At 43.7% G+C, this 144,179-nt stretch overlaps 1 protein-coding gene across 15 annotated transcripts; it reads left to right on the top strand.

Moving 5' to 3' along the window:
- The first annotated feature begins 40,205 nt into the window (after positions 1-40,205).
- Positions 40,206-140,459, top strand: BCL11A (BCL11 transcription factor A). Of its 15 annotated transcripts, none has more exons than XM_007970532.3 (5): positions 40,209-40,749; positions 47,693-48,022; positions 124,738-124,839; positions 130,183-132,205; positions 139,951-140,459. In XM_007970532.3, the coding sequence occupies exons 1-4, from the start codon at positions 40,695-40,697 to the stop codon at positions 132,201-132,203; spliced, it is 2,508 nt and encodes an 835-aa protein (XP_007968723.1). In that variant the 5' UTR covers positions 40,209-40,694; the 3' UTR covers positions 132,204-132,205; positions 139,951-140,459. The 15 variants fall into 15 exon arrangements, with proteins under 15 accessions (XP_007968726.1, XP_072879120.1, XP_007968727.1 ...); XM_007970538.3 differs by having other exon boundaries at positions 40,210-40,749; positions 130,183-131,925; XM_007970534.3 differs by having other exon boundaries at positions 40,210-40,749; positions 130,183-132,077.
- Positions 140,460-144,179: the final 3,720 nt, after the last annotated feature.

Below are 144,179 nucleotides of genomic sequence, written 5' to 3'. Positions count from 1 at the left end.
CCTTTGGTAACCACCAATCTACTGTCTGGCTTCAGCTCCCACATATGAGTGAGAATATGAGATATTTGTTTTTGTGTGCTTGACTTGTTTTACTTAACATAATCACCTCCAGTTCCATCCATGTTTCCATAAATGATAGGATTTCATTCTTTTTGATGACTAAATAATATTCTGTTGTGCATATGTATCACATTTTCTTTATCCATTCATCCACTGATGAACACTTAGGTTGATTCCATATTTTAGCTATTGTAAATAACATTGCAATAAACATGGAAGTGCGGACATCTCTTTGATATATTAATTTTCTTTCTCTTGGGTATATACCCAGTAGTGAAATTGCTAAATTATATGGTAGTTCTATTTTTAGTTTTTTGAGGAACCTCCATACAGTTTTCCTTTGTGGCTGCTCTAATTTGCATTTCCACCAACAGTGTATGAAGGTTCCCCTTCCTCCATATCCTAGCCAGCATCCATTATTCCCTGTCTTTTTGATAAAAGCCATTTTAACTGGGGTGAGATGAATGATATCTCATTATGGTTTTGATTTGCATTTCTCTGATAATGTGTGATACTAAGCATTTTTTCATATATCTGTTGGCCATTTGTATATATTATTTTGAGAAATGTCTACTCAGTTCTTTTTCTCATTTTTTAATTGGATTGTTTCAGGTCTTTTTTTTTTTGCTATTGAGATGTTTGAGTTCTTTATATGTTCTAGTTACTAATCCCTTGTCAGATGGATAATTTGTAAATATTTTCTCTCATTCTGTGGGTTGTCTCTTCGTTGATTATTTCCTTTGTTGTGCGGAAATTTTTTAGCTGGATGTAATCACACTTGTCTATTTTTGCTTTGGTTACCTATGCTTTTGAGGTCTTACACAAAAACTTTTTGCCCAGAATGATGTCCTAGAATATTTCCTCAGTGTTCCCTTCTAGTAGTTTTATAGTTTCAGGTCTTACATTTAAGTCTTTAATCTATTTGATTTTATTTTTGCTTGTGGTGAGAGGTAGGGGTCTAGTTTTGTTCTTCTGCATATAGTTATAGAGTTTTCCCAGCACCATTTATTGAAGAGGGAGTCCTTTCCCTGTTGTATGTTCTCAGTGCCTTTATTGAAAATCAGTTGGCTATAAATGAATGAATTTGTATCTCATTCCCTATTCTGTTCCATTGGTCTATGTGTCCGTTTTTCTTTTTTTGTTTTTGGCTTTTTTTTTTTTTGGCAGTACCATACTGATTTGGTTAATATAGCTTTGTAATATATTTTAAAGTCAGATAATTTGATGTCTCCAGCTTTGTTCTTTTTGTTCAGGATTTTTTTTTTTTTTTTTTTTTTTTTGGCTATTTGTGGTCTTTTATGGTTCCATGTACATTTTAGGATTTTTTTTCTATTTCTGTGAAGAATATATTTGTATTTTGATAGGGATTACATTGAATCTGTAAGTTGTTTTAGGGAGTAATGTCATTTTAATGGCATTAATTCTTTCAATCCGTGAGCATGGAATATATCTTTCTTTTTTGTGTGTGTCCTCTTCAATTTCTTTCAACCGTGTTTTGTAATTTTGCTTGTACAGATCTTTCTCTTCTTTGGTCAAATTGATTTGTAAGTATTTTTTGTAGCTATTGTAGACGAAATTGCTTTCTTGATTTCTTTTTCAAATTGTTTGCCGTTGGTACATATAAATGCTGCTGACTTTTGTATATTTATTTTATATCCTGCAACTTTACTGAATCCATTTATCAGTTCTAACAATTTTTTGGTGGAGTCTTTAGGCATTTCTAAGTATAAGATCATGTTGTCTGTGAAAAAGGCTAATTTGACTTCTTTCTTTCCAATTTGGATGCCCTTTCTTTTTTTCTTTTGCCTAATTGCTCTGGCCAAGACTTCCAGTATTATGTTGGATAAAAGTGGTGAAAGTGGGCATCCTTGTCTTTTTCCAGATCTTGAAGGAAAGGCTTTCAATTTTTTCCCATTCGGTATGATGTTAGCTGTGGGTTTGTCATATATGGACTTTATTATTTTGAGATATGTTCCTCCTCTATCCAGTTTTTTGAGGGTTTTAACATTTTAATTTTATGGAATGCTTTTTCAGCATCTATTGAATTGATCATATGAATTTTGTTTTTGGTTCTGTTAATGTGATGTATCATGTATTAATTTGTATATGTTGAATCATCTTTGCATCCCTGAGATGAATACCACCTGATCATGGTGAATAATCTTTTTAATGTGTTGTTGAATTTGGTTTTCTACTATTTTGTTGAGGGTTTTTACACCTTTGTTCATTGGTAATATTGGCCTGTAGTTTTCTTTATTCATCATGTCCTTGCTTGGCTTTGGTAGGAGGGAAATGCTGGCCTTGTAGGATGAGTTTGGAAGTATTCCCTTCTCTTCAATTTTTCTGAGGAGTTTGAGTAAAATTGGTGTTAGTTCTTTAAATGTTTGGTAGAATTCAGCAGTGAAGTCATCAGGTCCTGGGTTTTTCTTTGTTGGGAAGCTTCAATCTGGTTACTCATTATTGGCATGTTGAGGTTTTCCATTTCTTCATGGTTCAATCTTCGTCAGTTGTATGTATCCAGGAATGTATCAATTCATTCTAGATTTTCAAATTTGTTGGTGTATAGTTGTTTGGAATAGTCTCTAATGATTCTTTGTCTTTCTGTGGTGTCGATTGTAAGGTCTCCCTTTCCTGAAGATGGTTTTGATTTCCAAGGTGTGTAAACTATCACTGGAAAGGTGAAAAGATTGAACCAGTTAGTTAGAGAACAACATAAGAAATAGTCAAAGGTACTTATTATGCTTCTATTCCCTGCAAGAGCACTTTCTTGCTCCTGGAGAATAGCAGTGAACCAGACAGATTGCCAGCCTTCAAAGATGTTACATTCCACAGAGGTGACACTCCAGAAACACAAAATGGTAATACATCAATAAGATAATTTCATGTACAATGAGGTCCTATGAAAAAGACAAATTAGAGTAATGTGGTAGAAACCTTACTCAGATAACTGAGAAAGTGAGAGTGGAGAGGAAGTCTGTGGAGGTGACATTTAAGTTGAGGTCTAAACAGTGAGGAGGGAGCCACGTGAGGTCTTGAGGAAAGGGCGTTCCAAGCAGGAGGAACAGCTGCTGCCAAGGCTCCAGGGTGTGAACAGGCATGTCTGAGAGTGCGGGTACCTAAAGATAGAGAATAAATGGGACAGTGCAGGGAAATGAGGCCCAAGGAGCATGAGGGGTCAAAATATATAGGACCTTGGAGGACTCTGGATTTATATTTTGATTGCAATGGGAAGATATTGAAGGTTTTTTTTTGTGAGACAGAATCTCACCCCATTGCCCAGGCTGGACTTGAGCCTCTAGGGCTCAAGGGATCCTCTCACTTCAGCCTCCCAAGTAGCTAGAACTGCAGGTGTGCACCACCAATCCTGGATAATTTTTGTATTTTTTGTAGAGCTGGGCAACACAATGTTGTCCAGGCTGGTCTCAAATTCCTGGTTTCAAGTGGTCTGCCTGCCTTGGTCTCCCAAAGTGTTGAGATACAGGTATGAGCCACCACTCATGGCCTGGTATTGAAGGTTTTAAGGAGGGGAAAGGAAGGGTTTGGATTTAAGATCCAGAAAGATTTTCTGGTTACTGTGTGAAGGATAGGCTGCTGTAAATAGGGCAAGAGGGGAAACTGTGAGTGTAGCTGACAGACTGTTGCAGTCACCCAGGTAAGAGATGGTGGTAGCTGGAATAAATTTTAGCAGTAGAGGTGGCAAGAGGCAGTTACCCTGGTAATGTAGTTTGGAGATAGAGCTAACAGGACCAATTGGTGAATTAACTTGCAGTTTCCCTTCTGTCATTTATAGAGATGGGGAGAACTTTGGGGAGCAGATTAGGGAGCAGTCATGGAACAATTCTGTTTGGGCCACTTGATGTTTGAGATGCCTTTTATCTTATTATTATTATTATTAATTAATTTATTTTTTGAGATAGAGTCTCGCTCTGTTGCCGAGGCTGGAGTGCAGTGGTGGGATCTGGCACACCGCAACTTCTGCCTCCCGGGTTTAAGTGATTCTTGTGCCTCAGCCTCCTGAGTAGCTGGGATTACAGACATAAGCCACTGCGCCTGGCTAATTTTTATATTTTTAGTAGAGAAGGGGTTTCACCACGTTGGCCAGGTTGGCCTTAAACTCCTGACCTCAGATGATCTGCCCACTCCGGCTTCCCAAAGTGCTGGGATTACAGGTGTGAGCCACACACCCAGCTTGATATGCCTTTTAGAAATCAATATCTCTCAGAGTTCAAGAATTCAACCAGAGAAGTTGAACCACTAGAACATATATATATATGTATGTGTGTGTATATATACGTATGTGCATATATATATATAGTATGTGCATATATATATATGTTTATAAAACCCTTAGATAGATATATCCTGCAGAAGCTGGGGCCCTTTGTCCTGGATCTAAACACACACCAGATTCAAGAGTCAGAAAAGCTGAAGAAAGATCCCAGGGAAGATAGTGCAGTTGCAGGCCCAACTGCTGCTTCACACCAATGAAGTGAGTCAGCAGATCAGCCATAATATCTGTGAGCTATAAAGTGGATACTGCCTTTGTGACCTTCCAAAATCTCCCAGGAATAACCTTTGTAGCCCATCCTAACTAAAAATACACAGATGGTCCCTTACGTCTGATGGTTTGACTTACTAGTTTTATTTTACTCTATTAAAAAAAGTTGCCAGCCCATTCAGAACACAGAATTCCTTATGATTTTTGACTTTATGATAGTGTGAAAGCAATACATATTGAGTAGAAAATACTTAGGGTACCCATATAACTATTCTGTTTTTCACTTTCAGTATGGTATTCAATAAATTACATGAGAAATTCAACACATTATTATAAAAGAGGCTTTGTGTTAGATGATTTTGCCAGCTATAAGCTAACGTAGGTTGGGCACAATGGCTCATGTCTATAATCCCAGCACTTCGGGAGTCTAAGGCTGCAGGATTGCTTTAAGCCAGGAGTTTGAGACCAGCCTGAGCAAAAAAGTCACACCTCGTTTCTACAACAAAGAAAGAAAGAAAGAAACAAACAAATAAACCAGGTGTGGTAGCTGGTGCCTATAGTTCTAGATATTCAGGAGGCTAGGATAAGAGGATTGCTTGAGCCCAGGAGTTCAAGGCTGCAGTGAGCTTTGATCATGCCACTGCATTCCAGCAAGGGCGAAAGAGCAAGACCTTGTCTTTAAAAAACATATAAGTAAGTAAGTAGGCTAATGTAAGTGTTCTGAGCACATGTAAGTTAGGCTAGGCTAAGCTATGATGTAGGTATATGCAGCTATATGTTAGGTATATTAGACTCATTTTTGATTTATGATACTTGCAATGGGTTTATCAGGATATAACCCCATTTTAAGCCAAGAAGCATGCGTATAAGAAAGGGAGTGCTGAAAAATGTAGTTTAGTCTAGCCAAGCTGACAAATTACATATCCGCCACAACATCCATGTGGAGCTGTTGAGTGAATTGTTGGAAATATGAGTTCAGAATTCAGAGAAGAGGTTCAGGCTGTGGGTAGCATTTGGCAGTTATCACAAAGCCATGGTTCATAAAATCATGGAACCATATAAGATCATCTAGGGAGAGAGGTGGACAGAGAATGAAAAGAACAAAAGACAGCACCCTGGAGTACTTCAACATTTAGAGATTTGTTAGAGAACAAGAAATCAGTAAAGAATTTAAAAAGTCCAGTGACGTGTGAGAAAAACTAGGCAAGTATGTGTCACAGAGGTCTAGAAACAAAAGGAGGAAAAAGCGGTTACCTCAAATACTTCTGACAACTCAAGGTGGATGAAGACCGTGTGAGGACTCTGCAAAAGTAATATCCAAGTGCCACTTAGGATGTCATCCAAGTATAAATACAGTACTGATCAAAGGGGTCATGGGTGACCAGGAGTGGAAAGAATCATTCCAAATTGATTCCTGAGTTATTGGTGGGAAACCTCAAAAACCAGTTGATGTTTGAGAAGGGCCATGAAGGTCTGATAGAATTGAAGTATCCATGATGAATGTGATCTGCAGGGGCTTGTTCATCTTTAAACATTTTCAAGAGCAATTTAAAAGTCACAAACCCTGAACCATCTACCCACAACCCACAGAGAGACCTCCCAGTCTCCTATGCATAGCTAAGAATAGCCCACTTGGCTGCAGTTGGCCTGAAATTCTTGCTTTTTGGGTTAAAACAGTTGGCCACTATTTTCAGTCTGACACTCCCTTTTACAAATGAGAAGAGATGCCACTGCTCATTGGAAGCATTCTCACTTATTTGCTGTTGGCAGAGGAATGTGTCAGAACCTGGACAGTAAGTCAAAGAGTTTGCTGAGAGGAATCACTTTGGTTCTCTGCCTGTGGAAGAATCTTGATTTCAGTGGCTCAAGAGAGACAAAAGCAGGATTAAAAGATTGTTAAAAACTTTTAGTTTATTTGGTTTCCAAGTCATCCAGAAATCTTCCAGGGAGCTTTTCAGAGAAAAGGAATCCTCAGTTATAAATAGGAAACACCTCTAATCTTGAGGGAAACCATTTCTGTGTAACTGAAGACTGTATGAGACAGAAGGAAGCAGACCCACCCTCCCTTATTCTAAATAAGTCACTTGGATGTACTTTGGCAAATGAATTTAGCACACTTAACTTCTGTTTGAAAATGCTGGTTTTTGAAGGATTTACAGAATGGCTGCGTTACGACTGGGGGTCAAATGGGTTGTTCTGTTATACATCAGATGTGTACTTTCTTATCCTTCTAGAATTTTGTGGGGAGAGGGTTCCTTGTGATCACTGCTAGTCAAAGCACGGTTACATGGGGACTTCCATGGACCGGACTTCCATGGACCCTTGGCACCTTGTCTCTGTGGGCCCCACCCAGCATAAAAAAATCAAAAATTCTGTTTTACAACTGCATTGGTATAAAGAGAAATATATTAGGATTTTATGGTAGAACATTTTCTTTGACCTAAAAATGTATTTATTTTTCTTCTGAGAAGAAAATAAAACATTTTTTTTGTTGACCCCTGTGTTAGTTTCCTATTGCTGCTGTACCAAATTACCACAAATTTAGCAGCTTCAAACAATACAAATTCATGATCTTATAGTTCTGGAGATTGGAAGTCTCACTGGGCTGAAATCAACGTTTTGGCAGGTCTGGTTCTGTCTGGAGGCACAAAGTGGGAATGCTTCTGCCTTTCTGAGCTTCTAGAAGATGCTCATATTGCTTTGTTTGTGGACTCTTCAGAGCCAGCAGATTCACATCTTCAAATCTCTCTCTGACTCTCTGAATTCTGCTTCTGTCATCACATTTGTTTCTCTAACTCCTTGCCTCTCTCTTAAAAGGACCCTTGTGTTTATTTTAGGCCCATCCAGATAATCCAGGATAACCTCCCCAATCTCAAGATCCTTAATTTAATCACATCTGCAAAATCTCTTTTGCTATGTAATGTCCATGGTTTCTGGGAACTGGAATGTAGATATCTTTGGTGGGAGTTGGGGCATTATTCGGCTACCACAACCCGTAAGTGTATCCTGAGGCTTGGGCACTGTGCCCACTGTGACTAATAGATAAGCCGTGCCTGCCTCAACATGCCAGTCCAGGAGGTGCTTGCACCAGAACGTAAAATGCACTGCTTCCTTCATTGAGAAAGTCTTACTGTGAAAAAACTTAGCATCTCAGTGTATTCACCTTCTGATACTACCCTCTCAGCCCCTAGCTGACTAGTAATGAGTGATTAGTGGACTGACCACTGTAACAAGTTCTGTCTTAAATAGCTAAAGAACTCTTTCTGTGAATTTAATTCCTTGCTTCCTTTCCTGTGAGCATACTTTGTCTTCTCCAAAGTAGATTGTTCTGGTCATGACTCATGATGTTGAGGGGCAGGACTGAACTCTGGTCACTGCTGGACACCCAGTGGGGATTCCACAGAGTTGACTTCTTGTTGAATGACAGGGTGGGGGGAGGGATGGATGGGTGGATTAATTCAAATTAATGAAATTCAAATATCAAGTGACCCTGGGCCCATCAAGGAAGTTGACTGTTTATAAGCTGGTCCCCAGTGGAATTTGAAGAGAGTAAATGAGTAAGAAGCTCTAGGAGCCATGTGTTATGGAGAGGGCCAACTTTTAGTTGCCTGAGTTAAAGGCTGTCAGTGTGGTGGTGTCGGTGCAAGAGTATTTGCGGCTCCATCACCCTCTGGATTCTTTCTTCACGTGCATGGAAAAGGGCTCCCCAGTCTCGCGAGGCAAGCGGTAGTAGACTGGAACGTGGTGGGGAGCTGGGACAGGAGAGGCGGCGGCGGCGGCGGAGGTGGCGGCGGCCTAACGAACACGTAATTTTCTTCTCACTTCATGCGTCCCTCTCCATCTGACATGGCAGGTGTGCTGAGGAGGAATGGTGTGTGAATCGATTTGGAGAGGATCAGTGACACGGCAGCGAGCCGGGGCCGCGCCCCGAGCCATTGATCGCCTCCAAATCAATTTGCACACCGCTCCCTCGTAGGTCACCTGCCATTTCAGACAGGGAAGAGAACAGTGAAGTGAGAAGGAAATTATGCCGGGAAGTCTGGGGACCTTCTTTCAAGAACGTGGGGTCAGCCTTCAGCTGCCCTCCCATCAGCAGCCTTTGGAGGGGACAGTGCTCCCCAGCCCACGACCCACTCTGCCTTGCTCACCCCCGCCCTGGAGGGAAGGGAAGCCGGAGACTGGAGCAAAATGGGGCTGCTCTGAAAATCTATCAGCCTTGAGCTCACCTCTGGGGTTTGGGCTGCCACAGTCATATCCTAAGAGCTATTTTAGAAAACCCAAATTGCCAACAGTAATAATCTCTCCGCCGCGGGACTGGTTTTCATTTGTGCCTCTCAATGCACTTCACAATTAATTCTCACCAACCTCTGTCTCCCGTGAGCCAGGAGCCCAGGGGGAGCCCAAGGCAAGGCTGAGAAGCTTCATGGATCCCCATCGAGAGTGCAAAGGGCTTCCCCACTGGGAAGACACACATACACACACACACAAATACACACACACAGCACACACGCACATGGAGGCCAAAGTCTTCCTCAAGGAGCCAATGGCGCCAATCTTCTCTTTTGAGGGGAGAGAAGGGAAGGTGGTATAGGGCGTGGTTAAGGAACTAGAGGATGTCTCTGGCTCCTGACATGGCCAATAAGCCTCAGCTGAGGCAAGAGGCATCTACTTGCTTACCAAAGCCTAAGGCCTGACTGGCAAGCAGCTGGTGAGGACACTGTTCATCCAAACACGGATTGTCCTGTGGACATCCTGTCTTCTCTGGAGTTACAGAGGGAGTTGGGTTCATTGCCACCCTCATTGGGTCACAGAAATTCCAATAAGATAAAATGGAAGATGCTACCCTGCCTGAAAGTGCCCAGCACGGTACAGGACGCCGATGGGTACTCAATAAATGGACACTACAAGTTGACTTAGTCCCCCTTCCCAAGTGGGCAGTTTAGATTGTAAGTACATTCCAGTTGGCTGAGCAGATTTTCCCAAGAAGTAGGCTCCTTACTGTTCCTGATTTCTTTTGTCTACCCCATCAGAAGCAGGACCCTGGACAATCAAGGCAGGTCCAAGAGAGAACTCATGGCAGGAGCAGAGGACATGGAAGGATGCATCTGCCCTGATTCTACAGAAAACAGGAAAACCGGCTAACCCACTTCGTGTTTCGTGCAAGTCTGAGATACATCTCTATTGCCTTCCCCACTGCTAGGGAAATGCTACTAATGTTCTTGCTGCCTGGCCAGGGCCCTCCTGTTCATGCCTCAGAGGTTCATCAGAGATCTAGGATAGGGACTGGGGTTAGGTCTTGCATTTTTGGAAGTTATTGTTTATAAATTAGTCCTCAAGGGTCCAGTTTTGTGTCTGGGAAATGGCAAAAAAAAAAAAAAAAAAAAAAAAAAAAAAAGGATTGTGACTCAATAGGCTCTCTCCTCTGCTCTCCTGATCCCTGTATCAGATGCTCTGCTCCAAGCAGGCAGGTGAAACAGGGTTCTTGAATGCTGACTGCACAGACCCAGCCACATACACGTGTGCATGTTCACACACACATGTGCATGCTGTCACACACACATGCACACACATGCGAATACACACATTCCCTTCTCAGGCCAAAGCCATGTTTTCCCAGCCGAGTTAAATTTTCTCCTCTTGGGGGAGGCTTTCCCAGCCCTTTGCTCTCCCTGCTGTTAGGACTCTAGCTTTTTCCATTTGGCATGCAGATTACATCTACTTTATCATCAGGAGAGACTCTCTAAGCACCTAAGGCAGCCCTGCTGCCTACACTCCTTCCAGCCCAACCTCAGGAGTGCTGAGCTTTCTGCCTCAACATTTTCTGTGACTCTGCAGAGCACTTCCAGGGTAAATAAATAACAAGTTTAGGGTTCAGTTTAATACAGTGCCAGGTACTCTACCAGGCTCTGATGGAGGTGTTGGGAGGAGATCACAAAAAGGATGATAGTGCTGTCCCTGCCTGGAAGAGCTCCACTGGTTCAGTGCATTTACCTTGGCTCCTTGGCCAGATTTAAATGCTCTAGGGGGCCATCCACAACAAGGCCCAACTCTGCAGATATGCCACAGAATCAAGGCTCTGGTGATTGGAAGTAGCTTAAATGTAATCAATTCTAACTTGGTACATGGCTCTAGGTTAAATTTGTTGGAATACTTTGGACTTAGGCTAGAGGATGGGGTGGAGTGTTTAGGAGAGAAGATTGGGTTGGAAGGAGACAGAACATCATTTCTGAGAGCTTCAACTCTACCCATGGCTTCTAAAATAAGCCAAAGGGTAAATGCTACTTTTCTGCTATCTTTCCGGGGTGAGCATTTTCTGAGACAAACATAGTAAGAGGAATTTATTCTATGGTAAGAAGAGTTTGGCCAACGGAGTCAGGACAACAAAGACATTTTCTGTCCTCACCGAGACTGCAAAAGCCTCACCTGCTGAACTGGGTCATTCAAGCTAAAAACAAAATTACAAAACAAAACAAAAAACCCTCTTTCTGACCAAGCATCCTTTGAAACATGGTTTAATTTCGTTTCTGTGACTTGTGGGTTGTTCATGTACTCAGGGTCCCCAGAAGGCAGGGACTTGGCATTTACTTCCCTTTGGCTCCAGCAACATTTGCATATGGTACATACCGAAGACTTTTTTTTTTTTTTTTGAAATGGAGTCTCACTCTGTTGCCCAGGCTGGAGTGCAGTGGTGCAATCTCAGCTCACTGCAACCTCCACCTACAGGGTTCAAGAGATTCTAGTGTCTCAGCCTCCCGAGTAGCTGGGATTAAAGGCGTTTGCCACCATGCCAGGCTAATTTTTGTATTTTTAGTAGAGACGGGTTTTCGCCATGTTGGCCAGGCTGATCTCCTCCTCCTGCCTCGGCCTCCCAAAGTGTTGGGATTACAGGCTGAGCCAGGCGTCTGGCCGACACATTTTATTTAATATATCTTTAAGTTGTTAAATGCTTTGGTTTTGAGTAGGTAATATGTGCACATGGTACAAAAGTCAAGCAAGTCATGAGCTACCCTCCTAGGTCACCAGGGCAGGTACGGTAACCACTTTATTTTGTGACATTCCAGATATATTCCATGCAACTACATCACTAAATATTCTTGATCGTGGTATTTTTATTCATTGTACATAGACAAGTCTGTCCATCTTCTTCTACTTTTTCTGCTGGCGCCGGCTCAGTTGCCTTTATTAAAAGTGGTTCTGTGTTCACATAGCACTTAGTATACAAAAGAGAACGCACCGCAACAGTACAAGCAGTCGCGGCCACGATGACACCAACCTTCCCGCGGAGCTTGGAACCACGCTTGGCCGTTCGCACCTCCGCGCCTCCGGGGGCGCAGTGTCCAGCTCAGGCCGCACGATGGCGCCCGCTTCCTGCAGACCCGGCCCACAGTGGCGGCACAGACAAAGGCGGACGCTGGGCCTCCCCCGCGGGGCGGTGGAGGCGGCCGGCGCCCCGGGTGGCCGAGGCCGCCTCTGCGCGCCGAACCGGGCAGCTGCCGCCCGACTCTTTGTCCTGCGCTGCTCGCCCTTGTGCTAAAGGACAAGGAGAGAGGACGCGGGGCGCGGGCGGCTCCGACCAGGCATTCACCCGACTCCGGTCTCCGCTCTCACACCCCAAAGCCCGGCAGGCGCGAGCTAGGGTGGCTACAAGCGCCTGCGTGGGGACGACCCCAAAGGCCTGCCCAGGAAGCTTTCCTCCCCTTCCACACCTCTGTAAAGAATTAGCCCGGAATTCCGCACTGTGGAGGTTTTGCAGCACTGCCCTGATTCTCTATTTGAAAGGCTATAGGGCCTGGGTGTCCCGGGTGCAGAGGAGACACCCATTTAGGTTGACTGCAAACTCGTGAGCTGTTTGGGCCTGGCTGTTCCAAGCGCAGCTCTGCAGGGGTCCAGGAAAACTTCCCTCCTCTCATGTCCTGGCACCCTCTAGTCCCGCAGTCCAGTAGAGTTTACTGGGATGATGCAAATGTTCTGTCTCCACTGGCCAATATGGTGGCCACTAGCCACACGTGGCCGTGGATTGCTTGATGTGTGGCTGAAGAACTGAATTTTAAAGTGTATTTAATTGTAATAAACTTGAATTTAGGTGGTCACGTGTGGCTAGTGGGTTTTGTAGTGGGCTCTGCAGTTTTAAGGGCTCAAGTTGATCTGAGCACTTGAATATGTAGTTATGTTGTTGACAGTAAAATTTTATAAAGATTCCCATAAGGCATGGAGCATGCACCTGTTCCACCCGAAAAGATTCTGGAACTAGGTGTGGGGGGTGGGCTGGGAAAGAAAAAGTGGTGCCAGCTGAGTTTATTTTGTCTGTTTGGGGAGATGGTTAGGGGGTGCCCTGCGTGTGGAGTAACGTAGCATGAGAAAGAAGGTAAAGATGAAATAGGTCCTTAAAATGCGAATGGGACTGCTTAATCTTTGATCTATTGTTACAGAAAGTTCGGAGCTAATCACTGTCATCTATTAAGTGGCTAAGTATATACCTCCCACACCTTGGGTTCTTGGGACAAGATCATTCCACCAGAAACAATTTTGACGGAACCTGGGATCTTTTGTGGTCTTGTGTGCTCAGGAGGAGGCGTGGAGGAGGGCCGCTGTCTGCACAAGCTTGACCATCCAGCCTGAGGTTATGCTACTGCTGTTTTCTCTGGGCATGTGATAAATATGAAACAATGGCAGTATCGTTGTGTGTTAGGGTGGTGTTTATCTGTGGGATGCAAAACAGTCCTGGGTAGGGAAACTGGGGATTAGAAGTGTTTTTCTCATGAGTTGGAATGTCTTGGTGGCAAGCCAACTTCTCACTCATCATCAGAGCAAAAGTTGAACCTAAAATTCACAAGTTACCTGCAGCAGCAATCAGGGTTCTGGTACCTCAAGAATGCCTTGTCACCTATCTCCTCCAAGAATGTAAACCAATCAGTGACTTCCATTTATTTTTATTGAAAATAAACACGTATACCTTCTTGTAGGTTCCTTGGTCTACTGTATTGAATCTTTCCAATAAGCAATTCAATTATGTGACTGTTTTCTAAAATCTGAGGTGGATGCTACCTTTTAGCATCCACCTTTTAATCTTGCAGGTAACATTTGTGTGTGTGTATGTGTGTGTGTGTGTGTATAGAGGTACATGGTGGGCAAGGGGCAAAGATAGACCAAGAAATATTATATTCTCCTTGGAGATTCAGTATACCCTTTTACCTATTCTAAAGCATCCAGAAATAGACCTGTGAGTGCTGACATCTTATTGCCCTACAGCTGAGATGTCCTGGCAAGGCTCCTTGCCCTTAGTAGGCATTCAATAAATTTTTGGTGAGTTTTATGTAAGAAGGGAAAATGGGTCAGGATTCCATATCCAAACTATCATTGCGGGCTGTCCATCCATCTCTTTGTTTTTGTGTTTTCCCCTGGAGATGTTCCCGACCACAAATAAAGAACAAGGGGGAAAATAGTTAAGCACACCTAGAGCTGCGTCCAAACAAAAGAGGAAAGAGACTAAACAAACCCAAGGTTTTCTATTTCTCCCTGAGCCAAGTAATCCCTTTGATTACATCTAATACCTGCCAAAACCCAGATGGTGTGCCCACCCATCTCCCGTGTGATAATGCCACATTGTGAAATCTACCCATTAATATTAATTGTCAGCTAGAGAATCCGTCTGAACTACTAAAGCTTGAGATTGCCTTGAGAAAGCAGGCCCTGCTTTAGCAGGGATTTTAAGATAATTCTCATTCTTTCATTCTGTATCTCACATATGTAGAATGTTAAATAATAGCCTGAGAATGCTTTTCTAATTTCAGCACATGCCTGCCTCTTGCAATCCAGGTCTTAAACCACTGTTCATTTGGGGTCTACACCTGCTGACCAAAATATTACCTTAAACTGCTGTGGGCTTGCCAGTGACATGTAAGCACACACTGTTCACCATATAGAGAGAATTTTAACTCCCTGGGAGCTGTTTGAATTGAATGTGCCCTAGTATGCGATGCTCAACTGTTTCCTTTTTATTTTTCTCCCTCTCAGTAATTGACTTGGTAATCCTTGAAAAGTATTACAAAATCTCAGTTTTTTCAATTATTTTATGGGTCTTCCTGAGGTAGGAATGCAAAGGCAGAAGAGAAGGCCTGGGAAGAGAACTTGAGGTGCAGGCAAAGCTGTCGCATGGCAGAACACAGGGACCTTCAGGGGCGCTGCTCCTGGCTGATAATCCGGTCTGTGATGTTTGATTTGGACTGTGATCATGAACATGCCCAGGTCAGCTCCAAAATCCGATCTGTCCTTCCAGATCTCCACAGTGAAATGTTTCAATGTTGCAGTTTCTGCTGCATTCACAGAACTTTTTTTTTTTTTTTTAAAGCCACAAAATTTTAGAATCCATTTATGCCTGAAATAGGTATGAAAATTTAGTAGGTGTGAGATTGAGTTTTTCCTCCGGAGTCTCCCCCCTGTATTCTCATGGGTTATGCTGCAATCGCCTTTTGACAGTCATTCTTATAGCCAACACCTTAAACTTTATGAGTAAATGCAAAATCCAGCCCACACAGTGTCTTTGTTTTTGCCAGGAGCATACAGGGCTTGTGAAATGAATTAATTCAATATTCTATGTTCCTTGTTCAAGGAGGTGGCTCTTCATCATATCTTGAGCTTGATGTCCGGCTGTGGCCAGAGCTGCAGCCTTGCTGGGTAACTGACTGACTCTGGCAGAGGGATACCAAGCAAATAAAAACTGGCAACGTTCTGTTCTTTTGGGTACATCAATGAATGTTTACTTCAAAGACCTGACAGTTCTTTTATTAGCAAATATTAATTTCAACTGAAAAAACCAGAAGACCTTCATGGTGCAGCACGTTTAAATACACATTGAGATAATTTTTAAAACACCTATTGGTATGTAAAGCAACCTTCCTCATGAAAAGAAGTCACTGAACAAGTGGCAGAAGCCAGTTGGTAGAGCTAAATATTTTGATTATTTAATTTATTGCCATTATTTTACAAAACATAAAAAAAAAAAGCAATTGAATTGCAATTTTGTTCCCGTTCCTGCCCAACTTTGCAATGCTATTTTATGACTGCTGTCTTTGGAAAGAGATAAGGGATGAGGCAGCAAATGGCTTTTTATAGAGAGAGAGGTGGGTCCCCTTACCTACTTAGTCTTCTGTTTCTACAGGGATGGTAAAGGTGAGTTAAGGCCCTCCGTGGGAGGAGACAGACCTCAGTGGGTGTTCTCAGAAGGAGCTGTTAAATGCTGGTGCATCTCCACCTCTGTCCCGCCTGTGGATATTTTGCAAATTGTTTCTCTCAGCCTCCTTCGCAGACAGCGTCAGAAGGGAGGCTTGTATCCTGGGAGAGGGGGCTGGCTCCCTCTATCCTTTCCTCCCCTCTCACTCGAAAGTTGCTTTTTGATGCCAAAGATGGGGACAAGTTGTTATAAAGGCACCCAGAAGGCAGAAATTAGCGCTTTTAAACTGAAGGTGAATCACAAGTCCTATTTCTGCCTCCAGGGCTTCTGTTCAACCATTAAAAAGACCAAAATTAACTTTGAACACATCTATTCTTCGCATAAATAAGAGTGGGAGGCACACCAAATCATTTTGTAAAACAGAAATCCTCTTGGAGAGTTTATGTTTCATGTGTGCATATTTTTAAATGCCCAAAATTCAGGTTATTATGGTGTTTGAGAGAATTCGCTTGCAGGATCAGACTTTAACATTCCAAGCTTAGCTCTGAGCAAATTTCTACGACTGGTTTAGAGACCTTTGAAAAATACACTTAATTATAACAAGGCAGCATTGTGCAAACATGCTAGGGTGATGTTTACCCTACCCCATTCTTATCAGTTAGAAGAAAAACAACAAAAAATATTAAAGAGCAAACAAGCCGAAATCAATGTGAAAAGAAAGTATGCTTAAATGAAAAAGTATATGTGTGTAAATAATGTAAAGATTATAAAGTATCACCACACGTAAGGTAATATGTGTGGTGATTTTTTTTTTTTTTTTTTTTTTAGAGACAGAGTCTCACTGTCACCCAGACTGGAGTGCAGTGGTGCAGTCTCGACTCACTGCAGCCTTCGCCTCCCGGGTTCAAGTGATTCTCATGCCTCAGCCTCCTGAGTAGCTGGGACCACAGGCGTGTGCCACCACACCCAGGTAATTTTTGTATTTTTAGTAGAGACAGGGTTTTGCCCTATTGGTCAGGCTGGTCTTGAACTCCTGACCTCATGTGACCCACCTCCCTCGGCCTCCCAAAGTGTTGGGATTACAGGCGTGAGCCACTGCGCCTGGCCTGGTAATATTCTTATTATCATAATTACCTGTAAGCCTTACAAGATAGCACAGGGCATGACTGGAACAGTTTCCTAATGTGTTGAAGCTTTCTGATGTTTCCTGTATTTATGTATTTAAGTTGCAGGACAATGAGCCATTTTAAACTTCTGTGTAAACCAGTTTCTATCTTCCTTTTATTCTGTGACGCTTCAAAGAAATCTCCAAAAACTTGCAACATTTCAAATGCTCCTCATGAGAACTCTGGATGGTAAAGTCAAAATAGAATCATAAGTAGTTTCAACTAAGCATTAGTTTTCAGGGAACAGAATATCATGGATGGAGAAGGTCAATTTGAAAAACAGTATGGGGTTTTATAGGAAGTGGCCTTATTTCTGAGTCTATAGTTGTCATCTAAGCTCTAAGCCCCATGCCAGTTTATGCGATTTCTTCTGTAGAGGTTACCTATCTTGGGGCCAGGCTAACCCCTGCCCACATCCAACCACTGCCCTAAAGCCAGAGCCCAAGAAGCAAAATTCAAATGTCCTGGAGGCCTTAGGTCTTTAAAATATTAGCTTACGGTTCCCACTCAGGTGGGAATAGAACCCAGGGCCTTTAAGCTGATACCCTAGGGGTTCCAGAGGCTCCCTTACCTCCAGCACGGATCTGCTATGTTCTTATAAACACAAATGAAAATAGATAAATCTCTTTTGGTGTCTAATCTGTAGTATCTGAAACCAAGCTTCCTTTTGCATAAATAAATTGAGGGGGTAAAAACTTTGAAAATTACCTACTTCCTTTCAAATTAGAAAAACAGACATGAAACAGACTGCTTTATTTCATTGCCTAGGACCTTGAAATTTTTAATTGGCTAAGAGAAAGTTATTTTAAAATAATGGGTAGGGCAAAATAAATACATAATTTGATAGTCTGTTAGCAACTCCTTTACTTATTGTAAGCAGAACACTTTCTCATTTTCCCTTTGATTGTAAACAGAAACCTAGTTTATTAAGCAGAAACATAGATTATTAATAAATAAACCACTTGATGCCTGTAAAGCACTTTGAGGGTGAAAAGCCCCTACTAAATGGCAAATATTATTATTTTTATTGCAAGCTAACGGGAGGAAACTAAGCTAATGAATGCTTACAGAGCTTGGAAGTAGTCATCACACTCAAATTGCCACATACTGCAAACTATTAAACTTGTTTCTTAGATAGAGATGCTTTTACATTTTAAGTTGATACTTTTTAATTTTTGCCAAGGATGAAAAGCAATGCTTATGGGCCTGTAATTTAAATAAGAATAACTCAAGGGTATAATCACTTTTTAGTTGAACTAGAAGTTGTCTAAAAGAGAAACTATTTTTGAAAGTACAGCTAGCAAAAGAAGATAAAAATAAAAGACCAAAACTAATTTTCTGAGTTAAATCTCAGAAATATAGCTATTTATGAATATCTCTTCCCTTGAGTAATATCATATGCATGTACCAATTTACATTAAAATAATACCCTAAACAGATAAAGTGAAGCCTGATGTTTCAAGGTTCAGGCTGAAAGGTATTTTTTTTCGTGCCATGATTCTTTGGCATTTGGCCTTGACACTGTGGTGTAAGACACTGATACGTAAGACAAATGAAAGCTTTTACTGTTTGATAGTTGAAATAGGGAAGAATATAAAAATAATACCAAGTCGTAATTAAGACTGGAAGTAAGAATTTAAGTCTGATATTCCTAACATTTTTCTAAAGTAAGACTATAGGTATTCAATTTTGATACCATAGGTATTCAATTTTGATATCTTCCCATGTACTATATATTTCTATGTATTACATAAAATTTGCTGATATGTATGTGAACATGTGTTTATATAACTGGATCCACACATTTTGCTCATTCTTATTAAGAGATTTTATTTAAACAACACAAACAATTTTAACAGACACTTGTAAACCTACAGTAGAAATTCCTTTGTTTAAATCTAACACAAATATATATTTTAACTAAATCCTGTAGGAGAAATTTTTGAGTTACTTGAGATTTTCCTTACTAACATGTCAAAGCAGTCTTCATTCTCAAGAGAACTAGGTTCTGATCTGGGATCACAGCTAAGGTGTGCTAAGAAGAAGGCATTTAAAGACAATTGTTTTGTCTCTCCACCCTCCCACCCCTCTAAACACACACACACATTCCAGGCGTTTAAAACTGACACCAATTATGTTCCATGCCCAGGACTGAAAAACAAAATCTCCTCCTGTATGACAAGATTCAGCCTGCAGTGATTTTAGCAGCCAAGATACAAGATTTTTAAATTAGGGCCTTCAGTATATTAGCAGAGCCATATTAAAACAATGCTGGCAGCCCTTATGATGATACAGGGTAATTTTCTAATTAGCAGAAGGCTATTTGAAATGCAGCATGGTGTCCCATTTTTCATACTGTTATTTTCTACTGGATAGAACTAGAAAAGTAAGACAAAAGCCATGAAACTTCATGGTTAAAGTTCTGTAAGTTGGTCTCTCCAGCCCTGTAAAAACAGAATCTAATTTTAAAGGATTTTTAATTTACAAAACTTAGCTTTGTTGCACCAGGGATGTGTTAAAAACCAGCTCACCATCCAACCAGTTAACAGATAGCAATTGCTACTCTTTAGTCATTTGATTTTAGGTAACATTTAAAAATTTATAATGGCTTATATTATTCATCCTTGTTTTCTCAATATCTCTATTTGGGTTCATTTTTTAAAAGAAGATTCAGCAAAAGGTTGTGTGTATAGTGGATGCTGAATGAATATGACTGTATAGTGGGAAGGCTTAGATATCTTCAAATGTTTCTTTCTAGAGGTAGAGAAAAGGGATTTTCTTCATAAATTTGAGTCCTACCTTTTGGCAAATTGGGTCAAGGGAAAGGGTAAGGGTTAGAGGTAAAAACTTTTGGGGCCCCCACAGGGAAGAATGAATTAGGTTCTTAGACAGTCCAAATATAGAAGCATTCAAAGAGTAGACTTTCTATGAGAAGATTCAGCCATCCTGTGTATGTAAATAGAAATCACTGTCAGAAGCATCATCGTCAATTATGGAGGAGAAGATAGTGAATATTTCATTCCTGGTGAGATCCAAATCACTTCATTTGCATATGGGCCACTTCCTCTGCAGATTGGCAAATAGAAAAATAAGTTGAATGGCAGAGAACAACTTGCCTCAAGCCACTCTCTAAATTGCCTCCAGCTTTCAATTTTTTCAAAGAGTGTGTCACCCACCACCCCTACTCCAAAACCTCTCATGACTTTCCATTGCCTACAGATTCAGGTCAAGACTGTGAATAATGACATTCCAGGTTCTCCCCAGACTTGCCCCAACCTCCCTTTGCAGACATCTTCCTGTCACGCCACTGTGCTTCAGCTACACCAGGCAACTTGCAGCCCTCAAACTCACCAAGCCTGCCCGAGCCGCTTGCTCTCGGGTCAGCCAGGACTTCCACTCTGAGTGCTCTTCTCACATCTTCCCATGTAGCAAAGGCCTACTCATTCCTCCCCAGCAGCTGAAAATTCTCCCGCTTTGGGACACCTCCCTGACCTCTTGTCTATTGCCTGTTCCCCAGTCAGACTTGTATGTGAGTCCCTCCCCTGGACTCTGACCCATTCCACAACATGGACCTTTTCTTGTTGTTAACTTGTCTTCGGTTCCCTCAACATCTGACACAGGTTTCTGATACTCAGAAGCACCTGGTATTGAGCTGACTCTTAATAAGGGACCTGCCTATTTCACATTATACACAGTATTCAATATTCTATACGTTTAGGGAGATTGTTTATGAATGAAAAACAAATCAAAACAAAAGTAGCAGTGCCATGTTCAAGGAAATATACTTTGGGTAGAAAAAGAGCAGCTGATGTTCAAGGTCATCTGGAAGCATTTTTTGACCAGTTAGTTCTTCATTTTCTTCTACCCAACTCCAACATGATGAAGCAACTTCCTCATCATTCTGGGGGCCTGGGAATTTACACCCTCATTTTTACCTGAACTGAAACTGAACAGTGATGGTGATAGGCATGACAACATGACATCATTTGGCTCACTCTTCCCTCCCCCTGGCAAAGGATGATTATTGTAGACACAACTTATGAAGTTCTGGCTTTTTGATCATGGTGCCCATGTCTCTCTATAAGAAAAATGAGGCATCCCCTCCTCCCTGGGCAGTCAGAGTTTTCTTCTCTTAAAGAAGAAAACAAAAACAAAAACAAAAACGAAAGAAAAATACATCATATTATTCTGTGAGTAATAGAATTGGATTTCTTTATTTTTAGGATGCTTGAAAATCAACTTGCATTATCTGTCATGTGGAAGCCTGGGATATGGTTTTAAAAACAGGACACTTACCTCTCCATCAGATCTTCTATTACACCCCCTGTACTAATGGCTCCTGGCTCATTATCTTCATCGCTTGAATGCTTACAACTTGGTACATCCTAGATGATCTGTATTCTGCTGTTTCTTCTACTGGGGGAATAGTAAGTTCCACTGGGTCCTGGATGCCAGACCATCAGCAACTGCTTTCAATAGCCCTGGATGGCAGATCCACGTACCTACTTTCTTTCCCACAAAAAGATAAGATAATTGTTTATCATAATTCTTTGTATCTATATATCTATTTGATAGTTGTGCTTTTCCCTGCAAGTCTGGATTCATGGAGGCTTTTTTCTCCGCCTCCCCCCCACCGGCCCCCGGCCCCCAGAGGATACTTTGAATGTTCTTACAGGTCTCTGGCATAGTTGACACCGAGGACCAAATTGGGGTTAATGCACAATGCAGTCTATCATATCAACCCAGGGACTTAGAGTCCTGATAAACAAAGCTAAGCAGATTTGCACAATATGTGGGAAAAGCACTAGAACCTGAATCTTTTGATAGAACATATGTAAGTAATTACGAAAAAAATAATTGCACGTTTGAGAAGGTGGACTCACCAGGCAGTTGTTGAACTATAAAAATGCATTAAGTGTAGTCAGTTTCTTTTTTAAATTATTCAGGAATGTTGTTTATGTTATCATGAAAAAAAAGAGGTGAGAAAATATATTCGGCAATTTTTGGTTTTCCCCCATTTGAGCAGATGGCGATTTGTAGTTCAAAATTTGTAACTCAAATTATTTCACATTTTTATTAATCAGTACAATATGTTTTTAAAACAACAAACTGCACTTAGAAATATCAGTGTAAGTTCCCCAATTCTCCTAGTTCCATCAGAGAGCAGTTTGAGAATTAGAGATTTTGTTAGCAATACTGGGAAACAGGGCATTCTAGTTCAGTGTTTCAATAGTAATTATTTTTATTCCAGTGTTCAAAGTGTCTTATATGGGGGAGGGGCAGTTGAAAATAGTACAGAAAATTGCCATGGGGAGCTGTAAAAAGCTGGGAGAATCTGTTTCAAGATGTTTGCTTTTTTGGTAGAACAAAAAGTGCATTTTGTTAGAGACAAATATTTTTGTGATAAAAAAACATTTTATGTGAAGTGTAGATTGGACTTTTAATATAAAAAAGAAATGTTAAGACATTCTATTTTCGGAAGGTTTGGCGTCTTAGAATGAAAGCTGTTAGAACTGCATATATTGGAATGTTCTCACAACTGTTGTCGTCCTATGTTCCTCTCCAAACCTGTTAAATTACATGAGTGTAGAAATAAGGGAGCTTTTTTATTATTATTAATTGACACTCATTTTTAGCTGGCATGTGCTGGCAGGTCTTTCCAGACAAACCTCAGACCGTACAAGGCAGAGCTTCAATCTGAAAGTTTGGGGACTATTCCTAAAGCTCTGTAACATGGAAGCTAGGAAGTGTAATATTAAAGTGATAAACATCTTAGATTCAGTGTAATTCACAGTTTCTTTCATTCTTTTTACTATCTATAGATCTAAATCAAAACAAATTCCATAAAAGAGGGGGTTATTTTCAAGCACATTTTCCTTCAGAGAGCTCTTGAATATTTTATCATATCTATTTCTATACATATGCTATACGTTTCTAGATCCATGCTGAACAAAATCCAAGGTGATGATATAAAAAAAATGAGACTATGACATTAGAATTCCTAGGAGATATAAAGTTAGCCCTTGTAAATGAAATAAACTTTGTTTTGGCAATTAAGGAATATACAGGGATATTAAGTCAAAGAACAATATGTCTGAACTATTAAATTGGCTTTTTCCAGGAGGTTATTAAAAATGTATTTCAAATTACCAGAGTGGCAGGAAAAAATAAAAAATAACAACTTAAAAACGGTTACATTTTCCTTCGTTCTTGAGAAGGCATATTAGATTTCATAGAACGTGATTTCTAAGTAGAGTCTTTTCAAGCAAATATCCACTCTAGGATGCACCAGAGGTTCACGCTGCCCCTCACTTCCCCACCAGTTCCAAATAGTGAGAGCTTTTGAGCTGTCACTACAACAAACTATGAATGGGTGAGCACTTCAACTGTTGTCTGGCAATGGGAATATATGGATTTTCCGGGTGTCCCTCCAATTGTGCAGAACCCCGGGATTCAGACAAGCTCTTCACAAGGTCAAACAAAAACCAGACCCGGATCACGGTGCCGCTCAGGATCAAATGGGGGAGGAAGTATAAGCTTATGATGTGAGGATGGAATCTCTGGTGACTCAACAGCGTCTGCGTCCTCAAATGGTTAATTCCCCAAGGCTGTCATATTGCATAAACAGATCTTCCTTTAATAAAATTAATTAGGTTCTGAGCTTTATAGGGTGATGCCCACTGACCCTTTACATTCCTATTGTTCCTAGATTCAAGAGAAAGAAAAAAAAGAGAGGCTGCCCAGTAGACAAGAGAGAGACCCAAGTTGAAAGATTAGAGATCTCAAGTAGGATCTGGGAGGGAGTGGAGGAAGCTAGGTTGCGTTTGCTTTTGAACCGAACTGGGAAAAAAAAAATCCCCAGGAAAAAACAACAGCGCGGTGGTGGGGTTTTGTTAATTTCGCTTTTTTTTTTTTTTTGCACGCGCCACGAAATTCAGGCTGCGTTTAGTTCCTGAGAAACATCCAGAGTAATTGCAGATTGCGGAGACGCACAGCGTTAGTTCAAAAAAGACCCGAGGCATTGGGGCAGGGTTAGGTGGAGGGCACCGGAGGCTCTGCACAAGAAAAGCAGGAACCTGCAAACCCACGTAGATTTCCACTACACCCTTCCCTTTTCTTCCGGCTAGCCACCCAGCACTCTCCATGGCATTGCATGGCACAAGTTGCTTCTGATAGTCTTTTAAGTTTGCTAAGGGAACTCCTTGAGGGTGGAGTGGGGGCTGGGGTAAGGAATGAGGATCCTGGTCTTTTTCTTTTTTCTTTATCATAAGGAGCTTGAGGTTCCCATCCTGGGGATTACGTGAGCTCATCCTGGGCGCCTCTTGTCGCAGATAATACGAGGCAGGGCAGCAAATACTGCCTGATTTTGTCGGAAAATTTTTTGAAAGGGAAAGAAAAGGAAAAAATCGTCGTAGACCGGATGTTTCCAATTACAGGGGAGCCAGAGAACAGAAAGAGTGTGTGTGCGTGTGTGTGCGCGCGCGCGCGCGCGTGCGTGTGTGTGTGTGTGTGTGTGTGTGTCGGGGGTGGGGGCGTGCGGTGATGGGGAGAGATGGAAGGATGGGGCAAGATTTGGAGAGGGTGTAGGTTGGAAGTGGGAAGAGGCGCGGCAAGGCAAAATCCAAGAAATGAGGCTTCTGTGAGGAGAAGAGGAAAATAGGAAAATGAAGCAGAACTAGAAAAATGACAAAGTGTTGAGTGCTGATTTATTGCAGAAGCCTCTGGTCATTTCCATATATTGAAATGCGCCCAAGCGGCCAGTCAGTCAATTTCTTTTGAGCTGCTGCCGCCGCTGCCCACGGGCTGCCCACGTGACTCCCCCTCAGTCAGCCTCTTTACCACCCAGCCCCTGATACAGAGAGAAGAGGAGGAAAGAAAGAGAGTGTGGGGCAGAGGAGGCATCTGTGTACTCTAGTGGGTGATCTGGAGAAGCAGACGTCCGTGTGGGTCTTTGGGAAAGGAGGAATGTGGCCTAGGGAGGGGAGAAGAGGATTTCAAGCTCCATTCAAGTGTTACATCGTTACCTCTCTCTGTTTGGCATCTTTCCATCTGTTTCTCTCTCCTCTATGTCTCTTTTCTCTGACTTTCCTCTTTCCCTCTTTATCTCTCCCCTCTTGATGGTTAAAAAAGGGGTCAGAATTCAGAGATGGAGAAACCCATCTATCTAGAAATAGATAATGAGGATGGGTGTGAAGATGTAGGATATTCAAGTCAGATTTGATTTTGGTATCTTTGATACTATCCATTTCTTTGGTAGATTTTTCTTAAAGAAAGGCACATGTGCACACATGCACACACACACACACACAAATCCTAGATAAAAGCCAGTGAGTTGTTAAAAATGAATTTGCAGCATTAGAGCTGTTAGCATCATTCAGCAAGCAGGAAGCTTGATAATTTCCAGGTGTTGGGGAAAGCCGTTGTCCGGGAGCTCTTACAGAGCTTATAAATCCCTGTTGGGAGGGAGAAAAAAAATCTTCGGAGGTGAATGAAATATCAAATCACAAGACTCCTATGTAGATTTATGATTGCATAAGAGGCTTGATCATTTCCATATACTGAAATGTGCTGTTCTCCTGAGTCTGCCCAGCCCTTCCAGGAGACGAGGCGCTCCATTCTGCCTTGATCAATGTTGACTATGAAGCAAAAAAGGAGGGGGGGGGGTGGTGGAAAGCAGGCTGGCACCAGATGGAGCGGGGTCTCGGAAAAGGTCAAGGTTAGCCCAGGCTGCTATTGAGTCGGTAGCAGCCTCACAGATAGATCTCTGCCTCGAAGGCACCCACTGGGGCTTCTCAAAATCAAATCTAATAGAAAAGGCAGTCACAGAATGAAATCGCTTCATCTGAATGCTAAAATTGTTATTAGGCTACATTAGAGAGATATCAGGCACGTGGTTACCAAAAAAGGGAGCATGCCTAGCAGTTTGTGTCTGAAAGAAAAGCTATGAATATGTTGATAACATCAGTAATGGGCAAGTAGAAGAGATGGATATCTTTTTTTTTTTATCTGAAGACAGATTAACATATTAAACGAATATTCCCCCCCACCCTTTAGCAGGACTACCTATAATTCTAATTGCTTAGAGTTCTTCTTTGGGGGGGGCGGTGAAAAATCATTCATTCCAGCAATAGTTGATCCTTATTGATCCAGAAGTTTGACTTACTGGGGGAATTTGTTGAGGTTTTTTTTCCAGGTGTGTGCCTTTGGAAATTTATTCCTTAGGCATTACATGAGGGGTTGACACTGGCTGGAAATCAGTCTTTCTGGCTTTGGACCATTGAAAATCTGTTAGAGGACTCCTTCCCTTTCTTCTTCCCCCTCTTCTTTTTCCTTTTGCATTGTTTTCAGAGACTGAACTGTTTCTGGAGAAAATTTCATTTTACAGGCAAACCTCAGCCTCGGAGAATGCCTGGGATCAGACATCCATAGCCTGTAAGGGTAGCCACGCTAGTATTTTTCAGACAGTCTCTCCCCCCAGTTATCATAATGAAACCCACATTAGCTGTTTTTAACCTACAGCACAGCCATATCTTAAAGAAGGATTTAGTCGTGTAAAATAAATGCGGGCTACACTAGATTAAACATGATGACTGCACTCCAAGGGTTAATAAATTTAGAATTAACAGATCATCCCAGCTTGATACAGCTACTATAGATGATTTAATATGCAGCCTAAGCAGGTTGACAGTCAGCTCACAGATGCAGATAAGATCAAACAGTCTCTTGATTCAATAGATTGAATGGTTGTACGGAGTGTCTAGAAGGTGAGCGACAGAGCATATATGGCAGGGGTTCTGGGAAAGAGGAGCTTCCATTCCCAGCTGCTGTTTTGTGCATGCTGGTTTCTTTTTCTAACAGTTCACCTTCTGTGGCAGTAAAACCTGGAGTAGGGGTTTAAAAATTCTCCTCATCATATAGAGTGATGGGTACTTGTGTAAGTTTTGGGTAAGGAAAGGATTGGTACCTTTAATATCAGGATCTATTTCTAATTAGTTCTGCCTGGTAAAAGCATCCACCAGTTTCTCTTCCTTTCTCTCCTCGTGGGCCCTCAGGTCAGAGCGCAACACACAGGATACAAGATTCCTGGATGGTGCAGATAAAGGCAGGCTCATTGCTGAAATTACATAGGTAATTTCCTCAGTCCTCTACTTTGTTGTAGCTGTAAAGATCTGAATATGGAAAAGAAGTACAGAGCTAAGTTGAAATTCAAACTTCAGTATGTAGCCACGGTGAGATGTTTACACTAGGAGAGAGCTTATATTCCTAAAACTGATGTTAAAAAATAGCAAAATTAGGGAGCGTGGGGCCTTGGGGAAGATTGAGGTGAGTCTAACAGAAAAACTTGAGTGTCTTTCATCAAGGCTTGCCTTGGTGGCTCAGAATCTAGAGTTTTTAATGTACACCTGAGTTTCTTTTGGTAGGTTTAATTTCCTTTTATCTATTTCCACTTTAGAATTTAAATAAGACCAAAAAAAAAAATACCCAATTTCAATAGAAGTGTATGTGATTTGATGTGATAGACAAGGTTTAACAGTTTTTATGATTTGATCAAGAGCAAGGACTCCTCCTCAACCCATTAGATTCTGTCATGTGAATATATATTCAGGCAATTTAAAAATGCATATTATGTATTCAATAGACCATCACAGGTCTGAATTGTATCATATTATTCTGTTCTGTCAGCTACCCCCCGCCCCCCCCATCTTAATATGAAAATCGGTAATAGAGTCACTATAGAGCTATGGCCATCACTTTTTCAATGTGCCTAACTTGGTTGTTTCATTTTATTTATTTTATTTCATTTTATTTTGAATATCAAAATGTCCAGTCTACACTATAAGCTAATGGGTCACAAAATTTTCCTTTAATAGATAAAGCCATTTAAAGCTGTGTAATATCTGTACATGCTGTTAACACTAACTTTTCCCTTTCTGTTTTAATGTCCTAGTAAGTGGCAGGAAATTCTTCTAATTCAGAATTTGTTATCATTAGGTAACCTCTAGGAAATTCTTAAAACATTTCATTCTTTGAAAATGCTGTTTGGGATCTTGGTGAGTTTTTTTTTTTTTTTTTAAACCTATCTCTGTGTAACATGCACCTTTAAAGGGTTTGAGATAAAAGCAAATCTTCCAGATTTTAGGCTGAGGAATGTTTAAAGTGGAATTGTGGCTGACGAGAGGAACTCTGAACTCAGGTATGGATGTTCCTGGAGCAGGGGAAGTGGGCATTTATTTCACATATTAACCAGATCTAAATGCTTCTGAATTTTATTCTCCCTTTCTTGGACAACCTATGATTGCAGCAGGGGGCACCACCAACATACGAATTACTTGAAAGTAGGAAGCTCTGGCTTTCCTGTTTCCCTTACTACTTGGAGGCATAACCACTGAAAACAGTTATCTCTTAGAAATTTGCATATTTATAGTGCCTCCTGCAGGTTCCTGTGATTGCTTTACAGTCAGGAAAGGTAACAGAAAAATATATATCCTCCTTTAAAACATGAAAAAGGATCATATAGGAACAGTGACTCTAATAGGAGACTAATCCTTGCAAAGCCGGTAGCATGAAATTTGTTTCCTGAATATTTTTTTGTTTTGTTTTTGGATTTGAAAGGAATATTCTGAAAGTTATAGGACTAAGTCCCTGATTCCTTGAAAACAGGTATAGGAAAATACTTAATGTTTTGAGAAAAAAATCAGCATAGACTTACTTATTCATTGAATGACTACCTCTAAAGAACAGAAAATTCCCTACAGTTAAGGAAAAACCACGCAATAGATCATTTAAAACCCTAGTTCCATGGCACATACATTTTTTTAGTTCTCGTCATAAGCAAAGAACAAATGTGCAGTGTACCTCTAGATATAAAAGTTAATTAGGTCTCAGAAGAGAATAGTTTCATTTTTATTGGCTCTGAGTTCCAAGGATACTTTTGATATACCTTTTCTTTCAACCCTTCTTGACTGACCCTCTTTGTGGAAGCTGTCCATGGTCCAGACACTCAGGCCTGTTTGGTTGTGGATGCCAGATTTTTGTTACTCAGCTTGCTCTCTTGAAAACCATTCCACCAAATATCAGCATCATAATTGAAATTACACCCAGAAAAATCTAATCTTATCTCCACCTCAGGACCAAGGTGCAGTTAATGTGCTGTTTCACCAGGGGTTTCAGTTCAGTGAGAGATTTCATATACTCTTTAGTTGGGGATACTTGGACACAGGAACATTCAGGGAGGATGAGACTGAAGCTTTAATTCTGAGTCATCCTGCTTCCTCCCTGTATCTTTACCAGAACCTCTTTTTTATTTTATCACAAGTCTATTGTACTTAATTTCCTTTTCTTTTAAAAGGCCGGTGTACACGGTGCTAATAGAACTGGTAACAGCAATCATCAGCACATCCTTCGTGATAGTGGCATTCCATAAGACATGGCCTTCTCTGTATCTTACCCTTTCTGTGCAAATGCCTATCAAAATCAGGAGGATAAAAATAATTTTTCCTGCAATTAGGTTTTATGTAATAAAGATACCATGTAGTAAAAATAATATGTGCTATCAATAATACTGGAGACACAAATGCCCAAACAGCAAGCAGAAGGATTCTCTTATCACCCATTAGTCACCACAGCACTACGTGTTCTTATATTCTACCTCTCAGTGTAACATTAGGTGATCTCTCTGCTTGTTACTCTGGCTGGGGAAATTTTCAGTGAAATAATTACTGCCATCATCTTATTATTTCAGTGCAAGTTTACACACAATGTTTAGGCATTTGGTATTATGTTGAAAAAAAAAAATGTACCTCAGGATTAATATTTGTTTCCTGGCTGCTGGTTAATCTCTCATCCCTAAAAAATTAATAAAAGATACCAACTAAAATCAGGATCTTTTTTCCCTTTTAGCATCCATAGTGACAATCTTCTTCCTTCTAGAATGTTTAAAAATTGGAAGTATTGAAGCACTACTTTTTAGCATTGTCATAAATGTATTAATTTTGGTTGTTACTACAAATCAGATATCATGTCAATCTTACTGAGGGTAAAATAGCTGAAAACGCAAGTCTGGACTCAGCATTTGAATTTCTTTCTTTGTCACATTAACTTAAAGAGATCTAACCCCTTAAATGTGAAGATCAGTGGAAAGAAACGATCCATCTTGGAATTCTGAAGACGTTACTAAAGCTAAAATCATATCATTTTTTTTTAAAGAAAGGAGTTCCTTTTTGGTTTGAGGCTGCTTCTCAGTTTATTTATGCTAAAATAAAAGAAAAAAATGGAGAGCTGCATGTTCCTATGAAGGAGAGTTGATTTCTTATAAAACATGTTTTTAAATGAGCATATTTAAAAATTTCTAGAACCTTTAAATCAATACAAGCAGAAGATCTATAATCTTCAGCAAAATCCCCTTATGTGCTTAATATTCAAATAATGTATATGCTTCCCCCTAATATATTTGTAGTCAGAAGCTGAGTTTATTTTAAAAATCTACTAATTTTGTGTTTTCTCCTACTAATTAAGCTCTGAGTTCAAGATTCAATATTTGAGAAGAGGAGGTCATACTTCTTTCTTCATCATATGTCAAGAGCACATAGTGATATTTCCCTTGCTCCCTGAGCCAGGACAGAAAAATCACTGTTTGGGGGTGTATGGGAAGGGGGTTGCCCATATAAAGCTCTGTGAGCTTTGCCTGTTGCAAATGAAAACCAGCTAGACAGGTCTTGATATTTAAAGAACGTAGTGTCTGGAGAATCAGCCTCCAGAATTAGTCTCTCAGAGTTACTCTGTTATGATGCTCTTGAAATTTGGCTCTTTGAATATTTTGCTGCATTTCAAAATCTGAGAATTGAGAACAATAAAAAGGACATTATGTCTATGGTAGATAGGATTTTGAAGTTCCTGGGAATCTAAGTGGTTTACTTTGTAAGTCTTTGTTCATGTACCAGACATTTTCCTAAGGTTCTACTCTGTGCTAAGGGAGAGAAAGACGAAAATGACAGAGACTGTGCCCTGTAAGCCCTAACATCTTAGGACTTGGGTAATGTGGTGGCTTTTATGACATATATACAAAGATATTGTACACACATATATACACAGATATTATATGAAATATACACAGAGAGACACGTAATTGTTTCCCGCTGATGGAAGTGGGTGTGGAGTTTATAATATGTAGGTTAAATAGCAGTGCAAATGGCCCATGTTTCTTAACTATTTAAAAAATGAAATAAAATAATTTTCTATTATTGAGTACTTACTAGTGAGCAAACGCAAATACCCATGTCTTTTTCACTGGCAGCAGCAACTGAAAATATATCTGTGGAATTCATTCGTTGATTCAGCAAATGTATTAAGTGCCTACTACGTGTTAGGGAACCAAAATAATGTCACTTAAAAAATGGGCTAGGCGCAGTGGCTCATGCCTATAATCCCAGCACTTTGGGGGACCAGGCGGTTGGATCACCTGAGGTCAGGAGTTCAAGGCCAGTGTGGTCAACATAGTGAAACCCCATCTCTACTAAAAAAAATACAAAAATTAGCCCAGCATGGTGGTGGGCACCTGTAATTCCAGCTACTCAGGAGGCTGAGGTAGGGAGAACTGCTTGAACCTGGAGGCAGAGGTTGCAGTAAGCCAAGATTGTGCCACTGCATTCCAGCAGCAACAGAGCGAGACTCTGTCTCAAAAAAAAAAAAAAAAAAAAAAAAAAAAAAAAAAAAAAAAAGGCACATTCACAAATACATGTTAGGAATAGTCCATAATATTGCCTACAAAATAAGTGGTAGCACAGAAAGCTCATTTCTCAAAAGTAACTAGTTAAGCCATTTGAAAACATTATAAAAACTGTGATAGTGATAGATGATCACAGATATCTATGACCGGACCTCATTATTTACCATTCTCATTTAAGGGAAATCAAGTTTTTCTCCAGAAAGTACAAATCTGGTGTCAGAGTGACCAGATCTGTGTTGCTTCACATAGATCCTTGCTATAGGTTTAGAACCCCTTAAATCAGTAATATGAAGCTAGGGCTATACAAAATAGGATAATAGTGTGCATTTGTATGGCTTTGGCATGTATGACTGGTGTGTCTTAGTGCCTTAAAAAACAAAACAAAACAAAACAAAACCAATCATCCAAAAGCAGGGACCACATCTTATGTTTGCACAGTGCAGTGCTCCATAAAGAAGGAAAGAATAACAATTCTTAGGACCAGATTCTTCATTTTATAGGAATCTGGAGGTTTAGATAACTGAACTTGTGCAATGATTTTTTTTAAGAGAAAGAGAAAACAGGCGGGTTGTGTGCAACTGGGAATGGGAGAATAGAGAGATTTGTTTATTCTCTACTAAGCTACCAAAGAAAGATGACAGAGGGATAGGTATTTTATCTCAGAAAAGTTCCCTTTGCTGAATTTGACAAGAAAAAAAAAAAAAAAAAAAAAAAAAAAGACTTTTGACTATCATGAAAAAAAAAAAAAAGTCTTAATTTCTAGAGAAGGGACCAGAATAGTCTGGGTTGTGCAGTGCCCTCTGGGAATGACTGGCATGCAGCTGGAGTGGTTATGGGGCTAGGCAATTGTGGAGTTTATGAGACACTGGTAGAGAAGGAACTTGAGCCTGGTGACATGTTTTGATGACTGCTTCCCTTTTATCACCCATTGAATTCCAGAGGAGACCAACTAAAGCTATTGTGAAGTGAGAATGATCAAAGCCTGTGGTCCTCAGTGGTCGAATTTGGTGGTCTGATCCCAGTCAGAGGGAATAGAGGAAAGGAACTGCTCTTCTGAAAGTGAAAAGATTTCTGAATGCAGATGTGGTTGCTGCAGAGCTCTTGGTGGGCCTTTCTGTGTGAAGTCAGTGACCTTAGGGGCTGCCAACAACACCCAGCCAAGGCCACATCTTGGTGGAGGGGCCATGAGCTCATGCATTTAAAAACTTCACTTTAACTTGTCTGCCACCTGATCTTTATTATAGAGTGGCTTTTCTAAAGCAACAAGATTTGGAGAAACAATGTGTTAGAGCTTCTAACCATAGCCCATCTTTCATCCTATTTCTACTGCCCTCTGGTGGACATGTTAATTAGAGAAACTGCCACTCCCCACCCTGTCAGCACTACCTTCTCCACCACCATCACCACCAGTATCATCACTGCCACCACCGCCACCCCTATTGCCACCATCATCATCGTTACCACCACCATCCTTGTTTTCCTCATGCACATAATCAGCATCAGTCACATCATCACCCATAAACATTAGTTTCATATTGTGGTGATACACCAGGTTAATAGTACATATTTTAAAACTCTGGTCCACCGCATAATACAAAGTAAATTCTTCATCAATCTGTCAACAATCAAAGTCAAGCAGAGAAATACATGGTGTTTGTGTATAGTCCTTGGGTAGCTCAGGGATGACTGCACCATGCTATTGCCTTCCAAACAAACCAAGCGATGCTGGGAAAGCTATACCTTTTACAAAATAAGATGTGAATACTAACTCTTATTTTTACCACACAGTTGATAGACAGGATTAAGATGATCTGAGGTGCTTTATTTTTCCTTTCTGGTAAGTTCATACTTTTTCATCAGAAGGTAGCACAGAATGCATACCTCTGTGTATATGTATGAGGTCGCAACATTCCTTGGCATATAATCTTGATTTTTAAGTTGCTTCTTTCTGTGTGTGTGCCTATATATATGTAGGAACACACACACCCACGCATACATACTCCAGGACAAAATAATAAAAACTTATAAAATCGCAAAGAATACTTGTCCAAATAAAGGACTAACTGCCTATAAAATTTCCTTTTAGACAGTGAAGTCATAGCTAGAAGCTGGCAATAAGACCATCTGAAACTACTAAAAACATTCTGAAATGTTCTGGAGGAGAGAGAGGGAGAGAGAGAGAGAGAGAAACAGGAGAGAGAGAGAGAGAGAAATGGGGGGGGCGGGGAGAGAGAGAGAGAGATCGATCCAAATCCAAAAGCTTCCTCAGCTGAGTTATTCTGCCTTTTATAAAACAACTTCACATCTGGACTGATAACTTGAATTCCACCCAGTGCCATTTAAATAGCCTAAGTTATAAACCTCTTAAACTTGGGGTTTATAATAGAAACACTGACAGACCCTTAACTATAGTGCCTCTATAGTAATGAAAGCACAACTATTTCATTATAGCAGTGTCTGGCAGGGCTGCTATAATTAAGAGTCTGTCAGCGTTTCCATTATAAACCCAAATTTTAAGAGGTTTTTAACTCACATTGTTTTAAATCACATTGGGCTGAAGCTGGCTGTACAAAATGTCAGACCAGATGTGTGTGTGTGTGCATTGCTTTTCTTTTTATTTACGAGAGAGAGGGGGAGAGAGAGAGGCATATAGGTGAAGGTTGTTTTTAAGATTGGGTTTGAAAAACATGTATTAAAAAATTATTCCCTTGCTAAAGGTAAAAGATGCATGGGGTGGGGAAGCATAGAGAATCAAGTTTGGAATACCTTTTATTTTTGATTGTTTTGATTATATATTTTTTTCCTTTAAAAGTAGTCTCATTTGAGAAAGCAGATTTGTACGTATCCAAAAAGGAATGTTAAAAAAAAGAAATCATTTGATAACAGGTTATTGATACTGGCTTATTTGGAAGATATTTGATAACGTATGCTACTGGAGATGATGGAAATATCTTGTATTGTTACTTGTTCAGCTGCTCTGATATTCGAGATAATCTTTTCTGAGCTCACGATCCTTGGTGGGAATCACTTTTATGTTTAAACACACTCTTGGAATAGGGTTGCCCGATCAAAGCCTTATTAGTTTTTGGGGAAAATGAATAGGAATTTGGATGGTTATGTTGGTTTCATGTATGTGGTGATAGGATTTATTAATTTCTTATTTATCAAATTATTATTTATCAAATAAATTAATTTATTATTTTTCAAAGACCATTTATTGAGCATCTACTGTGTGCTGAGTATTGCATTAGGAACTCTCTAGTGCAGTACATTCATTGGACTGGCAGCATTGCCCAGCACCTACGTGTCTTTGATGTCAATATTAGGAAGCTAAACTGAGCATTTGTCATTCAGTAGTGTTCTAACTAGAACTCTTTGTCTCTTCCAAGGGGCCCCTTACTTATGTGGTAAGACTACTGCTCCCTCTTCCCCATACATTGTTGACTTAGCACACAGCAGCCTCGTCTAGAGGCAAGTATAGACTTAGAGTAGATTCAGCCCCTTCCTTCCTTCCTTCCTTCCTTCCTTCCTTCCTTCCTTCCTTCCTTCCTTCCTTCCTTCCTTCCTTCCTTCCCTCCTTCCTTCCTTCCTTCCCTCCTTCCTTCCCTCCTTCCCTCCGTCCCTTCCTTCCTTCTTTCCTTTTCCTTTTTCTTTGGATGGGTTCATTCAGGTATTTGAAGCGCTGACTGCCAGCTAGCTAAAGGCCTAGGAAACCTGGAGAGAAAGATGCCAGACTAATGGTTCTCCCAAGAGCCTCCTTGGGGGATGTCTGTGCCTTTGTAGAAGGTGTAAATACTGTCCTCCAGGGACCTCCCAGCCTCTGGGTCACACTGGGAGTAGAGGAGGAAAAAGAGGCTCACTCTCTTCCACAAGCAACTCCCCAACATTTGTATTATTATTTTTTTGAGACAGGTTCTCACTCTGTAACCCAGGCTGGAGTGCAGTGACATGATCTTGGCTCACAGCAACCTCTGTTCCCCAGGTTCAAGCGATTCTTGTGCCTCAGCCTCCCAAGTAGCTGGGACTACAGGCCTGCGCCACCATGCCCAGCAATTTTTTGTATTTTTAGTAGAGATGGGGTTTCACAATGCTGGCCAGGCTGGTCTTGAACTCCTGACCTCAAGTGATCCTCCTGCCTCAGCTTCCCAAAGTGCTGGGATTACAGGTGTGAGCCACCGCACCCAACCATCCCTAACATTTTAAAATTCATTTTTCCTTTGTCTCAACAGCAGCCTAGCACTCCCATCCTTGAGAACACAAAATACAGAGCCTATGCCAAGCATAGAATCCAAACCTAAGTTTTATTTATATGAAGATGACTGCCTGTTCTCTATTTTGTGACCTGCTGATTAGGAAAAACAAAACAAAAAATAAAAATAAAATAAAAGAAATAAAAAGAAGAAAAAAGACTAACGTAAAAATCAAGAAGGGAATGATTGTATTTTTAATCATTCATTCAGTCATTCACTTATTTATCTTTAAGTCTATGAAGGTGTTTCCCCCTAAAGGCAGACAGCGAATATTTTATTTTAATCTTGTAGTTTCCATCTTGACAGACCTTTTAACCCTTCATCTTCCAGCTCAGCCCAAGTCCCTCGCGCCAGGCGATCCTCAGTCCGAGGACTGGGACTGTATTAAGTCTCCCTCTTCGAGCTGTTTGTTGACCACATTCACGTTCAGAGCCCTGGAGCTAAAAGCACTTTACACCATAAAATAAAAGCACTGTCTTTTTTTCTAAAAGGTTACGTCTGGAGGCCACGCGGCTCATACTTCATACCGAAAACTACTGAAAGGACTATGAAATCCTGTATGATTTACACTCTCTCACTGCATTAGGGTATAGATCTACTCAACTCTAAAAATACAGTGGGTTTCTAACCGACGTGAATATATGTACCTTATTTCAGAAAGTCTGTTAGAAAACTTGTCAACACATTATAAAGCATAAACTAGGACTTGGCTATTAAGTACGGAGATCAGAGGCAGAATATATACTGCAGGAAGTCCTGGGGCGTCTCCTCCGCGGGCAAGATAAAAAGGGGGAGGAGGGAAGGGGAGGGGTCGTCTGCTGGCCTGGAGTTTACACGCAGTGTCGTCACCAAAGGTTTGGGAAAGAGCCCACGGAACGTAATTACCCTTTCAATGGGAGCAGCAACAGCTCCACAGCCCCAAACGAAGTTAACTGAACAGCCAGAAAATAATTTTAACGTTGTCATAAATTATGACTTTCTAAAAGCCACTTCTGGAAAGGTAAATATACTTACTGTGTATCCAAGTGTGCGCATTTAAAGTGACCTTTCACCCCCTCTACAAAACCACCTGCATCATTAATCAATACTTACGTAATATTTTAAAATCTCTTAAAACGACACATCTTTCTTTAAACACACATACAAACCCTCCCCTCCCCCACTTTCAGGCGCTTTAGCGAGCATCCAGCAGTGCTGAGGGAGGGGGTGTCGCCGTAGAGGAGGGCACAAGGGGCCGAGGAGGGGGGTCAACGACCAGGAGGGATCAAATGCCGACACACAGCCGTGGTTTTCTGGACTGGGTGAAATCTGGCTGGGGGAGGGGCGGAAGCGGAGGGCACTTCCCATTTCACCCTGGGTATATTATGACGGTGAAATTAAATATATGTTAATCGGGGAATAGTCGCTGCTTACCTCTCCATTGGCACCCAGGGAAAGCAGCTGCAAAACTGGCTTTTTAACGTATGTTTTAAGATGTGGTTTCGGAAGGAACCCCCAGAATCTGAAACAAGCGCAATAACATAGCAGACCTACTTGTAACTAAGTGCTTAATTTCCTATGATCTTTTTTAAAAAAGGAAAATCAATAAAATGTTGCCAGTTATTTATTGGAAATAACCACAGATAGCGGCCCTGATAGGGAGCCGTCGTTAGAGCGCACACAATTGTGTAATGAATTGTAATTCAGAAGACTGTTAAATGTGAACCACAGAACCTTTCAGAGGTAATAAAGTCATTACTTTTTACACTACAGCCAACCCCGAAAAGCGTTATACACACCATTATATATAAATCATACATATATATATATATATTTCCACAACACTCACTCGCTCATTTCTATATCTTCGTCATAGATGGACTTTTATGGATGGGTGGGAACAATATTCAAATCTGAAAAGCCTGGTTCTGAAAGAATCTGGCTCACTATTGTTACCTGAAGGGGCTTTTCTTTTATTTATTTATTTTTCAAGGGCCTCCCAGTTGCACTTTCTTTTTCCCTCTCTTCACCTTCCCTCCAACTGTCCCCCACTTCGTCCTCCCCCGCCACCCCCCAAGAAGACATTCTTTTGGTGACTCCAAGGCTGGTTTAACAAGACAAAAAACAGACTGTGGTGGAATAGAGATGCTGACCTGCTCTGAAGAACTCAGTGAAAAGGGGAAATGGTGTCACACACAAGCTACAGAGCTTAAGTTCTAGTGAATCTTCCCGCTTCTTAAACAGAATTTGAGGTCTCACCGCCCCCCGCAAACTGGAGGGAAACAACAACAAACAACAAACCACATTGAGACAATCCCAGTCCAGCCCACATCACTCTCAATGTTGAGCATCAAAACCTCCTTTTCTTCCTTAGAGGGGTCCGAAGCTCCGCCGAGCTAGGCAAGCCAGTCATTTTCTAACACAGTAGACTTGAAACTTTACTAAGACAACACAGGAATAAACAGCCGCTTGTCGGTAGGGCTGCGGGATGGGTGAGCGCGTGCAAGCCCGGGACCCTCGCTTAAAACAATAAAGCCCCCCACCGGGTGGGTGAGTTTCCGGAAACGACACCCCTTAGACTGAAGAGGGGGATGAGAAGACGGGGGTTGTGGAACCGCTCCGAGGAGAGGGAAGGAGGGCTCCTCGCTCTGTAGACACAATCACACATATCCACCTGCAGCTCAGGGTCTCGCGGGCCGTGGCGACCCGCCTCCACCCTGCACCCTCCGCACCTCCCTTGGACCTGAGTTCATTCTCCTCTCCCCCCAGCCCCTTCTCAATTTGGAATCGGACCGCGATCTCCCCGGCGGCGGCGGCGGCGGCTGCAGAGTGGTGCTGGCAGGCAGGGAGGCTGGGAGGCGGGAGGCGCCGGGGGACTTTACAGGCACGTTTCTGAATAAACTTTCCAATCGCAGGGGGTGCTGTTGCTGTACATTTTACGTAAAACTGAAAGTATCCCACGCCAGAATGAAGCCCGCTTTTTGACAGCGGCAGCACGCGCGTGTGTGTGCGTGTGTGCATTAAAGAGACAGGGTTTTATTTCCAACAGGTCTTCCCTAATTTCCAGGGAACGTCTGCAGAAAGGCGAGAGGGGGCTGCTGGCTCCCGGGTGTGCGCCTTGGCGGGCGGCGCCTGGGGAGCGCGGCGCTGACCCGGGGCGGTCATCTCACCACCGTGGCCTCCCCGCTGCTGCTGCGAGCCTGTCGCGCTCTCTCCATTCCCCATTTTCTTTTTCCCTGGGTAACAGCACAGGAACAGTTGTGCTCTGCCCGTAAGAAACATTTTCTTTCCATCCCTCTGTGCTTTTGCAGTTGCTCTGGAGTGGGAGGGGGTGTGTCCCTCCCAGGGACCCGGCTCGGGGACCTCCCGCGGCGCCGGGAGCACATTCCCAGGGACTGGGACTCCCGGGACTGCCCGCGCTTTGTCCTCGGCCGCTCAGAGAGGTGGACGCCTCGGCGCCTCTCTCGCCCAGGCCCCCGGCGCTCCCCTCCGGGGGCCAGACTCTGGCTCCTCGTTCTTTATTCCTCGGGCTCTCTTTCCGCGACCCTTAGGAGCCGGGGACTCGGCACTTCCAGTTGCATTCAGACCCAGTCGCTTGGCGGGGCGCTCAGATCCCGGGTCCCTGGCTCGGCCTTGGGGGTGCCCTCGGGCCCTGGCCTGCGCCGCCTCCCTCTCCCTGGTCCCCTCTTTCCAGGCCGCCCGGGCTCCTGGAGACTCGGGCGCTGCCCTTCCGGACCTGCAACCCTCCAAACTTGGGCTAGATTCCGCGTTTCCGTGCGCTCCCTCCCGTCTCCCCTCGCCCGCTGCGGAGCTGTAACTTGGAGGCTCAGCTCTCAACTTCGGGTGATTTTTCTTTGCTGTCCTCTCCTCGAGCAAAGTTTCCCGAGCGCAGCCGCGGGCTCGGGGCTTTTACTTCGGCCCCTGGCGTCCGCACGCGGGGAGCAAGCGCGGCGGCGGCGGGGAGGGGAAGTGGGTGTGCGTACGGAGGAGGGTGTCCGGGAGCAACTCTACCTGGCTTCCCTCCGCCCGCGCTTCCCCAGCCCGGGGCTGCAGCCTCCCGGTGCACTCTCGCTGTATTTTTTCCTTTTTTGAATAATCTTTCATTTCAGGGCCCGCGTGTGTGGGGGGGAGCAGGGCGCACGTCTTGCTCCCCCCCACCCTTTCCTCCCACCCCTGCCACCTCTTTCTTCTCTCCCGGCCACGCCACCGCCGCGGCGCTCGCTGCGGCCACTGGTGAGCCCGCGGCCCCAGCGCCCCCTCCCCTCGGCCCGCCCCTCCCCCGGGGGCCGCGTCTGGCGTCCGCGGAGCCCCCCGCCCCGCACCTCCCCCACCCCGCACTGGCCATTGGCTTGTCCTGGTCTCTTTTTCATGTCCAGCCCCTGATGTGTGTCCATTGGTGTGAGCTTCCCCTTCCCTCCTCCCCTTCTCTCCTGCTCGCCCTGCCCATGTTTTGTGTGTCTCTGTCCATCCAGACTCCTGACGTTCAAGTTCGCAGGGACGTCACGTCCGCACTTGAACTTGCAGCTCAGGGGGGCTTTTGCCATTTTTTTCATCTCTCTCTCTCTCTCTTCCTCTATCTCTCTTCTCTCTCTCTCTCTCTCCCCTTTTTTTTTTTTTTTTTTTTTTTTTTGCTTAAAAAAAAGCCATGACGGCTCTCCCACAATTCATCTTCCCTGCGCCATCTTTGTATTATTTCTAATTTATTTTGGATGTCAAAAGGCACTGATGAAGATATTTTCTCTGGAGTCTCCTTCTTTCTAACCCGGCTCTCCCGATGTGAACCGAGCCGTCGTCCGCCCGCCGCCGCCGCCGCCGCCGCCGCCGCCCGCCCGCCCCGCAGCCCACCATGTCTCGCCGCAAGCAAGGCAAACCCCAGCACTTAAGCAAACGGGAATTCTCGCGTAAGTAACCCAATAATAGTAATAATAATTATTAATAATCACGAGAGCGCGCAGGACTAGAAGCAAAAGCGAGGGGGAGAGAGGGGTGTGTGCATGCATTTTTAAATTTTTCACGAGAAAAACCTCCGAGAGTCGAGGTAAAAGAGATTAAAGGGGGAAAAACCCTCATCCCATCTCGAACCATTGCCGTGTATGCACTTTTGAGACAGTACGCACCTTTTAATTTTATTTAATTTTACAAAAATTTGACTCCTCCTCTTTCCTCCTTTCCGCTGCTTTATTTCTCTTTTCGAAAAGGAATGCAATGATTCCACCGCCCCCCCCCGCCAACAGTTTTGCAAAATAATGAACAATGCTAAGGATGCGAACAACTAACATGCAAACCTGGGGGTGGGAGCTGGTGGAAAGGGAGGTTGCTTCCCACTCACCGTAAGAAATTGGCGGGGGGGTGGGGGGAAGTGAGTGAGTACAAGTCTAAAAAACGATTCCCGGGGAGAAAAGAGGTGAGACTGGCCTTTGGACACCAGCGCGCTCACAGTCAAGTGTGCAGCGTAAGGAAAGTAGTCATCTCCACAATAGTGAGAAAGTGGGACTGTGGAAAGGGGCCCCCGGCGCTCCTGAGTCCTCCGAGTCGGGTGAGGGGCCGCGGCGGCGGGGAGAGCCGTGGGACCGGGAAGGACAGGAGACGCGGCCGGCACTGCCGCCTTTTGTTCCGGCCCGAGGTGGGTGTTTGTCCCGCTGCCTTTTGTGCCGGCTCCTCGCGCTTGCCCTCCCGCGCCGCCGCCGCCGCCGCCGCCGCCGCCGAAGGGCAGGAGCCAGGGCCGGGGGAGGAGGCGGCCGGGGGCACGCGGGAGAGGGAGGGAGGGAACCGGGACTGCTGCCGCCTGGGTTGCCGCTGCCCTCCCCTCCCGACCGAACCTCAGAGGCAGCAAGGAGAAGACTGGCACATAAACAAATACATAAAAATAAAATAAATAAAACAAGGCAAGAGAATGTACAATTTCTTGCCCCCAAATCGAAGCCAAACGCTCTGCCAATCCTTTTCTGTGACGGCCTTCTCTTTGACTCCCCCACCAGCCCCCCTGCAAAAATCTCACAATCTCTAATCCAGAAAAAAATTTACAATCACCCTGTTCCCCAAAACCCCTTCAGTTGCAAACTTAGGGCGCCGGCGGCACGGAGAGGGAGAGAGGAACTCCCTCCTCTTACTATTTTTTGGAAGATTTTCAAAAAAAGTGGAAGTGGATTTTGATTGGGAAAAATCTCGTGTCTGAATGTTTACAAGCACCGCGTGTGCGGGAGCCTCCTGCCAACAAACAGACAGAGGACCGAGCGCGGCGCGGCAGCCCCGGAGCAGGCGGCGGCGGCGGCCTGGCCTCGCCCGGGCCTTGCCCCACCTCGCCGCGCCCCAGCCCAGCCCCGGATCGCCCACCCGGTGCCCGCCGCCCACCCGCCAGGCACGGCGGCAGGCCACGCAGTGACTCCGCGCTAGCCTGGCCCGCGGTCCTGGTCCGCCCCCAGCACAATGCCCAGACCTCTTCTCGACCTCCCAGACTGCGAAATCGGCTGGGTGAAACTCGGCTTTGCAAAGCATTTTTATTTTGCAAAGCAACTGTAAAAGCGCGTTCTGCGCCTCCCCTCCCCTCTGCCCTGGGTACTCTCTCAGATGTCTCTTGTCCACAGCTCGGGACCGCGAGGAGGTCACCACGTGCTTTCCCTGCCCACCCCCCACCCTGCCCGGTCTGGCCACGAGTCCCCCTGCTCCCCGAGCACGGCCAGGCCAGGTGACGGGGTTGCCGGGAAAGGGCAGGGCAGAAGTGTGTTTGAGTATGCATTTTGAGGGTGCTGGATCCTGGGACCCCGAGCACTTCACCCTTTGGGGCTTGCCCTCTTCCCCAGGCCTGGCTCGGTCTGAGGTTCTTGTGAATCTATATAAGAGGTGGTGGTGTTGGCTGTCTCCCGCTGACTGCGCCTGGAAAGGCGGGCGGTGGGCACTTAGGAAAGTTTGGCAGCAAGGGAAAGAAAGGCGTGAGGGCCCACATTCCCCCCCTACCCAATTTATGATTCTTACTTTAAATTTTTAATGCAGTTTTAAAGGACCACCTATACTTGGTTCTGTGTTTTTTTTTAAAAAAGGGGTGGTGGTGGGGGGTGCGCACAGGGAATTGAATTTTTCACTGGGCCCTGGAACTTGTCACACACTTCGGAAGCTCCCCCGCCCCGGCACGTTGCGGGGCCCTCCCTCTCCCCACCCCCTCGCATCCCTCCCTCGCCGCTCTCCCCCGCCCCCCACTCCCCCGGCCGCGCCGGATGCGGATCAGACGCGGCGCGCGGCGGTGTGAAGTTACAGCCCGGCCAGGTACCGGCGGGAAGGAAGGGCAGTGTTCGCAGGACTCGGGAAAGTCAGGCCCTTCTTCGGAAGGATGCAGTGGGGGCTCAAAGGACAGACTGGGGCGCGCAGTCCAGGCTGCTCCCTCGTACCCCTCTCCCTCTTGGGTCCATCTTGGGACACTCTAGGCAGGGAGGGTTAGTTCCCCTTCCTCCTGTCCCGGGGTTAAAGGGCCAGTTTGGGAGGGGATGAGGGGGCTACTTTCTCTCCCCATTTTCTGGGTGCGCAGAGGGGGCAGGAGCCATCCCGGTCCTCAGGACCACCCCCCCGCCCCCCGCCTTTGCTCTGTGGGCTGAATGAGCCATTCGGTCGCTAGGAGGCAGAACAAGATCAAGAAAGCTCAGCGAACTTGAACCTGTACCAGAGCCTCCCCCACCTCCTGCCCAGCGATTCTCGTCCGGGGAGGAACGAGCTTTGCGAGGGTGGGGGTGGGGGGAACGAACGGTTAGGCAGAATTCCCTTTCTCTCCCCCATCACCTCGTATGTCTTTGTTCTTCATTTTGACTTTAAAAATGCTTCTGGCATGGGCCGCGGAGAAGCGACCGGGCGCGCGGCCGACACCCCCGTGCGCGAGCTGAGACCAGCGCGCGCCGGGCTTGGAGCGGGGTGCAGTTTTTGCTTTCTTTCGGGGCCGGCATTTTTGGTAGGGAGGAACCGGGAGTGCGCGCTCTAGGGCTTCGGGGCATGGCCAAAGAGGGGGATATGGCAAGTTTGCACTTGGTCTCCAGGCTCACTTCTTCCATCCCCTCACCCCCATGGAAAGCACAGACCTCGGTGGCCTCGGCTGGCTTGCTCGGCGGCTCTGCAGCCCGGCACCCCCCTCCCCGCCTCCTGTGGCTCTCGCCTCGGAGCTCGGAATCACAATAGTAATAGTTATCATCATAATGATGCGGGCAAGCAGCGTCATTAATAATGAATAACCGCAGCCACCTCTGCGCGCACACCCAGTGCTCAGAATTGCGGGGGAAACGCATTTGCAGAGATCCCCCAAAGTAAAAAGTGTAAGCTTGTGGACACAGAATGAATTTCAGGACCCGCACTTGAGGTGTGTGCGGAGATACTGAGACTGCACCAGGTTAACCAGCCGGTTTTTCCAAACCTCACTTCCTTTTTCACCAACTGGCGGGCCCAGGGAACCGTCACCCCGCGGCCGAGCTGGACAGGCATGAAGGCAGCAGTCAGGGCCCCTGGCTGCCCTCCGCCGCCGGGCCCCCGGGCCCCAAGACCCCGCGGTCGCTGGTGCACGTGTTCGCAGCAAGCGCGGCGGGAGCCTGCAGCCAGCACGCTGCTCGCTTTGTGCCTTAAGAGTCCCCGCGCCCAACTTCACTTTCTGCACGGTCCACCCCTGCCGGGCCCCCTGCCCCGGGCCCGTAGCCCCCGGCTTTGCTTTTGTTTCTTTGCTTTTCCTCTCTGAATTTCAGCCTCCGTTTGCTTCTTTACCCTGTTAAGACAATCAAGGGGAAGGACTTGGAAAGCAAACTTGAAGACACATCTCCCTTTCCCCCTCCCCCTCCGCTCCTCGGCAGCTCTCGTTTCCCTCGCTCCTTACCAACATTTCTTATAAGGATTATTTTTTTTTTTCGTTATATTTATTCTTTTGCAACTACACAGAGAGGAAAGAGATCTCAGTCTGCCACCGAGAGACATTGAGACGTTCCAGGCTTTCTTGCTGTTTGAACGTAGAAGCATTTTATTTTCTATTTCTTCCTCCCCTCGTAGAAAGAATTCGCGGCTAATTATTATGATTATTTGCTCACTCCCTTCCACTTCAATCGAGGACTCCCTGCTTTGTAGCCGGAGTTTAGGCCGGAGCTTAGAAACGTTGGTATTATTGGGGCGAAGGAGGATGGAGTTGAATTGAGGGAGGGGGTAAAATGGCTGAGGTTAGGAAGGTTTTTAGGGAAAGGGGAATTTGCATTAAAATGCAGAGAAATTATCAGATGCCCAGAAAGGAAATGTTGATTGCCACTGAGAAAAGATGTCAATGCAAATCAGTAGACTACACTATGAGAATTGTGTTTTCATATTTTCTTTGTGTCCCACTTTGTCTGATTTTTAATAATATAGCAGCAATATTAAAACACGGTTTGGTATTTCTCTGAACATCACTAGCCAAATGTTTTGCAAGGAGACCGATGTTAAACGTATTTCATACATCAGGATATAATTCTTGTTAATTAGCAATAATTTACGTTAAGAGCATAGAAAATGTTGAGGTTACAGGTTTTATATCTGTACATTTGATCATCTTGTTATTTTCAAGAACTTTGCCTCCTATAAAATTAATTAGGTGAAATGTGGAGGTGTAATCAGCAACCTCTGAATTACCACTTCATTTCCCGGTTTTGATTGTAAATCAGTTCAGTCACTACATTTAGAAGACTTTAACCAAGTCTGTTTTGAACCACATTACTTTTAACTATTTGATACCTAGGAGAATATTTCCTTTTACACCTAAATAATATTCCCACTTTTAGAAATGTGTCAGGCCTTGGGAAAAAAAAAAAGAATCTTAACGGTGGAATTAAAAAAATTTTTTTTTGCAAAGGTTCTGTGTACTACTAACTTTGATAAAATAAAATATTTTCCTGAGTCTTCCTTCAGTCTGTAAACCTCAGAACTTGTAGCTAATGCTAAACAAAAAAGCCACATTCATCAATGTGTACTTAAAATCCTTAATTCAGACAACAGAAATATTTTGAGAATGAGTTCCCTATTCCTCACTTGGTCAAAATGGAAGCAAATGTAAGAGAAGAATGACATAAAGGCACAATGCAGAAGCACTTCCGTTTGTCTTCTTTTATTTGAAAAGTATGCATATGTATTCTGTATTTATCTTTTGGCCAGTATGTTGGGCAAAGAAACATAAATGCTTACTTTACTGTCTTTATTAGTAGGAATATAACCTTCATATTCCTGTGGTGACCTTATGTTAAATTAGGAGGAGTACCAGAGGCTAGAAATTATGAGATGTCCTACTTGAGCACAGGTGCAGCTAGGCAGGGCTCTCTCAATATTATTTCACCTAGCACATCTGGGAGTTACTCCAGATCTTCCCCCTCAATATTCAGCCTGGGTAGGGTTGAAATAAATTTAACCTGAGTTCACTGGATTTTTGCACTTTATCAAAATCTGTTCCAATATTCTACACTCAAATTAAAATCTATTTTTTGATTCTCTGTGGCTTTAAGTTCATTAAATGTGAAATTGGCAGCTTGCTAAAGAAGGTCAGACTGATTAACTGTTTAAGACTTGTACATTTTCTGCTTCAGTTTTATTAACTGGCAGCATCCTGGATGTGTTTTGTATTTTGTGATTTTTTTTTTCTTTTGATAAAGCAAGCATAAGATTTCATAAGCAGAGACTTACCAACTCTCTTTTCCCCTTTGGAAGGTTAAAAAATGATAGAAGCTGGTAAAGTAGATGCTGGAGTATTTTAATACAAAGTTAAAAAAAAAAAAAGCCAACAGGAAAAAAAGACATGGCTACCTTGTCATACCATCCGCTGGTGATTATGTGTGCAGAAATAGTCACATAATGAAGCATTTTGGAGCTCATTCAGAAAATTAGTCAACTTTGACAACATTAGGTGAAGTATTTCAAGTCTAAAGAAAGGACTTCTCAGCCTTGCTCTGAAATGTGGTGTTTGCTTGACCATTCTGATTTTTATGTCATGGATGCCACCAAGTACAAACATATTTAGAATATTTTAGGCATTCTGTTTCTCAGAATAAAAAAAAAAATGACTAATTGGCTTATTTTCTTAAGTATTCAAAAGTATCCCATTTAGCTAATGTGTCTGAGAAGTATTGCCAGTGAATTTGGTATTTCTTTGATTTTGTGGCACTGCTGAGAGCGAAAGCAGAAAGGTTTTTGGCAGTGTGAATTATGCTGCAACATGATTATTATTTAGATCCGTTTCATAGGTGCATGCAGTCGTTTTCTTATTACGGCAGTGTAAATGTGGCACATTTTTCGTGTGACATAGTAGCTTTCTAATTTATGAAGCCATGTCTGTTTACTTAGGAGTATATACATTCACACACAAAGGGTGTGTGTGTTTATTCACCTCTCCTTTCATTCTTTGGCACAATGGACAACTTAGTGTATAGGAAAAAAGAAACATATTTGGTTTCTCTCCACTTTTTTTTTTTAACCAGTTTTTCTTGTAGTTATTATTTAAACTTCCTTTATGTTCCCTGTGTTAACTATTTAAGTAGCATTCTTTCTAAACTTACAAACCAGACGTATTTGTTGCTGTGTGTGTGTGCATGTGTATGTGTATGTGTGTGTGTGTTCGTTCTCTGGAGTTATGTAAGGAAGACTGTTTTCTATACATATATGATGATTTGCCTCATTGATAAATTTGCTCTCTGGTTGATAACCTTCATATCCTTGTACATCTTGTATACTTACATTTTCTGGGTATTACATAGAGAAGCCTAGAAACACTTTACATGATGTGGTAGGATGGCATGGGGTTGAGATGTGCTTTTCCCCCTTTCTCTCCTCTCTGGCACTCTAATAATTGTGCTTTTGTTTCTCCAACCACAGCCGAACCTCTTGAAGCCATTCTTACAGATGATGAACCAGACCACGGCCCGTTGGGAGCTCCAGAAGGGGATCATGACCTCCTCACCTGTGGGCAGTGCCAGATGAACTTCCCGTTGGGGGACATTCTTATTTTTATCGAGCACAAACGGAAACAATGCAATGGCAGCCTCTGCTTAGAAAAAGCTGTGGATAAGCCACCTTCCCCTTCACCAATCGAGATGAAAAAAGCATCCAATCCCGTGGAGGTTGGCATCCAGGTCACGCCAGAGGATGACGATTGTTTATCAACGTCATCTAGAGGAATTTGCCCCAAACAGGAACACATAGCAGGTAAATGAGAAGCAAGGAGAAAAGCTGTTTGCATGTTTTTTTTCCATTTTCAGAGGTGCTGTAGCCAAGCAGTAAGGAGTGGTGAAGTGCTTTCTCTATTTCTCCATGTGACTGTCCATGACAGCCCTGTAATGTTAAAATAATCATTTCTGTTGCTTATGTCCAGAACACAGAAAAATAAATATTTTCCACCTAACTGAATCAGATGTAGGCAGGACAGGTACACACACCAGACATCCTCTCTCTGGATCTGTCGATTTTGGATTTCTTTTCTTCCCCATCCCCACCTTCTCATTTCGAAGTATTGAACTTTACTACACCTAGTCCAGTTCCATTGTCCATTTCCAGACTTGGTGACGTGTGAGAGGCAAAGTGGCCATATAGGCATTTGCAGTTCAGCTAACGACTTGTTTGACTCAGAACATCTGGCCAGGCCTCCTTAGGGGTTCAGCTCGTTCTCAAGGCTTCCCTGAAGTAGACTGGGCTGGCAGGGTAGTTGGAGGAGGTGGAAAGAGTTAACTGAGCTTCAGGGCTAGCCTTGGATCCATATTGGCTGTCAGCCCGGATGGGGCTGTAATTAAACACAGCCCCGTGGTGGGATGACACCATGACCTTGACTTTAAGATGCCATTTTCGACTGGCCAGGCCAGAGTAGAGAGGGCAGTTGCTGAAGCGCACAGACATGCTTACTCGAAAAGTTTAAGGGCATGTTGGAAATTTCAAAAGGTTGGTTTGACAGGAACGGCTGCTCCCTGCAGCCTGCCTCCTCAGCTAAATGATAAATGCTTCTCTGTGCTCTCTTGTCTCTGATGTGGTTTTGACAGATGTATCTTGATTTTGTTTGTGGTTTACACAGCCACATGTCACCCTTACAAATGTCCAGTCCAGACTCCACTGTTTCTGCTATAACACAATGTAAAAATTTTCTTGGAAAAATCCACACGCATATTCAACAGCCCTCCCTCCTTCGGTTAATTTTAGCAGGGAGGTAGCTAGGTGTGTGGGTTTCTCGGCAGCTCAAGGGAAAAGGAATTAAAGGCTAGCAGTGGGATTTAAATTCCCTGCTCTAAGTGATAAACAGCAACGCTATATAGTGACCCTCAAAACATTTTTTGATTGAGCACATTAGACAAAGTCGATACAGATTCTGTGATGACCGACATGCCATGCCTGTTGGTGGATCACTTTCTTCCATCTGCCCCCCACCCAGCTCCGGAAAGGCAAGAGGTTTGTTCAGTTTTAGGAAAGGTGGTGTATATCATCAGTTGATTCACTGGAACTTGTCTCTCTGACCTAGTTTGACCACAAAGTTGAACCATAATAGGTCAGTGGTCCAGAGGGGATTAAATGTCATATTATTTCTCCTCTCCCCCTCTAGAATTTGATCATTAAAACCAAACGTGGCATTTTCTTTCTTTTTTTAATGCTTTCTGTAATAACACTCAGATACACTCCCTTTAGTGAAATGGGGAATCTGCTACTGGGGAAGCTGCATTTGCAGAGTGTATTTCTTGAATCCACCACATTTACCTTATGTGACATGTAGGTGAAGATTTTATCTTCCCTACCCCCCAGTAGGATGTGGGAATGACCATTTCCATGTGTTGTCTTGTGACTGGAAGGAAAATGAACAGAAGTGTAAGGCATGATTAATGAAGCAAAAGCAGGCGGAAGGGGATTTGTCGTCTTCGGAGATCCAAAGCCTTGCTAAATCACCAAATATGGAGTAACACTTGCGTGATGTAACATCGTATTTACATATCGAGCTGCTCGTTTAAAAGACAAAACACAGTGTCTGTCAAGCAAGAATTAAAACCACACTTCTTACTGAGGTCCCAAATAGGTTATTCAGTCTCAGATTAACCAGCTCAAAAATTCTGTGCCTCTGTATTTGCTAAAAGCTGGGGGGAAGGCCTTACGTATAGTTAAGGCTTTTACTGCTATCGTTGTGAATCTGTGTAGGGAAATAAAAGATATTTGCTTGAACTCCCTGGTTGTCTAAAGGTTCTGTTGGTTTTTTTTTTTTAAAGAACAAGTATAATAGCAGAACCTGGAGAAGCCAAAACCAAAAGCAAATTTAAAATATATTTTATAGCGCTAATAATCAATTGTTTAACTGAGACGAAAAGCTCTCTAAGATGTCTAAGATATTCAATGGGTGCACAACAAGTGCTGCGACCCAGGTGAGGTAAACCTTTCATGCATGAATAATTACAAAGTCTTGATTTCTTTCATTGTGTTTAATCACCTGTTCCCACCCTGGAACTGGCTGAACATAAATAGTGTGGTCACATCTCAAAGTGAGATGTCAGTAACTAGAATCACGACTTCTCATAATTCACTGTAATGAATTAAGAGTTTCCTATGGTGAAATTAACATTCTACCATTGCACATAAATTCCGATGCTCTGGCCCTCAGGTGCCCCGAAGCGAAGTTCTGGAAGACGGCTATGTGTGTACCCCCAGCCCATTTCTCTAAAGCACGTCTCTGCAATTCCAAGTCTGCTTTTCTTTTTATGATGAGGAAGGAAACAATAACAGTAATCATTCAGTAGATATTTGAATTGTGTCACAAAAAGAAAAGAGAAGCAATGCTTTTGTATTAAGGAAAGAGATATATTGATGAATCTCTAGAAGAATATGTTTGGCAACCACATAAAAGATAGTCATTTAAGCGTGCTGGGTAGGAAAGCTTTTATTAAAGTGATGTAAGTTGGATTTGAGTTCACTGTGAGCCTGTACCATTTTATAGGCAGGAAGCAAGAATAAAACAGTGACAGATTCTTCCTAAGATAAATAAAACTTAGAATTCGGGGCTTTCAGATAGGAGAATAAGGCAGAGTTCTTTACATCTTGAGTAAAATGGTATGCATTTTCACTGTACTCAGGCCTCTCCAAGCTGAGGTGTTTTATTTATTTTTTTTTGTTTTTTTTTTTTGAGACAGAGTTTTGGTCTTGTTGCCCAGGCTGGAGTGCGGTGGCATGATCTTGGCTCACTGCAACCTCTGCCCCTCTGCCTCCCAGGTTCAAGCGATTCTCCTGCCTCAGCCTCCCTAGTAGCTGGGATTACAGGCACCCGCCGCCAAGCTTGGCTAATTTTTGTGTTTTTACTAGAGACGGGGTTTCACCATGTTGGCCAAGCTGGTCTTGAACTCCTGACCTCAGGTGATCCACCTGCCTCAGCCTCCCAAAGTGCTGGGATTACAGGTTTGAGCCACCGCACCTGGCCCAAGCTGAGTATTTTTTAGAGAGGATTCTTTTTACCTGGTGAGTAGATGGGTATGTGCTCCCCCACTTCATCCATGTACACATATGAGCTGTACACATAGTTGTTAATCAGGTTGCTTTTTTCATTTTATTTAAATATTCAAAATATTGTGTGATTGTGACCCATTGAGATAATTGAAGTAGTATTAATTTAGCTGGGAATTAGCAGCTTATGTTGTGTGGGCCCAGTTCATCAATGTGTGTGTCAAATATCCACCCTCAGATATCAGCAGCCTTTGACTTGCAGTCAGAGCTTTCAATAGGGGTTTTGTTTTGTTTTCTTTTGTTTTTAGTCTCATATGTTATGATGGGGGAAATATTCACGGAAGATGACTGAATGTGAAACTGCTGTTCCCTTATAGAAAGGACCCAAGCATGATCCCATCATGTCAGATTTGAGGTTTTGGCTTATTGCACATAGGAATCTTTACATTAGGTTTGGGCTGTCATAAAGTTCACTTTTTGAGAGACTAGAGAAAAAATATGACAAATCCTATAAAATGTAGTAAAGTCTGCTCCTGTTCATATGTAACATTTTTTTCTCTTTAAAATCATAACATAGACATTTATATCAGGGTATTTAAAATTATTTGCCTAGACAGTATAGCTAGTATTTAAATAATTATATATCAGACAGATACTCTAAAGAAGGGAGATATACTAATTCAAAATGGAAATACATTAGCATGCTACTTAAAAGTAGATCAAATATAATATGCTTTTCAGAATTTAGAAAATTAATTTACCTTTTCTTTTTGTATCCATTCTGATTCTCTCCGAGCTCAGACTGAACTGGAGGATGTATTTGTGTAACTTGTGGTATAATTGTAAATGAGATTATAAATTATAGTATGCTGTTATGACTGCTTATTTTTCTTTTCTCTTTATTTATGTGATTCTGAATAAAAACGACTGACCTCTGAATTTTCAGCATGGCAGTTAAAACAAAAAAACACCACTACCACAAAAACAATATACTGGTGAACATTTTATTTACCTTCAGAATCCAGAGGGTAGAGAACATTGTTTCCTAATAAATACCTAGGATTTTCATAGGGAGCCTATGTTTGCGAGGCCACTATCCAAAGACTCATGTTCATGAAACTGGGAGTCCTATATACAAGCTGTATTTGTAAATAAGACAGAGAAAGGTTGTGAACTGGCAGCTTGGATGTTTTGTCAAAGTACAATGTCAGAGAAACTCTTTCTAAGACAAATTGTAAATAGAACTGTCACAGTGATTGCATGATTGAGCCGCAGAAGTGTCCTACAATTGTTGGCATTGTCAGGACTTTTGAAAGCTTAATTAAACACAGTGGCCCGCATGGCTGCTAAACTTACTAAGGAAAGCCAAAAGGAAAAAATATATATATCTAAAATGTAGCAGATCCTAAAGATCCCAAACTTCTTTAGACATTACCCTTGTGGTGACACAGAAAAGATGCATTGTGCATTTTCCTAGTCGTCTTTTATAAATAATAGTTTTGAGAATAGGTCCACGTGATATGAAGATCATCCTGTGTGTGATGTGGAGATTGTGTTAGTTTTTCTGTCTCCTGCTGTTACAGACAGTTAATGTAAAAATGGCCTTTTATTGGAAACACAAATATGTATTCACTTCAAGAACAGGAGCAGAGGGGGACAAAGTTTCCCTCCCGTTCTCTGTGTTTATTCTGTGAAAGCTTAAAAAAAACAACAACCAGTGCTGTAATTTCTTAAATCACCCCATTCCTTGTTGTGTTGCAAGTTGTGCCTTTACTATAAAGGATCTGAAATATGTTTTGCACACCTTTCTCTTAGTGAATGTGGCATTTAATTGTGGAGCTGCACATGGACTGGAAAATGCAACTGGGTGTAGAAACGTGCAGGCAGGGTCAGGACAGGCAACCTTCAGCTCAGGGAGGAGGCGAGTTGGATGCATATTAATAGCACCTTTTAGAGTCCTGGAAAATCATTAATTTCACACTGCAGTCTCCATGTAGGTTGGCTAATGTGGGAGTACTAAATTGGGGTACATAACAAACATGCAAATCCTAGGGAAACATTTTTTAGATTTTTGTGATTTCTCAATGAAAGTGTTTAATAACGGAGAACAGGTGAATGGTGGCTTTGCGTGCTGGTCAGTAAGAAAGGAAGAAAGTTTGGCTTTCCTTTGTGGGGAGATATTAAATTTAACCGAAGTAGAAAGCATAGCGAGGGAGATGCACCAAGATTGCGTCACTCGATGTTAATTTAATCTACTTTGGTTGGTCTGTTCACACCCTTTATTGCACAAAGAAATCATTTGACAAAATTTACCCCAAGTCCAAGTCTGTTTTTACATACAGTAGTACTAGCTTTGTGCAATAAAAAGCACTTAGCATCAAGCTGGACCCAGCCTGGCACCTTGCCACTTTTTTAGCATGAGATTTAATCACCAAGGATCTTTAGTACCTTTCTGCTTGTTCAGATTTCATTTGGGTCATGGCTATGTCAGCAGTGTTGTTATTTCAAGGATTAAAAAAAAAAAGATTCTAACTTAGAGCCCACTTTTAACATTATTTCAAATCAAGCAGGTTTGTATGTTATGTGTCAATTTGGATGACATTAATAAAGTTCATAAAATACGTTCAGCCTATATAATTTAATAGATAATGACTACTATTTTTATTTGTAATACAAATAGGAAATTGACCATTGTCTCCCTCCCTCCTTGGTTCTTTTCTCCTACCCAGGTAAATGAGCATCCTTAAACAGCTTCTTCCCTTTATGACCAGGGTACAGAGCACTGGCCAATATCAGTAAATTTACCTTTGTAATTTGCCACGTAGTTTTTACAACATGACCTAATTAATTTGAGCACGAACCATATTATTGCTACTGGAGTCATTTTCTGTCACAAACTTAATTTCCAGGAAATGTAACCTGACAAATAAGAATTCTTTAGCTCTCTTCATGTGCTCCTAGAGACCAAAGGCAGATTTAAAATAATAGTAATTTTAAAAGTGCCAGCATTATTAAAGCCAGTATGCTTGATGCCAAACTCAATTTGAAGCCAGTAAACATCAGACTGTATTTCTAATCAGTTTTAGAATGTAACGTATTCCATATTGGATTCATTGGAATTTGTCTCCTTGCTTTTTACTGGCCAGCTGCACTCCCTATGCATTTTTAAAACATTTCAGCAAAGGCTTTTGCTGTTCTTAGCAGGGTTAGTAACTTGGGGTCTATTTCTGAGCTCATTCGTCATTCTGCAATGGCATTGAGTTAGGTTGGCAAGGGAAGGATTTGAGGCATGGGGGGTGGTGAGGTCACTTCTGATCCCAGCAGGGAATAGGTGAGCTTCATTTGCCTTTACAATAGGCGCACAGTTACTGCACCTTGGAGGAGCTCTCAGGTGCCGCTCAGATGGGCGCATGTAAATGCCCTGTCAGATGTGGAGCTGGAATATTAATGCTTCTTCCACCACCGCACCATAATAAAGCTGTACACAGCAAGCTTAATATGCAGCTAGTCTGGGGAATTGTATAAACTTAGATAGCCCAGTGTGAAAGACAGCAATGGAAAAATGCTCGATATGCCACAGTTTCCATTCTTGTTCTCCTTTGATCTATAGCAAAATGAAAACATCATCCTTTTCTTCTCTTGGAGTTGTCTCCCCAACTCTGCCACCTCCCAACTCACCACCAGAATTTTTTTGCATGTGCTGGTATGGAGAAATGCAACATAATTTGTTTCATATGGTTAATTACAGGCGTTTGAATATTTAAAATTTTAAATAGCCACAGTTCCAGCTTTTCCTGTTAAAAGTATGTGATTTGAACAAAGGGAGTACAGTGTAAATATTTGTGGTGATTTGCAACACCCCTCTTTCCCCATTAAACACACACACACACACACACACAGAGAAAGAGAGAGAGAGAGAAACATTCAGTTTAAATCTAGTACTGATCTAAAGGACTTCTGCACCTTCATTTGTACTTTTTTTTTTTAAAAAAACTTTCAGCTGGAATTCCATTAAAATATTTCACCATTATATTTTTGAGTCCACATTGCTTGAGGTTTTAAAGAAGATTTTTATGCGTTCATTTAACAGAATCAACAGCTGTCAGAAGCAGTTGTGGTAGATCCACAAAACGTATAAAGAAAAATACATGTTTCCTGAAACAAAACACTTGGAAAAATAAGCTGCCAAGAACTGGCAAATTAGAAGTTTGCAGACAGGGAACTGAAGTGTCGTCTCTTGGTTCACCCTGGAGACTGATGTGAGCGGATCTGATGCAATGCTGCTGGAAGATTTACCTGCGCAGGTTGCTCCTCTAAGGCAATGCGCAGTGCACGATTGACGTGTGCACCAGAGCTAAGCTGGGCCTCAGCTCACTCCATCTTCTGCCCTATTTTTTCCCTTTTTGATCTCTTTAGATAGATAAAATACCAAGTTATCAGAGTGCTAAACAACAAATTATATGTACCTAAAGGTGAGATGATCAGGTTTAAACTTCCTGTAAAAGAGGCGAGAAGGCGCCTTGCACACTCTTTTCCAGATAGGGCTGGCAGCATGTTATTCAGAACTGAATCGGTCTCCGCCAGGGAATTCCCAGTGGGAACCTGGAGCAGGTATGTTGATGAAGGGGATACCTGGGGACCTTTGGTCACTCACAATGAGTTTTTGTTTGTATTCTGACTGTTGTTAGCATTGCCGATGAACAATTACACCTACAATTTGATTTTAGTTTTAGATAGAGGCGAATCTACTGATTAAAAACTCCCATTAAAATAAAAAATGGAATTATTGTGAAACCTGCAAGGGTGCCTTCAAAAAGAACACCGGTGTTGTTGTGTACCTACCTCGCCTTTCTATTTGCTTTTTGAACATTCTAAAAAACACAAGGAAGCTTTTTGCTAAGCATCAGGGCATTTAAATTTATTTATATTCATCAGTTGTTCATTTTCTTAACATGTAATGATGCATAAAAAAGCTGCAAGGAAATCACATCTGTTAATTTTTAGAGAAATAAGGTGTAGCTTGGATTCTTATGTTGGAGCACAAAGCACTGTGTGCCAAGTCTGATCCTGTATGTTTTAAATATAGAGTTTTAATATTTGGCCAATCCTCCCTCTCTCCAAACAAAAACAAACCTCAAAAAACTAAGAGAACTAAACCTGAAGTATTCTCCTTCACCAACTCAGGGTATACCTTGATTTTATGATTTATTTACTTTTAGGGGGGAACTCGTCAGTGAACCATTTACTCCCCATTTTAACTCCCCTGCCCCAGATCTTTTCAGTTCCCAGTTAGAACAATGCATTAACCAATGTTAAATCTTAAATCGCATGAGTTTCTCTCTCCTACTCCATTGCACCCTAAGATTTAAAAAACAATTATTCCTTTACATTTAAAAGTGAACATTGGCTACTGAAGAATGATTTAAAGGCTGAAAAAAATTTTAATAATAAATCGTAACCTTCTCATGTTATGTTTTTGTTATGTTAAGGGGAAAAAATCAATAAGGAAAAATTTAATTCTGATAAAGATACTCTTGGATCTTTGAAAACAACTGCTGTCCTTTTAACTAAAACATTTGAGCAGCTTCAAAGACTATGTATTTCTTCTGATCTTGGAGCTGTGTGACTGGTAGCAAGAAAGAAAAAAAAATCTTATTCTACATACAAGTGGATTGCTTAACAAGTCAGCACAGACACGTACTTGTTTGTACAATAGAGATAAAAATTCCTGTATAAAAATAATTCAGCTGCTGACAGCAGGCATTGTTGTTGGACCTGTCTTTTGTGCTTGTCCCAGCTCTGGGCCCCCCTCCCCTCCTATCTGCTTGGGGCAGCCTGCTGCCTGCACACTCCTGACCAGAAGTTAATCGCTATATATTAAGTATATAGGTATTGTATTTAAAGAGGAATATCTCAAGGCTTCCTATATGCATTCCACTTTACTTTCTGATGTGATTGCGGTGTTGCCAGCAGGGGGGTGGCAGGCAAACGCTCTAATAGGGAAAATCACTTGAAGGCAGTTAGGGGAAATTTGGCCTTCAAGTCCCATTTGCTCTGCAGTGTAGCATCGGTTTCTAAAGTTTTGTTTTTAATCTAATTCTGATTTACCCTGTCACATCCCATATCAACCCTCGTTGAACTCTACTCATGTAGAGTAACATTAGTGTCAAATGGAATTGGTCAGGACTGTGGACCTGTGGCTCATACAGTTGGTTGTGGATGTGGATTCCATGCAGCTCTGCATCCTATCCTTTCTAATAAATGTTAAAATGTGGCACATTTCTGAACAGGGCCCAAGGATAAGAGAGTTAAGAAATCAGGGAGTAGTACCTGAGATTTTCTCCCTTCTCTTTCCCATTTCCTTCATAATATCCACATTTCTGGTAAGATCAACTCTAGGAGAAAGTCTGAGGCTGGGGGAGAGAGGGGGAGAAGGGTGCGGAGAGAGGTTCTTGGAATATTCTTCGATAGCAGTTCAAATGAAATCCCCACAGCAGAGAGCTTTTGGGTCTAGCAGTGGAGCGGTAAGCTCGGACACGTGGCCTTTCGAAGCTGTTATTCTCAGTCTGACTTGCACACCAGCTGAGATAGGACTTAACATATACTTTCTTGCTTTCACCTGGGTTGGAGAGGTTCGGGTTGGGTGGAAGAGGAGTTCATTGGGAATTCTGTCACTAGAATTTTTTAAATGTCAGGAGGTTAGCAAGGTGTGGGTTAGCATTCAAGCAAAGGATTCTTCTCCAGACTAGTAATTGGAAAGCCTGAAAATCCAGGTTCCCACGATACTCTAATAACTGGGGTGGGATGGTGGTGGTGGGTGGACACCACGGCTTTCTGAATGTCAGCTGATATCTGCATGACCCGTTCACCATGGATTCAGTGTGGCTAGTGCTGAATGGGGGAAATCAGAAAGGCAGATCTCAAGCAACAGGATATGCACTCCTCAGAAGTAAACCAGACCTTGCTCCTCTCCCTCCTGTGCCTCTCCTTTCTTGCTGGTTTCCCTTTGGAAGCAGAAACTTCTAAAATTAATGCCACTCCAAGCCAGTGAAAAAGCTGTTTTTATACCACAGTGGATGTTTACACAGGAGAGACAACTTGAGGGGGAAAAGGCTTTTTGGGAGGGTGGAGGGACTCGAGTTAATCTGTTCTGTTGGAGGACTGTGCAGTATTGCCTATGAGCGACTCTGGGCTGTTTTTGATAAATTACCATGTTTAGAGATAGGTTTGGCTCTTAAGGGCTTAGTTTTATGAACAAAGTCCGTGACGATGTTTGCAGCCTCTGTTTGTCTCTTAGCCCCTTTGGCTTGACTAGAAGCTCTATGTTTAGTTTAAGCTCAGTCTGGAAGATATAACAATTTTGCATTAAAAAAATGAGGAAATCATAGGAAGAAAAACCCTTTGCTTTTTGGATGAATCTTACTGATAATTTGCTAAAGCTCATTTGAATTTTAAGCACTTCTTTAATCTTCAAAGGCTAAATTGCTTTATGAATATGCATGGTGTGGGCAGACTTCAGTTCATTACCTAGTTGTAAATTCTAATGACCATTAGGTCCTTCCAGTAATTGCGAATTGTTTTGCATTTTTGATTGGCCTATTAACATGTACATTCGGTGCACATCAGGCTGGCCTGTCAGCCTGCTGAAGGAGAAAAAAAAGGTGAAAATTGTTTATAGCACCAAGATTCTTAGATTTTCAATCTTGCAAAATTGATGATGTAAAAAAATTAAAGCAGTGTTTTTTCTTCTCAAGATTGAAAGTTCACCAAGAGATTTGACATATTTAATTTACATGATGACTTTGCACTCCTTCATTAATGCAATTTGCATATGAAGCTGTTGTTAATCACTTTTGATCATGTTTTGTGTATTAGCTGCCTCAGTGGCTCTCCTTCTCAGATGCCCCAGTAGAAAGGAGCAAAATGATGCATCTTCTTGCCAAGTTTCCTTTAGTGAATTGAGGAATTAGAAGTCTAACCTTGAGTAATTACATATGTTTTATCCGTTTTCTTTTAACGTTAAGTACAGTTTGTGAACGTGTTGGCTGGAAATCGTTCTCATTTGGGGAGAAGACTGTAAAATTTAAGTATATGATTGAGGCACTTCCAGATACATAGAGAAATAGGTATTGCCTGTTTCTGTTCCCCAAGAACGTTGCAGGGCAGTTTTATTGTTAGCAGTTTGATGGCAGGAAGCCTTGGCTATTCCAGTGTATTAAGACATCAGGTTCCTCCTTTGGAAAAGGGAAGGCTACAGAACTACAAACCTTTCTAACAATGCTTTAGATTTCTTCTTTAGATAGATGGCTAGCACCTAAAGAACTTGGGCCTGGGTTTGGCTGACTCTTTTATCTTTTAGATCAAGTAAGTTTTCCCATTCAGCTGCTGCTCTGAGCTACAATGTGTCCACCCCTCATCACCAAAGTATATCCTGGTCTCCAGGCTCCCTGGGCTCCCAGTGTCTCCCTCAAGGTACACGAGTGCCCTGGTCGTGAAAACAAGGTGCTAACTAACGGTTTCCAATTTTTGAGACCCTGTGATTTTGGTGTTTGCCTTTGCTGTTGAATAACCTGTGCTGTATTATTGATGTTCATCTTGGGTTTGTGAGTTTATCACTGGTTAACAAGCAGAATCAGAACACTGAAACTGATATTCTGATTAAAAGGAATGTTTAATGAAAGAAAATAAATTGTGATGGAAAATGAACAGTGTGTAAGAAACATAACTCTAATTTTAACCTCCGAGGGACCTAGCACTGCCCTACTGCGACTTCCATCTATACCATGCTAAAAGCATGCTTCAGTTTAAAGTTGTTAATATTCAGCTGGGAAACAGTATCCAGAACACAAATAAATTATTAAGTGCATGAACTTTTTAGGCAGTAAGATGAACTGATGGGGTCCATCTGTGAGATCCAGGGGCTTTTTATTTGTGTGTGTCGAGCGATTCTGCCCTCTCCGACTTCACAGCCTTTGGTCTCCGGCCAACTGCATGCATAATTGATTCCACACGCACTATCATTTTCTTGATGTAATTGCTTTACTAAGATATGATGAAATCTAATGGATAATTTGCTATTTGAAAATGGGCAAAAAAAAAAAATCTTCATACTTTATGTGGGACTGAGTGGGCAGTAGAGAAAGGGGTATTCAGCTGTCCTGGTATTTAAGAAAACAAAACAAGCAACACTGACTTCTGCATGCTGCTTCAGTCGCGTTGGCTGTGGATAGGAAGGTCTTTGTGACATATGGAAGCCAGTGTATAAATCTCTCTCCTTCTATCTTGCATCACTCCCTTCATTTCTTCTCTCTTTCTCTCCTCTCTCTCTCCCCCAAACTTTACAAGAAAGGGATCCTAACAAGGTAAAAAGTAAACAATTTAGTCATCACAAGCCTTATTATTCAGTCTATCCAGGAGTTTTGCCATGTCGGTTTATTTAACTTCCAGGAATGTAAACACTGACACAGCCCTAGAAGCAGCAAGAAAGATTACAGTATTAGAGTTAAAAACATGAGCATAGAGGAGCTGTGCTTTATACTCTGCTATAATAACACTTTACATTGAAACATAATGGTAAGTCAAAAGCGGACTGGAAACTTCTGCTTATATGGAGTACAAATTTCATTCTAATAGATTGGCATAATCTAGTGTACCCAGGGTAGATTGTTATATAATGGAGAAACTGTATAAATGTCAAGGATACAAATAATTCTACAGGAAGTAAATGAAAAGTATTAGAATTTCTTAAGTCACCATTAAATTTTGTTGGTGGGACAATCTCATTAGCTGCTTCAAAATCATGTGGCTTTGCATAAGTCTTTCGAAAATGTATTTTCAGGGAATTTACAGACGGTGAAACATTGTTTTAATCCAAACCAGTTCATGCTTTAAATATACCTTTAAAAAAATTGTACGGTTTTTCGAAGTACTTAAAGGGAGTGGAGGGGTAGAAAGCATATAAGTGAATCCATCTCACTGTGGCAAACTGTTTTTCAAGTAAAGTCATAATAATGAACAACACATGATCTGAAATTTGATCAGCAAACATATACTTATGCCAAGGAATTTTCTTTCTTTCTTTCCTTTTTTTTTTCTTTTTCGCCATTCACATAACCAAGGTTCTGTAAATCAGTAAACCAGGCAGAGAGTAACTATTGTAAGGGGGAAACCAAACCATAATACCCAGAATGGCCCAGAAGCTGTCCTTCTGAAGAAACATTAATGCCACCACCAAAAAAAGAAAAACCAAAAAACAAAACAAAACAAAACCTTTTTACAAAACTGGAAATGACAGAATCGTTTTAAAAGGAAAAAAAAACCACCTTCTGATGCTCAAAACTTCACACTATTAATAGACCACCAGTGAGATAGACTGTCTTTGTGCCTTGAAATGCAAAATGAGGGAAATAATTAGCAGAGGAACAAAATTCTCAAAATTTGAAGAACTTCTGTGATTACTGGGGGTACAGTGAAAAGAAAATGCAAATTTCTTCCTGATCTTAATTAGATTCGATTGTGCGGTGGGTGTGTTGGATTTGGGGGGAGGGGCAGGGGCAGGGAGTGCTGGGGTGAGGCGTGAGGCAGAGTGTTGTGGAGACAGGTTAGCAGGGGCCTGGCGGTGTGGCAGGAACAAAGGCAGCTTCCAAGGCTGGTGCAGGATTCTGTGCCTTAACCCAGATGCTCATGGTGCCCCAGTCTTGAGTCCTTCATTTAGGTGGGCTTATTTCCCACTGGGTCTGGGGGATTTCATTTGTCTTTTGAGGGGCAGGGTGGACACTGAAAGAACAGCTGCCTGGGGAGCCTAGGAAGAGGGAAGCAGCCTGTGGGTAACTTTTCCTGATCACATGGGAAGGCTAAGATGTTATGGATCCTGCCTTGGGCACTGGGGTCAGCGTCTCCTGGTGGTGTCTGCACAGGGCCCCCCAGTGCCAGGGTACTGCCAAAACACGCTCTTGAGTTTAATAGTAGTGGTTGGTCTGAGTCCTGCCGAAGTGTATGGAGCAAGTTTCATTGGCTGGACTTTCCCCTTGCATGAAATAATAAAAGACCTGGCCAAGGCTTATGAATCTATTTTTGTTTCATTAATATTATTTATTATGTATTTTATTAATATTTTTAGGAGGGACTGCGCTCTCATTTGACCATTTGTAGTTATAATTAATACATTCCGTACTGGTTGTAAAAAGTGTACTTGCATTTAAATGCAAGTCAGGGTAAATTAATGGATATGATTTAAAACAAAACTCACTTAAAATATTCTTGCAGAAAGCAAAGGAGGGGGCAGTCCCAGTATTTAATTTATTTTCTGGGTTAGTGTCAGTGGTGAGAGGGTCGAAAAGATTGTGTGGGTCCAACGGGATTTGTGTCTGTGTGTGCAGGACGGTGGGGGCAACACACAGGGAGGAGAAAAACCTGGGCCGGAGGAGGGATAGCCAGGAGCTCTTTTTTTTTTTTTTCTTCCTCTAATTTCTGAGGTTGCCAGGAGGGGCTTAAGCAAAGTGGTCAAGTCCATCTGCTCCGGAGAAGGTGGTAAAGAAAAGAGGTTAGTGGCAAGAGGGAAGGAGCACAAAGGGAAAATTGTACATTGGGAGCGTTACTCTCCCTGGCCGTGGTGTAGCCAGACTGGTTTAGCAGACAGAATGATAGATTGTTTTGTCAGGGGTCCCAGGGTGCGCCCTGAACTTGAAGCACTTTGTTTATCTTGAATAGAAAGGGAAAAGCGCAGACATAATCGATGTCTAGTTTTTAGGAGCTCGAAAGAGGTAGGAGAACAGAGAAGACTCGGGAGGGGTAGTGGGAGGTGGGGGAGGTGCGGGCCTTGGTTGTGGTTGTCCATTAACAGATGAACTTGGCCGAGGGCCAGGCTTTAGATGAGAGCGTGTCAGGGCCCCAGTGCAGCCAAGCCTTTTCAGTGTTTTTTTTTTTTTTTTCCTTTTTCTTTCTTTCTTTTTTAAATACCTGCTGACTATACATCAAATGCTCCCTGGTCTTTTGGCTAAAGGCAAAAAAAAATAAAAAAATAAAAAAATAAAAAATAAAAAATAAAGAGACGCACAGCTCAATTTTTTCCCTCCTCTGAACCAGTTGAGGCCAGTCTTTTGGCTACACACGCGGGTTCTATCATCTTTCCTGGCTTGCCATTGGGAAAAAAAGAGTTGTGATAACGCCAGTAACCCGAGGGCCAGATGGGAAGGGTTTGGTTGTGTTCAGGCAACCAGGTGTGAGAGCTTGTGGTGCAGTAGGGTGGGGCGTGGCCGGCGTGCCTGCGTGTGCAGGTAGGAAATCAGTAGAAATTCTTTTTTTTTTTTTTTTTTTTAAATGGCTGAAGTTTAACTTGTTGGAAGGGGCCTGTGAATTAAGCTGTCGGTGGCTGAGAATAATGTGCAAGGAAGGCTCAGGAAAGGCCAGGGGTGGGGAAAAGGTGCTCTTGCTAGAAGCACAGCCTTTCCTGGGCAGGACCGATGGCAAACCCATGTGTTTGGGCTTGTTTTGTTCTCGATTTTCTTATCTTCTTGGCCTCTTCCTGTGTTTTTTCGTTTATTGTGACATTATGCATTCATATATGAATGTTGGCAAGCAAGAGTCATCATCCCAATAACTTCCTGACATTTTTAGCTCTTTTAATGTGCAGTCTTTGCCCTCCTGCCACAAGTGGCGAAGTAATTGAATTTCCCTGTTACTAACTGGCAGGAGGCATGTTCTAGTTCCCACCAGAGGAGCTGCTGGGGCTAAAGCTGGGTTCATAGAATCCCACCTAGGGGACACCAGGGCTTTCGAGTGGTTTGGGGACCTGTCTGAAATGAGATTCACACAATATAAAATTTTTTCCCATCATAGACTTGAAAATCACCACTGTGCACATCTATATAAAATGTGATAAAATCACATTTACTTCTCCTGGCTGAGGCCTCATAAGGGAGGCGGGATTTTCTTCTCCTTTTCTAGTAGCAGATAAAAACTGGGAAAATTTGGGGGCCTCTGGGTTTATCCCATGGATACCCCCCCAACTCAGCCAAGCCCTTAGAGGCAGTCTTCTCTCCCACCTGGGTGTCTTTGTAACCTGAGCTGGTAAGAAAGGGAAGAGGGACTGAAAGAGGGGAAATATGCCCTTAACATATGATTTCTCTCCTTTCTTTTTTTCTTCCCTTTGATTACACGAAATAAAATGATTTACGCTAAGGGTAAAGAAGTAATACCATTTCTAGTTGTGTGACCTTGGGCAGATTTCATTCCCTAAGCCTCTGTTTCCTCAATCTGTAAAGTTGGGTGGATCACGGGGCTCGCTTCATAGGGCCTTTGAGCATCCTATGAGAGCACGTGGGGTGCTGGGCTCAGTGCTGGGCAAATGGTAAAACATGTCACAAAAGCTCATTACTATTACGGTTATGACTCATGACTTGGAACTGTGTGCTCCTGGGGTCTCAATGTAGTTCCCCCACTATGGGGTGAGCAGGTTGGGATGAGAGAAAAGCAGGGCAGGTGGGGCTCTAAAGAGCTCAAGGCCTCATTATGTTTCTGGTGGCAGTTCCCTCAGTGGGTGGGAGTCCCCTTTCCCCATAGGCATGTGCTGCCTTGTGAGAGGCTTGTGCCTGGGTGTGTGACGCAGTTACTCTGGGTTCAGATTTCTACATCACTGCTAACTGGTTGGGATAGTCTGGGGGAATCATTTCACCTCTCTGTGAAATGGAGACAACTCAAGGTCCCTTACCTTACAGAGTCCATGTGAGAAGTAAATGAGGGAAAGCAGAGACATTACTTGCTCCGGGGGCGGCACCTCCAGAATTGCTGTTGTCATTACCATGTGTCTGACACATTGATATTCCATCCCACAACAACCCCGGAAAGGAAACACTCCCATTAGCCTCATTTGGTAGAGAAGAAAATTGGGGTTCATCAAAGGTTAAATGACTTCACTGAGGGTCCACAGTTGTTCAATCCTTTGGCCTGCGGCCACCATCCTCTTCTACCGCCTCAGTACGTGTGCAGCTTTCTTCGGCGGCGCCAGGCAACAACTGGGCAGGAAGCTCTGGTGCTGGACAGTTGTCCCTCCCATGGGTTCTGTGGTCAAGTTTTTCAATCTTCTGGGAAAGAGAAGAATGTTCCCCTCCAGTTCTGGGCATATTGAAGGAGCACGGAACTGTTGGGAAAAGTTGCAATGTAAGGAATTCTGCTTTGCAAGTAGTCATTTCCCCATCTGTCCAGAATGAGCCAGAAATCGAGTGAGGGTCCTGAAAAACAGAGGGAGGAGGTTTTACTGTTTGTGTGTGGCTTGGTTAGGAGACTGCAGTGGGCTGAATGAGAAGCCAAGCTAGGACTTTTAAGGAGTGGTGAGACTTGGCCTGCGGCAGTTCTGTATGTTGTCTCTGTGGCATTCACTTCTCGGATTGTACCTTCAAAGGGTAGGGAGAATCAGAATTATAAAGGGAGGGAGAGACTGAGTGTGAGTGAGTGTGCGTGGCAGGGGTGCTTCTGAGGACGATGGGTACTGGGGGATCATAATCTGCTTCGAGGAGGTTTTCATTTCTGGCTGAACAAGTGCTGTGGTAAGGCAAGTCCGGAAGGCATGCTGGAAACTTGAGGGAAGTTTTGAATGGAAACTGCAGTCAACAGCTCCGTATGATCCGCATGTGGCTTCCCCAGAGGCAAGTTTTCAGCTGCATGGTGGCCTCTCCCAGTCACTCCACAGGCTGCCCTGACACTATTAATATTTGCTGAAGCAAGACCTGAGATTCGTTGCAGATGGATTACACAATGTATTCCAAAACCAAATGTCACTGTTTTCCTGTACTCTCCATCCTTTCGAATTGGCTGGGCCACCATAGACCTCCACTGATAGAATTTCAGAATCATTTGGTAGTTTAGAAGCGCCTACTGCATGTGGAGGCCCCGTGGGAGGAGTAGAAGAGTTGGCCTCAGCACTGACGAGTGTTAGATGGGAGCTCTGCTCACTTGGTAAGTCCTTCTGCTAGAACCAAGAGAGGCTGTTCAGATCCATCACAAAGAAGTTGTCGCTCACATCCAGGTTGTCTTCTGAGTTTGAGGTAGGATGGAGGTGGCTGCTGAGAACCCATGTGGGTCAAGAGCTCCAAAGCTTCACTTTCACTTCGCACTCTGTCCCGGGGCATGGATGTCCTCAGTGGAGGTCATGCAAGCCCTTCCCTCTCACCCCTTCTCTTGGCCCTCTTTGTTGTCTCGTATACCCCTGGGTCAAGAGTGTAGTGGTTCTCCTTGGTCACCCTGGAGGAGAAGCTCTTAGTTTTATTTGCTGAGTCTCCTAGACTGAAATGATAAAGCCGAAATGATAAAAAGCATATCATGGCCTTAGAACCCTTCTTATTTCCCTCGCTCGCACCCCCTGGTTTTCCTTCTCTTCCCTTGAAAATCAGTGAAAATCAGGCCACATCTCTGATGATGGCCTTTTGTTTCTTTTTCTTTTTCTGCTTCTGCCTTCGTTAGGTAAGCACAAATTTAATGTCCCAAGAGGCAGGCCGGTGACCCTTCAGGCCAAGTGCCTGGATGTGGCAAAGCTACAATAAATATCGAATGGTGAGAGCAATGGAAATTTAACAAAGCCATAACCAAGGAGACCTCAGAGGGGCAGTGGACTGGTTAAGAGGCTGTTGGATGAGCCGGGTAGTATTTCTACTTCAACCTGATTGAAATGTCGACTAAAAATCAATGCTGTTGACTAGTGATAATTTACAACGTTCCTGGTGCTAAGTAGTTCCCCGCTTAAGAATGCGTTTGCTGGGCAGAGATTAGTGCAGGGAGTTGTGTGTGTCACAATGAATCAGACGCATTATAGGTCAGCCCTTTATTTGTTTCATCATGACTTTTACACAGTTGTCATGTAATTTATGGCTGCTTTCACGTTGTCAAACATTTTCATTGCATCTTCTTCTTTAACACACTCCTGACATAGACACACTGCACTTGAAGGCTTGGTATTGTTTCATAATCCGAGAGGAGGCCTATAAACCATCAAATTACACTATCTTTGGGCTAATCTAAATGCGCTGCAGATTAAAATCAGAGCTCATTTGTCCCTGATGCAAATTATTAAGTTCTAATTATAAATATCCCTTTAATTACCCCATACATTTTTATTTTGCGGACCCTTTTGAGCACTGCTGTCTGCGACGCGGAGGGGGTGGGGGGAGATGCATAGGAGACAATCTGCGTAATTAATATACACTTCCCAAATGGTAAAGGATAAACATATGCTGCTTTGTTTGTCTTATTTATTTATTGATTAGATGTATAGAGACTTTGGCATGGGCACAATCTGAAGTTGAAATCCTTTTAAAAATGAAAACTATTTAAAAATCTTTTGGGGAAGAAAGAGCAAAATATAGCCAACCAATGGCTTTCTGCTAGAACACATCATCCCAAAATATGGGATTCTGAATTTGATCAAATCACCAGTTTCTGAATTTGATCAAATCTAGATTTTGCAGAAGTTCAGGGTGAGAGAAACCATGCCTGTTTTATATCTAGAAAGTGAAATCATTGTTATAGAAAAAACCTACTGTGGTTAGAAAAAAAACCACATTCTTTTTTTCCCAACTCTGCTGCCATTCTCTACCAGAAAATAACAGTATCTGCCTGTAGTATGAAGACCTTCCAATTGAGAGCATTATGATAAACTATTTTTGATTACCAAACATGAATGAAGGAAGAAGATAACATAAAAATTAGTAAAGGCCTTCCAACTAGACATTTACCCTTCTGTGAAAACCGTGGAGAAATTACCAAGACTGGTTTTGGGGGAGGGCATTTAAGGTCTTTTGGGCATTACAGATTTTCTAGAACCAAACTTTGACTTTTAGTGTTAACAGAGAGACACTGATCTGAAAACCAGGACACCTGAGTTCTGACCCTTATTGTGTCGTGCTGTGAGATTTGGGCCTCCCTTCACCTGTTAGCATTTGTTTCCGTGTGTTGTAAAGTAGGTAAAATAGATGGTTTGAACTGGGTGGGCCTCTAAGTCCCCATGACGTTCTAGCATAGTATGAACACCACTGACCGGTTTCCTCCCTGCCATATTTTGGAATCTAGTTGCTGAATGGGGTTCACCTGCAAAGACGGCAGAATATTTTCTTCATTTGCCTCAAAGATGGAAGCTATGGTGGAGATTAAGGCTTGGATTCATGATTCCCCAACAGAAAGCTTAAAGGCATCTTTCAAATTGCTGGAAGCAAAATTGAAGTGCAGTATAATGGAATGGTGATAATTCACAGAAGTTTCCAGCCTTACAAGCTTTCTCCATCTTTTAATTGTTGCAAGCTGTTTTTTTGAAAAACTCCAAAGAATGTAATGTGTATTTTCTCCAAGTTTGCTTTTTTGGGCAAATGTAACTACATCAAAATAGAAGTACGTTTTTGAAAAAGAAATAGTTGAATTCAAACAACCAGGTATTTTAAATTCAATTAACTGACTTAATTCAGTGATATTTTCCTCCTTCCTCCTCCCAAAAGCTGGTTTCTCTGTATGGACATAGCCTACATATGCTGAGTCCCTGGAGTTAGGAATTTTTGCTTGTTAAAGGCATCCGATGCAACATGTTTAGAAGAATTCTCCCTCTGTTAGTGTTGAAGACAGCATAAATTGAGGGAAAATGTTCTTTTTTTATTCATCATGTAGGTAAAAGCATATGGCCTGTTCTGGGACATGCGATCTTTGCAATCCATTTTTTAATCTTGGTGTTTACCATTGGCTTTTAGGACGGATGTTTCTGTTTTCCACACTGTCCAGCAAATACCATTTATATGTGGCATTGAATGAGATATGAAATGATGTTTTCAGAAGCATGCTGAGAAAGGGCATTCAAAGTTATCCTTTGGATAATGATGATCTAAAACTTTCTTTTATTATCCCATGTGCTCAGAGTAAGGGGCAAATGAATCAGTTGTGAAATATGTGTTCCTTGTAGGACACAGGCACTCTTGAGATCTATAGCTTCAATAAAAAAGTAATTTATTTAAATTACTGCCTCTTTAATTTATAATGTTTTGGGGATTTTTAATAGGCGTGCTCTATAAGGGCACTGATAATCAGCTGTTTCCGATTTCGCATGCTCTTCTATCTCTGGCAAAAAAATAAAATCTTAAAAAACAAGAAACAAGAAAAAAACAAAAAACAAAAACAAGGAACATGAAGTTTAACCCTAACCCAACGCAAAAGCAAATAACAGGCCAAATGAGTGGCAGCCTCCCAGAGGTTCTACTTTCCCCTTCCGTTATTACCTGAAATAAAAGCATGATAACATTCATGCCAGAGATAGGTGACAAAATTATGTATTCGGATATGAAGTTTAGGATTTCATAGCCTGATGTTCTCTCTTCTCCCGCCCCCCCCCATTGTGATTGTGTAAATGTATCAGCCGTTGTATTGTTAATGTATGATAAGAAGCTGCCGCTAGGACAGTCTTGGCTCACTAATGGGGTCAGCTATGTGACAGTGTGATCTATGGATTATATTTACCATGGCATATTTTGTTTGCAAGCTGGGTTGTGAGATGGGAGTGGATGATAACTGAAGATACCCTCCAGTTTTCACACTAGTTCCTGTGGTCCCAAGTCTCTAAAACAATAAAGCACTCCTGATAATGGAGAGGTATTTATGGGAACATAATTGACTTCAAAGTTTTAGATCTCTGGCTAAAGTTTAAGATGGGATAGTCCATGACATTAATATCTGTGCTTAAAGCTCCTATTTGTCTTAAATAAATTATTTAGGGTTTACTGCTAAAACCTTGGTTAATTCTTGAACCTTTGGGCTAGTTAAGTAACTTTCCAGTGACTTTCTGTGCCTTGGTGATTCATTTACTTGATTGAGCTCCTGTGTGCTCATATGATTTCTAAATTTATTTCTCAAGTTTTGTCTGGCAATGAATGATTTTGCTTACTGGAGTCTTGTGTGGTACACCTATACAAGGCTTATTATCTCTTTTTGAAAAAAAAAATACCCAAACATATCAACACTGTCATCATAAGATAAAGCATATATACATATGCATCTATATACACACATATGTATGTACATACCACATATATACATATGTATATGCATGTATGAATATATGTATTAGTTGTGTGCGTGTGTGTGTGTGTGTGTGTAGAAAGGGAGAGAGAGAGAGAGTAGGAAAGTCTTTAGAATTTACCATGATTCCATCAAACCAATATAGAAGTTTTTGAAAGCTGTCCATGTAGAAACCACTTTTCATCAAAATCTGACTTAAGCAAATTATCTCCATACTGTTTATCTGAAAGTCTATTTTTCACATAGCCCTGGATTGAGGATCATAGTGGTTAATTTAGGAGCAACAGTCCCAAGCAGGAATCCTGGATGGCAGGCTGTCCTTTGTGCCTCCCCTGAGTTGAAGAGACTGGTGTTTATTCTTTCTCTAGGTTGCAACACGTGTTGCCTTGAAATCTCCCTTCTTTACAGTTCTGCCATGAGTGTATTTTCTGTGACCTGCCTCTGCATCTGGTTAAATGGACTTCAGTAATCTGTACACAGTTACTTCATACTTATTTTATGTCCTGAAAGATATTAAGTCCAACAAGCTTTTACCCACAGAGTCTACAGAGAAAACGGCCAGGCAATTTTTGTTTCAATCTCTGTGTCTCTCTGGAGCACTAGTTCCAGAGGCTGATCAATAGGTTTTATTGTAGACCTCACTGTCTCTAAAAGCATTGTGACCTTATCCTGTCTAAAAATAGTATTTGCTCTTGCCTGCAGAACCTTGACCTGTGAAAACCCATTTGGAACATAACTGACATATCTAGTCAGCTGTATATCCAAGACATGCTCTGTGAATGAATTCTGTGCAGAACTGTCCAGGAGAACACTTTCTTCCAAGACAAATGAATTCCAGTTCTGAACACTGGGAGTGCACCTGCTTGTCTGATGTGGTGATGGGCCACATGGTGGGGAATGAGGGAGACACAGGGCCTGTGGGGCAGTTGATGTGGGCAGACTGTCACAGAGACTCTCAGAGGGTGCATTTGCCCTGAATAGGGCAAAGGACTGCAAGGGGCAGGAGCTTGGGCTGACGTGCAAGGTGGCTTTCCACAAGGCCCCTTTTAGAGAGTGTGATTCTCTGAAGCTTTTCTTGGCAACTTCAGTCTTGAACCTCACTGGAAGGGATCCTCCAAAACATGACCCAGATGGAAAGAAGTATTTCTAAGTTTAAAGTAACTCCCTTATTTGGTAATGCAGGACTTTATTTGTCACTTTATTATTTTTAGGTGTGATAATGGTTTTGCGGTTGTATTTAAAAGAAAAAAAAGTTCTTGTGTTTAAAAAATACATACAGAAGTGTTTACTGATGAAATGATATGATGTCTGGGGTCAACTTAAATAATAAAATGGGCTAGGGAGGCGATAGGGTTACAGAAGACAAGAACGACTGTGAGCTGTGGTGGTTGGAGCTGGAAGATGTGGACTTGGGGACTGATTTATAACATTCTCTCTACTTTTGTAGTATTTGAGATTTTTCCAGAAAATAAAGACATTGCCTGACTGGTAGGGAGCAATATGACTTTGTTTAGTTGGTGTTGCTTCTTCACCAAGGGTTTGGCTCAGAGGAAGCAAGGGGACAAGTGTCATGTGGGCAAGAAAGTACCTGTGAGCTCCAGTAAGTTCATTGTGAAGGGGTCATTTCAGGGTCTGTACTGTGCACTGTCGCCCATTCTCCTGGAAGAACAGAGATCCCTTGGCTTTTTCAGTGCATGAGGCAGAGTCAGATGTGGCGTTTGCTTGAGTTTCAGCACAGGTGCCTCTGTGCATCGTGGTGGGCTCAGGAAGAAGCAGCTGGGACGTGCCCACTTGGCTGGTACTGTTGATGAAGACAAGGCTCTGGGACCTTCCTTTGGCCATTTGATCCCTGACTATTAGAGAAAGATGGTTTGCCCGAGAGGAGATTGACCACACTCTCAGAAAGAAGGGGACAAAGAACATGTCAAGGGTTAAGCAGCCTTCCCTTCAAGGGAGGACTGGGGCACAAGATGGAAGATGAAAGGGAGCAGAGTGACAGTTGCAGAGCTGGAAAGGGGCATTTTGTTCTTTTGGTTAGCAGAAGCCAGGACTGTTGCTGTATGAATTGAAAGCTAGGTCACTGGTGGGCTTCGTGCAGCCCATCACGTGGGAGCCATGGTGGGCCTGGTCTCTGCTGTATCTGCTGCCTGGAAGCTGAGACTGGCCTAACCACATCACGCTGTTCCCAGGCCCAGGCCCAGGTCCCTCTGGTTTTACAAAATGTCCGCTCCCTCTCGCTTCACACTGAGGCTATTATTAGCAAGTGTCACTCAGTTATCTGAGAGTGGCGCTTTTAGCTGCCATCTAAGTGCCCGATACTTGGGTTTACAGCAGATTAAATTAAATTTTAGGCTGGTTTGGCTTCACTGGCAGTAGACAATGGAAGGCAGCTGTTGTAGAAATGTAACCTGGCACCCTCAAGGATGTGTGTGAGTGTGTGTGTGTGTGTGTGTGCGCGTGTGCTGACCACTAGGCTATACTTTTCCTTTTCCTTTCCTCCTCATATCATCCATTTCCAAAAAGTGTTTAGACAAATAGTTTCCCAGACTTGGTTTTATCATGCTGGGTTTACAAAGGTTGTGTACAGAGCTGGAATAATTTTTTCTTCTGTCTACTGTTGGCACATCAATATCTTTTTTTCTGAAAAGAAGGGGCTGAGCTTGCATGAAAACACCGGTGGGAACCCACTGGAGAAGGGTATGAGTGGTTTTTGGTTCAGTTGGTGGCTGATCTGATGGGTGGTATAGGCAGAATGTCTGGCTGCCCCTTCGGATTCCTGTAGGTTCCGTAGGCGACCAACATGGGGTGGGGGCGGGGACTGTCTGCTCTTTTTGATGCAAATATCTTCACTCCTTGGTGCTTCTGTGGTTGTGCCTATGAATTTAGGAACTTATACCTCATAATGTTGAGTCAGAGCAAAGCAGTGTACATCAAAGGCCACTTATTTAATTTTCCTCAGAAAACTCTGTGAGGATAATTTCTCCTTCTTATAAACGGAATGCAAATGTGTACATTATCCCACCGAAGGGTGATGCTCTTTACTTTTATAATCTAGATTTTTAAAAATTTGGTGGCACTTGATTTCAGGTCCTCAGACTCCAGAATTTATACTCACTGATTAGTAATGCATTATGCAAATAATTCAGTTTACATATCCAAATACTGTTTTGCATCATTCACACCTCATGTCTTGAAAAAAAAAGTGAAATGTTTCCTCAAAATAAACAAAACCTGCAGGAGAGTTTATTGTAAGGGTGAAAATTAAAGAGGCACCCATTTGCCTGGGAACTTTTGAGGAAAATTTTAATACTCCTGCATAAATAATTTTGCAATTATTTTTGATTCCTACCCAAAGGATGTGCCACTCAAGGTATATTCTGTTATCTTTGGCTTTCTGAATTTTTCAATTTTCAGAAAAAGAAGCCATAGTACTATATCATACACACATTTGTGCATAAATATATAGGCATAAATGAAAATTTAGGCCGAGTTATTTGAAGAGGATACAATAATTGCTTGCCAGTGACATGATTCTCCTGCCAGAGAGGGGAGAATAACTAGGTGCAAACTTTTAACACTCCAAGTCTAGACAGAATTATCCAAGCATAGCCATGAGTTCCTAAGTTATGGATTGGCAAACGGCAGTGCCCTACGAAAACGATCTCTTTGTCTTCACTGAGTTTTTATTGTCATTGGAGTAATTCAAGAGAATACAGGATGTGACCTGGAGCCCTTTCTGAATAAGCACAGTCCCATGCCCACATGAATTCCTAAAACAGTGGCTCCCAGCTTCGTGTGTCAGAACAGAATTGGCCTCAGAAATCTACAAGATTCCAGTGGTTTCAGCCTCACTCCAGTGGTCAACTTACTGCTGTTGCAAAGCATGTCAGATTTCAGGAGCAATTTCCCTTGTAAGGAAAGAAGGCAGGCAGGCAGGCAAGCAAGGACCTTATTTTTTTCTCTGCAGCATGAGTGCAGTCACCTTTTTCCTATGATGCTCCACACCCATCTCTCCTTACAGGTTATAGACACATTTTTGGCACTGCGTAAAGTAAGCGTTCCAACGTGTTTTTAATCTTTAACTTTCACGTCATTAAAAGGCTGATGTACTGACTTTCAGCTGCCTGGAGATAGTTCAGGGTCCAGCACCTGACAGGTGTAATGTTCTGTGTTTTATGTCTCTCAATATGGAGGTTATAGAATCAAAAAGACCGCAAAATGCCTTAAAGGTGTTGATACCCATAGACAGAGCTTGCATAGTCCTCAGGTTCCCTTTCTTGCCCCGCTTCCACACCTACTTCTTTTTTTGTAGCACCTGTATTTGAAAGGGGTTCCTGGTGTACTTGGGAGAAAAGAAGCTTCTTGGTTTGGTATTACTTACCAGAGACTCCCTGTTTCCTGCTGGTATCAGGATTGAAAAATCCCACTTCTCTTCATTTTCTCTCAAGAGTTGAGAGATGTGTGCCATCTCTCTTTTAAAGAAGGAACTCTCCTTTTGCTGTGGATTGTAGGGAGCAGATTTGGTGCTTATTGTGGCTTCAGGACCCACCTTGAATGACAGAACGTCAGTAACAAGCAGCCCCAGGAAATACGGCTGGTGGTGAACGACTGCCTCTTGATCTTCTTTGCCCATCGAGCAGCAGCATGTGGATGGGGTCTATCCAGCTTGACTTGAACTTGAATAGTAATTGATGAGTCCTTAAAATCTACCCCTGGCCCCCAGGAATGCCTTGTGGCATCCCATCCCACATTCTGATTCTGGATGGACTTTTAAGTGAACTCTGTAATGATGAGTAGGCTCTTAAAACTCTTTCTCAACATTCTCTGTTGGGTTTGTGTGTCACCTCCCATGCCCTCTCTGGCGTGTGGTGATTCTCAGATGTAGAGCAATGCTTCCTGTCTTGTCCCACCATGCCTTTGCTTGTGGGAAGATAAAATTCACATGTGTGATGCCCTCCCATGTGCCATTTTTACCTGGTCCCTTCTGCTCACTCTTTATTCGTATTTAAATACAGGTGAGTTGGAATGTCATCTTACAGGCATAATCCTGAGTCTGCTCTAACGCAGACATTTTAAAAGCAAATTAAATGTTAGCACTAAGTAGTAACCAAATTCTCTGAGTCTGCTTCATGACAGGCTGTAACACACTGGTATGGAACTGTAGGTCTAATCCTGTGACTCCTTTATCTGTGATGTTTTATGCATTATGGGAGCTCAGCAGACGTTGACAGAGGGAATGAGACAAGATGATTTTAGGTCTAGGTTTGATAGATAAAAAGCTGGGCCAAATATTATATTTTCTTTAAAAAGATAGCTAAATCTCAGTAATTATTTTATTTTGTTTATTAAGCTTTTTGTAGAGACAGGGTCTTGCTATGTTGCCCAGGCTGGTCTTGAACTCCTAGCTTCAAGCAGTCCTCCCTCTGTGGCCTTCCAAATTGCTGGGATTATAGGCATGAGCAAATGCCCCTGGCCTTCAGTAATTAAAGTCTTTTAAAAATTTTCTCTTCTCCCCTAAAATTGGCTTTTAGAGTAAGGTTCTTGTTCCTCTAGTCGACAAGAGTATCTGAGGAATCATAGAAGAAAGTACAACTCTTTGAGCATAGATAGTTTCCTTTGTGGAAAGGCAAAGTGAATACTTATTGAGCATCTTCTATGTAGACATAGACTTGTGAAGTCATATCATTGACCATGTCATTTTACAGATGAGAAAGGTTGAGGCTAAGAGGGGAGTGAGTGCCAGAGGCTACTTGCTAGGCAGTGGTAGACTTGGCCCAGAGCCTGGGGCTTCCCACTTTTATTCCTGGCTGACTGTACTAATCACACATGGCCTCTCCATGGCCAGCGGGAGCCAGAGGTGGCCCGCATGTGCTTTGCAGAGGAACTGGCACCCACACTTTCATGGGTGATGGCTGGAATGATTTTCTTAACTGAAGCTTTGTTGATGAAGAGCCTGGCAGTGCTAACCTGGGGAGCCCGTGATAAAACCCAAACAACAAAACCACCACCCAATCACCTGTGCTGTTGCAGAGAATGGTCATGTTCCTTTGCCTTTTCATCTTGACTTGTTCCTTTCTCTGTTTTCTCTGCCCTGTTTCGGGGCTGGTCTTCCTACCACCTTTCCTGCTAGGGCTCCCAAAGTGTGGCCCTTCTGAGGTTTACATGGTGTGCCCAGGGAATAGCTTGGCTTTTTTATCCAGATCATTGGAGATAATGGAGTAGACGGAGTTGGGGTGGTGAAGGAATGTGTACCCTCTCAGGGGCAGATGGGCCTCCAGAATTGGCCAGCCCAACCACTTCCTCACCACCCTAGTTCTATTTTTAAAGACACCTTTCAATCACAGGAAATCCTTCCTTTCGTCTACCTTCGATCCCTTATGCTCCGTTTTGAGCCCATTTCCTCTTCATTCCAGAGAAGACAAAGTATCTCATCAGCAGCTTTGGGCTGAAATGCTTCATATTTTAGATTCTTCACTCCATTCTCTGACACTACTTCTTCCTAAATAATCTCTTTCCTGAACCTGAACTCATGGATCTATTATCTTGTAACCCATTTATTGTTTTTGTGCCTCTCTTTAGAATCTGCTGGTTTTCCAGCTCTTTTACTCAAACATTAGTCTGATTACTGCAGAGTCCAATGGCAAGATACCTTAGTGTTTTCCACATTCTTTAGTCTTATGTCTGCCCTCTTACATCCTGCTTGCTGTTTAAAAAACCAGTGCTTCATTGATGACTCATGCTTGGTGTCCACTAGGAATGCTAGATCTTTGTCAGCCATCTTTGAGGGCAGTTAAACTTTCACTCCCAGTTGTCCTGATGCCACATTTCTCCCATCCCAGGTGCCCCTCTCTGTCCTTGTCCATATTGAGCTTAGCTCTCCACTCCCGACACAAGTTCCCTGACTTCCTCTCTACCTCCCCGGATGACAGTGAGTTACGATCTTGTCTCCGAAGGTGCCCCCTCCCTCTTGGCTCCTCTCCCAGTGACAACTTCATGGAGGCTGAGAAATATAGTGAGTGGCCTTTCTTGCCTCACTTACTGCTCGGTAAGTTAGCTCAGGGGGAGAGCTGTTCATAACTTTACGCTGACATCTGGAGAACAAAGGTTTTGGAAGAGCAGAGCCCAGATTCACTGTGAGCCAGCAGAGCCAAGTCTTTTTTGAGTTTCCAGCAAAACCTGTGTTATAATAATAGGAGTGGGTCATTGTGTTTAATAGTACAACAAAACCTAAGTGCACATAATAAGCACATCTTTTCTGTGTGCTGGGGTGAGAAGAGGTGACAGTGAGTGTGTAGGATGATATGAAAAGCATTACAGACATGGGAAAGCATCTTAGAGCACACAAAGGTGGCATGAGTCATCACAGGCTTATGGCCACAAGGCTAGATTTTCAATCCCTGCTTCCCTTTTTCATACCCCAGTTCAATGAAGACATAATTGAAGTGGTGAGAAGAGGGGCCACCGCCCTTCAGACTCCAGGGTATTTGTATTCCAGGACCCCTCCGTGGGTGTTGGCCAGGCGGTGCCCAGAGAATATCCCCTGATTGGATCTTTCTCGAATTGACTTGTTCACTTCCTGTTCTGCCCAGTCTGGTTGTGACTCGGTAATCCCCACAGTAAGACCTCACAGTGGGTTGAGTGGCCTGGGAACTCAAGTCAGGGGCAGAAATGGGGAAGCTGGAAAGTTGGGTGATCAAGAGTCATTAGGAAGCCCCTGTGTCTGTGTCAGTCCGCTCACATATCTGTCTGCCACCCACCACCAATTTCTCCCTGCCTGAAAGCACTGGGCTGTGTTTCAGAGAGGTAGCTGGGTACCACAGATATTTATGGAGTGCTTGTTTTCTGTATCTCCTTCCAGTGGACTGGACCTCCCCGGGCCATTTTTCTAGGTAACTAGGAAGGCCTGACTCTGTCAACAACTTGGCTTTCTTTGGAGGAGGTGTCACTGTGGGATTAGTTAAAAGGGGATCAGTGGTATTCACATTGGCTCGTGAGTGTGTTTTCTCCTCCTCAAATGATAACCTTTTGGATGGCGGGAGTTGTGTTTTATTTTTTGTGCTTTCTTGGTGCCTTACATAATGCTGGTTCACATGTAGTATTTAATCTGTACTTTGCTCAGGCTGCTTGATTCAACAGAAAAAGACCAGGCTTTGAATGGATCCCCAGTTCCCTGTCCAGGGAAGGTGTGAGGCTGGACAAGTTTATTTCCTCCTTTCTCCCTGTGGAGAAAGTGAAAAAGTGAAAGGGTTGGGGTTGGGATAGCGGGTGGTGTCTTTGTGGCCTTCACCCCATGGTTAAGCAGTGAACTCTGCTGGCAGCTTCTGTCTCGCTCACCTGGAAGCCAGTGTTGGGGGAAAGCACATGGGGGAGGATCCTTAGGTGTGGGCAACACTTTGGAGTTAGGGGGTCCCTTGGAGGTGTGGGAAGCTGGTAGTGGCATTCTGGAAACAGGCTAGAGCCTGTCTCACCAGAGGGAGAATGGCTGAGTTCAGAAGGGACTGGGGCCTGCTTTCCTTTGGGTGGCTCTGACTGGCTCATGGACGAGTTTTAAAGGTGATTTTCTCTCTCTCTTTCTGTCTGTCTTGTCTTTTCTTTCTTTCTTTCTTTTTTTTTTTTTTTTTCTGTTTTGGTGTATGTGTATTCAAGACCTTTGCTATTTGAGTAGGGAAATCCTCTCTTATCAATGGAATTCACAGCCTCTTATGGTGCCTTACCCTTTCAGTGTGTTGTAAAGACAGTCAGACAACTAGATTTATTTGCACAACTCTGATTTTTTTTTCCTAAGAAGTTCCCCCACCCAATTTAATTTAATTTTTTTTTTTTTTTTTTTGAGATGGAGTCTCGTTCTGTCACCCAGGCTGGTGTGCGGTGGCACGATCTCAGCTCATTGCAACCTCAGCCTCCCAGGTTCAAGTGAGTCTCCTCCCTCAGCCTCCCAAGTAGCTGGGATTACAGGTGCATGCCACCACACCTGGGTGATTTTTTTTTTTTTTTAGTCTGGATGGGGTTTCACCATGTTGGCTAGGCTGGTCTTGAACTCCTGACCTCAGGTGACCCACACGCCTCGGCCTCCCAAAATGCTGGGATTACAGGCGTGGGCCACTGCGCCTGGCCATTTAATTCTGTTTTTCGATGGCTTGTTCTCCAAGTCTTAGGACTGCCCAGAAATGGGTTGCCCAGTAGGCCTCGTGGCTCAGCACTTCGATCCCACCAGTGGCCGGAGTGGTCCTTAGCCTTCTAGTTCAGTTGTGGCCCTTCTGGGCTTCCTTTGCTACCAGTTTCCACCACACAGCTGGAGGTAGCCCAGCCTGGAAGCCTTTCAGAGAGTCCTTGGAGTGCTGCTAGCTGCATGTGCTCTCAGGAAAGTCCGCAAGGAGATGGCTGGTGGCGGCTCAGAGTCCTTCTGTGCTGCCTCAGCCCATGCCAGGCCGCCTGTGACTGCCTGCCCTCAAGCCTGTCCTCCTTCTTTGACGATGTAGGACCATGAACCTGGAGAATTCAATGTAGTGGAACTAGAATCCAGGTCTCTTGACTCAATCCAGGGAATTTTGCTCACCACAAGCCAGGAACAGCTTCTCTTCCATAGAGGTGCCTGTCTGGAAGGCAGCAAATCTCTGGCTTGTTGAGGAGAGCAGCTACCCTACAGACTGAAAGGTGTTCACTACATAGGACCCTTTGTAGGTGCCGACCCAGCTGTGCCCAGTGCTAGAGCTAGGACTCAGTTCTAATTTCCCAGAGAGTGGTGTGATGGGAGGCTATTTCTTTTTCTTTTTTCAGTCCTGATCAGGGATGAATCTGTGCTGTTGGGTTTATTCGTTTACTTTAGGGTGTGAGTGGGGAGATGCATTAGGTAGCAGGCCCTTGGAAGGGTGGGAAGACTCAGAAGAGAGAGGGCAGGACTGGGAAGATCCAGACAGAACATGAAGAACTGCTCCAAAAAGAGAGAAGCAGCAGGACTTCTGGCTAGAGGCTGACCCACCACCCACACCCGGCAAAGGGGCTCCCATGGGGTGGCTGGCTTGAGGGGATCTGGGTGCTGGTTTCTGCTGTGGACAGCCTCAAGTGGGGCATGGAGGCAGCATCTTCCGAAGCACCCGGCAGATGGCTCCTGAGGGATCAGGGACTCCTTCTAGTGCCACTTCTGGGATTGAATTCCTTGTCCCCTCCTTGTCCTGTATTTAGTATCTTGGAGCAGTGTCAGCTGCAGAGACTGGGGTCTGGGGCATGATGGGGATGTACCTGAAACCTAGTGAGAGTCATCCTGACTCTGGGGAAGAACCTTTCAAAGATGAGAAAGAGAAAGTAATTTACCACCCCCAACCCCTCACAGGCAGCCATCCGTGGATTTTGGTGGGGTGGTGAGTCCTCATGATCCCTGAACCTCTCCTCAAATGGTGACTGTTCTGGGGGTCCTTTCTCCGCCTTTCTCAGGGGGTAACCAGAGGTGGTGGTGTGGTCCAGTGTGACTTGTCAGCTGTTGCTCTGTGTGTTCATTTTTGAGAAAATATTAATCTCTGAGACGTCTAAGAGGTGAAACTCCTTTCTCTGTGTCTCTTCCAAATGGATGCCATGTGGGTGGGCAAAGTGGTTGGGTTTATTCATTTACTTTAGGTGTGTATTGTAGTAAAACCTGCTTGTTCTCCTACCCATCATCAGAGGTGACTCATAGTTGAGACACTAAAAGAGAATAAACCATCTTCATCAGGCTGTGAACGCCGCCAGATTGTGAACCAACTTCAAGTAACATAGGGATGCCTTGATAATTATATTATTGAAACCATCTCCAATTAGATATGCAAAATGAAGTTTCTGGGGGCTTCAGTTTTCTTTAGACCAAATAATTTAGAGCTGAGAGGAGAGGCAGATACCATCTAGTCTCACTTTTTACAATTTAGCATTGGGTTTGTTGAGCATGTACTCTCTGCAGAGCATTGTGACAGGTTCTGGGTTGGGAGGGGAGTCGGGAAGGCAAGCATCCTCTCTCAAAGCTGACTTTCTCATTTGAGAGGTGAGTGTGTGTAGCACAGAGGTGGGTAGAAGGGGACAGATCCTTTATACTTGAGAGCAAGATGTGCAGCCAGGAAAGCTCAAGGACACAGGCCGAGAGAGGTGAAGTGACTTGCCCAGGCCACCTAGTTACCTAGCACAGCTCAGCCACAAACCCAAATGAATGATTCTGAGTTCCACATCAGCATATCAGGCAGCCACTGTGAGCAGTTCCACGGTGACAGGTGGGGCTCTAGGTGGCTTCCTTTAAAATGTCTGAGGAAAGCAGGCTTCCTCTCTGACAGCTCTCCGGGGTGGTGAGCACAGGGGTTCCTCTGCAGCTCCCCAGCTCTGGTGCTCCTTAGCCTTCCAAGTTGTTTGAATTAAGTTGCAAGCCCAGGTGGCTGCACACATACTCATTTTGGAGTGACTGTGACGCTTGTATTTCCTGGGAAGCGTTACTGTGTCTTTGGCCAAGTAAGTATTATGCCATGAGCTGGTTCCCTTTCTTTTGCCTTTGAACACCTACATTGCTGAAAGGATACCTTAGTGAGTGTGCCTGGGCCACTGGGCATAGCAGAGGAAGCACCTCATCATTTTACTGATGTATTTGAAAGAAAAAAGCTCCCCCCAACCCTTGCCTTCATAGAAACAGTGCTGAAAGCTTGGAGAAGAATTAATGACTCCCCTGCCCCTTAGTGTCTTACATTACTAGCTGCTTCTTTGCCTACTGCATTTTCAACTTACTTCAGCTTTTCTATGGCTTGGAAAATATGTTGACTGAGTGATGATTGTTTTCATGAAATGGTGCAACATGTAAAGCAATGGTTGTCATTAATAGTGCAGTTATGTAGAGTGTAGCTCTTTGAGTCTTCAGTTTTGAATCAGATTAGCGCTCTGTTAACTTAAAATGGCCCCAAAAAAGAAGAAAGAAAAAAAAAGAACTGTCAGAAATCAGAGGGAAATATTAGCATTATGAAACATGTTAACAAGTGGCCATTAGCACTTTATGTCTGCATGAATAGCATCTTTAAGTGTTTTATTGGTAACAGAATAGAGTGGAGTCACATAGAATGGCATTACTTCCCAAATTGGCAAGTTCTTTTAATTCAGACTTCTCCTTGTTATTGCCTACTGGGGAGCACTTATTCACCTGTCAAAATGTATGCTAGGGTGGGAAAGGGTATTTCAGCTTTTCTGGCTGCATCCCGGGCTCTCAGGTAGAAGGGATTTGTCCCTTTACCATGGCCTTCTTCTCTCCCGCCCTCCCCAATGCCCCTGCCAGGAGGAGGGAGAATCTGAAAGCAAGAACGGAGGGAGAGTAATGCCGTGGAGGCATCTGGGATTTGTGCCCGGCCAGTGCCCCTGCACAGTATTGGATATGAGTATGGGCATGTTGGTGTGCCTGGAAACGCAGTTGGCTGCACAGCCCCAGTGAGAAGAGCTCTGAGGAACTGCTGGTGGTTGGCTCTTCCCCAGGCTCTGAGCCCCCTCTCTTTCTAGAGGCTCCACCTAAGCCTTAGGAAAATGACTCCCTTTTGGTTTTTACTGGCTCCTGTCAAGGGTTCCCCCAAACCAGCTCAACCCCTCCCTTTATATTATAATGCAAAACCTCTTCCCTCTGGGCCTCAGGGCCTGTGGGGAAAATGGAATTTGGCTCAAACCCAAGATCCAAAGCCAGAGTGCCCCCAGGTTGGGCTGCCTGACAGTTTTATAGATAGGGCATTGAGTGGCCTCCTGGCAGTTTGGAATTGTGAAGGTTTACTCATTCATTTTTCAACAAATATTTTGAACACCTGTCACATGGCTGGGAACGGTTCTTGGTGTTGGGCATAGAGCAGTGGTCAAAGTCTTAAAAACTCCCTGCTTTTGTGGTGCCCCCTTTCTAGCTGGGGAGAGACAGAAGACGCACCAATAAATATGTGAATTATATAGTATGGCAAAAGAAGATCAAACTGCCTGCATGAGAAAAGGTGGGGAATAGGGGTAAGGGGTGCCTGGTGGCCATGCTTTTAAATAGGATGATTAGGGGAGGCCCACTGAAAAGCAAAGGCTCCAAAGAAGTGAGGAAGTTGGCCATGAGAATTTTGAGAAGATGGTTCCAGGAAGAGTGGTAGAGAGCAGAGACCTTGTGTGTAATATACCTGGCTGCTGGAGGAGGAGCGAGGGCCCCTGAGGTCAGAGTGGAAAGGGTGCAGGAGGAGGAGGAGAGGAGATCAGCTGGCTCCTTGAAGGACGTAGAGCAGGGATTTTTGGCTCTGACTCCAAGGGAGATGGAAGCCACTGGAGGAGTGATGTCATATGACTTGGGTTTCCAGAGAGTTGCTTTGGCTGCATTTTGAGACTTGAGCATGGGAAAGTGAGGCAGAAGCAGTTAGAAGGCAAATTCCAGGCAAGTGATGCTGGCGTGGACCAGGGTGGTGGGGACGTGAGAAGGGGCTGGATTCTGGACATATTTCGAAGGTAGAAGCAGCAAGATTTGCTGACTGATGGGATGGGCGGTATGAAAGGAAAAGAGGAGTCAAGATGGACCCCAAAATGTGTGGCTTGGTGACTAGGGGAATAGAATTGCTGTTTATTGGGATGGGCTAGAAAGGCTGTGGAGGTGCTCAGAGGATGGGCGTGTCTGGGGCTCCTTCTCCACTTCAGGTCTTCGGTGGATGCTGGACTACTGCCCTGTTGAGGAAGATCATGAAGGGAAAGAGAGTATCCCCCTGATTGCCGCTGTTAGGAGAGCCCCAGTTGATTGCCTGTAGCCGAGATGATTTAAGTCAAACTCTAACTGTAGTTCTTTAGGGAAGGCCAGGTGTTTTTCTTCTCCTCCTAATCTTTTTCCTTCTCTGTTGTTCTTTAGCTACCAAAGACAACTTAATCTTTTGATCCAGAAAGATGCGCTTTCTTTCTTGCATTTCTTTCCCTTCGTTTGTTTTCTCAGGTGTCAGGTAGACCATCGGGCTGCTGTTAATCGGTGATATTTGGGAGTGGGTTGGAAGCTGCATCTTTTCCTGGACTTCTCAGGACTCCCACTGCCACGCGTCTTGTGCTTCCACAGAATGCTTTTCCGAGATGTCCGTGTGGCTGTGCTGTGCTCAGGTCCACGGTTAGCCCCTGGCTTGGAATTTCTTCTGGAAATCCATTGTCCTCTTTTCCACAGGTTCTCCTCCTCCCTTTCCCCATTCCTGGAAAGAAGTGGGCTGGCAGATAGAGCCTTTTTCCTTGAAAGGAGAGTGCAGAGCCCTCTAATGGAAAAGTAAAATAATTCTTGGAATCCTCATAACATCCAAGCCAGCCAAAGCTGGGACCAAGTAAATTATTGGGGGGTAATTTGCAAGGGCCTGAATCAAACAAATCGCTTTCTTATTTCCCAGCTTGAATCTTTAGACCAGAAGCCTGTGATTTCGGAGTCTGAGGAGAAACAAGAGTCAGTGTTTCTGTCTGAGCCACTTTCCTTCGGAGGAGGTCTTCTAGGCTTTAGCAATCACAGAAGAACCAGTGACTGGTTCCTTGTCATAGGAGAGCTCCTTGGTCCTCAGGACTCAAAAGACACCTTAAATAGCAGTGGTTAGAATATAAGTTTAACATCCCTCAAGGTAGGCCTTAGGTTTCCCTCTCTCCCCTCTATGGTGCTGGCTTTGCAACATGTAGAACAAACTCTTCTGGAATCATAGGTGACCCAAGGGGGTGCTCAGAGAAGAGTCCAGGCTGCCAATGCAAAGGTCCAGCCCTGTCGCCAAGGAGACCCTCAGGGAAAGGCACAGGCCTCCAGCTATTCCCAGGGCCCCTGTAGCTGAGCCCCAGCTTCTTCCTGGGCCGAGCTGAGGCTGTTTCCTGCCGTGTCCATCCTCCTAGTAACACTTCTCTTTGGCCAGTTTGCCGTAGTACCTGAGGTAAGTTTTGTCCTTTGCATGCCAATCAAATACTTTACATCCCGGAGGAAAGCAGAGTCCTCTTCAGAACAGGAAAAGTCCAGTGCGGTTCCACACTGTACTATTCCAGAACCTCCCAGTGCATTCCTTTGCCAACTAGGTAATGTGCTAGGGATATTTGTCTTGCAGCAACTGGCAACCCCCTGTTTGGGTAAAAGTCAGACTCGGGGACCTGGCTGCAGTGCCTGCTCCTGTGGCCCCTGCAGGGAGTGTGGCCCGGGATGTAATGCTGCACACCCAAGAAGCTTCTCTGTCTCCTCTTTTACATCAGGCCTTCCCTGCGTTCTGAACCAAGTGTGGATGAGTTTGATTTTCCTCCTAGTTTTTATTTGTGTAATTGGTTGTTGTTGTTGTTGGGGGGTGGGTGTCGACAACGCTGGGCCTGTCAGCATTTTAGGTTGGTTCTTTGAGATGAATAACTACTTAGCTGTTTCTCAACTACTTTTGTTTGTGAAAGAAAGGGCAGTAAGCACCGTGACATGAGAGAATTTCAGGTTTATTGTGATTTCTTTTTTGTGTTTGCATCTGTCGTGCTCAGTTAGGGCATTATCCGTAACCCCATAGGAACCAACACCGAAGACCATATGATTTTAAAGCTTTAGAAATCTGCGTGTGTAATATGTCTTTTGTGATTTTTTTTTTTTGTTCTTTTGCTTTAGAAACTGTAATAATAATCCATAGTAATTATCCCATAGTATGCTGTCCTTTGTTATAGGAGCATTGGATTAGTGCAAAAACGTGTCCTGTATACAGTTTCAACAGCTTGATTTTACTTCTTCCCTTCTCCCCGCACCCGTCGCCTCCCACCCCACCCGCTTTCTGTCTTGTGCTATTTGGAAGACAATTTCCACATTTCTGCCATATGTCTTAGAAAAGCTGGGGACCTAGAAGCAGTAGCCGACTTAGGACGGGGAGCTCAGCTCAGGTGGGGAGGCAGCCCTGTGTAAGAGACTCTGTTATGCAGACAGTGATCTGTTGAAACAGCTGCATGTGGAAATAGTTCTTCCCCTTGCCTGTCCTCATTTCTTGAGAGACTCCAAAACATCTGAAAATGTACAAGCACTTCACCAGGTTTTAACTTTTCTGGCTTGAATGGAAGCAGCTTCAAGTCAACAAGAGCACAGCAGTCTTTGTAGGTTTTGGACACAGTTTTCTAGCTTTTCAAGAAAGGCATGGTCCCTCCCTCCCTCCCACCCTCCTTCCTTCCTTCCTCCCTCCCTCCCTCCCTCCCTTCCCCCCTCCCTCCCTTCCCTTCCTTCCCTTCCTTCCTTCCCTTCCTTCCCTTCCCTCCCTTCCCTTCCTTCCCTCCCTTCCTTTCTTCCGTTCCTTCCTTGTCTTGTTTTGCATTCTGCTGAACTGGAAGAGCATTTAATCCTTGGCCCTCTGTCTGTTGGGATATTATGTTTTTTTAATAGTGCTTGTTTATGACTAAGGTCAAAGACAGTATTTCAGAACAAAAATTAGAGTTAGTTCATAATTGAGTACATATGTATGTTACTGTTTATTTTTATAGTTTGCTAATTTATTTTTAAACAGCTCAGTTACGCCAACATGTTTATAGCTCTGTTCATCACATGCCTTAGCAGTCAGGGTGTTAAAAGGCACATGCTTTTCAATAGTTTGGATCCCAAGTTAAATTAGATAATGCCATCAGGTAGCAATTTAATTACATTAATTGAATGTTTAGGCGGAAAGGTAGTTTTGCAGAGGCTATAATGAAGTCACATTTATAAGTACCCATGTATAAATCTCAGCATTATAGACATTATTTGAGGTTGCTGACAGAAAAATGGATATATATCAGGCGTTTAGAAGGAAACACGCGGGGGGCTCTCATCAGTGGTAAATGCTGCCTTCGCAATTTAGGAGACTGCTGGGCACAGTCGTTTCCTCAGTGAGCTGCCTTTATCATTAGCCCGCTAAGCAGCCATGCACAAAGGTGCTTGGGTGCTGTGTTTTGTATAGCCAGGGCTTTCCTGGGACTTAGCATGTCATGTTGGGCCGGCTCACTGAGGCTGGAAAAATGAAATACAGTCTAGTGAGGTCTTTGTTACCTTGGAGGGTCTGAGGATTGGCGCACTTGGGTTGACCCATGTGGCGTCCTCAGCCAGCTCTGTCCTGGATCTGAGGAACACTGTCTCAAGGTTTCCAGGGGTTTGACAGACCAGAACGGAGGCCACTGGCAGGGCCTTGTGGCATTAGATGTGGCAAGTCAGACCATAGCTGGCCTGTGAAGGTGACTCTTCCTGTGATGCAGAGAGAATTAAATGAGGAGGCCAGAGCCCTAGCCACTGGCCAACCGCCTCCCCTCCATGCCCTCAGACAAGGTGGGAGCACTGGCATTTGGCTAATAGGACAAGCTATTTTGGGCCCAGGTGTTCTTTCTGACCTCTCTGTGATTTCTATGGTGGGTGTCAAAGGCTGGCTGGGAAAAGGGGATTTTTAGGTGTGCTAACAACATCCCTTGCTTGTGAGTGATTCACTGTCTTCTTGCACCATCTGGTTTCACCCGGGCTGCAAAGCCTAGTGTGGTGTCCCATACCCTGCAAAGCCCTGTTTGGGTTATTTACCAAATGCCACCATGGCACTTCCACGGCTTCTGGCAGATAAACCAGGTGGGGCTGCTATTGCTTCTGGGTAATTTACGGGATGCAGATTTTTCTGCCCACCATTGTTTTGGGAGGTATTTCCCCCTCCCTCAGGTAGAGTTGTTCTCAGAGATACCTGTAATTGGCCCTTCCCATTTAATAGTCAGCCACGAATGGCTTATTTTTAAATCATAGACCCAGGTGGAGAGGTTACCCACTCTCATCACAGAGTGGCCAGCTGTGTCCCCTGCCTCCGGGAGGTGGGAATGCATGCAGAGGGGTCACTGTTTCCTAACTCTCTGCTCTGGCAGCCTGAAGAGCTGTCTGTGCCCTGAAGAAGAGCTTAGGGAGTTGGATGAAAGAGAAGGAGGTGTGCCTTTGAGGGAGAGAGGCCCACTGGGTTGGACAAGAAGGTAAGAGAGGGCTGGTTTGGCCCCTGAGGGAAGGACAGGAAAGCACTCGCTCATTCCCCTGTGGATGCAGTGTTTGTCCAGCTGAAGGCAGCCCCACTCGGCTGACTACCTGATGAGTGATTTTCCCCAAGCTGACAGCTGCTCCAACACATTTCACCTACAAGTCCTGACAAAGTGGTGTGTTCTTTTGGGGCTGTTATTACTGCAGCAGGCATTTGGAACAATCTGGAAGAATGGAGTGCCAAAGGATACCCTTGAAGCCATTTCTGAGTGTCTGTCCTGTCTCTTCTCTCCAATCCTCTAGCTTTTTTGGCTTATGAAAAATTGGGCCCATCCCCTTCGAATGTCCATTGTGCCGTTAATAATGAGGATAGAGATAAAAATCACATTTTTTTTTTTTTTTTGAGTAAGCTCTTTGAGAAGTATTGTCAAATGGAGCCTCAACTCATGAGTAACCCTGTGAAGAGACAGGAGAAGGGCTAGTTGAAGCTTAGAGAGGTTAAATGGCATGTCTGGTCTCATGCAGCCGCAGGGGTAGACTAGGGATTCTGATCCAGAACTCCTTGTGCCTCTGGGTCATCCCCACGCTCCACAGCCTGGACACAGGGTAGGGAAGTCGCAGCTTGCAGAAGGTGGTTTTTTGGGGGAAGCTCTGTTTTAATAGTTTGGAGCAAGGAAGCTGGTGGTGGGCACTCACTGGTAGGGAAGGCATCAAATTGATAGGAATCAATTTGATCTTTAAGCATTTTCGGGGACAGAAATGTACCTGATATTCCACCTCTCTATATAATTTCAAGACTTGATTGGCATAGTCCCTAAGCACCAGTAGAAAGCTTGAGGAAGCTTCTCAGTAAATACATCAGCTGTACTTCCAGGTGAGCAGTACCTGCTGAAATGCTGAGAGAAGGTTCTGACTAGGAGGGCTTGGGGGAGATAGAGACGGAGTTGGCTGTTTCAGCAGACTCATTCTTCTATTTGCTTTTTGCCTTGGACATTATTTTTCCTGGGTGCCCCAATGCTGAGCTCCCACTTTAAGAAAAACATTGGTATAAATTCACAAGCCATGTATAGTCAGAGGTTGACTTTTTTGTTCTGTTATTCCTCCTTTGGGAGAGCAGGCTGGCCAGGTGGAAGGTTCAAGTGTGTCATATCCTAGCATTCGGCTGGGTGGCCTCCTCTGCCTTTTCAGTGGATGGCTGGGCTGGGTGAAACCCCACAGTAACTAAGAAAAGGAAGGGTGAACCTAGGCAGATCCAGAAGGTACTGTATCTTCATCATTGATCCTGCATGTGTGCCGGTAGGCAGCAGTTCTGGAATTACTGTGGAAAACACAGTGCAGCATGAGCCCTGGGGCCTGCTCTCTCGTGCCCGGCTGAACATCTCTGTTTCGTTTGGGGAGTCCTGCCAGGCAAGTGTGAGTCAAAGAGGAGTCCAGGGCCCTGTGGCAGGGGGGCAGTGTCGGCTGAATGGTACTCTTCAGAGTTCTCAGAATGTATCACTCGAAGCCATGTGGGCTTCTAGCAGGTGGGGTTTTGGCTGGGCCCTCACACTCACTGTCTTTCATTTCCTTTCTACCCCCTCGTTCCTCTCCTGCCTTTCTTGCTTTCTGCTTTCTTTTTTTTTTTCTAGAATCAATGAAGCAGCCAATAACCAATTTTGGGGAGGTTTAGATGAGTGTGAATTACTGTTTAGTATACAAATTTTATTAAGATTATCAAGCTCTGACAAAAGATCCAGAATATCGTCCCTTGCAGTGGACTTTAGGGTTGCATCTTGGCTCCTAGATCTTCTAGGTGGGTTAAATTAGTCCTCACAAAATGTCACATTTCCCTGGCAGCTATAGGTTTCCAGGAGGGTGAACAAGGGCCATCTGGGTATTTGCTGAGGGCTTTTCAGTCCTGGGTAGGAACTGCCGGGTGTGGAAACCACCAAGGCTTTGTAAGCCTGAAATAGCCACTGGTATTGGGAGCTCGAGCCGTACTCAGACCTGAGCGCCACAAATTCTTTTCCCAGATTTGGGCAGTCTGATGGATAAGAGGGAGGGTTATGCCCCATGCTGGGAATAGGTGGAAGAGAGGGTCCAGAGAAGATTGTTGCAGTGCTCAGAGGAAGCAATAGCCTGCTGTCTTCCAGGGAGATGTTTGGCTCCTGGAATGCCTGTCTGTGCTGTGGTGGGTAGCATGGGTAAGGGTTTTTAATAAAAAGTCACAATCCCTGGAGAAGTGAGGCTCATTTGCAGCCACCTGCCTTTTCTGTCTTGGGTCTCCTGGTTGGACCCCAGTCTGACTTTCCACCTGCTCAGAGCCTGCTGAGGCTGCAGAATGGTGCTAACATGACCAAGGGTGATATGGCTTCTCCCTCTTGGGACTAGGAGTGACCAGGTTTGGAGGAGGTGGACTCCTTCCTGCTCCCATTTCCAGGACAAATGCAGAGTGGATCTGGGTCTGTCCCTTCCACACAGACATCTTCATTTCAACACATTCCATGTGTATTAAAATGACAGACACGTTGGTTTTGCTTCAAGCCAGTAGCCATCCCCCTAGACAGCCCAGGCCTTAAAAGACAAGGAGGTGTTCGGACAAGAGCAAACGAGAAGTCTGGCTGTGTCTTCTGGGAGCCCCAGACAGACCAGTGTTCTTTCTCACTGGTTCACTCCTTCCCCAACTCATTTTACCCACTCGAGACTTGACTCTCTTAGAGATTAAGTGCCTACCCTGGTCACATAGTTTCTGGGTGACAGGACTAGAATTGATTTCTTTTGATCACCAGTTGAGTGCTCTTTCTGCTGTACTGTGCTACCATGATCAGAGGTAAATTTGTTTTTCTCTGATGATGATTGAAAACAGTTTTATTAACACATCAAGAACATTACAACACAAAGAGTTTCTGGTTTAAAAAACCTCTTTTCACTGGTATTTCTTAAATTCATATTTTAATATTAGAAAGCATGGGATTGGGTGTGAACACTGCTTTTTGATGTCAGAGGAAAATGAGCGAAGGAAGCGGGCTCTTCCTTTAGGAGCAATACCTGAGATCCCGGAATTGTATGTACAAAGTGTGTGATGGCAGAGCTCAAATCTGTGCTAGCAAGAACCCCCTGCTACTCTTCTGAATCCGATGAAGAAGTCATTCTGTCTGTGCAGTTTTATGAGGCTGAGACTTTTTCCGATGGTTTGTTTTTCCGTTTGCTCACAGACTGTAGAGGAGAGCCAGGAGGGAGCTGACATGTTCCCACTGTCTACCTACTCCCTGACTTTGGAGCTCAGCAAATCTGCTGTCCATCGTTTTGTTTCACCAACTTTTACAAAGCAGGATAATAAACTGTAAGCTCATTTGGAGGGAACCTGATCTCTGATTGTTGCTTTGATAAGTATCTATACAAATATTGATATCATTCTGACAGTCTTGAATTGCATTGTTACAGCATGCAAACCTGTCAGTTTTCCAGGACTTCTGGTGGGACAGCTTCTCTGTGGAGTGAGGGATATTTTTGGTCTGGCCTTTCTTCCCTGAAGCTCTGTTAACCTGAGATTTCACCTAGTACAACACAAGTTGTGTAGAAAGAAACATAATACTACTTTATTCCATAATTCGCTAGTAAAATATTAGAATAAAAGGCAGTTTTGGAATGTAGAGAGGCAGAGGGGCTGATAGAACTTTTCAAAACGCATCTTCCTGTTTTCACCTCTTAAATTTTTATGTGAGATGAACACATTGCTATAATTAAGAAAGCAGTGTAAGGCTGGGCGCAGTGGCTCATGCCTGTAATTCCAGCACTTTGGGAGGCCGAGGTGTGTGGATCACTGAGGTCGGGAGTTTGAGACCAGCCTGACCAACATGGAGAAACCTCGTCTCTACTAAAAATACAAACTTAGCCGGGCATGGTGGCGCATGCCTGTGATCCCAGCTACTCAGGATACTGAGGCAGGAGAATTGCTTGAACCCAGGAGGCAGAGGTTGTGGTAGCCCGAGATCGTACCATTGCACTCCAGCCTGGGCAACAAGAGCAAAACTCTGTCTCAAAAAAGAAAAAAAAAAAAAGCAGTGTAAGTACTTGCAAAAGGCCTTTCACTCTTGCCACTCAGGGAAGCAGCTGAAAGAGAACTTATAAACCAGGTAAAGTATTTGGAAGTGATTAATCATATTACAAGAGTGTTCTTCATTTCCCCCAAAGGACCATGGCTTCCTGTGACAGTTACCTGTGCTCTTATAGATATTAAAGACAGAGCTGCTGGACTGTGAGCTCCTTGAGGGCAGGGATTGAGGCTCATTCCATTTTGTTCTGGCAAGTAGCACTACAGGTTTGGACCAAATGAATGAAATTGGCTGCCATTGAATCAAAGCAGAACAAAGGTAGTGTTTCTGAAACAATAATATAAATAAGTGCAAAATTGGATGTTCACCAACAACTTTCCAGAAACAGGTCTTGTTTCAGAAGATGTGCCAAAGATGTCTCATGTGGGCAGGGCTCCTGTGGAGACCTCTGTTGTTGAGCGAGTCAACCAGGAGGTTGGCTGAGCAGTTCGGGGTTCTCCCATTTTACGGAGGAGGATGCAGCGACCTGGAAATGCTTGCAAGCCCACCCAGCTAGGCTTGCTTCACGGATACTCTTTTAACCAGTTCCATCAGCAACCCCCAGTTGGCCATACAATATCATCATGCACATTTTACCAGTGAAGAAACTGAGGCTTGGAGAGGTTAAAGAGCTGCGCTGAGGCATACAGCCAGGAAATGGTGGTAGATGAAGATTCCAGCTCATCTGTCTAACTTGGGAGCCTGAATGTTCATCTTACCGACCTACCAAGGCTTGAAGTGAGGTGCCCCAACTCTGAGTTCCAGGTTTGGTGCCTACGGCCCATTAGCCTTATACCTTGTCTGGTACCTTAACTGCTGGAGGGTGCTGTCTCTGTGTAGCAGCCACCAGCCTGGCTCTCAACCCTGTCCTGAGGGGTTGGGAAGTGTGGGGTGTCTGGTTTATCCCATCAATGTACGTAGTCCCTTCCATTCTTCCCCCATTTTTTCTCAGGGGCTTCCTTCCTTCCCTGGCTTTCTGGTAGGCTGCCTGCTCTGATGTAATTTCCTGCCGGGATGATTGCTCTGGCCAGGCCCCCAGCTGCTCCCCGCCCTTCTCTGAAGGCACATCTGTCAGCCCACAGAGGCGCGGTTCATGGGGGCGGGGAAGCAGAGGCAGTGTGTAATGGGGGAACTGGCCCCAGGAACCTCACCTGCCCTATCCCTACCTGCCCCCCGTCCCCTCTCCGCCTGGGCTAGACTTGGCCAGTTTCACTCTCAAGACCACCCCTCTCACACACTGCTCCTGTGCTGCCCTCACACCTTTGCAGGCTGCTGATTTTCCATCCAGGGCACAGCTGCAGGCCTCTGGGCACCCCAGCCCTCAGTGCCCAGGGAATAGCCCTGACATGCAATCTCACTGGCAGGCAGCCTCAGGCAGGCCTGGGCAGAGGACCGAAAGGAGGAGAGGAGGGAGGGAGCTACAGTAGAGCAGACAGGAGACAAACACCAGCTAAGAGTAAACAGCCTGGCGGTGGGGTGGGTGCCTGGCTGGAGGGGCTCACCCGGGCTGGCCTGCCTGGGAGGAACCAGGTCCGCGGCTGCTCTCACCGAATCTTAGTCCTGCTCGAGGTCTAGCAGCTGCTGGAGCTGCACATGGAGCTTGAGGTCTGGTGCTTATGGGTTAGGAGGAAGAGAAGAAGAGAGAGATGGCAGAGTACCAGGCAGCTTAGGAACATGTCTCCTTCCGCACGCTGTGGCCCAGGTGCTGCGCAGAGCTGTTTCACAGCAGCCTCTGCTCTCAAGGTTGAGCAGTTTCCTTCAGTGCTGTCCACCCCTTTGGTCCTGGGAGCCTCATGTTCCTGTGCCTCACTGACACCTGCATAGGGCTGGTGGGGGGGTGTGAGGGGTTGGAGGGGTCTCTTTGCTAGCCCTGGCCTGTGGCAAACACTGTCTTGAGAATGTGGGACATTGAAGGAGCTTGGACTCTAAAGCCAGCTACACGTGAGTCTTTTCACCTGCTGGCTGGGTGGCCCTGGACAAGTCGATCAAGCCCATCGGGCCTCAGGCTCTTTATCTATAAAATGGGGCTAATTTCCTTTTTTGCCTCTGGGAAGAAATGTACTCAGAGGAGTTACAGAATGTGCCATCTTTCCCAGGAGTATTGCTCCTGAAGGAATAAGACACGATGGGCTTTGACTTCAGCCTCCAGCACTGTGGCCCAGAAAGGTATGGCTGGGCAGGGGCGTCACACCCCTGCAGCCCTGTGGGGGTGACGAAAGGGCGCTATCCACTCGCCTTGCACACGGCAGTCGTGCTCCACCTGGCCAGATACTGTTCTCCAGCTCTTTGGCTTGGGCCCCGAGACCAGAGAAGATAATGGCAGCCCAGAAACCCGAATACTGGGGAACACATTGTAGGGTGATCTCCCAGAAGAGCCAGTGAGAAATGGACTGTGGCTGTAGCATTCTTCCCTTTGAATGCCTGTGTGGGGACAGAATCGGTGGAAAGGAAAATGGAGAAGAAACACTGGCCCTGCCTCTCATCAGTGCCCCCCAACCGCCCACCACCACCACCTGCTTCCTGTTCTATCAGACAAACGTAGTTTCTGGATGAATTGGGCAGTCATCTGAGTTTGATCAAGATTTACAGGTGATTCAAATGTATGTATAAGGTACATACATATTAGTACATCCATCAAAGAGGCTTCCTTAAGCCACACAGTCTCTAGCTTCTCAGAGAATTGACAGTCTGGCTGTCAATGGGGTGGGGTTGGACGAACTTGGACCTATAGATGACCTCACTGGCTTCTCCCCTTGTCACCTCATCTTCCTGCTTCCTTCTCTTTACTGATCTTACGTGAGTAGATAGAGGGGTCAGATCACCTCTGCTCAGTTCTGCTCAGCACACTAAACCTATTTGCTATTAAAATTTGAAAAACAAATGCAGGTGCCAGAGGTGGCTAAATGATGAATGTCCCAGGCCAATTCTAGGAAGGGAAGTGGGTATGGGGCAGCCATTGCCTTCCTGGTACCAGGATGATGCAATGCTTGGAGGCTGTGAGCTCCCCACCTCCTCGGGGCACACCCTGTGACCTTGTGGGACCCCTCTGTCCAGCCCAGCCTGGGTGTGCATCTTGTGTGCTTGGTCAGCACTGATAGGGGTCACAGTGGGGAGGAGTTGTCAGCACACACTGCTGCATGTCCTGTGAGCAGTCCCCAAGGCTGTGCCCAGCCTTCAGTGTCCAGGGCCTCTTCTGCCAGGCCCTGCTGGTTATCACTGTTGGCATTATCTCCGCTCACCACCTCTGTGCCCAGGGCTGCTGGGTTCCCTTAAGGAGCTTCACACCCGTCTACATAGAGGCCCTTCCTGCTCGGAGTCTGACCCAGTTATCCCCTCCATGCCTCCCTTCTTCCAGACTTTTGACTCACCCCAGCCCTGCTCAGAGTGATGTCCTCCCCCAAAGACAAGACCCCTGCTCTTGAGGGACTGCCAGGTGGGTCCCTTATCTCCCCACCTCCACGGGCAGTCTCTGCAACACCCTGACCTTTATGGGGTCATCCTCGGCCAATGAAGCGTTGGGTCCAGGCTCCCCCTTCTATCACCTGGGTCACTTCCATCTGCAGAGGAAGCTTGGTTTCATTTAGGACAATGTGCAGGATCCTTTTGATCATTTCTCTACTGGATCATCAGCAAAGGGAAAAATGAGACAAAAGAGGCCACTGAGTCCTTTGGGGGAAATATGTACCTATAGTAAGGTGATAGTTCAGAGAAAGGGAAGAGTAGAAGGTTGGTCCTGAAGGCTTTCCAAATAAAGTAAAGGATGTTAAATTGCTCTGGAAGATGCAAAGTGCCATCCAGTGAAAACTATTATTATTATTATCATCATAATGGTCATTATCATCACCATTATAGGATATGGCACTGACATAGGTAGTGACTGGTAAGAGCCAATTGAATTTCTAGCTGATTCCTGATGTCAAGGGCTGTGAATCTATCTACCTGGAATGTTCTAATTCAATTCAGGAGTGGGGGTTTGAGTCTAGACTTCAAAACACTCTCATATATCCTTGGCCTGCTAACCTGAGGGCTAGTTTCTAGGGATCGATTAACTTGAAGACAGTTCATATATGCCTGAATACTAGTTATTCATATTCTGAAAAATCTGACTTGATCAAACAGAGCAGTTAAAGGCAATGCTTCATTTTACAAAAAATTTTTCCCCCCACTTTACAAAAGGATGCACAGTGGTATTCCTTTCGATGGAATGTTTCTCTAGCTCTTGTTAAGTGTTTACAGGTCATGAACTACTGCGTGGAAGGACTTTGCTAGAGAAAAGGAAGGCTGTGAGGAAATAGCTGTGGCTCTAGCTCTAGCTTAGGGGATGCTAGCTAAAGAGAATTAGAATTAGTTGGCCAACAGGTGTCTGCGGTGTACTCCCTGTCCACTCAGCACTGCGGCAGGGAGTGGAGAGCTTGCTTCCTTCCGTGTGAGAGCTTACAGTCCCTTTGGAATCCAGATTTATCGTGAAGTAATCGTGAAGACAGAAATTAAGTGCTAAGTTGTGTTCACTCATCTCTTATGACTGTCCATGGGGAAATGGGTCCCGCTTTACAGAAATTCAGTTTGCATGCTGCTTTTCAAGCCTATATCTGTGGCATCCAGTGAGGGAGATTTGAGGAAGGGGTTGATGTAAGACTCCTCTTGGGAGCATAATGAAAGAGAGAGAGAGAGAGAACTCACAATGGAACCCAGAGAGAGAGAGAGAGAGAGAAAGAGCGAGAGTGAGCTCACAATGGAACCCAGAGGGGGAAAGGCTACCTGTTGGCTGTCCTGGCATGTAAGTCTGTGTGGTCAGGGCTTGCGTTCCACAAATGGCCCAGGCCCCTGCTGGCTGCTGGGAGAGAAAGTCAGTGAGGAGAGAGGGTTGTACAAGACAGGAGAGATGTACTTACCAGGCTCTTCCAGAAGGGGTAACTGGCTCAAATCCTTGCCTTGAACCTGCAGCAAAGTGGAAGATGGGTGTTACCCTCCTCTCTTCCTTCTCTCCTGCTCCAGGCTGCTGCTGAACTCACTTTTGCTGTGTGTCCAGAGCTGACCAGAGGACAATGGCAGACTTATTGTCAGACTGGCAGCACCAGCCTCGTGCTCTGTCTCTGCCTGGGAATTGGTTTCACAAAGCTCCAGTTCTGCCCTGGACACTTGCCTCATAGGGCTATCCCTTTGCCCCTCAGTAACACCACTGGGATGGTCCACTCCCACCCTGTCTCCCATCTGTGGCAGTCTGTGTTGCCTTGTGGGACAAGGTATTCTGTAAATGTGTGTTGGACTTCCATTGCTTACGTCATGATTTGTTTTTCTGACTTCCAGGACTTCCCCGGTTCTGGTTTTCTGGGATTTCATGAACAAGTCCCTGTTTCCCTAATCCGTTTCCTTCCCATGTGCATTGCTTTCAATCATCTCCCCTCTGATTATCCTAAAGCCTTCATCATCAGTTGACTTTTCACATAGGAGGGTGACCTCTGGACCACTTCTCTTTGGTTTGTTCTTATTTCCAGATCTGCAGTATGTTTCTTAGGTGTTTTAAAAAATATGCTAAGAAGAATGAAAACACCCTTGTAATTTAGATACTCTCAGAAAAATGACAGTACCATTTAGAGCCTGGAATTACAGTTTGACTTCCCTGTACCTTCTCTGCCCCAGGCTCCCATGGTGGCAAGCGTTTGGGTTGGGGGAAGGGATATCGAATTGCCTATCTCTGAGCAGGAAAAGAATTAGGGTTTGCCAGGTACCTTTTGTGTATATGTGCCAATTGAGGGCCCATTTAGAACATTTTGACTTTTAAGGAAGCTCCAAACTCTCAAACCACAGGGATCACAACACATACATGTGTTTGTTAGGACGTTATGTGTAAGCATCATGACAGACAGAGAATGTCTGCACCCCACCCCGGAAAACAGCCTGACTGTCCCCCATGGGCAAACCAGACTAGTTTATAGGGGGTTCTGCTCTGAGGTACTGATGGACCCTGGGCCCTATCCCTGCTATACGGAAGGCATCTAGACAGGACTTGGGAGTTATCTGTAGTGAGATGGCTGAAAAGAGATACAGGGCTGGTTCTATGCCCCAGGTGTGCATAAGTAAGAGCCCCAGCTGTGCATAAGATAGCTGATTCCAGTGCAAAGTCCATACAGGTAATAACATTGGCCAGAAAAGAGAGATGGCATCCACTCTTAGACATAACACACCAGGGTCAATACAACTTTGAAGCTAGTCTAGTGCAAGCTAACAGTTGCTTTTATCACAGGCGCCAGGAAGGGTTTGGCCTCTGGTTAGGGTGGGGGCGTGGGTGGGGTGGAAGAGGACTGGCAGACCTCTCCGTCAGTGGCCGTTTGCCCAGGGGGGCCTCTTTCAGAAGGCTCTCTTGCTGATGGAGAATTGGATTTTATTTCTCAATGGGAATAAAATAATTTGTATGCCATGCTGTATGGACTCTCAAAATTGTAAAGGAGGTGAAGGTTCCCCTGTCTGCACTCTCCCCTCCTCATCACTGTCCATTTTTGATCTGTCAGTCTGTCCACCCATCCATCACATATTGGCACCTATGAAGTACCAGCTACTGTGTTAGCATCAGTGTTCCCAACTGACTTGCCTCCCCCTGGCATCATATTCTTTTCTTTTTTCCTTTCCCTCTTCCCTTTTCTTCTGACCCAAACTGGGAATTCGGGAAAGGGCCTGATAACCCTGTCTGTGCTGAGGTGTAACTAATAAATACCAGGAGGTATGCGTTTTAGTTCACAAGCTCAGAGCACTTACTCTGCTCTAGGAACTTTACAAATACGCACTCATTTTATTTTCATACAAACCCTATGAAGCAGATACTATTATTATTCCTATTTTACGGATGAGTCCAGTTTTTTAAATTCCAGCTGAAGAAAGAACATTTGGTGATGAATCATTAGGAATGAGCTAGGAGTTATTTGTCATCACAGAACCAGTCCATATTGCCCCAAGTCTGGCTTTGCCAATTGGAGATTAGGGAGATGGAATGAATACTTTTCCTCCCCTTTGATATCTCACCTCACTGAGCTCTGAGCCGTTTCCACTCTTCTTTCCCCATACTCCCATCTCGGCAAAAATTGCACAAGATTTATAAGACATTAGGGTATTGGAGATAATTTATTACTACCTCCTACAGAGGGGCAACCCAGGTCCAGAGTGGGGAGGTGACCAGGTCATGGTCATTGCCCAGTTTAGAGGCCATGCACAGTTGAGAAGCCAAACTCCCAGCTCCCAGCCCACATCTTTCCACTCTCCCATATGGCCTGTCAGCATCATCCTCTCTCACTCTTGCTTAGCCTGTGTAGCTCAAGAAGGATGTATTTATTGCCCCAGGCATAAGAATGTGCTCAGGTGTCTTAAGTAATGTAGGTGTGCCTCACCCATGGGACTTCACTTTCTCTCTGTTTATTGCCAATAGTGGTCTCTGTTCTGTTTTGTTCAGTTTCTCCCCCTTGCATTGTTGTCTAAGATGGCTGTCCTGTCTTTTGTCCACTTCCCCTCCACTTCCTGTGCCTTTCTTTAATCAGCTTCCACCACTGCCTGGGACCACTCAGCTCTGGTCCCACTGGAGGGCCTGTCTCCCCCAGGGGTCCTTCTGCTTCCTGTTCACCTCTGGTCCTCCAGCCCTGTCCTGGCTCAGCTGATGAGGGTGAGGGAGGGAGAGGGAGGGGGAATCTTAATTTCCTGCACCGCTGCTTTGCTGTCCACAGCACTGGGCAGCAGCTGCCTCCTGGGAGTGCTGTGTGAGACCTTGATTCTGTCTTTCTTCCCAAGGCCTTTGGCAAGGTAGAAATCATCCCCTGGACTCTCTATGCTGCTAATGGGGGAGGTCAACTAAGCCCATCTCTGAGCTAGTGAGGGTTCTTAGGACTCTGAACACCATAGTTAAGTTATCTCTGACCCAGAGTCCAATTCATTTGGCCTGAGTTCAAATGAATGCCCATTTTAAGAATGTTTTGGGGTATCTTCCCATCATTTCCTTAGAGTAGTGGAGAGGTTTCTGTTTGGAATAGGATGACATTTGGTAGCTCAGCCAAACAGATGGCTGGGATACAGGTTTGGAGTTGAATTCTCCAGGGAATGGGGTGGGAGGGGGGCAGCCTGGAGGATGACAAAATGAGGGCTCCCTGGACTCTCAAACTCAAAACATTTTCTGTGTTCTCTATGTGCCTTAGATATTTACCTAAGAGAAATGTAGATATACATTCCTATAAACACATCTACATAGTGTCCATTGTAGCACTGTTCATAATGGTCAAAAAGTAGTCACAATCCACATGGCAACCAATAGGTGAATGAATAAATAGCCCTACGGTGGAATACAACTCAACAGTAGAAGAATGAAAGAGTAACACACTCCATACCATGGATGAATCCCAGAATCATTCTGCTCCATGAAAGAAATACAAAAGACGACATCCTGTAAGAGTCCATTTATACCAAATTCTAGAATTCTCAACACTGTAGTGGTAGGTGGGGATTCAGTGGTTAGAAGGAAGGGGTCAGAGGGTTAGGGGAGGGGATTGACAGCAAAGGGGCAAGAGGGGGCTTTCTAGACTGGTGGATGTGTTCTGTATCTTGATTTTGGTGGAGGCCACACAGCTGTATACAATTGGCAAATTGAATCCAACTGTACACTTAAAATGAATGGCTTTTGTTGTATGTCAATTATACCTTAATAAAGCTAAAGCGAAACAAAACAAAATACCTATCACGGGAGTGGAACCAAGTCTGTCTGTAACCTTTAACTGTTTGGGTCTCCTCAAGACTCTAGCCGTCTTTCAAGGTAGCACCAAAGTACATTTCAGGGAAATGAGAATGCCCTTTGGATTCTGAGATTTTATAGAAGTTGGTAATGAGAGAGAGAGAGGCCCACTGAGATGGGATTATCCACCATAAGCACAGCATGTGGGTCTGAGAAGTGCATGAGCACTGGTGAGTGTGTGAGGAAGGAGAGAGTAAGGGGAGGAAATCTATTTTCCTGGAATTCCAGCAGGCTTCAAAAAGTAAAGAGGGAAGGGAGTACCCAACTAAGTTTTTTCTTCCCTAGAAGTAAATTTATTCTAAACATTACCCCAATTAGTTGTTTTTTGTTTGTTTGTTTTTGAGACAGGATCTTACTGTGTTGCCTAGGCTAGAGTATAGTGGCATGTTCATAGCTCACTGCAGCCTTGATCTCCTAGGCTCAAGCCATCCTCTCATCTCAGCCTCCTGAGTAGCTGGGACTACAGGTGCACGCCACCATGCCCAGCTAATTTTGTAGAGATAGAGGTTCTCTATGTTGCCCAGGCTGGTCTTGAACTCCTTGGCTCCAGTGATCTTCCTGCCTTGACCTCCCAAAGTGCTGGGTTTATAAGCAAGAGCGACTATGCCTGCCACCAACCCAGTCTTATTCATCAGTGTATCTTCTCCTTAAGTGGAGATGCTAACAGTGTAACTGGTGAATTCTTGTAAAGTGAAGGTTTTTGTTTTTCTTACATCCATATTCCTCTCCAGATTCCCTCTCAATTTCCAAGGTATTTAGCATAAATGCAATATCTAAACCTCATTCGTTTGTTTGGCAGATTTGTGTGGACTACCTTTTCTGAACCTATTTGGGTGCTAAGCACTGTGTAGATTTGGGTTCTTAACATGGAAAACGTCTGTGCCTGTGTAGTGTTGGGTCCTACCTGGCCACACGCCAGGTCTTGGCTCTCAACACAGAGTGAGGATGCCCAGGGTGTTTTGATGTGGACAGTCAGCCCAGCCTGGAGAACTGAGGGGAGCATTTCAAATGATAGTTAGGACTTCCCTTTACCATACTTAATGGCTGAAGGGGGCCAAGAATGTCCATGTTTGCTGCCCTCTGGCATCAAAATGAGGTGCTTTTTAGTAGTGCTGCATTTAAAACAGCATTAAAAATATGTTTTTAGAACTTCACTTTTTGTATTGAGGATGCACAGGTGGCTGAGACTAACTTCTTTGCAGATGATCATGGTTGAAAGTCAGCTATAGAGTTGCACAACCATGTAGTTGGGCTTCCCATATGGAAGATGTTGTTATTTTTTGGTAACTCTGTCAGACTTGACCAACCTGGCACACAATGTGGTTGGCACTTGAACTTCACATTTGCTCTTCTCCAGGGTATAGGGTGGCTGTTTAAAGAGGGTGGATATTCATGCTAATCTTTGTGTAGCATAACATGTTACTGCAACTTGCTTTTTTTTTTTTTATCTGAAAGTTCAAGTAGATATCAGAAGGGAACTGTTTGTGGGTGCTAAGAAGGTTAAAATTACCATTTTGAACAGAAATGATATTTGGAAAAATAACTTCCCTTTTAGGAGGTAAATCAGTCATTTATATGCTATTTGTTGAATGCCTAGGATATATGAATATCATGTCACATGCTGTGCTGGTACTTTCAAATATAATAGAAGCAAGTAGGAGAAAGAGTCCCTGTACTTAAGAAACTCGTTGGGAAGACATGGAATTAATTAAAGGCATAAAGGGTTAACCAGCAACATAAGGCCTAGATATGAGTCGGGGTGGTGCATGGGATGAGTGCTCTATGAGGTTGGAGAAGGATGAGATTGATTCTTCTTGCTAAGGTGACTAGGTAGACCTTCAGTGAGGCCTTGAAGTTTGAGCAGGATTTCAGGAGGTAAGAGAACAAGAAGAAAAGCCAGGAAGGAAATGAGAACGGAAGGGATTTTTACTTGGGCAGAATATTTTCATTGATGGGTATAGGGAACTAAGACTGGAATAGAAAATTGGAGTTGGATTGTGGAGCTCTGGAATGATGGCTTAAGGAGTTGGACCACATTATAGATTAGAGAGGGCTGCTGAAATACTTTGATCAGAAGACAATGGCAGCATGCTAGGGGATGTTAACTGAGGACTCTGCAAAGTGGGTGGATGGGTTGTTGAAATTCTCTGAAATACCCTTCATGCCTTGTTCTCTCCTGTTGACTTATATGTTCTAGAGGATGGAGTTGGTTGACTGTAGGTTTTCCTTTCACAAGCAGAATGGAACCAGATATTGTAGGAGCCTAGCACATGGGTCTGTTACTAATATAGAGGACTGTTTAAATCTTGGAAAAGTTTCCTTTTGCTTTTGCCCCCATTGCAGATGGGGAGTGAGCAGGAATGAAGTTCAGAATCAAGGGCCCATCAGGGTCTGTATTGGTCCCTTGTCCCTCTCCTCCAGTCCATCCATGTTGGGATGCTCAGGGCATGGATGGTGTTTCATGATAGCATGTATCATTTATATGGTATATGACAAAACAAGGCAGGCATCAAAATTCGTATCACTGTGATCTCTCTTTAATAGTGTCCTTCTGCTTTGGGGGTTATTAAGCTAGCCTGAATTTGAGTAAACATTTTTGGATGGGGTGAGAGGGGCCCTGATAAAAGTGGTTGGTAAATAGACAGTTGGAAAGGAGAAGGGCCTGGGGACTCAGGAGATGAGCCAGGGAACAAGGAAAGCAGAGACACTAGTGACCCAGAGTGTCCTAGAGGGGAACGAGCCTCTGTTAGATTTTCAAATATCAGACTTTCTTTTCAGCCTCCTTCAGGTGCTTCCTCTTCTAGTCAGAATTTTCTTTTGAGACAGGTGCTGGTCAAACAAGCTTTTGTTTGTGGCTGATCACTTGGCACACAGTGTGGCTCTTTTTCATCCTGGATGATGAGGCAGCTATTTTAATGGCAGGCAGGGCAGCTGTGTGTTCACTGCCAAGAAATAAGGGCTTCTAGGAGACTTGGTGGCTTTAGGAACAAACTTCCAGTGGCAGAAATTAGTTAGGAAGTAGAGTAGCACTGGGTTCCAAATGCTTCTATTATATGAATTTGGATATGTTGTGGGCAAAATGACATAAAAGAAATGGAATGAGAAATAGTGTGACTGACAAGGACCCCACTGGCAGGTGGACTAGTGTTGACTGGCTCCCACAGTGTGAATTTAGTTAGGTGTTTCCACTTTATTTTCCCCAAACTCTAAAGCAGCAGTTTAATTGGGGTCTAAGATATCCTTTAGAAACCTCTTGACCACCTATTATTTAGGACACATAGCATTTTTTTTTCTTTGAAGATAAATTTGTTTTGGGTATGGCTGGGCATGGTGGCTTATGCCTGTAATCCCAGCATTTTGGGAGGCTAAGGTGGGTGGATCGCCTAAGGTCTGGAGTTTGAGACCAGCCTGACCAACATGGAGAAACCCTGTCTCTACCAAAAATATAAAAATTAGCCGGGTGTGGTGGTGCATGCTTGTAATCCCAGCTACTCAGGAGGCTGAGGCAGGAGAGTCGCTTGAACCCCGGAGGGGGAGGTTGCAGTGAGCTGAGATTGTGCCATTGCACTCCAGCCCAGGTGACAAGAGCAAAACTCTGTCTCAAAAACAAAAAACAAACAACAAACAAACAAAAAAATTGTTTTGGGTAGCAGTGGCTTTAGGCTGTTTTTGGATCTTTGGCTATTGATATTGATTTGAATTTTTTTGTTATTATTTTCATGTTAAGCAAAATTAGAAAGTTTTACTGAATTCCCCTGCAGTATAATAAGTATTTTCTTTCATTGGGGGAAGCAAACTATTTACAGCCATAACAGGGTTTCCAGTGAATTGTATAAGTAGTACTGACTTCTGTGTCAGCAAAAAATGAAACGAAAAGTGATCATAGATGACATTACCTAAATGACAGTACCTACGTGTGTCCTTTCTTTCACATTTGCTGTAATCCTGTTAGGGCATTGTCCTATTATCTCAAGTACTGTCATCTTTAAATGCTGTCAAATTGTAACTGGATTGCCAAGGACAGAGGAGAGGAACCGGGGAGGACACAATAGTGATTCCCACTACACCAAAGAGATGGTCTTCTTCCCCCTCTCACAGTTTGAATTCTTGGAGAAATTGTTCAGTTAAAATCATGACTCAGGTATCTTTTACAGGCTTTGATGAAATAGTCAGATTCACTCCTCATGTTCCTAGAAGGAAAGGAAGAAACTCTTTGAATCGCCCGTGAGACAAACTCTTCCAGGATAATTTAAATGTTTCTACAAAATGAGAATACATTATAAGTGTTACTACGTTTTTTTAACCCAGGTCAAAAGTAATACCACAGAGATGGATCTATAAGCATTTAATATCTAATTGTTCATATATTGCTTCCCCAGGTTTGGATGGGGGCTCCATTCTAGAGTTGGGAAAACCAAGACAGTAAACCTTTAGTGGCAGATGTTATCAGGGAGCTGGAGTTGGAATACTTGCATTTTGTGTTTGTGCCAGCTGTCCATGTTCCTCTTCATATATTTAGACCAAATTCTTATCCAGATTTCCCATTAAAGGTTCATAAATTTCCAGTTTTCACCTTTCTGCAGCTTCCTTAGATAGAATGGTTGATGGGAAAATTACTGCATTAAAATTAAGCCTCTTGCTTTTTACATGCTGCTGCTCATAAATAAGGGAGTGGGAAATGGTTACTTTGAACACCCTCATTAAAGGCTGGTTTGGTTGTCAGAGAATAGGGCTAACTTAAGGGGGATCCGCTAAGCCTTCTTTTTCATGCTTTTTGTTTTGTTTTGTTCTGGATTTTATAAAGGCGTCATTTAGTTTTCCCTTAATCTGAATCTGTATTCATTTTTTAATATCTAATGTTGATTAGTATGTTCTATTATTTATAGCCCTCCAGAAGGATCCCAAGGGAAGATAATCTCGATTTGAGAGGACGATTTCCCAGTTTCCATACAGATGACGAAAACGTAACTGCCCACTACACCGCTCCCCCTGCTGAATTTTCTTCTTCCACTCTCGGTGTGTGGCATTGTGGGGTGCAGACACCCGAAAGCCTGACTGGAGATGTAACATGGGCTCCGCTGACATTAGCATGAAGAGCTTGGCTAATCGACTTGCAAAATATAGGTTAGGGAGTTTTATAGGATATCAAATTATCTTACTTTTTCATTGATTAAAGACAAAATATTACATGAAGTAGATCATTACGTGGGTAAAAGGTTAGAACTTCACACACTTAGGGGTGTCGCACTATCCTTCCCTCTCCTGCCTTGTGGCAAATCACAGGTTGGAGGCAGGGACACTCACTGTGCCTAGCACTCCTAAATGCCTGAATAGCAATGTTAGACTTAAAGGAGGGGCATTTGCCTTCGCTTTGGATCTCCTGATTCTTTTTTATTCTGATAGAATAGTAATCTTAAAATTAAATATTAATTTGTTCTGATTCCATTTCTGTTAGCAGGGGAAAGGGTGAATACATGAAAGGGCATGGGCTGAGCCGTGGCCAGGTTTGAGAGACAGAGTGATTTGTAGTAGTCTTCCCAGGGTGTTGAGTGGGAACGTCTCCCTGAGAAGGGACGTGGTCATTCTCAGACTGTGGGCTCAGACTCTGTCACACTGTAATACCTCTGTCAACCATCTAATGCTATCAGGGTCTTCTTGAGAGAAGTTTCAGGCCCAATCCTGGTGTTGAGTTAGCATGTTCACATGTCTGATAATATGAACTAATCCATCATGCTGCTCATTTCTGTGCATTGTTTATCTCAAAGCCAGAAGATCTCATGTCCATCATAGGACTGTGGTCTGTGGACAGGGAAAATTTCAAGGCTTTTCTGGGCCTGATGTAGCCATTTTCTTTCAATGTCTTAGATTGGTAGGTCTTTAGAAATTATCTCTCAGAATGTGTGTGTGTGCGCCTAAGTATAGTTTTCTTGAATTTCTCACTTCAGTACTTAACTACACATATGTGCAGAAAGTGAACTCTTAGAATTTGGCTATCCGTTCTTTCTCATTGTGTGAGAAGGAGGCAAAGTTGCCAAATTGGAGGTGGGGCAAGGTGGGCCAGTAAAGCTGTGATTGGTGTCTCATTTTGATGTGTAGGAGAGAGAACAAATCACAAGTCATTCTCTGGAAAGGAGCCATGGTCCACCCACAGAACAAGGACCCTGAAATCCCCAGTACCAGTCTCCCTAGGATGTCTTGCCTTTCAGCAGCTGTTCAGTCAAATCCATTTCAGAATGGAGAACAGCTTGTCACAGTTCTCTACTCTTGACCTGCTGATAGAACAAGGGGCTTGGAGACTTTGGGTAGATATGGAAATAGATCCCTAAACATACTAAAAAGATTTTTTCGTACATGTGGTGGGGGAGAGGAGAACCAGAGCAGAAGGTTGGAGAAAGAAAGTTGGGGAAGGAAACTAAAATGTGCAATCTCATTCCTTAGCCTTCTTGTTGAAAATGAGAATCAGATGCAGCAATGTATATTTCCAAGAGCTATCTGGTGATGGGATCCATCTGGTGAAGGGCTACTTCTGGGGGACCTGGAATTGCTGTGTGACCTTTGGGAAACACTTGCCTTCTCTGGGTTGAGCTCAGCCTGTAGTTCACAAGGGGCATTGCTGATATTTATAGACTGTGTTTGACAGTCCCAAGTGAAAGGCAACTTCACTTCTCACCCCAGAATAGCAAGCGTTGTTTCTCATATCTAGGTTGCTGGGACAGCTTCCCAGGAACCTAATATTCAGCAGCTTTGTGACGTTGGATGGAGGGTTTTTCTTTTTAAATGAGTTGATTGGCTTTTGCCACTTTACACATTATTTTCCAGGTCTAGGCTTATTTTTCCCTTATAGGTAGAATCTAAAAGAGTATGGGGTTTGCCCTGGCTCACACCATTCTGTTTTTGCAGTTAGCCTAAAGGCATGGAGGACGTTCCTGGGGCTGGCATCTGCTAGCCAAGAACCAAGATGACAGCAGCATGGCCGTAGAGGCATGGGCCCTGCTGGGGCTAGTAGCCTACTGTAGTGGCGGCGGCGGCTGCTGCTGCTGCTGCTACTGCTGCTGTCCTTGGCATTCTTGCTGGAGTGGCTTTGCTCCACCCTGCCTGGTCACTGTGCCGTTCAGTCTGGGCTATGGCCTCTCACCCCGCCTCATCCCATTACATTTCGTAAGCCAGTAACTCCAAGACCAGACTTCCATTACCCTCTGGATGGCTGCATTTGTTTGCAGGAACCTCAAGCAAGAAGGGGCCTGTTTAGGGAATTGGGCATTGGCCTGGTAAGAAGGTCAGCTTGGGAAGTTGTGGCTGCAAGGGATGCCTTTTTCTTGCAGGGCTATGCCTTGGTGGTGGTGGGACTACAGGTGCTCGCGACCTCACCCGGCTAGTTTTTTTTTTGTATTTTTTAGTAGAGACGGGGTTTCACCAATATTTCCTATTTTGATTTAAATACTGTTCTTTTTTTTTCCAAAGTCCTAAGCAAGTGCCACAGAGGATTTCTTTTTGGCTTGAACTTGACAAAATTTGGAGCGCGCAAATTTACACACACACAGTCATGAACACACACCCCTTCTCCTGTCTCCCCAGACCCCCAGCACATATATTCCATAATGAGGTATTCCTAAGTGAGAATTCCTATAATTTGAGGTTTTACACTGGAATGGTGATAAGGACAGGAAACCTCAGCCCATATGCATTTTTGCTTGAGTGGTTAACCTTTCCTCTCTTTCTCCTTTTTTCGCCCCCCTCCAAAGTCCCCCTTCTCTTAAGAAAAAACATGTGAGCCATGTTGGAAGTACGGCCTTGACCTCAGCCTCACCAGGTGCGGCTGCTGACCGGTGCAAAAAAATAGGAAATATTATTTAAAAGGCAGGGAGGGGAGAGTTTCTGTTCCACAATCACTGCTGTTTCAGTGAAAAGCAACCCGGTTTATCTGTAAAACCTACTTCCCTTTCTGGTGAATGTGGCTGTTTTTGACAGCAGAGGACCCCAGTTGTTGGGGACTAAACAGAGGGAAGATGAGAAAGAAGATGCTGGAAACAGAGGTTGGAGAAAGAGAGGCAAGGAAGTAGAAAGGAGGAAAAGGGGAAGAGAGGAGGCAGGGGGAGAGAGGGTTGGAATTCGAGCTATTTTCAGCTGAATGTGAGTGCAGATTTCATCAGGCTTCTGGGCTGCAGGGAAACTGATGTGTGCAGACCTTCTGTGTAACTTCCTGTGAAGCGGCCGTGGTGACTGCATTTTCTGACACTGTCAGAGTCTGGACAACCCTGCCAGCTCCTGGAAGGGCAACCTGACAACTGTCACAGACGAAGCATCAAAAGCATGAGCTGTCGATAGTGACCTGCATTTGCAGAAAATCTGAGGGCTTTCTAATTAACAGAGGAGCTCTAAATTAGAGTAAAGCTGTTCGACAAGACCCCTCATACGCGGTAAGTGTCACAATGCAGATAATCATTACATCTAACAAGCTTCTGATTTTTAACAGAAGCTATGAGACCAACTCATGTTTATAATGGTTCAATTTCAAAGAGGGGGAAAAAAACAACCAAGAAAGAAAAAGAAGGAAAGAAAAAAGAGGAAAGGAAGAAAGAAAGAACAACCAGAAGAACAAAATAGGAAAGAAAAATAAAAAGAAATCCTTCTTCAAGTGCTTTGGGCGAGCGCTTAGACCCAGTCCCCAAATTCTTTCTTTGTTGCCTGCTGCAACATCCAGATACATCTTCTGTTTTAGATTGTTCTTACTGTAATCCATGTCTGCTAATATGCCAGCTCATTCATTTGATGTTTCCTGGAGACGAGCATCCTCTCTTGAGTTATTTCTGACAATTGCAGCATTCCACAGGGTCTGAATTGTTGAACAGAGTGCCCTAACTTAAATGTTACAATCAAAACACATGACATAGCAGTTGATTTGGGTTCTGCCTTGGACGGAGAAACAGACCGGGGCTGAAGGGACTGCAGCTATACCTGGGGACTTGCCTGAGATCATTTGGGACTTGCCTGGTCTCAAGTCTCCTGACCTTGGCCAGGACTCTTTGCACTGGGCAGGGGAATTTGAGTCCCAGTTTGAGGCATTGATTTAAACCACGTTTCAAAGGCCTGAGTGGAGCTAATTATTTGTGTGTCTTCTTTTCCTGGTGTTCCCCTTGTCAAGACCATTTCTCTACCATGGGTTATATATTAGAGGGGAAAGGGCTGTAAACCCTGATTGTTGGCTAGCATTGTTCAGGAAGTGTAGCATTAAGGAGCAACACTTCTGTTGCCTGTGTTGATTCTCCTCCAACTACCCACACTATCCTTGCAATTATTCATGGGAAATAATATAAATCACACTGCCTGATTCTTCTCAAACATCTCGCACAGTAATCACAGGCGGAAGCACAGATTTTCTTGCAGTGCCTTTATCAGTAAATCAGATTTTGAGCATTTATCAGCAAAAGTTAGACTTAAGCATCATCATTTCTGTAATGTTTGAAAGAAAGATTTGTTTCAGTGGGGACTCTGCCAATCAATGATCTTTCAGCTCGACTCTGCTATCAATTATTGCTGCAATTATTTGTCTAGTTGGATATTTAAAATGTCATCAGAAAGAGATGATTACATATTCCAGAAAGCAAGGCACTGTATAATCACATGAACTGAATCCAGTTAAATGTAGTGTGGTACTAACCTGTCCTTCAAAATAGAATTCTTGAGCTACCACCGAAGCAGTCTTCTGCCCTGTTTTCAGGAAGCTGATCTTAACCTTGGGATGCAGTGTGCTTTCAGGGTTGGGCGATACTTAATTATGGAGAACTTTCCAAGTCTGAAAATGGAATTGCTCCTTCACATACACGAGAAGTGCATTTTGGTTATCTCATTCATCTGCAAGTCCATAAATAAGCAGTCCCTCTATTCTTCTTGCTTCCTGTGGATTTAAATGCCAAATCCTGATTTGTGGTAAAGTTGTCACATGCCCCTTTCCCACTCTCTATGCCTGGTGCCCAGGAACTAAGCAGTGGCAGTGGAAATTACAACTGTTTGGAAGCCAAGAAAAAAGCTCCATTTCTCACTTTTCTCCAGTTCCGGATATTCTCGGCTCTGCTCCATGTATCAGCCTCCTCCCCACACACCTCCTCCACTGCACACCCTCCTTCTGTCCGCTCCGTGAACAGGAAACAGAAATACAGCTCCAATTTTTTTTTAATGGAGGAAGAGAAACCACAACCCGAACAAACAACCCAAAAACTAAACTCCAACAAAACTAAACTCTCAAGATAGAATCATGAGAGATGCAAAATATCCAAAATGTCCTAAGTGGATCAAACCACCCTCCCCGACCCCTGCCCCTTAACAGGTCTGCCTCTCTTCCTGGGAGTCAGAAGTGACCTTGATGAACTGGATGTTAGGTCCGAAAGTGACAACCAAGCCTTCCGCTGGGAAGCATCAGTCCAACCGCCTTGTTTTGACACCAGGACTAGAACAAACCAGAGGTTCCAGAGAAGGTCTCTATACCTAGGTGGGTTTCCTGAGCTGGAGAATTTTCCATGGGGCTGTCTGTGTTGAGGCTTTTCCCCATTCACTTTCCCAATTCACTTCCCAGAGAGCATGCTGAGCTCATTCCAGGACACTGTGATAGTCAAAAGGCTCTCCCACCATCACATAAAATGTACTGGGGTTCTGTTAGAAAATTAATCTCACCTGTGAAAAAAAAAATGCCTTTCAAACACTGGAGCCCTGAGTTGTGTGTGCTGGAGCATGTGGAAAAAGAAGGATGTAGGGGGTGGAGCATTAAAAAAAAAAAAAAAAAAAAAAAAGACAAAAAAATTCACGAGCCATGGAAATGGAGAAGAAACACTGTTTCTGCTGCAGTTTTCTTAGCCAGGGGCCAACCATGGACAGCACTGTCACCTTGACCCCTGTCCTGCTTTACCTGCCAGCTTGTGGCCTGGGTGGCTTCAGTTCTAGCCCTGGGTGACCCTCTGACTCTTGAGAACATGTGTATGTGCTTGTGGTGGGTGGGGTGTAGTGCGTTAAAGCCGCAAAGCAGAGGTGTGAAGGGCCTGGTGTAGCTCTTGGGAGACAGAGAGAAGGCCCTGGGTTCTGAATGTTTTTACTTTTCCTAGGATTCCTGCTTCATTTTTGTTTTCAAGGTGTTACTTGTTTCTCTCTTCTTGCCTTCCAGCGTGTCCCAAGCAGAGGTGGGCGGCTAGGTTTGGGAATGGGGTGCTGGGAGGGGAGGGGATATCCCATTCCAGGGCCCTTCCCAGTTTTTGGGCTGGGAAGCCTCAATCTCCTTGAGCACAGCAGGGCTTTGCCTTCTTCCCTGAGCTGTGGCCACCACTGGGCTGCACCAGGATCTAGTGCAACTTGGGTGACAAGGTGTGGGTGGCTGCAGGTGTTCCTCCTGCATCTGAGGCAGGGAGGCAGCTGGGGGCTTCCAGCCAGCCTGTAATGCCCCTCCCAGGGCTGTCTTCCTAGCCTTATTTTTAAGCCCTTTTAGTGGAGCAAAAACTATTTAGAACTATGGGTTCAAAAATAGGGATTATTCAAGCGGATGTACTTCACACTGTTCTTTCTCTTGGGACAGAGATGGGGGTGCAGGTAGGGGATGAGAATAGAGGAAAATGTGGAGGATTGCTACAGCAAATTGAGAGAGGAAGGAGAAAGGGACCCAGACTAGTAATTGAGACCAATTCATCAGAAGACTTAAGGAAATTTGACATCCACTGTAGCTCTTCTAACTGTGTAATTACACAGCATTTGGAAAGTGAATGATTAACCCGATTGTCCATAACAACCATTGAGCAAATACACTATTACAGATTGCCAAAATAGTACAGTGAAACGATGGACCAGCAGCCACTTTGAAGGGGCTATAATCCTCTCCTGGGTCAAGGCTGACCCAGAGGCTCCTTGGTTAGTGAATCATTTACTAGGGAAGGTTTCCCCAGGTCACTGCTGGCTCCATGGCCTGGTCCTTCCAGCCAGGTCATTTAGAATGGCTCTCCCACAGGAAGAAAAGTTCGCTGCACAGTGCTTGAATCCTAAGTGTTTATTGAGGGGGTCTTCTTTGCCCAGCATGGTACTCAGAGGTAGACCACTGAGTCTTGGTTGTTAGAAGCCTTGAACTTTTAGTTGACAAACCAGTGGTAGATGCTTGCTGATTACAGGGAGACCTGGATCCAGGAGAAATGGAGTGGAGAGCCAGGGTCAGAAGAGAGACGTAGCCTTTGCAGGCCTTTGTAGGCCTTTGTGTTATCTAGCCAGTGCTTTCATGTCCCCAGCCCCCTGGCCTCCAGCCCCTCTGCCCCCACCTTCCCCCCACTGTCCTTGGTGCAGAGCGGGGCAGTCATCTCAGTGGGGCCTCCTTCGGGGAAGTCCACAGCCTTGCTCCACACTGGAGGAGCCGCCAGAGTCAGCCAAGAGCCGCAGGCCATAAATGCAAAGTATGATTTAACAAAAGCAGCTTTTGAGTGAGAAAGCTGAGTGGAGTTGTCCCAACCTGTCAACTTCAGATTTCTTTCCTCCTCCCCATAAATCAAAAAACGGTTGGTGGAAGGGAGGGACAGAAGCGTTTCATTTTCAGATTTTGTAAGAAAATAAAATCAAATCAAAAGAACCTGTCCCACGCTGATACCTTACATGCCAGGTTTGAGCCTGAGGCAAATTTTTGTGGCCATGTAATAAGCCTCTTTAAAATGGTGACAGACCCTTGACTCTTTGCCTTGAATTACATTGATAAAAGACATTTTATTGCATTAGAGCCGGGGCAGGAATACAGGACGGTTCTTGCCTGGTCGGCCTCTTTGAAACCGTGTCAGCCTGCCGTCCACACTCTCCACCGCCTGACAGGGTTTGAGTGCGATGGCGGCTGAGATCTGTGGGCTGGTGACAGAGGGGGCTTTCTACCTAGCAGTCGATGGTTGAGGCCCTGGAAGCAAAAGGATTTCAGCCTGAGGGGCTTGTTAAGGGAGAGTTATTCTTTTGTGTTCCTAGTAGACCTGAGAGATCTTGACATTGGTGGCCTCTGGTCAGCCTCATGGTTGGGACTGCATGGAAATGCTAGACCTGAGAGACCTCATTTTCCAAGCAGTCTTAGAGAGACCCAAAACAAAAGATGATCCCTGGGTCCCACCGTGGTGTGTGGCCCCTGTGCCCACAGAGGCCAGGTGTCCATAGGGCTGAGTCCCCAGGTGGACCTGCTAGGTGGGTAGAAAGAAGTTGAGGATGTTGTGCTGTTGGATGGAGGAGCTTGGAGGTGTCTGGGAACATTGGATGTTACTCATATGGGATCAGCAGAATTAGTAGTCCCAAGAACAGAGAGCAGTGTCCCACCCCGTGGCTGGACTGAGGCTTCTCCAGTGATGGCAGGTTGTATCTGTGGGCATCTCCGATTTGCTCAGGGAGCCCTTTCCAGATTGGTCAGCGGTATAAATGAAGGATTAGGAAATTGGGTAAAAAGCCAGGGAGGAGGGGGAAAAAAAACCCGACAAAGCCAAGGCCTGTGTTTTGTTCTGTGGGACTCTGCCAGAGAGATGAGGACTGAGGCCGGAGCTGGGCTGCTGTGTGCCTGGGAGGTGGGAAGGTGCTGAGGCACTGCAGAGAAGCAGCTGCCGTGTGCCCCGGGCAGAGGCCTGTTTCTGAAAGAAGGACTTGCTGTCATGGGAGGAGGCCTGGCCTCGCAGCACCAGAGCTCTCCTTCATTCAGCCTCACCTCAGGCGAGAGGGCAGCCTAGTTTTGTTCCTGAAGAAATGTTAGAGCCTGGCCTGCTAGACCATTTTTTTTTTTTTTTTGGTAGAGCTTTGAAGCCTTAAATTAGTTCTCATAATTTCCAAGCAGCTCTGTGTTAACCATAGGACATAATACGTTTTAATTCTGGAGAATGGCCTGTTCTGGTTCTCGGAATCTCTCAGCCAAGACTGTCACAGAGTATTAGGCCTGTGAAGTGCCTTCCACACTTCCCCTGAAGTCCACACACCACTCACTCAATAGTGCCAGAAAGGCAAGTGAGGAGATTGCCTGAAAGGGGCCGTAAGACCAGTGTCCAGACGACATGTTTCTGCCGCGGCCCTGAGGTGGCGGTGGGAGGGGGTTCATCAGAAGGTGGGCAGAGTTCTGAAGCCCAGCCCTGTCCTCCCTGCCCACAGCAGGACACTTCTGAGATCTTCGAGTTCCTCACTGGGAAGTTAGGCTAATACCTTCCCTCATTCCACAGGACGACTGTGGGGGCAGGATATGAAGAGAGAGTACTTTGGGAAGAATATAACGCTTTCCAACCAGCCTGGGCAACATGGTGAGATCCCATCTCTACAAAAAATACAAAAATTAGCCAGGTGTGGTGGTGGCGCGTGCCTGTAGTCCCAGCTACTTGAGAGCTGAGGCAGGAGGATTGCTTAAACCCGGGAGGCGGAGGTTGCAATGAGCTAAGATTGCACCACTGCACTCCAACCTGGGCAACAGAGTGAGATCAAGTCTCAATTTTTTAAAAAAACTTTCCATAAAGGCTAGGACAGATGTGCTTCCTTAAGAAGGGCTGGACTTGGAGGCCTTGCCCTCCTCTGGGCTTATTGGCCTTGAGGGAGGCCTGACAGAGCCTTCCTGGGGCTGCCCGTCCTTCTGGCCCCTTCTCTGTGCACAGACCAGTCTTGGATGATAAGTCAGGGAAGCCCTCCAGCTGGCCGGGCTGCAGTGTCGCTGGGGCTGCCCACACCTGCTGACCATGGCTCCCCACTCCCTTGTCACTCACAGCACCACTGCCCCTGTTTCCACAGTGCGCACAAACAAAACATCAGGAATCTCTTGGAAACACCATTTTTGGTTATTTATTTATTTATTATTTATTTTACTTTAAGTTCTGGGATACATGTGCAGAACCTGCAGGTTTGTTACATAGGTATACATGTGCCATGGTGGTTTGCTGCACCCATCAACCTGTCATCTACATTAGGTATTTCTCCTAATGTTGTCCCTTTCCTTGCCGCCCCCGCCCCCCCGCAACATGTTTGGTTTTCTTTAGCTTATTCTAGTATTTTCTCAAGACCGAGTGAAATGATAATATAGAGGCATAAAGCACATTTGTTGTGAGTTGACGCAGATAAAAAGGCTCGGGGTGGCCTCTTCAGAGTAATTTGGGAGTCGTGTGTTCTGCTGGCTTTGATAGACAAGCCCTTCTCTGCCCTGGCAGGTGTTATCAGAATCAAACGTTTGCAAATGGTCATTCTCATCGCATCCATCTTCACAGCCCCATGCCTCTTCCTGAATGCTCAGTTGAAAATGCGTATTTCACCTTCCTCAGGTATCTAATACTTAATCTGGGAGAAACGCAAGTGTGGTTTGCAAGGCTTTCCAGGTGTCCGAATGATGATTTTCCGTCCTTTTCTTCACTTCTCGAGTGGGGTAGGGAGGCACTGGGGTGTTTGTGATACATTTGTGTGAAGCTGGACAATTCGGGTGACAGAAATATGTTCAGGGCAGCGTCTTTTATCGTCCCTTCTAACTACAAAGGCATCAATTGCAGTTGAGCCCCACTTTCAGAAGGCCCAATACACACAAAAATCTCATTAATGGAAACTGATAAATTAGAGAGTGATTTTTCACATTACAGAAAGATTGTTAACTTTTCAAAAGGTTTCACCACAGGGTTTCTTTAAATAGTGAGCTCCCCCACTGAATTTAAAGTGTTTGTTTACAGATCATTAACTACTTGACAGAGAGGATATTGGGGGTTGGGGGGGGGGAAGGAAGACACACTTAAAAGGTAAAATGTTAGGAGCCCTGCCAATTTTCAATGAGCCTGGAAGGGTGACGAAACATCTCTGAAATTATGTTGGTTAGCAAATGTGATTTATTTTACAGAAATTCATTTTACACATGGCTTTCCAAGAACTCCATGCTGATGGGGTGTGGGGGGAGGGCAAGGACCACACGGTGCTGGGCTTTGCTGTCCTGGTTTGTGGTCGCTGGGGAGAGGACTCCCTTTTCTTAGAGTCCTGTGTGTGCCTTCGTGAGCAGTGGGTGCCAGGCTCTGGCAGGAGGCCAAGCTTTGCGACTGGCCTTCTGGCATGAGCCACTGAGACCTTTTCCCTTGACATTTAGCCTGGGTTTGGGGAAGTTTCTTCCTGGTTCTCTGACCTTCAGTCTCATTGGCTCAGGACACACCTAGGTTTCCTCCTTGAAGCTCAGACAGGTGAACTTTGCAAGACTGTGTCCCAGGAGGTTGAAATCCACCATCAGGCTCACTCTCTAAGCCTAAGGATTAGCCTGGGGACCAAGCCCAGCCCTGAACTCTCCCATAAGGCCCTCCTCATCCAGGTCAAGGTCGTGAGGGGAACAGGTGTATCCTGGCCAGCTTCTAGCACGGCCTATCGTAGGTCTCTTGGCTGGTCCGAAGGAGGCCTGGACTGGCATGGGAGGCAGGAGAGAGAAGCCACCCATCTAATCCAGTCTTCTCCTTTTAAAGATGGAAACACTTAGGGCCAGAAAGAAGAAAGGATTTATTCAAGGTCACGAAACAACTGGTGAGTTGCAGAGTTAGGGCTGCAGAACTTATGTTCCTGACTTCCCTCTAGCAGTCTCTCCAGAGGAACAAGTCCCTGCTTCCTCAAGGAAGAAAAGAAACTGGGGAGTGGTGGCAGTGGGAATACATGGAGCAAGGGCATCTCTGAAAGTAGCTCCCAAATAACCTGATAAATACCTTGGACGGAGGCAAGGCTACACCCCTCTCCCTGCCCCCACTACACACAGACATCCTCAACTGAGGATTCAGAGCAGGAGTAAGGGCACCCCTATCCTCACCATGGCTTTGAAAAGAAGAAAGAGGGCAAATTTGGAGGGATGGTCAAGTTGATGATTGAAGAGACAAAGTAGTGTAGGAAAATCTCAATGTTTCTTGCACAGTCATTTGTTGAAAATGTGTCAGCAAGTACAAGCCCATCTTAAACTGGCAATGAGACATCTGAAATAGATTATTTAAGCCAGGGAGGCAGTATTGCAAGGAAGAACATGGCTATCAACACTTGTTTGTCTGACTCAGAGGAATAAAACATAGTAAATTTTGCCTTAGCGGGCCACCCACACTCATTGGGGGAAGAAACAATTGAGGTGGGGGAAAAACAGAACAGATGAACCTTCATGGAGTTTCACAAGAGTCCACATGGCTGTGTCCCTTATTTTCAGAAAATGTGAAATTGGAAAATACGCACTTGTGAAAACGGAAGATGTCACAGAAATCTTCAGAGGATTTATTTAGATGGTCGTATCCTCTGCTGTCAACTGGATGAATCAATGTGCAATATTTTGATGTGAATGTAACCACCTATTGGGCCCCATTTACTCTGTGCCCACCTTGGGCTTTGCTTCTCTCTGAGCATCTTTACCTGCTTTTTCTTTTTATCTAGGAAATCCTTTCTCTTGGCTCTCCGGGTTTAACTCATAAGTTTTCCTCTTTCCCAAAGCCTCTCTCCCTCCCTTCCAAATGGAAGTAATTTATCTTCCTTTGAATTTCCATAGCAGCTCATCTGTACCTCTCTCATGACACACTTTCTGCATTGGGGTAGAGCAATTTCTGTGCAGGCTTTACCTTTTCTACTAAATGAAGCCTGCTGTGGGAGAAATCTGTGTCTGTGTTTTCTTTGTACTGCCCACAGTGGCTAGCCCATTGCTTTGGGCATTGTAGGCACTCAGTAGATATTTGTTGAATGAATGCATGAGAGGTTGAATGAATGCATGAGAGAATGAATGAATGGAATTTATCCTGGGGGACACACATTTTGCATAGTGAGGTATGTGATTAAACAAACAAAAAAAATTGTCCTAAGACAATTTGTCTTTTTTATGCAGCTGCCCTCTCAGTCTCCTAGATAAGTTCCACCATTCTAAGGCAAAAGCTTAAAGTATAATAAAAATTTATCTAATTCACGATCAAGTGAAAATACTTTGGGCCCAGAGCCAAAGAATATTATTGGAGTGAACTTTTTTTTTAACACCCTAAATTTAACCAGCTGGAATTCTTTTTTTAAGTACCATCCTATTCAACCTTTTGAAATGAAGGATTTGCCTTTTAGTGGGAAATCTGCATTTCAACACAAAGATGGAACACAATGTCTTTGGCTTAGTTACTCTTCAGAAAAGCAAGATTTTTTTTTTTTTTGGAATTATATGCTTTGCTTATGTTAAAGACACAGCTTGCAGAAAAATTTTGTTTAGGCCTGACAGATTGGTGGCTGGCATTTTTATAGATAAAGGGTCATGCACAATGTCATCTCTACTTCCTCCCTTTGTCGAGAAAAAGCCTAGGATGAGAACTCTTAAAAGGTGAAGTTAGTAACCCGTTGTTTGAATAATCAAGGCTCTGAGAGGATAGCATTGATCAAAAAAGAGTTTTAAAATGAGTGATTGATGTTATTTAAAGTCACTGGTGAAGTATCAAGGAATCTAAGGACCATGAGCGAGTTTCTAGGAAGAAATTCTATATTGTAGTGTCTATAATTATTGCTTTCTTTTGTTTTTGCAGAATACACTTTTTAAAGAACATCAGGGTTTGGTAAAACCTTAGCCAGTAAAAAAGCAATGAAGGAAAAAAATGCTCATATAAATGCTCATTTCTAGAACAAAAGAGAATGCGATTTTGACAATATCAGAAGGTTAATTAAGAAGTCTGTGAGTGATGGTAAAGCTGGCACATTTTCATTACAGATTGACACAACTCAAGACACAGGCATAGCTAATGTTTGCTCTTTAATACTCTGATAAGTCAGAGAATCTAAGCAAGAAGAACTGGTATCTATGGTAAACATAGGGTCAAGAGCTAGATGCGGCTGAATAGAAAGGACATTTACTTTGCAGTTAGATAAAGAAGCCTCCAGCTCAGACTAGCTGCACTGTTGTTATTTGTGTGACTTGAACCTAGTAATCGGATTCAGAACTGGAATAGGTTCCTTCAGGGTACTTTACAAATGTTCAGGATGCATTTTAAGTGTAGTCTAGAAGGTCGCTACATGGAAGGGCTGAGGGACTTGAGGTTTATGGACCGGGAGAGGACTGTAGGGAGTCCTGTATTTTGGCCTGTCACCAATATAGAGACCCCTCCTCAACACAGTGTCATCCATTCCCTTTTTGAAGGCCCAGGGTGAAAGAAAGGGAGGTCACGGCGTCATGAGATAGCCCATGCCATGTGGGACAGCTCTACTGCTTTTGTGCCTGTCTTACTGAAAAAAAACAAACAGGGAAATTATCTAAAAACATATGTTTAGGAAATATATACACATTCACACACGTACACAGACATGCAGGCACACACATATACACACATGCATGGACATGCTCACACACGTGCATGCACATGCACACGCTCACACCCGCGCATGCACACGCTCACACGTATATACACACATGCACACGCTCACACACACGCACACATGCACTCATATACACACATACGCATACATGCACACACTCACACATGCACACATACACTCACAAACATACTTGCACGTGCATGCACACATACATACAGACTTATGCATGCACATGCTCACACACATACACGCTTGCACACGCACACACACATACTTTTTAGTGAATAGCACACATCTATATACTCCTGTGGAGAGTCCTGTGGTTTTAGTACCTGTTGAAATTGGGCTCCCAAAGCAGTCATTAAATGTGTTGGAATGATGCTTTTTTGCTTAGCTGTTTTGGCACATTTGGAAATCTGCAGTATTACCTGTTGATTAGTAGACAGTAATGTGTCTGTATTACCCACCCAGTGATTAGTTTCAGAAACAAATAGCATGTTAATAGTCAAGGAATCTTTGAGACGTTCTTGAGGAAACCAAAAAACTTGATTTAATGACCTTAAATTCCAGGAGCATCCCACTGGGCTTAGAGCTCTGGGTCAAAAGTTGGTATCCAATATATGTAGAAATGTAAAGTGACCAAATGTATAACATTAAATCAAAGCCATTCCCAGTTTGTTGCATATTTTTTAATGAGACCTGAAAAATAAGAGTCATTATTTTTTAATTCAGCCATAAGGAAACTTTGCAACCTAATAATGTGTAAGGCATTTCTGAGGCCCCAAGTGGAAATGCTGGGTCTAGAGAGATCTTTATGAAATAGAACAGGTTGAAACACCTTCCACCAGAAAAGTGTAAGACATTTGAAAAAACATTGAGTCAGAAAAGGGAAATGTGTCCCATCTGAGAGACCAGAAAGGGAAACAAGAGTCCAGTTCCTGCTCTGTCCATGGGGTTGCCACAGCTGTGTTCTGTGACATGTCGACTTTTATGGAAGCAGTGAGGACACAATCTGACACAAGCTGGTTTGGGTGTTGTCTCATGCTAAGAAGGCCCTCGAACTGATGGAAAGCCTGGACCTGTTCTCTGTCCTTATCAATGACAGACGGAGGGTGGAACCTGAATTTCCTAATGGAGGGACCCTTAGGGATTCCCTAAGCTTAATTTGATTTTGACTGTTCCAGTCCTAAAGGAGGTGGGGTCCTGGACAGGAGGGAGAACAGCCTAATGGCCCATGGGTCTCTGCCCAGGGAATCTTAAAGCTTCCAGTGTTCATACTTCCCTTCCCCTAAGACAGCAGTGCTGATTCAACTTGAGTGTGCATCAGAATCACCTGGAGAATTTATTCAACATAGACTGCTGCTTCCCTGCCCTCAGTTTCTGATTCAGTAAGTCTGAGGTGGTGCCCAAGAATTTGCATTTCCAACAAACTCCCAGGTGATGCTGATCGGGGGTGGGCTTGGGTCTGCATTGTGAGAATCACTTGCCTAAGAGCACCAACAAAGAAATAAAGAGGACATAACTAGATCACCCACTTCCTGGCCAGCAACCAGAGCCCATCTCTGGCTGGGCAGAATGAAAGTGAAGGTGGGAAAAGAAGAGGCCCTCAACCAGGGGCAGCTCTTCCCCCATCCCGCCCCCTGGCCTGGGAAGGCAGAGCTGCTCCTTGAGTTTGACGCTCAGAAGCATTAATTGTGATACTTTACTTTGTCTAAGCCGTGATGAAATAATTGAAGGCATCATAGCAAGAAGTTAAGCCCTAGGGAGGCTATTAACAATTTAGCATTTCCAGTTCATGTGGGAATGTCGATTCTACTTACCAAAGAGAATATTATGGATGTGTTTAGTGGAAGAAGCAGCAGAATCAGCTGGGGTCCTCAATTGGCTTTGCTTTGACCCTCTTCCTGGAGGAAGATAAATGCAAGGGTTAGTCTCACAAAGACAGTGTGCTTTTTTCTAAAGTAAATAGCTTCTTAGGCTGATAGAAATGGTTTCAACTGTCTAATTCTGCAGGGAAAGCAGAGGTAGAGGGTGAACACAGCAAAGGTGAGGCCAGGAGGCCCAGGCAGCAGAGCAGGCCTTGTTTTCCAACTGTGAGACCAAGTCAGTTCATTGGCACCTTTTGAAAGCCCCATGTAACACTGCTGGGCTGGACCCTCCCCAGGACTGTTAAGTACTGCCTAATGGATCAGCAGAAACAGGACCTTCTTATTGGGCAGTGAAGACCACGGCAGTAAGAGCAGAGGGGAAGAGACAGATTCCCAGGGAAGATCACTGGATCAGGAGTCAGAAGATGAATTCTAATCTTCACATTGCGGTTAACCATCAGTGTAGCCATGGGCAAGTCGCTTAATTTCTCATGGCCTCAGTTTCCCCATCTGTAAAATGAAGGGACTGGCTTGATGATAGCTAAGGTTTTCTACAACTTAGAAAACAAAAACAAAAACAAATGATGCTGCCAGATACTCAGATGAGACCTCACTTTGCCACATGGCCTGACACTATAGAGATCTGGTCCTGCAGTCAGCTTGTTTAGGGCTAATGGGTTTGTAGACGAGTTTGCCAACCAGAGATTCATGCGAGGGGTTAAGCATGGATTAGGTCAGCAGTTCTCCCATTTCTTGCTGGAGGCCTGCTGAAGCACTTCAGGGTCTCTTCCCAGAGTAAGTGGTAGAGAATTTGAAATTAGATGTCCCCATACAAGGATCCAAGTACCTGTTGCTTTTATGCTGGGATCACAGAGATACCCGGGTTGCGTGTGTTTCCTAAGAAAAGGATGTCTGTTTTGGCAGCAAACTTAGTGAACGGCTGAGGCAAAAACAAGTGCAAAAATGGATTCTCAGATTTCTCATTGAAAAATGCCATGACAAAATCTGTAGTAATTTTACACCACACTCTCAATTCAGTTGACATAAACAGTCAAATGTAGACATACTTGTTTGTTAAGTCCGGTCTTCCTGCTTGCGTTGGTTCACTTTGCGGTTGTTTATTTTGTTTTAGGTCAGAGAGGATGAAATGTCTCTGTGGACGGTCTCAGGCTAGGTGGTGCTTCCACCAGGGCCTCCCTCTGCAGGCCTGGTAACAGCAGACCTATGCTGTCTGTGTAAGAGCCTTCTCAGCAGCACACCATCGTTACCCACCAGGCTCCTTGCGAAAGGAAATCTTGTCCCAACTGCCTTGGCTGTGCTTGGCAGTGTGCTCTATATAAGGAGAACAGGATGTGTTTTACACTTGAGAACTGCTAGCCTAGAGTACAACAACAACACTTCTAAGTGCTCTTAATATTAAGCTAATGGAAAACATACTGTTTATTCACCATCAAAGTCTGTTTTTCTTCTCTCTTGCCCTCCCCAATCATCACGAACTCCAAACCTCTAGAACACACAGAGCATTTCCTGCACCATCTATCCTCCAGTCTGTCTCAAGATGGACAACTACATGGTTAGTTAGCTAGAGGAGGACTTGGAAAAGCTAGGCACTTACCACAGAAACCATAAAATCCCCAGACTGCACAAACCAAATTTTCCTCTTCTCAAAAAAATCTCAGTGCTAGAAATGTTTTGTTGACTATCAGATTCATTTTATTAGTGTGAAAAGTCACTTGTCTTCACCAGAATGCAACAAAGTGCAATAAAATGGTGAAGGTGGGCCAGGGTTTCTGGGTGCTGGTATTATTGGAATGCTGGTTCTTTCCTTGTCATGTAATGGCCGAGGTTATTTGGACCCCAGAAGTCTAATCTTTATCTTCTATTGCTTTGTATTGTGAGAAGCCACATCTGTACAGGATTTCCCGTTGACAGGACTCTAGCATATGGCCCAGGTCTGTCCAGAAATGCCCAAGGTTCCCCTGTCACTGAAGGCTCTATCATAAATATAGCATGGGAAGAGGGGGGCAGAGGGACAGAGAAAGCAGAATGGGACTCTGTCCCATAAAAAACGGTTCACAAATCTACTCATTTCCTATCAACATTTTGTTTTTTGCTTGGGTTTGTCTATAAAGTAAAGTTAATGTATGCATGTAAACCAGCCTTGCAGATAACGCCCACCCCCATGTTTCCAGGCTACCCACAATATTACCAGTTTTCCCCTTGCTGTTTACCCATCTCTTTCCACAAAACAATAATCAAACAACAAATAAACAAGCAAATGAACCAAAGACCACCTCTCCCCATTCCTAAAACAAACCCTTTCCCTTTTGTCAAAAAGACCGAAATTGAAAACGAAACAGAAACTGTGGGAAATAACTCTCCACTCTTCTTTTGTTTCAGGCCTTGGGCCTGTTAACTATCTGCAAGGCTGTTGTAATGATGTTAATCTGTTTTAATGGAATTGAAATGTGATATCCTGTGGTTTCAGATGCACGTTGTTTGTAGCTGTAGTGCTTGATTTTGGGTTTCTTTCACAGATAAACTTCTGCACTGGAGGGGCCTCTCCTCCCCTCGTTCTGCACATGGAGCTCTAATCCCCACGCCCGGGATGAGTGCAGAATATGCCCCGCAGGGTATTTGTAAGTTGAGCCTTATTTCTTCTACAAATGTCCATGTGTATAGAGATGACAGTTTCTGGAAATTGCCCTTACTTTTTAAGTACTGAATGGAGTTACTTCCAAAATAGATTGTCATATGTATTATTCCATTACTCACTTGGCAGACGCTCCCCACTCCACTCAGCCCCAGAGGGATTTCTTGCCTCCACTTTTTCTTTCCTCACTGGAGGCTGGGAGCTGAAAGTAGCTCATCCCTGTGGGTCTTCTCCCCAGGGTCTTGTCTGGCTCCATGACTAGTGATTGAATATGCCTGTGCCTTTGGAGCCCATTTTATTACTGGACATTCACTCCTGTGGCCTCATTTAGGACTTCGGGTATAGTCCAATGCACACATCTTTAGCCAAGGCCAGAATCAAAAGCAGTCAGTTTAGGGTTATTCCAGAGTTATTCTAATACATATTCCTTATGTATTTACATGTGTATTTGTACATAGTATATTTTATATATACATGATCACACATAATTTTGACTTATTTTTCTCCCAGTTTTAGAGGAAAGTGCACATCATTTTAGTTAAAATGTGAAGGTTCTACTATCACCACCACCACCACTACCACCACCATCACCACCACCACCATCACCATCACCATCACCATCACCACCAGTACCATCACCACCATCACCACCACCACCACCGCCACCACTACCACCACCATCACCACCACCACCATTTACTTGTTCAAGCGAGCTTTTATAGTAAGGACCATTTTATGAAACTTAAATTTGTCCATTTATACAAATGTTTTCTGAAAGATACTGTTTTAGAAAATAATACAGTTTGCTTCTCTGTGTAGGAAGACATGGTATGAATCATGCATGGCTAAAGGGTTGGGGGGTGGGCAGTGATTCCGCCCCAAACACAAAAAAGCAGGTTCAAGAAGAAAAGAAGTGTGACCTCTAATTTTTATTTGAAAGTAAATGAAAAATAACCTGCTGTGGAAAGAAAAGAAAAGAAAAGGAAAAGGGTCATGGAAAGAGAATAACAAAGAGCAAGATGCCAGAGTTAAGGCTCTAAGGGGGACTGTTTTTAGACGGGAGGGAAACGACACTTATCCATCTTGTAAATGGTATCTGAAGAGCAGGGCATGCACCCTGAGACCAGATTCAAAGCCAGTTGTTTATTTTTGTTAACTCCTAGGTAATCCTAGGTAACAAAGAGTTATTGTGTGAATTTCATAAGCCCTCAGGTCCTGAGGGCTGGGTGGTTCAGGGGTTAAAGGCACCTCATCTGCCCCCCTTCCCCAAGCTGGGCCTAAGCCTGGGTTAGGTCACAGATTGCAGAGGGTTTAGGGGGTTGGACTCACGGTTTCTAGTCCCTGCATGCTGGCTGGGTGGGGAGAGCTCTCCTGTTGCTGGGGGCGTCTGGGGCCTGCATGGGGCTGTGGGAACAGAGCCACTTTTGGAGGGAAGGGAAAGAAGGCAGTTGAGCAGTTGAGAGGAGGGTGGAGTTGAGAGGCCAAGGGCTGCTGGCCAGGGAAACATAGTTCTCTGTCTTCAGCCTGGTCTTCCTGAGGGCCGGGAGTTTGATTTGACTGGTAGGAAAGTCTGAGCTTGATAGGGAACCCCTGTCCTCTCCCACCTTCCCACAAAGGGAGGGTACATAGTTTACTGGTGCCCCTGCCGGCAGGACCAGTTTAGGAGTAACCAGAACAAGGTATGTGGAAATGGGTTGTGGGGGTCCAGAAAGCTCTAGAACAAACCTGATGCCCATTCCACTTGGTGGCATTAACCTGCTGCCCCCGGCTTCTAGAGCTCATAGCACTTCCCTTTGGCCGCCCTGCTGTGTGCCAGTCACCCCTGCTCTTTCACTACAGCCTCCTTTTGGCCTGGGTTAAGGCCTGGACTGGGACCTTCCTCTGGAAGCCGTGCGGGGTGTGTAATGTGGTTAGTCATTACCCTCAGTAATTAATCACCCCTGGTAGTAATGAAAACTCACATTCATGTTGGACCTGATAGTTTACAGAGGGCTTTTATATACTTCTGTCATTTGAACCTCCCAACAATTCTTTACAGGTACTGTTTTTATGCTCATTTTACAGATAGGAATTCTAAGACTCAAGAGAAATCAAATGACTATCCCAGAGTTACAAGCTGGTGAATAATAGAGCTAGGGCTCCAGTCTCAGGCCTCCTTGTTCTTCTGAATCTTGAGCCTTAGATCACATGACTTTTTCACATTGGTGACATACTAGAAACGGGGGTCATTCCTTCCTATAAAGTAAAATGAAATAAGATAAAAGTCAGTAGGTGGGCTAATAGCTGATTTTAACCCTTTTGATGCCTCAAGTTCCTATGCTAGGGGCCAGGTGTCAGTTTATTGCTCTAAATCAAAACAATCCCTGTAAATGCCCAATGAGGCTCTCAAATTGAGAAGTTGATTTTCATCAGAGTAAATGAAGAATATTATTATATTTTACACATCAATAAATCAATGTAGCCCTAATTTTGCCACACAGGAAATCAATTCTGGTCTTTCTAAATCATCAAAGATGTTATGAACAAAGTAATTTCACAAATTATGGCAAGTAACACATTTATTGATGACTGCAGTTTAGGAATTTAGAATCTGTGAGCACTGTAATATAATATGGTACACCGGCACGAGCTGAGTGAAATACAGATTATATGGTGAAATTGTAATGCATCATTTGCTATTAGTGGACTGGTAATAATTACCAGTTTCAAAGCAGCTCTCTCCATGTAATCTTTAGTCTCAATCGTAACAGCCCTTCTCATTGACATTATGATTACACTAGCTGCCCTCATGATCTAGAATATCTAGTTGATGGGAATACTAAAATGTGATAGTGAAAACTGTATGTTGTATGCTCATTATAAGATAAAATGCCATTTTCTCTGACCTGATGTATGAGAGAGAGGGAGGATAACATCACAGTGTTAACATACTGTAGCATGATCACATAACTAGCTCTGAAAAAAAGTTTAGGATGCTCAGGGCAGCAAAATAAAATGGACTTTTCTCATTTAAGCCTCTTTGAAAGGATACAAATGAGATCCTTGATGTAGTGCTGTATGCCACAGATTTTGGCATTTATCAATGACTATATTCATGGCACATGTGAAACCAGTACCACTAATTATGAGTCCAGTCCTGGATTTCTATCGATTTTTTTATAAGGTAAAATATAATTTTAAGGCATTTGGAGTGATGAACGTGTTAAGGACTTGTATTATCAGACAAATCTTTTTACTTGCCCAACTCAGATTGTCAGGCTAAATGGGTATGATAGTCACGCAGAGACCTAGGGAGGACAAGGAGGAAGCCACAGAGGATCATGTAGTTGGAACCAGATAATTTTTTTCCAGCCTATTTGGGACCCAAGTCATTGTTCAACAACAACAAAAAATTTATGAAAATGCTCTCAATGAAGCTTTTTATTTCCCTTTGAAGAGAGGAGGCAAACAAAAATAGGCAGATAATGTGATACTAATGTCAGCATTTTCTTTCAAAATCTTTCTGCCTTTTTTCCCCCTTCCACATTAGACAAATGTTTGAAATCTAATTTTGGTATCTTACCATCTAATCTTGTTTAAGAGATTTACCCAGGAGTGGGATATATTGAGTGGGATTATAAATGCATTGTAAAGTAAATTACAAGGTCAGGGCAGGAGTCCATTATTGAGACAAGTGCTTGAGCAAGGCTGGCTTGTTTTGGAATACCAGTGTTTGGGGGCTCCTGAGAAGACCCTGCCGGCTTTTCTTTCTGACTTGCTAAATGGAGGCATCATATAATTGATTAATTCCTCATTCTCACTATTAACCTCCCTGGTAGATTTTTATTTTTTTCCCCCTTCTTAGAAAGTTAACTGACAAATACTAGCTGTGGCCTTAAGGAACTCTTGTAGCCTTTCTTTTAAAAGAAGGAGAAAAGTTTGTTATTTCTCAGTTGTATTTTAAGGGTTTTTTTCAGAATCCCTGGGAAGTTTTCTGTTTTTCTCATCCTTGTCCTTTGGCTACCATTACTTCTGCCCTTTTTAATGTTGTACTTGACTAGTAAACTGTTGGTTAGTTATTCCATATATATATATTTAATTTAGCTATCTCCCCATATATATTTAATTTAGCTATCTCCCCAAATGAAAGATTTTGTGAAGTCAAGCTGGCCCTTCTTTGCCAAAGTGGCATTTACCACTCTTGGGTTCTTTTCAGCAAGGGAAATAATGTGACTTAAGCAGGGCCCCTCTCCAGACGGCTTGGCTACTGGCCAGAGTTGACTAGCTGAACTGTATCTTTCTGTTTCTTTCTCAACTGGAGCTGAGTCTCAGCCGAGGGCGCAGGATGTTGTATAATTTGGTTCACGTTGTTAGCCTCTCAAAATAATGAGGAGGAGGATAGTGTAGCATTTCTCAGCCTGCTGCCTGTCATGGTGCTGGCTGCTTTAACTGTTCCTTAAACTAGGATGCTGTGTCTGCTTAAGTCGGCACCAGCCACTCCTCCTAACTTTTCCAGACTTACATTTGTCTGACTGGGGGACAACTCCTAAAGATTGGATACAGCCTATCCATTAAATCTGAATGAAGTTTTTCTTTCAGATTTTTAAACATTCTTTGAGATAAAAATGGGCGTCCCCATGGGGTGTTGTGGAACCAAAATTGGGACTCACTGATCCTCCCACAGTCTGGGATGTGAGAATGTTGCTAGTCTTTTTTCCATGGAAGTATTTTATGAGTACCCTCTCATTTTAACAATATCAACAATTAGTGTGTTTCAGACTAAGACTGAAAGCATCTCTAGGGCCATATAACATTGTAGTGAGTTGACCTTCTCCCCTTTTTTTGAATCTCTATGAAATGTTTGCCTATTTAGAAAGTTCACCTGCCACCCAGGGGGGAATAGAAAGCTGGGATTTAGGAAGCCAAAAAGTTTCCTTTGGTCACCTTGTCCAAGTTTCTCACTTAACAAAGAGGAAACAGAGGCACATGGAGATGAGATGGCTTGCCCCAAACTACAGCTGATGGGACTGGAAAGTTTAGAAGACATTTGTTGAGGTGCCTAGAATGTAGGGACCTTCATTCTCAAGCCAGAACTGGCCACGATTTTTCTGCTTTGGGGATTGGATATCAAATTCCTAGAACTGAGTTTAATGGCAGGAAGACTGATTGGACCAATATTTACTGGGTACCCATGCTCAGACGTGCCAGGCACAGGGGTAGGTCAGTGAGGGTTTAGGCCTTGGGGTTGAGGGGTGGGGGCAGGGAAGGCTGGAGGTGGAACATAAATAAGCAATTGCTGATGCCCGCCTCAGTGATTAAACATTGATGTTGGTGTTGTATTATTTTGCAGGTAAAGATGAGCCCAGCAGCTACACATGTACAACTTGCAAACAGCCATTCACCAGTGCATGGTTTCTCTTGCAACACGCACAGAACACTCATGGATTAAGAATCTACTTAGAAAGCGAACACGGAAGTCCCCTGACCCCGCGGGTTGGTATCCCTTCAGGACTAGGTGCAGAATGTCCTTCCCAGCCACCTCTCCATGGGATTCATATTGCAGACAATAACCCCTTTAACCTGCTAAGAATACCAGGATCAGTATCGAGAGAGGCTTCCGGCCTGGCAGAAGGGCGCTTTCCACCCACTCCCCCCCTGTTTAGTCCACCACCGAGACATCACTTGGACCCCCACCGCATAGAGCGCCTGGGGGCGGAAGAGATGGCCCTGGCCACCCATCACCCGAGTGCCTTTGACAGGGTGCTGCGGTTGAATCCAATGGCTATGGAGCCTCCCGCCATGGATTTCTCTAGGAGACTTAGAGAGCTGGCAGGGAACACGTCTAGCCCACCGCTGTCCCCAGGCCGGCCCAGCCCTATGCAAAGGTTACTGCAACCATTCCAGCCAGGTAGCAAGCCGCCCTTCCTGGCGACGCCCCCCCTCCCTCCTCTGCAATCCGCCCCTCCTCCCTCCCAGCCCCCGGTCAAGTCCAAGTCATGCGAGTTCTGCGGCAAGACGTTCAAATTTCAGAGCAACCTGGTGGTGCACCGGCGCAGCCACACAGGCGAGAAGCCCTACAAGTGCAACCTGTGCGACCACGCGTGCACCCAGGCCAGCAAGCTGAAGCGTCACATGAAGACGCACATGCACAAATCATCCCCCATGACGGTCAAGTCCGACGACGGTCTCTCTACCGCCAGCTCCCCGGAACCTGGCACCAGCGACCTGGTGGGCAGCGCCAGCAGCGCGCTCAAGTCCGTGGTGGCCAAGTTCAAGAGCGAGAACGACCCCAACCTGATCCCGGAGAACGGGGATGAGGAGGAAGAGGAGGACGACGAGGAAGAGGAAGAAGAGGAGGAAGAGGAGGAGGAGGAGCTGACGGAGAGCGAGAGGGTGGACTACGGCTTCGGGCTGAGCCTGGAGGCGGCGCGCCACCACGAGAACAGCTCGCGGGGCGCGGTGGTGGGCGTGGGCGACGAGAGCCGCGCCCTGCCCGACGTCATGCAGGGCATGGTGCTCAGCTCCATGCAGCACTTCAGCGAGGCCTTCCACCAGGTCCTGGGCGAGAAGCATAAGCGCGGCCACCTGGCCGAGGCCGAGGGCCACAGGGACACTTGCGACGAAGACTCGGTGGCCGGCGAGTCGGACCGCATAGACGATGGCACTGTTAACGGCCGTGGCTGCTCCCCGGGCGAGTCGGCCTCGGGGGGCCTGTCCAAAAAGCTGCTGCTGGGCAGCCCCAGCTCGCTGAGCCCCTTCTCTAAGCGCATCAAGCTCGAGAAGGAGTTCGACCTGCCCCCGGCAGCGATGCCCAACACGGAGAACGTGTACTCGCAGTGGCTCGCCGGCTACGCGGCCTCCAGGCAGCTCAAAGATCCCTTCCTTAGCTTCGGAGACTCCAGACAATCGCCTTTTGCCTCCTCGTCGGAGCACTCCTCGGAGAACGGGAGCTTGCGCTTCTCCACACCGCCCGGGGAGCTGGACGGAGGGATCTCGGGGCGCAGCGGCACGGGAAGTGGAGGGAGCACGCCCCATATTAGTGGTCCGGGCCCGGGCAGGCCCAGCTCAAAAGAGGGCAGACGCAGCGACACTTGTGAGTACTGTGGGAAAGTCTTCAAGAACTGTAGCAATCTCACTGTCCACAGGAGAAGCCACACGGGCGAAAGGCCTTATAAATGCGAGCTGTGCAACTATGCCTGTGCCCAGAGTAGCAAGCTCACCAGGCACATGAAAACGCATGGCCAGGTGGGGAAGGACGTTTACAAATGTGAAATTTGTAAGATGCCTTTTAGCGTGTACAGTACCCTGGAGAAACACATGAAAAAATGGCACAGTGATCGAGTGTTGAATAATGATATAAAAACTGAATAGAGGTATATTAATACCCCTCCCTCACTCCCACCTGACACCCCCTTTTTCACCACTCCCCTTCCCCATCGCCCTCCAGCCCCAGTCCCTGTAGGATTTTTTTCTAGTCCCATGTGATTTAAACAAACAAACAAACAAACAGAAGTAATGAAGCTAAGAATATGAGAGTGCTTGTCACCAGCACACCTGTTTTTTTTTTCTTTTTCTTTTTCTTTTTTCTTTTTCCTTTTTTTTTTCCTTTATGTTCTCACCGTTTGAATGCATGATCTGTATGGGGCAATACTATTGCATTTTACGCAAACTTTGAGCCTTTCTCGTGCAATAATTTACATGTTGTGTATGTTTTTTTTAAACTTAGACAGCATGTATGGTATGTTATGGCTATTTTAAATTGTCCCTAATTCGTTGCTGAGCAAACATGTTGCTGTTTCCAGTTCCGTTCTGAGAGAAAAAGAGAGAGAGAGAAAAAGACCATGCTGCATACATTCTGTAATACATATCATGTACAGTTTTATTTTATAATGTGAGGAGGAAAAACAGTCTTTGGATTAACCCTCTATAGACAGAATAGATAGCACGGAAAAAAAAAATCTCTATGAGCTAAATGTCTGTCTCTAAAGGGTTAAATGTATCAATTGGAGAGGAAGAAGAAAAGGCCTTGAATTGACAAACTAACAGAAAAACAGAACAAGTTTATTCTATCATTTGGTTTTAAAATATGAGTGCCTTGGATCTATTAAAACCACATTGATGGTTCTTTCTACTTGTTATAAACTTGTAGCTTAATTCAGCATTGGGTGAGGTAATAAACCTTAGGAACTAGCATATAATTCTATATTGTATTTCTGACAACAATGGCTACCTAAAAATATGACCCATTATGTCCTAGTTAATCATCATTTTTCCTTTAGTTTAATTTTATAAACAAAACTGATTATACCAGTATAAAAGCTACTTTGCTCCTGGTGAGAGCTTAAAAGAAATGGGCTGTTTTGCCCAAAGTTTTATTTTTTTTAAACAGTGATTAAATTGAATGTGTAATGTGCAAAAGCCCTGGAACGCAATTAAATACACTAGTAAGGAGTTCATTTTATGAAGATATTTGCTTTAATAATGTTTCTTTAAAAATTCTGGCACCAAAAGAAATAGATCCAGATCTACTTGGTTGTCAAGTGAACAATCAAATGATAAACTTTAAGACCTTGGATACCATATTGAAAGGAAGAGGCTGACAATAAGGTTTGACAGAGGGGAACAGAAGAAAATAATATGATTTATTAGCACAACGTGGTACTATTTGCCATTTAAAACTAGAACAGGTATATAAGCTAATATTGATACAATGATGATTAACTATGAATTCTTAAGACTTGCATTTAAATGTGACATTCTTAAAAAAAGAAGAGAAAGAATTTTAAGAGTAGCAGTATATATGTCTGTGCTCCCTAAAAGTTGTACTTCATTTCTTTTCCATACACTGTGTGCTATTTGTGTTAACATGGAATAGGATTCATTGTTTTTGTTTTTATTTTTTTAATTTTTTCTTTTTTATTAAGCTAGCATCTGCCCCAGTTGGTGTTCAAATAGCACTTGACTCTGCCTGTGATATCTGTATCTTTTCTCTAATCAGAGATACAGAGGTTGAGTATAAAATAAACCTGCTCAGATAGGACAATTAAGTGCACTGTACAATTTTCCCAGTTTACAGGTCTATACTTAAGGGAAAAGTTGCAAGAATGCTGAAAAAAAAATTGAACACAATCTCATTGAGGAGCATTTTTAAAAAACTAAAAAAAAAAAAAAACTTTGCCAGCCATTTACTTGACTATTGAGCTTACTTACTTGGACGCAACATTGCAAGCGCTGTGAATGGAAACAGAATACACTTAACATAGAAATGAATGATTGCTTTCGCTTCTACAGTGCAAGGATTTTTTTGTACAAAACTTTTTTAACTATAAATGTTAAGAAAAAATTTTTTAAAAAAACACTTCATTATGTTTAGGGGGGAACTGCATTTTAGGGTTCCATTGTCTTGGTGGTGTTACAAGACTTGTTATCCATTTAAAAATGGTAGTGGAAATTCTATGCCTTGGATACACACCGCTCTTCAGGTTGTAAAAAAAAAAACATACATTGGGGAAAGGTTTAAGATTATATAGTACTTAAATATAGGAAAATGCACACTCATGTTGATTCCTATGCTAAAATACATTTATGGTCTTTTTTCTGTATTTCTAGAATGGTATTTGAATTAAATGTTCATCTAGTGTTAGGCACTATAGTATTTATATTGAAGCTTGTATTTTTAACTGTTGCTTGTTCTCTTAAAAGGTATCAATGTACCTTTTTCGGTAGTGGAAAAAAAAAAGACAGGCTGCCACAGTATATTTTTTTAATTTGGCAGGATAATATACTGCAAATTATTTGTATGCTTCAAAAAAAAAAAAAAGAGAGAAACAAAAACGTGTGACATTACAGATGAGAAGCCATATAATGGCGGTTTGGGGGAGCCTGCTAGAATGTCACATGGATGGCTGTCATAGGGGTTGTACATATCCTTTTTTGTTCCTTTTTCCTGCTGCCATACTGTATGCAGTACTGCAAGCTAATAACGTTGGTTTGTTATGTAGTGTGCTTTTTGTCCCTTTCCTTCTATCACCCTACATTCCAGCATCTTACCTTCATATGCAGTAAAAGAAAGAAAGAAAAAAAAAAAGGAAAAAAAAAAACAAAAAACCAATGTTTTGCAGTTTTTTTCATTGCCAAAAACTAAATGGTGCTTTATATTTAGATTGGAAAGAATTTCATATGCAAAGCATATTAAAGAGAAAGCCCGCTTTAGTCAATACTTTTTTGTAAATGGCAATGCAGAATATTTTGTTATTGGCCTTTTCTATTCCTGTAATGAAAGCTGTTTGTCGTAACTTGAAATTTTATCTTTTACTATGGGAGTCACTATTTATTATTGCTTATGTGCCCTGTTCAAAACAGAGGCACTTAATTTGATCTTTTATTTTTCTTTGTTTTTATTTTTTTTTTATTTAGATGACCAAAGGTCATTACAACCTGGCTTTTTATTGTATTTGTTTCTGGTCTTTGTTAAGTTCTATTGGAAAAACCACTGTCTGTGTTTTTTTGGCAGTTGTCTGCATTAACCTGTTCATACACCCATTTTGTCCCTTTATTGAAAAAAATAAAAAAAATTAAAGTACACATTGTAAGCTTCTTGTGTCCTCATTTGACACACTCTGTAAATTACTTTCAAGAAAATAACAGGTTTTAAGAGAAGGCCAGTCAGTCTTTTTCAAGATTATTTCTATGGGCATTCTGATGCGTGTATTATACCCTAAAGGAACATAAAGTACTTACTATATTAAAATAGACATATCTCAAACCCTGGACATAGTTTTAAGGCTTTACAGTTCTAGAATAGTTTTAAGAAATGGAAGGTGTTTTCAGTCTGATGTTAAAAACTTACTCCATCTCTTAGCAGAAATCCATTCAAATATAAGTGAAAAAACTTGCTGGTAATAGCATATCAAACTTTTATTTCCTTTAAATTTTTTGCTGTTCTTGTTGTCTAAAAGTTCTTTTCTATTCTCCCATCCTTGCTTTATCTTAGAACATAATGTAAAATATATATATATATATATTTTTAATCAGCTCTTTGGTTTCCATGTAAGAATCTTTTCTTGTAACAAAATAACCCCACTTTTCAAATCTAAAAATCTGGAAACAAAGGCATCAGGTTTTGTTTTTTGGTTTTTGTTTCTTTTAAAAGGGGAGAAAAAAAGAGAGAGAGAAAAAAAAAAGAAAACAGCCACTAGGGGTTTAGTCAGACATAGTGAAATCTTTGGAATCAGCCACTGATTTCCTGAGATGCGTAGTGGTTTGCCTTGTGGTTCTGAGATCCCAGGAACCCTAGATGCTACAGATTACTTTAGGTGTTTTGATAGGGTCTTCCTGGATGACAGCAAATAAGGGTGGGAATACCCTTCAGTTATCTTCTGACCAGCCAGTTAGGTCTATTTTAAAAATCCTTCCTTAGAAATCTGTGTTGTCAATTTTACAAATACTGCATGTTGCAGCATCTATTTGCTTTACTAAACACTACCTCTGTGATATCGTCTCCCTGTTCCCAGTGTAGATGAACGAATACGACATTGTTCTTATTTTTGTAAAAAACCAAAACAAAAGCCGTTCTGTTGTCTTCTTGTGGTAGCATTTTTTGTCGCTCAGTTCTTATGCACTAGTGCCTGTGAGGTGGCCTTTTCATGTCATGCCTTTTATCTGAGGCAAGAATAGTTTTATCTTTCTAAAGTGTAGAGAAAGTCAATGTTTTCTGAAAAGCCAGTTTGGGTGGGAAGGAGAGAGTGGGGCTAGAGGAATCCACTGAGAAAGGATGTTGGAGAACATTACACAGGAGCTGGGGTGGGGTTGGCGTGCGGTACCTTGAGAACTTGATGTTTGTCACTGAACTTAGAAAAGATATACTGTATGTGTTTTGGATTAGGTTTCTCCAAAACTGAACCCAAAATGCTGCTCAAGACAGATAGAAATAATTCCCCAGTGCCATGCCAGCTTTAGATGTGGTGACTTCAACTCCACCATATTAAATGTCCATAAAACCTCCATGTGTCCCTATTACTCTTTTATTAGGAGCTATGAGTGCAACTGTGCAGGTTTTATATACAGTATTCATTTTAATTTCTCAGTATATGATGCTGTTAGCGTAATTAGGTTTTGCATCCTGACAGACAGAATTAATGGTGGATATTGTATACTTGTCTGTTCAAATTTCTTAAATCAAATGGGGAATGGGGAGGAGTACAAACATCTGGTGATAAATCACAGATTATGTTTGATTTACATGGTCCCAAAGTTAAATAAATTTATTGGGAGATGGGTTCTTCAGGTTACTCAGTCTCCTGACTTATTGAAATCTTCTGATAAAATATTTCTGAAGCTGATGAACAATAGAAGCATGAGAACCTAGCCAACATGAATATCACTTATAAATGACACTTTGTATCCAGAACTCTAAAATTTAAAACCTTAATATAAAATAACATACAAATTTCCAACAGTAAGATGAATGCATGATCTATTTTTTTTTTAAATGAGGAACTACTAAGAACATTAATGTCTCTTAAAATCCTCAAGTAAGTTTTCGTAACAGGCTTGACGTGCTGATGGAATGTTTTCTACATACCTGAACTCCTGATGCTTAAAATGTTCTTTTAAATGTTCATTTGAGAACAACTTAATAAACAGGAATACAGCAAATCTATTTCTCACAGATTTTAAACCAGAAACTCTTCCAGTGCCTATATTACCTCCTTCCTGAACCCATTTGCTATCCTTTCTTTGTTTAGGACCTACAAAAGGGCTGGAACCAACACGTTACAAAGGTTACTAAGAAGTGAGGTGAACACAGTTCTTCATTTGCACTGGCCATGGCAGGAAGTGTGAAGTAGTTGAGTTTTTCCCAGGGCATTCTGTAGATATAGAACTGTTTATTTAAATACCGTTTTTGTATATGCAATAAGTACATATTGATTGTATATATTCATAATGCTAGAAGTGAGAATTTGAAAGGAAGTGGCGGGAGGTGGCTTAGGTATAATTCCAATTGGAGAAATAAGGAAATGAGGTGGTTTATTCACAGACACAGTTTGCTGAAAAGTACTGGGATTATTTCGGGCCTTCCTGAAAAGGAGTTGAGAAGCCTCAGGCCCCATCCTCTCCTGCTTGTAGCCCTTTGCTCACAGAGACTGAGGGAGGAAATACAGTGTTTTCTTGTTTTAAGTCTCTCTCCCCCTCCGTACACACACGAACATGACTTCTTATGACTGTGTTGTAACTGTGTGTTCCTCATTACGATTCTGTTACTCCATTGTCCCTGGGCCTGGTGTGTTCAGGAATGTACCCATCCCATTCTCTTTTTTTCAGACAACTTCCTGTGAAAAAAATTGTGGGAACTTTGCCGATATGAGGATGGGATTGGCAGAGTTCTCTCAACCTGCTTGGAAAAATGTTTCTTAAAAGACTGCTAACTTTTAAAAGGCATGAGCCATCTAGCAGATTTTCCTAAGTGTCTCCTAAAGCCCTGCATCTTTCCCAATTGAGAATAAACAACCCATTGTTAGGGAAATGGACATCAGAACACAAAGAGAGAATTGAGATGATGTGTATTTACTCTAGGGCTGCTATAGCTATGAACTGTGGACATGGGTTGTCGGGTCTGCACTTCTGCTTGCTGGCATCTCGTTATCCCATTAGCCCGCTGTTTCATTTACTACATACAGCACGTGGGCAGTGACTCAGCCTTTAGGGGGATGGGACTGTTTTTCTCTCTCTCTCTCTTTCTCTCTCTCTATTTCCCAGTGTCATCTACAGTCATGGGATACCATTAATTCCTCCCTTCCAAATGGGAAAGAGACCAATCCAGTTCACACGGGTCATTGTACTTAAGAACCTAAACTTGGCTGAACACAGCTCGATGGTTGATCCAAATACTGTTTTTCCTTTCTGTAAAGTGGCAAAAACTATTTCAAGGGAGCACGTGTATCAGATCTTTCATAGGGATGGTAGAAGAGGCAAATTAAGCCATTTCCCCAAGTGTCCTCTAAAGCGGGAGCCCCTAAACCCATAGGGGGCTGTGCTTTTTAAAATAGCTGTGAACGTGGTACATGCCCATGATACACTTTGTCTATTAGGGCTTTGAATATTGGTAGCAGGTTGGACGAAGGGGTTTGATTGGGGTTTCAGCTAAAGGGGCCTCGACGACAGTGACTTAGCGCTGGACTGGGAATGGGATTCCCCAGAACCCACCTGGACACAGCATGCCCCTCAGCCCAGGTCTCCGCTGCTCTGCTCAGGGGTGGGATGCGTGAGAGCAGCTGAGCTCCAGACCCCGGGCCTCCTGCGGCGCCAAGTCAGGGGAGAGGAGGCCCCAGGCCCCTGCTTCAGGTCGCCATGGCAACGAGGCCTGGAATGCCACAGTGGTAGCCCTCTTCCTCGGCACATCCGGACTCCCAGTTCTGCTGCTTCAAGTCAATGTCCACAGCAAGGGAGGAACCCCGGAGGAAAATAACCACTCCCTTCTTCCCTTCACCATTGCCTTCCCCCTTCCAAAAAAGAAAAGAAAACTGCATGTTTGAAAGAAACTACAGGCAGTTTTTGGTGCAATTTGAGAGCAACTCTTTTGGGTTCTGGTTTTCTCTTCAGAGATTTGTTCGCCTCTTGTAAATCATTGGCTGCTTTGACGTTGAACTTGATGACATTTCATGTTTTCGTTGTGCTGCTTTTACATCAGTTTTGATTTTTTGTTTCTTTATAATTTTATTATTATTTTGAGAAGGTGTCCCCTTTCCCTCCTCCCTCTCCCGCTCTCCTCAACCAAAGGACTGTTTCTTACTAAGTTTTCTCAGTCATAAGGGCAAGTGTTTCCTTCCAGGTGTGTCCCGAGTTTATTAGGACTATCATACAATTGGGCAGGGGTGGGGGGACCTGGGTCCTCCTTGGGGGGACGGAAGGGAGGGAGGCGTGGGAAGACCACTCAGAGGTCAGAGATACTTGGGGAGGGGAGACTGAGTTTGAAATCATGCTTAAGATGCCAGTGGCTCGACCTGTGGTTGGTTTAAGTTCTAATTTTTAAAAGCTAGTTAGAGAACAGAAAATCATTGGGCCAAGTCACACCTGTACTTTTTTTTTTCCCCCTCCTCTGTCTCCAACCTCTTTCTAGGTTCTTCACACACCCCCATTCGGCGTAGTACCCAGAGAGCTCAAGATGTGTGGCAGTTTTCGGATGGAAGCTCGAGAGCCCTTAAGTTCTGAGAAAATTTGAAGCCCCCAGGGGCGGGGTGGACGCGTGCCGCCCAGTCGACGTCAGCGTGGTCTGTCATCCTGCTAGTTTGTGATGTTTTCTGACAGTAGCCTCCAAGAAGCCGTTGTGCGAAGACAGAGTCCTGCAGAGTCCTTCCAGCCTGGACCTGCAGTGCCATTTTATTTATATTTTTTAATAAAAAGTAAAAACAAAAAAACAGACCCACATTGGAACAGTGAATCAGTCCCATAGAGAGGGCCCGTGGACCATCGCTGTCATGAGTGATGCCCTGGCCCTTCTGAAACCAGCCAACCTAATTACCCGTATTGTGGAAATGCGCATGAGTCCCCAACCCCTTGTTTCTATACATTCTATGTTGTCTTTTAAAAAGTGTGCTTAACATTGACACAATAAATGTTGGAGCTTTAGGTGGTGTTTGCTTGTTCTTTAATTTTTAATGCTTATAAGACAATGCGGCTGCTTATGACTTTGTATTTCTGTACCCGTTTCCTACAGACACCCATCGGGTGGGTAGGAGGAACAGATTTGAGAAATGGGCAGGAGATGTAGGAGGGGAACTAGGTTACCACTTATCAGATGGCATAAATTTTCAAGGAGAATCAAAATGCAAAACTTAGGAATAAATCATAGCAATATCATAATTAATGTAGTAGTAGTGTTGCTGTTTATTAATGCTGAAGTGTGGTTTTCCTAACTGTCTGACTTATAATTTGCATACCATTAAATAATGCATAAAATGGCACGCTGAATCCTGTTTTTCAAATATATGCTTTTGGTGGCTACCATGCAGGATTTGAATTTGTCTTTTAATTTAGCTTAGGAAAGATAACGTCACTGGGTGAGCGGTAAATCCTAAAGAAGGTGATAAATGTCAGTAGTTGCTTATTAAATATTCTAATTTTAGGTTCCCAAACCTTCAGGAAATATATCTTAATGCAGACAAACAAACATAAAACTTCTTTAGTACTTACATCAGGAAATTTGGGGCAGATTTTAGAGGGGTGAAATTATAGGAGGAAAGAGGTTCACATCAGAACAGACCATTGTAATCATAGTAATGCTCCATTCCTTAGAAATTAGTGCCACAAATAAGTTACATCTACAAACAGGTGGTAAAAATTCTTTCTGGCCCAGTTAATTTGCACAGAACTTTTCTCAGTTTGGTATTTTTTACTGCTTGGAGATCCGGAAGAGAATTAGAAACAATATAGCAAATTAAAATAGGTTTGTCAATAATAGAGCTCAGACACCTGTGTGCTGTAGATTCACATACAGAGCGTGCACCTAAGTGGGGAAAATCTTACCCATCCACCTTCTGGCTAGATTACCTAGCTTAGTGAAAAGATCTAAATAATTGGCATCTGAATTCTTTCCTGCTAATTCATAATAAATGATGACTCCCTACAGTAGTGAGCTACCTTATACTTTAATACAGTGCTGTCTCGTGCATTATTTCACCTGCTCTCTGGGACAGATCTCACGAATTCCACTTTTTGGAGGTGGAGACCGAGGCTCGCCAAGGTGAAGGGCTTGCCAGAGGCCACATCAGTAAGAGAGAAGGCAGGGAAGCCAGGTTTTCTGGTTTCTCGTTCAGAGCTAATTTCACCAAACTCTGTTTAACTGATCAAAGGGAGTGTCTTTTCCTGTGTTAGCACATAAGTCATAAATGCTCACAGACACACACGTGTGGCTTACACATACAGACCCAGGATGGCCTTTGGTAAAGGCATGCAGAGTTGCCTCTTCCTACCAACAGATGTGTGCACCAGGAAAGGGAGGTTGCGGCCTCCTTGCCATCACCTTTCCCCTGTGGCTTTTCCATGACAAATAACCTTGATTACACAAGTGGCCGGTTTGTGACTTCCTCTCTCCTAGTTGAGTGTGAGACTTCTAGACAAGAAGTTATTTCATAAAGAAACCCTCTCCCTGCCCCGTTCTCTACCTATGTGTTGCTGAAATATAAGACCATTAGGGTTTCTGTGACGGCATCCTCCCTAAATGTGCTGAACTCCTTGCTGATGCCTCGAAAGAGTGGCACCACTTCCAAAGGGAGGCCAGAATTGAAACAACAGTCCTGGGTCTTGAGACAAGTTCAGCCTTTGTGACTGCATTTGGTGGTCACTACACTTTCATTTCTGGTCTGTGTATCTACCTCCACTTTTTATTTCTTCTCAGAGTCAGTTTGTAAATAAGTAGATATCTCTAAAAGTGGGATTTTTAAGGGGCAAGAGGATAATGGACGTGGATAAAAGATATCTTTTTTTCCTCCCCACTTTGGAGAAGAACTCCCCCAGAAAAAACAAACAAAACAAAAAGACTGTCTTTTCCCATGGCTTTTCAAGTTGAAAGACAACAAAAATTTATTTACAGAATTTATTAGGAAATGGTATTGCGTTAGGTCTAGCCTTTTTCTTTCGTTTCTGTTTCCTTCTTTTCTTTCTTTCTTTCTTTCTTTCTTTCTTTCTTTCTTTCTTTCTTTCTTTCTTTCTTTCTTTCTTTCTTTCTTTCTTTCTTCCTTCCTTCCTTCCTTCCTTCCTTCTTTCTTTCTTTCTTTTTTCTTTCTTTCTTTCTCTCTCTCTCTCTCCCTTTCCTTCCTTCCTTCCTTCCTTCCTTCCTTCCTTCCTTCCTTCTTTCTTTCTTTCTTTCTTTCTTTCTTTCTTTCTTTCTTTCTTTCTTTCTTTCTTTCTTTCTTTCTTTCTTTCTTTCTTTCTTTCTTTCTCTCTCCTTCCTTCCTTCCTTCTTTTCTCTTTCTTTCTTTCTTTCTTTCTTTCTTTCTTTCTTTCTTTCTTTCTTTCTTTCTTCTGTCTTTCTTTCTCTCTCTTTCTCTCTCTTTCTTTTCTTTCTTTCTTTCTTTCTTTCTTTCTTTCTCTCTCTCTCTCTCTCTCTCTCTCTCTCTCTCTCTCTCTCTTTCTTTCGTTCATCCAGGCTGGAGTGTAGTGGCAAGGTCTCAGCTCACTGCAACCTCCCCCTACCGGTTCAAGGATTCCCCTGCCTCAACCTCCCGAGTAGCTGGGACTACAGGCACGTGACACTATTGCCCGGCTAATTTTTTTTGTATTTTTGTAGAGACCAGGTTTCACCGTGTTAACCAGGATGGTCTCCATCTCCTGACCTCGTGGTCTGCCCTCCTAGGCCTCCCAAAGTGCTGGGACTAGAAGCATGAGCTACCTCACCTGGCCTAGGGCTAGACTTTTGAAACCCCATACAAGATTGATAATTTGGGAAGACATCTCTCAGTGTGATGAGTCAAGGTCATGGTTATCCATGAATGGCGGAAACAGGGAAGGGGCTCAACAATCTGCCTGGGGTCCTCACTGTGTCCTTTCTGCAGAGTGGGACTTCAGATTGCAGAGAGATAAATTGGTTGCCCGACATGAGCACAGACTAGAGGACAGAGTCCCAGCCACTCGGATGGAGGAGACCAAATACAGGGCATTGTTTTTACTTTCCCAAGCCTTTTGTGGTCTGTTCAGATTATTATTTTTATTATTTTTGAGACAGAGTCTCACTGTGTCACCTAGGCTGGAGTACAATGGCATGATCTTGGCTCACTGCAACCTCCACCTCCCGGGTTCAAGTGATTCTCCTGCCTCAGCCTCCTGAGTAGCTGGGATTACAGGCTTGCACCACCTGGCTAATTTTTGTATTTTTAGTAGAGACGGGGTCTCACCATGTTGGTCAGGCTGGTCTCGAACTCCTGACCTTATGATCCACCTGCCTTGGCCTCCCAAAGTGCTGGGATTACAGGTGTGAGCCACCATGCCCGGCCAGATTATTACACTATATAAAAAAGGTCTGTTAGACTTTGGGTCCATGATGGGAAAGAAAGATACTCAGAGCCCCTGCAGCACCCAGCATCCAACCTGCTGAATATCAACCTGTTTGAGAAATAATTGTTTCAAAAACCAGTGATCATTTAAAGAAAACTCTTAGGCAAGGAGTGCAATCTTGGAATCTGCTGAGGTCTAACTGAGTGCCCCAAACCTTGGCAGCATATTTCCTGGGCACTTTTGCTTAGAGTTTCCAAGAGCATTCATATTAAAATCAAGACCTTCAAGTGGTCAGGAATATCTTTCAGGTTTGGTGTGCATTGACATGATTTTTTCTTTTTCTTTTTTTGATAGTGA

The sequence above is a fragment of the Chlorocebus sabaeus genome, chromosome 14 (assembly GCF_047675955.1).
Source record: "Chlorocebus sabaeus isolate Y175 chromosome 14, mChlSab1.0.hap1, whole genome shotgun sequence".
Taxonomy (NCBI): domain Eukaryota; kingdom Metazoa; phylum Chordata; class Mammalia; order Primates; family Cercopithecidae; genus Chlorocebus; species Chlorocebus sabaeus.
Note: the sequence above shows the minus strand (reverse complement) of the source record. Positions and strands in the feature narration are given on the sequence as shown.

What these genes read in the sequence shown, in the direction of transcription:
- BCL11A (XM_007970532.3), top strand. Translation starts at nt 40,695, where the DNA reads ATGTCTCGCCGCAAGCAAGGCAAACCCCAGCACTTAAGCAAACGGGAA. An exon ending in CAAACAGGAACACATAGCAG is followed by an intron (nt 48,023 to 124,737) that starts GTAAATGAGAAG and finishes TTTCTTTCACAG; the next exon opens with ATAAACTTCTGCACTGGAGG. An exon ending in ATATGCCCCGCAGGGTATTT is followed by an intron (nt 124,840 to 130,182) that starts GTAAGTTGAGCC and finishes ATTATTTTGCAG; the next exon opens with GTAAAGATGAGCCCAGCAGC.